This window comes from Trachurus japonicus, chromosome 6 (genome assembly GCF_045865225.1).
Source record: "Trachurus japonicus isolate A0001 chromosome 6, Traja_1.0".
In the NCBI taxonomy this organism is placed as follows: Eukaryota; Metazoa; Chordata; class Actinopteri; order Carangiformes; family Carangidae; genus Trachurus; species Trachurus japonicus.
The window spans coordinates 11,490,723-11,633,225 of NC_140912.1; the positions used below are offsets into that span (position 1 = coordinate 11,490,723).

A 142,503-nucleotide genomic window follows, 5' to 3' on the forward strand; every position below is an offset into this window, starting at 1 on the left:
GCTGCTGGCCTCTTGTCTCTTCTCATATAATACAGCCTCTACTGGAGGAGACACAGCAGGCTGACGTAGCAGTTGCATGTTGTGTCCAAAAAAACAAAGTCCCTAGATACAGCTAGGTTTGGATCAGGATGTTCCACAGAGAAATTGCCTGGATGTGTTTCAGCGTTTGAACGCTCCTCCTAAATCTTCAGGCGATACCACATACCACCCAACGTAGCTGCTACTGGTTCTCATCATCACTCTGTAGACAGCCTCCTGAAGCCTGGTGAGATAACTCAGCAACACATGTTGTAAACACCATCAGTCATTTCTACTCCATAACACCATTTCAGCTTAGCCAGCGCAACCTTTGTTCAGCCTCCAACGTGTCACTATATGTGTTACTCAGTTCAATCTTTATCTTTTGTGTGTTGGTCAACTAGTCACATGGGTCAAATCAAATCAAATCATACGTCAATCAAAACAGAGCTCCTTTTGTCATGTGACCCTACTTTCTATTGAGTGTGGTGTGGAAGAGGAGCCTGCTATTATAACAAATATCCACAGTTAAAGGGATAGTTCAACATTTTGGCAAATTGGCCCATTGCCATATTCCCTATAGTTTTAGGAGTAGATTTGTTACCCTTAATTGTCGGTGCAAGCTATTTTTAGAACAGCAGAGCAGAGCCGTGAGCTGCTCAGAGCTACGCTACGGAGGCTAATGGGATTTCTTGGTTTCCCTCATCAAACTCATCAAATACACAATCCAACAACTCCAAAACGCTCTGGTGGACAAGTTGTGACCTGCACATTCACCACGCTATGAGATCATAACGGAACGTTACGAGACAGAGTTGTTTTCGAGGTAAATACAGAGACTGCTTGCTGAAAAACTGCCCCTGACAGGAACGCGCATCAGCGGTTTTGAATTTACCTCCCAAACAACTCTGCTCTGCTGTTCTAAAAATAGATTGCAATGACAATTAAAGGTAAAGATGTACTTCCAGTTTAAATACAGAATGACAAACGCCCCCCTGACTTCTACCTCTGCAGCTTCAACTTTAATTCCTTGGTTTTCTATTTTAACAACAGTCAGCACAAGTACATATCGTGTCATTATGTTGAGAGGGAGTGGATATACAAATATTTTTTCCAAGTTTGTTGCCAATGATTGTTGCTGTAAACTTGAGCTCTCTGTATAGAAAGCTGAAAGCTTTTGAGTTGTCCCAGCTCCAGGTTTGAAACCTCAAACATCACAGATCCAAGTTTAATTTTAGTGTTATTTTATTTTTGGAAAATACCTGTGTCTGCACTGACTTATTGAACAAAATATATCATGTAAAAGCAACATACCATTCGTTAAATTCATCAGTAATGCCCTTCACGGTCGATCATATTTCACACTTGCGGTTTGCAAATGATCCCGAAAAGTGTTTTTTTTCTGCTCCTTCTGCATTTAGCATTTCACACTCACAGGGTGGCATTTAGCTCTGTCATTACAAATTTGCATACACATGTGTCACACTGGTTCATTTTTGTTACATGACTGTTTTTACATTAATAACAATTGGTTTGTTTATGCTGATAATTGATTTGTTCGGAAAATGAAGCGTGCAGTGTTGGGACTTATCTCGGGAATGCAGTTTGAATGTCTTTTGCGTCAAGTGCTCGGGCTAAGAAAGAAATACACCTCTGCGTGAAGAGATAACACTGCTAACACCTACTTCAGGAATCCCAGCATGTTTGACAGAACATATGAAATCAAACCCAGCTCCTATTTACTCTTCTAAACCACTGACTATAAAAGGGAAACATAGGCTTAGAAAAAAATGTTGCAATAATTTATTAACGATCTAAGCAACCGAATGTTTAAAGGAGTATGAAAAAGCAAGTGAAGAAGAATGTAAGTGTTTATTATACCATCTGTGTTTGCTTTAGTAGTTGAGCAATAAAGAAATTCTCTAAACTGCCCAGGACATATAGGCTAGTATCCACTATAAGTTAGTTATAAATATGAGCATTAGTTATATAATGTTTCTGTTGTTGCTCTTAACTTTGAGTTATTTTACTTCCAGATGGAACTAGACTTGGAGTTCAATAAGGGCTGATCATTTCCCAGTTATGCTGTTGTTTTCTCAGTCAACACTGCAGGGTAAAGAAGTCACTTCATATAAACCTTGGCCTGCTCCTGGAGCCCACAGGGAGAGGTCACATCAGGGAGTTATGAAAAACAACAATTACATGTTTGGTTCATGAATGTATAGGCTATAGCTGATGGTGTGCACTAATCAACCCAGGCTAATAAGGATTTGGTCATTTCCATATATTGAAAGGAAGCCTGGTGATGACACAACAACAACACGGTCACAAGGTCTCAAAAGTCAATAGCTTTCTTGATTAACACAGTTTCTAGCAGTAAGGGGACACTGACACTGCTTTGGTTAATATCAATAAAATAGAAAGTCAGAGCATCACTAAAAGGTTATTTTTTTGTATTTTCCTGATGGGATCTTGAATGCCACCACCAATTTTTATATCATCTTGAAATTTTATTTTGAAGTCATGTTGATCAAAGACAATATACAATGAATTGATTACATGAAGACCAATTCCTTGCTAATGCGAACTAGCAGCAGTCCACTATAACTTTTCTCTGATAACAAAATTCAAGGGTATTTTTTATTTTTATCGTTGTGTGCTCGGGAAGTGTAAATAAAGGACTTGTAAGACAAAGTCAAAATATCAGTTGAAGTGGTACTGTAAGTGGCTCCCAAACTTTTCCACTTTTCCAAATTTTCTCTTTTTAATTCTTCCGGTTGCTCTCTATTTTGACGCTCCTTTTTTTTTTTGCCATGAATGTTACTGTATCTTTTAACATGCAATCAGACTGAGTGTTCTCTGTGCTGTAGTGCAAAGCAAGGCAGCTGAAGTGCTACTTAAGATGTGAGTGAGGTATTTATGAAGTCATTTGCAGCTCCTTTCTACAAAAATTGGTTCAATTTGGATCACTGATGAGTTTTATCAAGCTGGAAGAACATGGAGAGGCCCTTCACGTAGAGTTGATTCAGAAAATCTTACACCCAGAGACATTTCACTGAAGACAAATTTAGCACTTAAAAGAGTATTTTAGCATTTCCCAGGAAACCCTGATGTAACTTTTTCCTTGTGGTACTATGCTCTAAATCCATAACCGGTGTGCCCTGTAGATGAATCTTTGCCCTGAATTTCACCACATAGCGTATACATGAGTATTCATAGTATATCCTTCCATGCATTCTTGGGGTTGCACCGGGAGCACAATAAGAGACAATTTGTGGAAGGGGATATTTCTACATCCACTTCCTTATAGCTTGCCCCATCCTGAGCTAAAAATGAAGTGGCTTGAACTCCAAAGCCACTTGAGATGTTTTAATTAAGCTTACCACAAAATGCTGCACTATCAAGAATGACATCAGTTCTAGGATGAAAAGCAGATGGCCCAGATAAGGGACGTAGTTGACTTCCTGCTTTAAACCCAGTCGACTCAGCCCTGAAGGAAACTTCATGGGAATATTGTACCCCTGTTCAGTTCCCAAATTCCAAATACTGTGTAATTACACTTGCTAACACTTATGCACCATTAAGGAAATAGGATATAGCCCAGTTGCTGGCTGTTAAATGGCAAGGAACATAAAAATCATGTGACATAGAAAAACATTAAGGGAAACTGAAGTGTCAGTGCTCTAAGAAGGAGAGGGATTCATAAAGCATGATATGGAAACATTAAAATTGACTATGTCTCATTACTGCTGCATAGTCAATCAAAGATGTTGTTTCTGAGCTGCATTTATAGACAATCTGCCACGGACGCAGGCAAGGTCACTGATCTTGAATTCATATGTGAATGGTTGTTTTTCCTCCTCCCCCTCAAGCCTCAAAGCCACCATTAACACTAACACCTTTCACAGCTCTTGTAGAGGGACCATTTGTTGACTGTCAGTCAATTTGACGAGGTGCTGATTAGTGCCTTGTGAGAAAAGCAGAGTCTGGTGAGGCAGCACTCAGTGCAGCAGTGTTTTGACAGGAAAACACGTGTGTGTTCCCATGACGTGAACAGGGTGGAACTTTGTTAAAATTACTGCCCATGCTGTTTCTGAGTAAACACTGTCAGAAAAATGGAATACCTAAAGCTGTTGAGGTTGTTTTATTAATCCGACCACTATAAACAAGCACGCATACGAAGAAATGTAATTGAGATTGGCACGTATACGACTGCAGTCCTGTTTATGCGATTTGATGAGAAGTGAACACAGTTTGTGTATTTTGCATTGAATTTGTTTAAATGTAGGATGTTCTGATTGAATCAGTGATATTTTCCTTAGAGTGAGTGAGAGTTGGCATACACACATCCATCTCCCCACACAGGACGATTTGTAATAACACTGATGATTCCCTGACTTTCTCATCAGTGCCATCATCTGAGTTATCAAAGTCTAACATCTCATACATGCCACCAAGTGCACTCTAGTTATTGATCGCTTAAATATCTAATATCATGATAGTTGTGCTTCATAACTCAGCACAATCTTTAATATGAAGCTGGTTTAGAGAAGTCATATCGAATCATATTCCAGAACATGAACCACGTTGATGTGACATGAAGTATCTATGATTGTTGAAACCATTCAGATATTTTTTCTGTTTATATTAGGATGAGAAGGGAATGTTAATAAAACCAAGGGAAGAGCCTGGAGGCACGTAGCAGAGAGGATGTTGGACTCCCCCCACGATGGTGTGTATGAAATGTTCTTTGGGATTATGGAGGATGAGGTCCATTGTCTACACAAACTCATGATGTTAAGCGACATATTAAACACAGCTCAGGCTGATGCTTGTCTATCCTCCTATGATCAGTGAGCATTATAAAACTGTGGGGTTTTCATATGTATAAAACAGTTTACATTGTCTTTTAATCATGGAAAATTATAATTTTCTTGCTCTTACTGCATGATGAGTCAAATAAACACTCTTAAGTAGGTAACACTGATTTTGCCAGGCTCAACTTAGTGAGGGTATACTGCACTGTATGAGTCAGAAAAGGACATCAGAAGTATGGCTGAAACAAACTGCCACCAATTTACTGGACATAATGATAATGGATGAGAAGCTGGAGAAAAGTATAGTTAGAGCAGCTGCAGGAAAAAGAAAAAGAAGTATAGCCTAGAGAGTGTGTGCCATTAAGGGTAATAACAGAGAGCAATAAGTGCATGGTCTTCGTTGTTATGATGGCTCCACCTGCCACACTGTGAGACGTGTAATTGTTCCAAGAGGAGCAGAGGAGCGAGTGCCAGGTTGAACAAAAGAGTGACATTAAAAAAGGATGGCTGCTCTCTGGCCTCTGTCTTTCAGCAAAAATAATGTGGGGTTTAGATCCTCCAACTCAGTATTACATCCAAAACATATCTTTTGCAGTGGCATGAAAGGGGTCAAATCAGGATAGTTTCTTGTCATCTATTATCCACACAGCAAATGAGAAAGTCCTGTAAAGTCAGATCTTCCATATAGAGATTTCAGATTAATGGATAATTTTCTAGCAGAAACTAAAAACAGATGTAATTAGCTCGACGCAACTGACTGAAAGCGCCACACAGCAAAGCTTAAATCAATAAAGTATATCTTAGAACGCAAGCTTTCAAATGGAGGTGTTTTGCTCATTTATAGCCCATGAGTCATTAGTTGACGGTGCTCTCCCACAAGCATGGTGATTTACAGGTGGATTTTAGGGGATTTAGTGCAGAGTGGAGCCTACGTGTTTGACATCATGAATAACTTTCAATGCACTGGAAGATCTCAATTCCGTTATTTGTCTGTAGGATGCATCAATTCAAGGATAATAATGTGAGTTTGGGTCCAAACACATCCGTTAGAAGGATTATTTGTATGTTTTGCTATCACTGGCCAACATTAACAGCTGTTTAATTAATCAGCCCAGAGGAAAACTTTGTGAGTTCAGCATCAAACTTTATTGCTTGACTCAACTACAGCTGTCTCCAGGAAAGCAACAACTGTGTTTTTTATTTTTTATTTTATTCTTCTACTGAAATTAGCATGCTAGCAAGGTAACCCAGGCCCATATCAGCTGGCTTTCTAACAGCCACTCACTGTATAACCCCCAGTCAGACGGTGTATATAACTTCTTGTATTATAAAGACAACAATGGCTGAAGTTCCTCTCAAGTGACAATAACTACCACCTACCTCTGGTAAACTATCACTTTCAATAGCCAGAACTGAATATTTTTGACTGAATGATTTGATGATTTGACAAGTCAAGCCAACACTTTATTGTGCTTAAGATGACACTTAAGAAGTGGCATGCAAAAGTATGGGTAGGCTACCCCATGTCAAAATTCCTGTGAACAGTTTTATTTTGATCTTTTACATTTTCAAAAGGAAAAGGGCCTGCAGCAAAGGCTTTGGAAACTATCACAGTGTGTAATAGTAAAGAGCCTGTCTGATACCTTGGTCAAAGTTATCTGAGAGCTCAAGTCTCCTAGGTTTCCCGTTCTTTTGCAGGCTGCTGCTTTGTTTCCCCTTTTCACTCTAAAACTGTAGAAAACAAAAAGAATGCAAACGAGTGTTTCATGTTTAACTTTTGGAGATCATTTCATCTTCCACTTGCTTAACTGTTCACATCAACAGAAATTTTGACCAGGGGCGCCCAAACTTTTGCATGCCACACGTGTATTAAGCAAAGCTGCTGCTGAAATCTTATATTTTGCCATTCATGTCATTAATTTGTTGCCATCTATGATATGTCTGGTATCTTGGCGGTCACTGTGTTGTCGGAAGGATTGGTTAATGGGTCACTGATCATCGGCACTTGGAATTTGAATCGAAATATGACCCTGACTCATTGATTTGTGATTCAGAAATATGCAAGCTTCCAGCAACTGACGACATCAGAGGCATGGACGGTTATCGAGTGTTGATTCCTGATATCACCTCACATTACTGCGTGGCTGATCAGTTGTCGATTCAAAGTGCTCATGTATTGTATTGCTATGTAATGGAAATGTAGGGCTATGACAAATGTAAGGCAATATTAATGCCTTGTATTACTATTCATTCTCTTATCTTTTTTTCTCATTTTTATCTCTTCATATCAATTTGTGTAATCTAAGCTAAAGCGCGGAAAGCGCGGAACTATGTCTCCCAATGTCAATTTCCTCTCTTAAGACAATGTACCTTTGCCTAACACATCACCACTGAGGCATGATGGTTTCATAATGTGAAAATTCTGACATTGCTGTTACAACATAGTCTACGGCAGTGCAAAGCTATTTTGAGCAGCTGTGCTCCAGTGGAGTTGAAAGAACCTCGTGCCAAATGCCAGATTTAATGATTTGTATCACTGTGCTCTATACCACTATAATTGTAATTAAGCTCTTACATTGTAGAGGATTTGAATAATGCCAGTCAGGGGCGGCGTTAACTTTAAACCCTGTGGTTAGACAACTGGCAGGAAGTGTCTGAAGAACGAGCCACATAACATACAGTGGCAAGAAAAAGTAGTATATGTCAACCCTTTTGAATGACCTAGTTTTCTGCATTAATTGGTCATAAAATGTGATCTGATTTACATCTGTGCTTTACCACACAAAACAATCATAATATGTTTTATGTCATAATTGAACACATGCATTAAACATTCACAGTGCAGAAGGAAAAAGTAAGTAAACCCCTGGGCTAATGACTTTTCTTTTTTCTTTCTTTCTTTCTTATTTTCTTTCTTTTTTTTTTTTTTTGTAAAGCTACTCAGTTGTTAGCAAACCATAACAATTAAATTAAATTGGGGAAAGGTGTAGAGCCACTTTGACCTATAAAAAACACTTGCTATTCACAAGAAGCATCTGGTGATGTGAACCATGTCTTGCAGATAAGAGATCTCTGAAGACCTAGGGTCAGGAATTGTTGAAGTGCATAAGACTGGAAGGGGATACAAGGTCTTCTCAAAGGCTTTAGGTATTCACCAGTCCACAGTTAGTCCAAGGCACAATGTAGGATGCTCAGAAAAAAGAAAAAAACAACAACCAAAAGAACCCTGAGACAAGACATCACTGGAACTGGTTAACATCTCTGTTCATGAGTTTACCAAATGTAAAACATTGAACAGGCATGGTGTCCATGGCAGGAAACCAGGAGACCACTGCTTTCCCAAAAAATATCACTGCACATCTTGAAGTTTGTCAAAGAGCGCCTTGACACTCCACAACTCTACTGGGGAAATGTTTTGTGGACTGATGAAACTAAGATTGAATTGTTAATTAACACAATTAATGCAAAAGTCATTTGAAAGGGTTTACATGCTTCTTCTTGACACCGTACGTATGCAAAACAGATGTATGACTCATATCAGGATCAAATGTGGAAGTAATCTGCATGAATAGGAGATACAGTGATATTCTTCTATTTATTTGGAAAGTTAAAAAAAAAACAACAACTGTCCGACGATTATTTTTGATTTATCATTTGTTAAGGTCTTTTGGCAAGACAGTAGCCTATAAACAGCTGAGATTAAAATGAATTATTTGGTTGTCTGGAAACAGTGAGACCCAAGTGGCCTCATGTTTTGAGAAAAACATTTCAAATCACGGTTCAAAAGGCAAAACATTAGCTAATGGAACCATGAGATTCTGTCATCGAACATTGTCCAAGCATCTGCTGAAGATTCGAGATGGTAAAAGTTAAGAATGAAATTCACGGAATCCTTTATGACTGACATTTATATAGTCTAAAATATAATTTTTATGGTGATTATGTAACATTCATGCTGCACATTGCTGTAGCTACAGAAGAAACAATTCTAGCCCACTTTTGTCATTAAGGACACAATTATTTGTGTTTAAACCTTAAAACCTTGATCTATCCATAGTCCATAATGGATAACCAGGAGCAGTCATTAACATAGAGGTGTAACGTAGAGTCTAGTGTTGAGCAGAAAACCACTTTACATATTAGACATGATGTATTACCTATGTTTGTTTACGTGTCAAAGAGGTACAGTAGGCCTATATTCCCTACATTGCCTTAGGTTGTTTCTGTTCATTTGCCCACAAGTAAAACAGATTAACAACAAATTTAAGAGTGACATACTTGAAATGTATTGGGATATTGTATTTTATTTCATTTTGGTGCACAGGTGCTCATGATATGATATTCACTTATAGATACTTATATAGGAGAATCTAAGCATTGTATTGCAACAATATCCCTATTCCCTACATATGCAGAGGTGATTATGATACAGCACATTATGTATAATACATTTGTATATTCTATTTCTCTGCAGTTTCAAGTTGTTTGTGTGTGATTCCATGCAAGGATATGAGGATGGGTGTTACTGCAGTAGGCCTAACAGCATGACAATATTAGTTCTCCATGATGTAATTGAAGGAAATTTATATCTCTGAGTTGAGCTGAGTCATCCCCTCTAGATTCACAAAGAGCATAGGCTACTTCAGTCACATGCTTCTATTTCTAAATTATTATCTTTGACTGAATGGTTTGGAGGTTTAACATGCTAGAAAATGAAAAGGTCTGATGCAACGGTGGTCTTTGGGTCCATGGTCTTGTTTGCTTACTTTTAAAAAGAAAACCTTAATTCCCAACTAATCATAAATAAATTAGTATAACGTTACTAAATGCAACCAACTGAACGAATGCTGGAATAAGATTCAGCACTTATTCCAGCACTTGACTGAACGGTCCTGCAAGTCCCCGGCAGGGCTGACAGCATAGACTATATAGTAAAGATACTTTCAGTGACAAACATGATTCCAAGGCACCATCTAGTGGTGAAGTTTTGACATTACTCATCAAGAGTCCCCTTCTTCTTAAACATGGCTGCTAAGTAGACCCTTCAATGGCTTGTAAACCAAACTTTTTCACAGCGAAGCCGCCTATTGGTCAGAGAAAGACGACGGCAGCTGGAACTCAATTCTGATTGGTTCATCGAAACCCAACAGTCAGCACGCATTTCTGAGCTTACGCTTTTTAGCTTTAGCTCTGGTAGTAGTTTGACTCCGACAATCAACAGGTTAGTGTTAAAGTTAATACATCATAGTCAGTATAAATGGGAATGGGTGCGCTTGTTACGGCTGCACACACTTGCATGCGTCTTTGGTATCCAATTTAAAGTCACCATCCTCACTTACACATTACATATGTCAGCTTTGATTTTTTTTTAGCGTTTGCTAATTAGCATTGAGTTAGCAGGGTTAAGTTAGTTTCAGGTAGGTTAGCGTTAGCAAACGACCCCTGCACACTTCTTGGAAGAAGAGGAGAAGTAGCTTTGAGATGAACCGACTGTTGCAGACAGGCTTTGCCGGTTCAGTAAAACAGTAAACAGAGTCCACGCTGTGCTGTGCTCTGCTGCAAGTCCAGTTTAAATGTGGCGGTTTGCATGGTTTGGAAAATGACGACGTGGGAGGCGCAGCACGGAGCCAACTGAGGGTAGGTAACGTTGCTAGGCAACAAATAACCCTGACTATCGCATAGTGTTTACACTGACCGAAAATACAAGTGTTTTTTTTTCATTATACGAATAAACACAGTGACATGCAGTGCTTAATAGCGTTAAAACGATGAGCAGGCTACATGCACTTAGCCGACGTTAGCAGGTTGGTAGCTACGTTAGCATACAGGTTGTACAGACAGTTACCATGGTAACACCCCACAAGATATAACGCTTACCACCCTCTTATAAACAACGTTGGGTGCCGTTCGCCAATATGGACAGCTTCTGTGCATCTTAATCGATGATCCGATGCAGCGTTGAAATGCTTCATCAACCCCAGATGCTAAAAACATTCTTGAAGACGTCCTATAAGGTATGGTGAGGGAAATTAGGGAACATACAGTAGCCTAGCATGTTCTGAAACGATGTAGATAGCATGACAGCTGTTGTAATCGTCACCCAAGGCTATGTTGGAGTAATTGGAAACTCAACGTTATTCGTAATATCTCCATATATATGCATATGATAATTTTATCTCATATGAGGATAGACTACACTTAATTTTACTGTGAGTAGACAGTGTATCTGCTACTTGGTTATATCTTTAATATGAGGGCAAAACCGCAGTGCTGTCTGCACGGCTTTATATGCGTCTAATCCGCTTTGCACGTCTTATTTTTAGGGATGGGAGAGCAGCCTGTGGTGATCCTCCAGCACCAGATGAGTAGCAGGTAGTGACGGTGCAAAAGCAGTGTTGGTGCTGCTGTGTACAATGAAGAAGATATTCAGCTTTACTAAGAAAAAGAAACACCCGTCCGGTACCCCTGATAATGGGAGCGTGCTTTCGGTTGGCTACGAACTGAAAGACAAGGACCTCGGGAAGGTTCACAAGGCTGCCTCTGTGGGCGATTTGGCAAAGTTAAAGCAACTTGCCAAAAAGAATGACATCAATCAACTTGATAAGGAGAACAGGTGAGTGTGTTTAAAGCATTTATTGTCCCATGCTTAGAAGTGTCAGTGTTTGCGGGATTAAATGCTACCAATAAGGTGAATGCAGTCCAGTGTGCAGTGTGTACTTTACTGAAACGTCAGAATCAACACATTACCTTTTTGCCACTTATCCACTTTATTTTTAATTAAATCAGGCTCTGGTTGATTACCATGTTGGTGGACTAATGGAAAAAAAAAAAAATCAGTCACCCCCAGATACATGCCTTTCGTTCTTTTTGGTACTTTTGCATAAATATATATTATTGCAGTGCTAGAAAAAAATAAAATGACAGCCCTTTTGAGTGTTGTATGTTTTAGAATAGCAAAACTAGGTTTTGGTAAGATGTCCAGGTTTTCAACAGGTGCCACAAGTAACATGTGCATGACACCCTGTTGTTTTCTTTTCTACTCCTGTTTCAGATTAGGCTCAAGTTACCATTTATAATTAGCATGTGTCAGAAGTAACTGAGTGGTGTAAGTGGAGTACATGAGGCAATTTACACAATGGCTTGTTGTAAAGAAGGAAATATAGCATCTCAACTTGTCAGAATCAGTTTAATATTGTGTTCCTGAGTATTTACCAACCACACTCTAAAATACACTTTTTGATTTTGTTTTATTGTCAGTGGAAGTGTTGTTGCATTTGAGAAACTCACTCCTTTGTGTTTCAGAACTGCTCTTCATATTGCCTGTGCCAGTGGACATGTTGAAGTGGTGCAATTCCTTGTGGAGAGCAAAGCCAAGCTTAACCTATGCGACAATCAAAATAGATCCGCCTTAATGAAGGTAATCCTGAATAGTGAGACTTGAAGTCAGAGTGATTGTTAATTTAATGTGATGATATTATAGTGTGATGATCATAGCCAGCTGCCTTCTTTGTACATTGTGTTGAACCTGGTACAGTAACAGGCCTTGCTCCATATTTGTGTCAATTCTTCATAATATCAGGCGGTGCAGGGCCAGCATGATCGATGTTTGAGCATACTGCTGGAGAATCATGCTGACCCAAACCTGGTGGACATCAATGGCAATACTGCCCTACATTTAGCAGCAAACATCCCGTCCATCGGCACTGCCATCCAGCTGCTGGCACATGAGGCAAACATCAATGCCCAGAATAAGGTGATTCTGTCTTTCTCTCTGCCACAGTGCAGTTTTCAGCTCTAGGCCAAACATCAGGACAATATTCAGTCTATACAAAGGTAATGCCCTAGAAGCAGTTTTGCACAACAACACCAAACACCATGAAAAGCCACTAGCTTGCTGTGTAAAATATATAGTGTCTAAATACATCCTACACATAAAATTACATGACGTGTCAAAAACTGCTGCTTGTAAATAATAAGGGCTCAGAATGAATGATCTCATCTGTGATATTCCAGGTAGAATGAGGCATTGTTATTCTGATAACACTTTTGATTCAATTCCTAAGGAGGGATTCACACCTCTGACTGTGGCAGTCCGCGAGGACCATCTAGAGATGGCTGAGTTCCTCCTCAAGGAGACTGCAGATGTGAATTTGATGAGCCAAGACCAAAGGTAAAAGTGACACGTTTGTGTTACACATCTAATGATTTTGATGTCACTGAAAACGAGCTCCAACAGAGTTTGGCTGGTATTATTTTCACCTTGTAAGTCTGTGTGTCTTCATGTGGCCCTAAAGACTTTTCTAGTCGAGAGGTGTCTGCCACAGAGGTGGTTTTGAGTACAGTGTTTTGGCAGGTATTTATATATCTGTTTGTGTGTGAACAGATTTCTTATCAGCATGCCAGTGGCACAGCTGTGAAACATTTGCGGTCATAAAACTTTGCAGGTGTCTATTTCAGAGTTTGAAAATGTGTTGTCCAATCCATGAGAACTGAGCACTGATAATGTATTAATGTATATTGAGCATACACGGACCAGGAATCACAAGTTTTCTCTTGTTTACAGTTACTTATCTTGCTATCATTGATCTTTCTTTGTAGGTCTCCCTTAATGATAGCTGCTGGCAATGGACAGATCGGTATGGTGCGGCTACTCTTGCGGTACAATGCAGATATCACACTAAAGGATGCCAAAGGATGGTCAGCAGATGACTGTGCAGTAATGAATGCACATCATCCGTAAGCGTTTTTATTTCTTTCCACTTTGTGCTATTTCCTCTATGATCTATTATAGGAATATATTTTAGTCATAGGGTATTTTGAAGTTGTATTCCTCCTTTTTTCTTTCAGATTGATGTATAATCAGAGAAACATGTTTTCGCCTATAACATTGTCACATATTCTATGTCTTGCCTCTATTACAGGTGTTCCCTCCTGATCATTGAGCATGGCACTCAGAAAAAGGATGGACCCCCCATGTCGCATCTTGGTCCAAGCAAAAACAAGAAAAAGCTGCTGCTGGGCAGTCCCTTCCAAGATGTTGAAGCAGGCTTCTCTTTGGGAGGACCGGCCACTGACAAAGATGGTAGGGAGATCAAATAACGGTGAATGGCAGAAGTCTGAGGATATAATCTCTCCTATTCATTATTGACTGTGATTATTTCATTTATTCCTCATGCACTTGCCTATTGACTGGATCTAGAGCATGGAGCAAATGAAGCAGGGGGAGGTATTACTTGCTTAGATGAGCTTTTTCAGTCAGAAACTGTCAGCTTTTAGTCAGTGAACATCATTAACAATTTATGGCTTTAAGGATTTGACACTCAATCTACTCTTCATCTTTATGCTGCCTAGATAATAGTGTTTTGTGCCTCATAAATGTTATACTTTTAAAGATTATTGGCTCTCAATATCTCACATTTTGATACATTACAAAGTTCCTTTTCTTTGTTGCAGATTTCGAAGACAATTCTCAGTCAGAGTCGCTAAGTCGGTAAGCACAATCTTCTCACATTTCTACAACTTGCAACAAGAATTGATTCACCAGGCTTAATTCTTCTTCTTCCTCTCCCAGGGTTTCAAAAAGTGCTGGAGATGAATGGCCTTCATCTGAAGATGACGATGAATCTGTTCTAGTTGAAAAGGTTAGTGCCACTTTTTTTCTTTTTGTTTTCCTACAAAATTTCACTCTAACCGTCATCTGATATGTTTTCCTCCAGAGACCACAGAAAGTAAACCTAAGGAAAATGATTGCATCTAAAAAGGGACAAGGTACTCTTTCAGCATTATTCGCCATCTCTAGAATCCCTCCAGAGTTTGTGTTTTTTTGGTCGTGACCTTTTATCCCTACCTGCCCTGTAGCCTCTGCCCTGCCTGACAGATCCTTGAGCGGTTCAGATTCTGAGCCAGTGGGTGAAAATAGAATCCAGAGAATCCCATCCCTCTCAATGGCTTTGCAATCCAGCAATGCTCCGCAGCATCCAGTAGATCCCTCTCCTGTTCCCTTCCTCCTAAAAGCACCCCAGATGACTTCCACCCCTCTTCCAAGCTACAATAAGGTAAAATATTTGCGTTTCAACTTTGCTGATTGCATCTCTATGACGTTTTTTTCTCTTTCTATTTTTCCTTAAATGACCATAACCACACAGGCAGGGCAGGGAAAAGCAAACCCTCAGAGCAGCCGTCAACTAGTAAAGGAAGCTCAGATTCCCCTGAGGGAAGCCCAGAAGCACAGGACTCTGAGGAGGAAGTTGGAGAAGAAGAGGAAGAGGAGGAGGAAGAAGAGGAGGAGGAGGAGGAAGAAGATGATGACGAAGACGAGGAAGAAGAAGAAGAAGAAGAGGAGGAGGAGGAGGAGGATGATGAAGATGACTATGACGAGGAGAGTGAAGAAGAGGATGAAGAAGAGGAAGATTCTGCCTCTACCTCTGCCTCTACTTCCGCCTCTGCCTCTGCCTCTGTCTCTGTCAAGGCCACCACTTCTGAATATGAGGATATACAAAAACCTGTGGTCACCGGTGATACGGAGATTACTGACAATAAGGATATACCTGGTGATGAAGATGCCTCAGAGAAAGATGCCAAAACAGAGACTCAAATTACTGACCAAATCTACCCAGATGGAGCAGAAAGTTACATGCCAGCAACATTAAATGTGGAGGAGGATTGTGTCGTTTCAGCCATTAGGGTCGAGTCCAAGTTTTCTGATGAGGACGAAAGCCCTGCGAAAGACCAAAATATACCTCCAGACCCAGGTTCAAAAGGAGGTCCAATACCATCCAGACGTAGAACTGTGACTCCCTCACCCAGCAAGGTTAGGAAAGAAGAATCTAAAGGAGAAACGGAAAAGGATGATGATGACTCGGATAAACAAAACAGTGGTGAGACAGTGTGGAACGACAGCGATGATGACGAGGATAACCAAACAGGGGGTTTTGGTCGCAATACTGTACTTGCCAGGCACAAAAATGTTTTACCTGTGGTTGACGAAAAAAATACAGACAGTAAATCTGATGTTGCATCAACTGAAGAAGCCCTCAAAGACGGGAAACGCAGGTCCTCATGGGGGTCGTCATTAGAGGACAGTGACAATGATTTACCCAAGGAAGAGGAAGTTGAAAAGGAGACACTTGATGAGGAAGGAGATGTACCTCCATCAGATTTACAAGTTGAAGGAGCAGCATCACAAGCAGAAAGCACTTTACCGCAACCAAGCAAAGACCTTGTGGACACGTCATGGGATTCCTCATCACCAGTGGCAGCATCACCGAAACAAACGATGGCGAGGCCAGAATCCTCTCTGAGACTACGTGCAACAAGCTCTCTCCGGTCCAGACCAGACAAAGCAACAGCAGCTCAATCAGAGTGGGATTCCTCATCTGAAAATAACGAGCAAAATGAGAAAGGCCCCCTCGCTGAAGATGAAGTTGTGTCACCAGCTTCCAAACGAAATGTTGTAACGCCAGACCAGAGTGGAGAGCAGCACTGTTCTGACGGCTCTGTGGGGGAAGACAGACAAAGTATTGAAAAAGAGTCAAATGACCCCTCCCCTGCAGTCTCACCAACACCCGAGGATGAAAACGAACACACAGACCAAGGAGATAATGATGGTTCTAGTTTGGTTCGTCAGGCATCACAAATGGAAGGAAATGTAGATTCAGATGATGATAGCAGCTGGGATGATAAAGATGAAAGTGATGAGGATGAAGTTATAGAGCACAGTGACAACCCACCCATTTTGCAGTCGCCAAGGTCGAGGCCCACAAGTGCAACGGACAAGAAGTCAGAGGAGGAAGCTAGGGTAGAAGATATCGATGGTGATGAAGATGATGAAAAGGTTATTGATGGAAATGATGAGTCAACGGACAATAACAGGGAAGAAGAGCTGGTGGGTGTTAAGAGTAGCGACCCGAACAAAGACGATGAGACTAGCGAGGACTCTGACAGCATGGGCCAAAAAGGGCAGTATGATTTTGCCACCGCCACAGTCAAAGTGTCTGATGTAGGAGATGATTCTGATGGAGGCAACAAGCCAGATGACGAAGATGTGGCTACATTAACTGCATATATTCCGCTAGGAAGTGAAAGCGCGATTGTTCCTCAGCCATCAGACGACGGTTCACCCGCCAAAGAACATGCCACAGTTTGTGAACCCCATCATTCAGACAAGAAAACATTTTCTGATGAAGTGTTACCTCAGACTGACATTGATGACGTAGATCTAGACTCACCTGAGGAAGCAGAGAGCGTAGTCAAAGATCAGCAGCTCACGAGCACTGAAGAACCAGTCATCCAGGTAAAACAGGAGTAGGTAGATCTTAGTATTGCTGTAGCAGTTTCTGTGTGATTAGATTGTTCAAACACACCTCTAAAACACTGAAGCTATGTCAAAACCTTTGTCACATTGATATTAATTTTTGATATGGTTGTTCTCATGGTGAGTGGTGTTTTGTTTATCAGAAACCCCTGAAAACAACAACTGAAATGGGTTAGTAACTTGATAAGTAATGTTTTCACAGAAAGAAGACTCCTCTGTGGATGAGAATGATGATGATGACGAAGAGGATGATGAGGACGATGATGACCACAGAGACGACAACAAAGAGGAGGTGGGAAATGACGAGGAGGAAGAAGAAGAAGAAGAAGAGGGAGACATGTCAGATGAAAATGATCAACCAGAAGAGAGTGGAGAGTCCCTTGACACCGTCCCACCTGTTCCCGACGTAGAAGTATGTAAGGATAACAAACGAGGTATGCAGCAAAGCCTTTATGAATGTATAATATATAAATAAATGTGTTAGAAACATCTGCGTTATCATCACAATGTTCAAGTGACCTTATTCTGAGAGGAGGAGAGGTTGACATTTTAAGAAGATATCTAGGTTTGTGACCAGTTAACAAGATGTTAACCAACAAGCCAATTAGGTTTTATTTGATTGAAAAACAATTAGAAACCCTGCTACTTTTTTCCTCTGTATGAGGATGTTCATGCTGCTACCTATCAAGAATTTTTAATTTAACAGATTGTTGTAGAAGTTGTCACATTTGCTCACAGATATTTTGTGTGTCATCTGTTGCCCCTGTTGAATATATCTTTTACTGTTTGGCAACCAACAAGTGTTTCAGCTTAATTGATTCACCTTCATCTGTTAATAGATTTCCTGTCTGAGCTGGGTCTAGAGAGGGGAGAGGAGGAGCAAGATTCTTGGGACTCTGAGGTACAGTAAAGACACATTTTTTTAACACCTTTGGAATCAGATCAGAAGCTGGCCGTACACACTTTCATGGCCTCATTATTTTATCTTTGCAGTCCCATTCTGAAAATCCTGATGTGCCACATGAGGAGAAACAAAGCTCGCACACACAGGATCAAGAAGAGATGCCCACTGTTGAAGAAGAGATTAAAGAAAGTAAGTCTATTTCATTTATTGCTTTTATTTTTTTCAGATCATCCCAGGCACCATTTCATGCTACAGAAACAGTTTGACCTTTTTTAATTATAAACACTGAAAACTGCTTTGGTGATTTAGTGCATGTATTGATTTTGCCTGTGAGTAATGATCCAACTTATAGTCTAAATAATGTGTAGATATTGCAATGTACAGTACTATGTGTATTATATCAGTCTTTCCAACTATATGTTACATTTCTTTTGTAGACTTGTTTTATGTTCCCTCATTTGTAAGAGGGGAAGGAGGCAATAGGATGGCAGATCTAGTGCCTCGGAGGAGAGTAGGCAGGCCAAGAGGCAGCCAGGGAGAGGGTAAATGAATGTCTTGTCAGAGGTGTAAGGAACAGCATGTTACCCACACCAGAGGCCTTATAATCACCTCATGATCACCACAAGAGAAATGCATGCGGCATACAACACTACCCCCACCCCACCTGTCACCCTTGAAGTTCATTTCCCCAACATTTGAAGTTACAGGGCCACAGGTTCTACTTTACTTTCTTGGTTCCTCCATGTTTTGGCTGAAATAACAAAAAGCAACCCCAGCTCTTCTCAGTGTTCTTGGCTGGTAACTGAACTTGTGTCCCCATAAAACTGAAATGGAGAATCTAATGGCGCTTTTCCACTACACAGTCATGGCACGGCATGGCTCGGTAAAGGTACTTTTCCATTACAGCTGAGTTCTCTAGTTGCTCCTTAGCGGGGGCGGGGTCGTCGCGGGGCGATCACGGGGCCGCCACGGGGCCGCATTGTCCCTCTCTCTGTTTTTCGATCCTCTCATCAGCTCCAAAATCACTCCTCAATTACGGACCACAGCGTGGTTTTCCAGACAGCATCATTTAACTCGGGTGAAGGAATAACAACAGTCTCGGTACCATGCTTGGTACAGATGACTCGCGATGACGCTCTGCCCAATCAGTGGAAGGCGACGTCACGTTTTAGTATTGCTTCGGCTCGCTTGGAACCAGGGCTGACGCGGTACTAAAATAGTAAAATAGTACCTGGTACCAGGTACTAGGGCTAGTGGAAAAGCAAAAAAAAAAGGGCCGTACCGTGCTAGTGGAAAAGTGCCAAAAGGCCCTATTCAGGCCTGGCATTAAATGCGTCATAGGTGATCCAGCTCACATCAGAATGCATCTCCACTAGATCTTACTCCTGCTTGCTCAGTATGCAATTAAACATATACCTAATTTTTGTTTGCAGAGACGAAATGCATTGACTCTGATAGATGGGTCAGATAAAGAGAGTGAGCTGAGCAAGGAGGAGCAGAGCAAATAGTACTTTGCGCACAGCCCTTCTGTAAAATAAGATTTTAGCCATTTGAAATACCATAAATTCACAAATAGAAGCCCAGGCTTTTATTTGATTTTGAACAAATCTAATGCTCAGCAAAAATGGGAAATATTGTCAATACAGTTTAAAAAAGTAAGAATAGAAGAAAAGAGCCAGATATGGAGAACTTCTTCTAAATAAATGCATGCTCCAGCCATTGACTGTTTATAGTCCTTGGGTCAGTCGGAGTTCTCAACGGACCAGGCTGAACAACACGACCGGACATAATATTGTAGGTCGGGTCAGACCACGGGCTTCTTTTTTTGGCCACATTCAGGCCAAGAATTAATGCTCATGGGTCCGGCCATTTTGGGTCTGAGCTTCAACACCCTGAGCTTCAACACCCGTGGGAAAAGAATGTGGCCACGTGTGGACCAGACGACCTCCAAACATGGTCTAAGAAGTGATCAGATCTCAATTGCATCTTGAGTGCATCCTGTGTGTGCACAGTTGAACTCGGCACAAGATTGGATCACACAAAACGCATGTTAATACCCAGGCTGAACAGAGCCTAAAAACCTGTGTAATGCCTAACCATGTTGCCTCCATGCTGATTAACCATGAGCACATTTGCATGGGAATGCTTTTTACAACGTTCTCTGGCAAACTACCCCAGCCTCATCAGAATATTGTTTTGTTTCTTACAGAGGAAGTAAATTTGTGTTGTCTCAGACATAACAGACTGTGTCTTGTCTCTTGTAGCTCAAAACAGTGATAATGAAAGAGAGCCTGCTGCTAAACATGACACTACACGGAAAGAGGTATGTTCAGAAATGAAATGGTGTGAGAGGTAACAGAGATTGTGACCTCTGGGAATTAAATTGCAATATTTTTTTTCTACCAGAGTGAGAAGGCAAAATGGGAACCACTCAGTGTTTTGAGCAAACTTGAAGGAGATAATGAACGAAAGACGGGTAAATTAAGTAATCCAAATCATGTCCAATGTTAGAGAAGTTTTCTGAACCAGAGCTTGTTGTCTTACTGCTTTGTTTCTCTGTTACAGATGTAATGGAAGATCTTGGTCTGGGTGACGTTGATGATCTTGAAGGTAAAATTACATTATTAGTTTTTGTGTTTTTTGGCTTGCCCCTGTTAAACTATGAGATTCCAAAATATTTCTGATTAGGGTGGTTGTTTTTGAGGCCTTAGTTCAACAAGTGTATAGCTATAGGTATATGTATAGCTTTAGAATTTGAGAGAGGCCAAAATGTATGCAAATTATGACACTCAGAGCTCAGTTTACTCCCTCCATTACATAAAGGGATGGTATATTTTATCTCTAAACAGAAACAAAACAAAAACAAAATTGCCAACATAGACATATCTGGAGGCTGCATATGTCCATTCTGAGTTGAGTATGTAGATTACATGCTTAAAACAAGACAAGAACAACAGATTCATGAGAGGCCAGATAATATTATGTTGTATTCGTATGAGTAAACAGATCAGAATTCATCCCTAAACCCCAGTGCAGTTGCACCTTTTACACTGTTGGTAAATTCCTTATATTAATTAGAGGGTACCTGCCATAATCAACAACAACTTCAGTTTCAAATACATACTAGTCATATGTTGTCTTTTTAAGGCTAATTAAGTTGGTGTTTACAACACTGATGTTTCTACTCCTTGTATGTTTCTGTCATCACACTTTTTGAAGCCCATAAAAGAGGTTGGTGAACGTAAACTTGCTCATTAGATAAGCTGAACTTAATTTACTGTTTATTGTAGTTCCTCTCTTAAAGGGATATTTCAACATTTTGGCAAATTCGCCTATTGCCATAATCCCTATAGTTTTAGGAGTAGGTTTGTTACCTTTAATTGTCGGTTTCAATTGTCTTTAGAGCGGTGGAGCAGAGACGTGAGCTGCTCAGCTAACGCAACGGAGGCGCACGGTATTTCCACGGTGTTTCCCTCATCAAACTAAATACACAATTCAACAACAAAACGCTCCTGTGGACAAGCTGTGACCTGCACATTCACCACGCTATGAAAGAACTACTTGTGCTTTTAAAGTCACTCTGACGAGCAGCCGTGTCTGGGATGTAGTTCCGGCTACGCATTTGCCTTGAAAACAACTCTGTCTCGTAACGTTCCATTATTATCTCATAGCGTGGTGAATGTGTAGGTCACAACTTGTCCATGAGAGTGTTTTGGAGTTGTTGGATTGTGTATTTCATGAGTTTGATGAGGGAAAGCTAGAAATACAGCACGCCGTGCAGAGCTCACGTCTCTGTCCCGCTTGCACCGACAATTAAAGGTGATGAACCTACTCCTAAAACTATAGGGATTATGGCAATAGGCGAATTTGCCAAAATGTTGAGATATCCCTTCAAGACCCCAGGTTGATATAGCACAATAGTGTAGCAGCCTATCCCAGGTCTTTTCCACTGTTGAGACCTGTGGAGGCACAGGCACTGACAGTTCATAGATGTAGTGGTGACCTCCTACAGTCAGAAACACCACTGTCATATTTTGTTCCTTTACTTACTACTTGTGTTAATGACACAGATCCATCAGACTGGGACACAGCCAGTACAACCAGTAAGAAAACCCTGCCTGGCCGCAGGGTGGCCTCCCCTGGACTTGAAGAGTTCCCAGAATGCACCAACCCCCCTATTAAAGAGCAGGATGACGATGTTCCACCAGCAGAACCGCTGACACCTCAGAGGAGCATCAGCTCCAGCATGAGACTTCCCAGCACATCCCCTCAACTCGTACCCCAGCCTCAACCTCGAGTGAGGAGGATGGTGCTTCAGAAACCAGAAAGTGACGAAGGTAAAATGCTCTAAGACTGTTAATAATCATATTCATTAATTCATCCGTCTACATTTACAACGTTCGAACAAAAGACAAATCTGTTTCTCTCTTCAACCTCCTCTCATTCAGAATCAGATTGGGAATCAAACAATTTAACATCCACTACAGCTAAAACTGGCAAACAGCTGCAGGACACTGTCAAGCCTCAGGCAGTGGTCAAACCAGGTAAGGTTCACAGTATATTTTTAAGTAGGTTTTATGTGCACACATGTCCTTTTTGTGCACACATGACAATTCTGTCTCCTCAGGTTCCCCTGGGGTTTTATCAGTTGCACAAAGCAGCGAAAGGAAAGAAGAGTCGGCTGAGCCCCAGCATAAGGTGAGAAAGACCATTATTACCACAATCCTAACACCTATGCCATCCCTTATTCCATTTGGCACCAGATGAAGTAGAACTGCATGACCCATGTTTTCCAAATGAAAAAGTCCAAAGTATTACAATTTAGTGCCAAGCAAGTCGTAACTTATTTAAAATATAGTTTTTTACTTATGTGGTAAGCTTCTGTTGATGTGAATGGTTCATGGTTCCAAAATGAGAATGAAATTTATAATCAAAAGTAGCAAATGATACGAGTATGAAATGTCATCTTAATATTGTGTATGTCTTTTGAAATCAAAATTTGGTGTTTTGCATTTTTGTCTTGTGTGTGTTGTTTTTCTTTCGTCCGCCCATGCCATCAAAGGAGAAAGTTGGTGAAGGAGATACATGCGAGTTAGATATAAATAACCCACGGCCATCTGGCATCGTGGGCTCAGACAGAGGAGAAATAGACACTGACTTAAAAGATCAACACAGTCCTGAAGAAGGAAGAGGAGTTGGTGATGTTCCGTGGGAGAAACGTTATGAGAAGCTCTGGGTGGAGGTGGAGAAACGGGAGGTAAAATCCACCTTCAAGAATGTTGCTGGTGAATTAAAAGAGAAGTTTGGAGAGCTGCTTAAATCAAAGTGTCCTGCAGAAGAAGAGGCCACAGCTGAGTCTACTTCTACAGAAGAATCAAGCGATGATGATGAAGAAGAAGAAGAAGAAGAAGGGCCAATCATTCTTCGTCCAGCAGCGAGAGCAAGGAGTACTGTCCTTCTCACCATACCTGAGCAGAGGGAGTCTGGACTGGAGGACTCTGTGACAGAGTCAGCTGACAACTCCCTGAGTGAAGACGGGATGCAGCCTCCACCTGTCAGTGACAGCAACGTGCACCAAGAAACAAATCTGCATCCCGATGACAGTCTGGAGGAGAGCAGACCCCCCTCACCACAACTCCTCACAGCACAGAGAGAGAGCAGCACAGACCACGCTACCACAGCGTCAACCTATGGCCATACCAAACCCATTTCCACCACTGACTCTACATCATTCTTAAAAGAGGAGATGAAACTTGGGCCGTCCCACAAACAAAAGATGGATTTAATTTGGACAGACAAAACTGCAGACATAGGTGAAGCTGAGAAGAGCGGCGCGAGTTCAGAAGAGGAACCCGAGGAGATGGCCGGTCCTCGCCCCCCGGTGATGAACAGACGTTTAGCATCTGTCCCAGGTGTCTCTGATGAGGAGCTGGAAGAGGACATGGGAAGGTTTAAACTTGAGGTAGGGATGCTGAAGTGTGTCTTCCTGGATTTGGAGAAAGAAAACGTCCAACTCCAGAAAGAGGTAGAGGATGGCCGCCTCTCCATAATCCTTTCTCGATCTCCTGTCTTTTTCTCCTTCTCTTTTTTTCCCATTCATGACCCTAATTTCAATTCTTTTCCTCAGCTGTTTTGAAGGGGCCATAACAGCCGCACATCATGACTTCATCTTATTCCTGTCTGTTAAATGTTCATTGTCCACGTCTTAACATTCATTTTCTGTAGCTTTGATTTCAAGTTCAAGAGTCAGTCCTGCATGTTTGGTGTTGTATTGTTGCATCTCCTCCTTAACAAACCATAATGGTCCATAGAACTGAGCTCACAGGCTTGTTGAGGATTATAGTGGAGACACCTTTACTACCGACTCGCAGTTCAGAAATATCAGACGTTTGGCATTCTTGCTTGTACTCCAAAACTACAGAAATGTAATTTTTGTGTATTCTTTAGTTTTGACTTGTCTTCCATTGTGCATGGATTTGGCATGTGTCTTTATGCTGACTGAGTTCTACTTCATAAACTCTCTCTCTAGGTTATGCAGTGTTGAGAGTGTGAGAGTGTATACAAAACAGCCTTCTTTGTGCTTTAAAGAAGTGCAGTTGTGATGATATGGTTATTATTTCTTTAAATGCATGCTATGCTTAGTTTAGTGTCTATACAGCAGGTATTTTTTCAAATTGGGAGGGGGGAGGGCATGTCAAACTACAAAAATGGAGAGGTTCTTAGTTCAGTGATTGCGAGCATTCCAGTGCATAGAATCGTGCATCCTCGCCGTCTACTGCAAATATGGTATCAAATAGAGTAACCACACTGAGGTGTTTGGTCTCAGAAGGGAGGGGTGACACTAAATTATGTATGACAAAGCGTACAAGAACCGGCGCCAAATTGCATCTTAAAAGGCTGGCCCCCGGCTCGTTTCACTTGGGATGGATGTGACCAGGCCAGTTACCAAATATTTGCCCTTGTCTTTTCAGATCGGAAAGGAGAGGACGCACACCGTGGAGGTGGAGGTTCAGAACCCCATTGCATCCTGGGATACTGCTGGAATGACATTGGAAGAAGTGGGTGCTGAGAAATTTGAGACCAGGTTAGGAAGCCTGTCAAGTCAAACTGCAGCAGTTCACCAGGAACAGTCACCCGCAGCCACCAGGAGGTATGCATTATCTAGCTGTTCTACATTTGTAAGCCTGAGCAATGTTGATTAGTGCTGTTATAATTTTAAAATATCACATCCATCTTCAAAATTTAGAAATCAAGTATTACCTACAAGACAATACTTTATTTTTGCTTTTTGTGTGTGGTCATCCTCTGTTTACTGAACTTATTTTTCGATGATGCATTCACGGAGAGAGTTGAGTCTAAACCTTCTTTTCCAAACTGCATTTAATGACCTTTTTCTTTAGCAAATACCTCCAAGTACCCTGAAGTGTAGATGTCACAATTCATTGACTATCAGGTTTATCGCTCTCTATAGCACCAACAGGGCACCAGTGCAGTCGCACCTCCCGCTCCTACAGACCTACAATAGCAACAAACAGGAGGAACAAGCAGTAGAGGAGGCCTTAAAGCTGGAGCTGGTCAGAGGGGCCCGGCACAGCAGAGCCCCTCAGACCAACCCCCATGTTAACGGAGATCCTCTCTCTGTGTTTGACGATAGCACTTTAAGTGACGTGTCGGACGATGAAGGAAGGTATATATGCAGTATGCTACTTATCTGTATCAGTTTCACCTCTCTGTCACTAACCTGCGTGCGGTGCTTTCACACTAACCACAAAGTTAATTATACAGGTAGCACAGCAGTACATTTGTCAGTGGAAGGAGGTCAGCTAAGGGAAACAGCCACACGTTTGGTAAAAAAAAGGTTAAGCATCTGTGCAAATCTGAAAACCAGCTGAACAAATTTTCACTTTTTTAGATATCGTTCCTGCTTGACTTGTTGAACATATAGTTGAAAGGGAAAAAAGGGCACATAAGAAAAAAGACCATTAGTCTGAACAGACCTTTCCTACAGTGGTGGTGGGTGGTGATTAAAGGTGTTCAGAAATGGCCGTTTGTCCTGTTTGTCCCGCCTTTTGAAAATAAATTTGATTGGGTGTTATCGAGCAGGCAGGATATTCAATGTTTGGGGCGGGACCGGGCGGGACACAGTGTTTCGAAGGAATTTGATTGGATGTTGTCCAGCTCGGCGTGTGGGTGTGTGGTAGTAGGCTAGCTACGTTATAGCTAGCTAACTTAGCTTTCATTGGCTGATGAATCGCGAGCAACGTGATGCATAATCTGCGCGCCTGCTTTATCCAATGCAAAAAAAACTACCCCACTTTCACCCCGGATCTCCACGAAAATAGAATTTTGCACAAAGTTTGGGCTACATCGTCTGATAGATGAATGATTACACTAATTTTAAATTCAATTTTCTTTTCTGAACGCCTTTAAGGTGCAGTCTTTCTTGATCTGAGTTCTCTGCCTTTCCACACAATTGCATGACTAACCACTGACTTTCCCAACGTGGGACTGTATACTGCATTATACCATTACACTTCCAACAGCTCTTCTGCAGCTCCCAAGATTATCATCAATTTCCCAAATGACCCTTGATTTTCTTCCCTGTGTTTGTTGGGCTCAGGTTTCCAACGGGTGGACAACAGAAAAATGAGGTAAAACTTGTTAGGCCACACACAATACTGACCAAGCTGAGAGACTGAATGGTATGAAGACCACACTTTGTTTCCACAGAACCCTGATGACATGGAGATGGCAGAAGACTTTGATGAACTCACTCAGTCATCGGACACAGCCACAGATGACATTGACTCTCCCGCCTCAGGCTATCGTCACGCTTCCCTCCTCATTCAGAATCTGGACTCAGCCACTTTAGGTAATTGAAATCATAATTTATGTAATAATAGATATTTATTTGGTTTTTGCAAATTGCAACTGAATCACATGAGTCATATTTTTTACACAAACCACATTTGAAAGCAAGATTGTGCTCATTAAATGTTAGACACACTCAACCCCATATTCCATCTCACAGACTCGAGGAGCCTGGTGAAGCTGCAGAACATTTTCCACGAATATGAGCGCTCCATCCAAAAGGCAAGGAGTCGCCATGGCTACCTGACAGAAAAGGTGAGCCAGCTGGAGATGGAGAGAGCAGAGTTGAAGAGCTCTCTAGAGGAAGTTAAGGATGTTAAATCTGTCTTGGAGCGGGACCAGCTGGAGTTACAGACTGAAGTCACAAACCTCAAGTAAGAATTGCCACTCTCTCCTTGAGCGCTAGAATAATCAAGACTCATTTTATGACACTGTCTTGATCTATATTTATTATTATATACCCTATTTCATTGTTTTTATTTTGTATTTTGATTGACAGTGTTTCTGTCTGTTTTAGATTTCAGATGAAACAGGAGCAGGAAAACCGGCGCAATGCCACCATGATGTACAACACCACCAGAGATAAGCTGAGGAGGACGGAGGAGCAGCATCAGTTAGAGATACAGGAGAGACAGAAGGTGGAACTGAACCTCAGGAACCTGGAGCTGGAGATGAGAGCACTGGCCAACAATATGAAACAGGTACATCCTCTTAAACATGGCTTTCTGTCTAAACAAAGTGATCTTGCCTTGTTGTTTTCTTTCATTTTGAGTGTTTTCTCAGTAGTTCTTATGCAGCAGTTGTTGCTGTCTGCTATATATATGATTGTGACATTAGTGTGTTGTTTGTCAACCACCCAGCTTGAAGAGGACCACAGTGAGACCCAGAGACTTCTGGCTCAGGAGCGCAGCGCAAGGACCCTGCAGGAGAATTTGCTCAACAGCCATCTCCGTAAGCAGCAGGAGATAGAGGAGGAGAACAAAAGAAATATTAGCAAAAGCAATGAGGTAATCCTGGTATTTATCTACCTAGAACATAATTAAAACAGTGATTATGTAGCATCATACAAATTGAAGATTCATATCGATATCTATTAGACCCTGCTGAATAAGTAATATTTTCAAGACAAAATTTGTCAAAATCTAACCTTTTTTTTTTTTTTCTGTAAAAGGCCTTGTCTCAGCTGACTGAGGCCAGTGATAGGGAGAGGGAGTTGCTACAGCAGACATCCAACTTACAGGAGCAGCTGACCATCCTCAGAACAGAACTTGAGCGTTCGCAGGCCAACAGCAGTCTCAAAGAGAGCCATATTTTAGAGGAGAACGAGGCTCTCAAGGAGAAGCTGGAAGATGCTCAGCGAGATCTCAAACTCACCAACGAAGACCTGACCCAAACCATCTACACCTGCAACAACCAGGTGACCGCCCTGAAATCCGAATTAGCCATGATAACCACCCGCCTGGAAAACGAGCGACAGACTCGTGAAAAGCTGGAGGTGGAGGCGGACTCTACTCGTATCCGCCTGGCCGGTGCGGTCAAGGAGGCCGAGCGTTGTCTGGCTGCTCACACGGACACAGAAAAGGCTTTGCTGCGGGAGAAAGACGAACACCAGCGTATCAAAGACAGACTCGCAGGTCAGTAGTGGTTGAAATGGCAGCTTAAACTTGCAATAACTTACTCAGTGTTTCGTGCTATGTTTCAAATCAAACCTACATCTATTTGACTTAATACCAGAACCGCCAACAATGCAGTTACAGTTACCACCACACCACATAAGCCCTACAACAACCTAGGGATACGTTATTAAAGCAAAGGTGAATGCTTATGAGCAAAATCCCTGTTATTACCGTAGCTAACAGCAGGTTTAATAGATAGCCTGGGTTGCTATGGAGAAGGAGGGGTTGGTGCGGTTTAGTCGCTGCATTAACATCTAATGACACAAATCTTCAGGTCTTCAACATCAACATCACCCTCTAAACCTTTGGAATATCGGGTGCCGGACTTGCATGTCCTGTACACACACCGCTTCAGCATATTGTTTTCTGCCAAAAGCTTGACTGGCCTCTTGTGCATACAGTAGTTACGGTTGCTAACGTAGGATTGGACAGTAGCTGTTTGTGGGAGGGGCTTAGTGAAGGGTCAATTGAATCAATTTTGTAAATTTCTTATTTACACACACTATTTGAAAAATAAACCAACCAAGAGCTTTCTATCTTGGTTGCCTAGCAACGTTTATTGTTATTTTTTAGTGTGTGTGTGTGTGTGTGTCTGATTGTGAGGCATTACTCTGAAGTATTTTGAGCTGTGTGTCTGGCTGGCTATATAAGGCTATATAAATGCAGTCCATTTACCATTTTTGCATTAAAATGAATGGAGGTCAAAATGTCATCACGGCGGTTCTAGGTAAAGTCACTCTTTTTTTCTCTCTCTTTCGTGGAAATGCATAAGATGATGTAGAACACACTTAGGAAAAGTCATTGACTGGGAGACATAGGGTTTTTACACAGACAAAAACAGAGTTATATGCATCTTAAGAAATGTGAGAGGTCAAAATGACCTGATGGCAGTTCTAGTGTTCAACTACACAAACCCAGTATGACTGAGGAGCTGCTGGATGAGTTGCTCTGTGTGGGCCAGTTTGCTTGCTTGCTTGTTGTTACACCTCATCCATGTGTTACTACAGGTGAAGCAGCCAATCACCGTGAGACGGTGAGCAGCCTGTCCCAGAAGCTTTCCAAGGCGGAGGCTCGCGCCAACAGCTTGGAGAACGAAGTTCACCGTGTCACACTGCAGCTGACAGAGAAGGGCCTGCTGCTGGAAGTCTTACAGCGAGAGAAGGACCAGGCAGCCGCTCGCTTCAAGGAGGCGGAAACGTCTCTGCATGCTGAGAGGGAGGTGGTCAGCCGCGCCGGAGCTCGCCAAGAGGCCACACAGGAGCGACTGGCCCAAGCCCAAAGTGAGAGCATGTTATTGAGACAACAGCTCGAGGAGGCTCAAAACAAAGGTGTCGCAAAAGAACGCGCTGTGACAGACGCCCAGGAGCGCTTCAGCGACATCCTGTCCAAGCTGCGTTCCGACAGCGAAGAGAGGGTACAACTAGTGGAGGAGAGAAATAAAGAGCTGGCCGGTAAGGCCGCTGATCTCCGAGATCAGATCTACAAGTTGGAGGAGGAGAAGAACGAAAGAGAGGTAAGATTAGAACTCTGCATGGGGTAATGAGATTACTCCAGCCTCTTCCTCCAGACCCACTTTTAGCCTTTCTACCACACGCCAGTCCGGGCTCTCGCTTTATATCTAACAACCTGCGCTTTCTCCGGATTGCGTCTGAACACAGACCAGTCTAAGGCAGCTGCAGCAGGAGCTCGCCGACTCACTCAAGAAGCTGTCAATGAGCGAAGCTTCCCTGGAGGTCAACACACGCTACCGCAATGACCTAGAGGAGGAGAAGGGCCGGCTCCTCAAAGACATGGACAGGTTAAAAGGAAAGGTAACGGCAGCAAACAGTGACACCTTGTGGCAGCACACTCTCAGCACATCTTTGATACCAGTTTATTAATGATCATGAAGCAAACACCTTGCTGAAATTGGACGGCTTATTATCACTAAAGAACAGTTGGTCAAATGAGACGCTAACTCTTGAGTCTGTATATTCACTGGATTGACATGTAAGTCCGCTGATAGCAGTTCTGATGAGTTGGATTCTCTCTCCCTGTCTGCAGCTGGAAGACAGCGAAGAGCATTATGTGCAGGCCGAGAGGCGTATTAACAGTCTGAAGAGCAGTCTGGATGAAAAGGAGAGAGAACTCACTATAGCTGCTCAGAAACTCCAGGAGGCGCTGTCAGCCTCAGCAGCCTCCGATACCACCATCAAACAGCTGGAGGAAGCTGTGCAGAGGTATGAAGAAACACACGCTGTCCACACTGACACTCAGTACTGAACAACTGATCAGCTTATTTTTTTCACATGTACAAAAATCCTGTGCTGTTAGGAGTGTAAAATAAAACTTGTAAATCATCACTAATCAATCACTAATATGTGTTTTTAAAGCGTTTTCAGGCTTGAGTCTAGTCTGTTTCTCCAAATACAGTCTATGAACGTGTGATGCAGAATGTCACTGTACTGTCACTTTAGGCTGGAGATAGAGAATGCCAGGCTAGAAGCGACGGCAAAGCAACAGTGCAACAAAATTGACGCGCTTCAAAAAGGGACTAAAGAAGCTGCCATGGTGAGTGCTGGAGAACTGATCCAGGAACTTGAACACACAGGATCTCACCATACCTGTTACTTTATATCGAAAAAGTCATCATACAATATTATATAGTATTACTAGACTATGTGAAAATTCTCATATTATTAGTTATATGGATATTATAATTATTTAAGTACTTTATTAAATTTGAAGGTATCCAATCTTTTCCCAGCCATCTGACTGCTCACCTGGAGGAGGGGTTGGTATTGTAAATCTAGGCTTAGTTTCTTTGTGTGGGTTAACGTTTGTTATTAAAGGATAGTATAAATCAGTAAAGACCATAAAATCATCCTGTGTGGATCTGTGAAATCAGAAGCACTTGGGCTTAGTGGGTTTTCTTTGGTACAAACTGGAATCTAAACTAAATGAAGTAATAGCTCTGTGTGGGTTTTGGGTTTTCCTGGTGACATCAGCATCTGTTTTCTCCCTTAAGCCTTTAGTATGTGGGATCTTTCACTCCTTTTCGTCTCGAGCTGCATGATGCATGTTACTTCCTTTAGTGTCCTCTCTACTCTAAAATGACACACTAGCCGCACAAACACACACATTCTCTTCAATAACTTTTTACGACGCTTTTCTTGTTTCTGTAGGTCAGAAGTCATTTGGAAGACTTGGTTACAAACCTCCAGAGCAGTAAGATGACTTTGGAAGACCAACTCAATAGAGAGGTCGGTGGCATATTTTGTTCCTATACCACAAAAACCTTGAGCATAGATTTCCATTTCTGACTCTGACCCTTTTTTCTTGTCTTTGTCTATGTAATTTACCTGAGTTCAGGGAGAGCAGGGGGTCTGAGTCAGGCTAAATCAGAAAAGTAGCCAGCTGAGGAGTGTTGATTTGATTTTTAATAATTCATGCTTACTTCTGTTTAGAAAATTAGAACCAGATACATTGTAGTAGTTGAGTCTTTCTTTTTACCCATAAAGACAAACCCGTAGGAACCCCGCCCCCGCCTGTAAAGCCGTATAAACTACCTAAACCGTATAAACTACCTTTTTTTTCTCTCTCTCTTTTACGGCAACATCCGTAGTCCTTAGTGAACAAATTTCGTTTTCTTTTGATATCATATTGATATTTCCCACCTGAATGTAGGCTACACCTCTTCTACAACCACTCTGTCCAGTCTGGAAAATAATTTCTGCGCCGTGCGTGTGTGAAGTGTGGACGTGAGTGTGCATCTGTGCAGCCTGCGCACGTGTACACACAGAGACACACTTACACGCACACACACACACGCACAGACAGACAGACAGACAGACAGACAGAGAAAGAGAGCATAAGCCCAATAATGCCGGCGCAAATCGGTGAATTCTCTGGTCGTCCAATGAACGAACGTGGCGGTTATAGGTAAAAATGAGAAAACATGATCGATATTTTTTTGTGTGAGTAATATTTATTGTATTTAACAAAACGGGGTGCTGCCCAACATCATTTTAGTAAAAGTCACAGACTGGTGGACTTCAATGTATTTTTTAAATAAAGTTATGCACAAATGAAAATCAAAGTCGTCCAATGAACGGCAGTTGGCGGTTCTAGTGTTAAAAAAAAAAACATAGATCAGGTAAAACTAATGAGAACAAGATCAGTTGAATGTTCAACCAGCTGATCAGACTGGAATGTTCTCATTGTAACAAACTGACTTGAGCTTTAAATATAAACAACTTATTATCCACCATCATTTTGACTCTTTCCTCTGCCTATGTCTTTCTTAGGTCCAGAAGCAGAGCATGCTGTCTCACACCGCCCAGGACTCTCAGGCCTTGTGGGAGGAAGAGCTGAAGAGTCGCTCTAAGTTAGGACTGCGCCTGGCAGAGCTGGAAAAGGAAAAAGGAGAGCTGGGCACCCAGGTAGTTATCCATTCATAAGAAGGCTGATACTAATATATATGATAAGTCACATTGACACACCCCCCCTTGATCATATATCCCATTGTTCCAGATGGCAATAGAGAAAAAGAAAGCCAAGAAAATATCAGAGCAAAAGAAGGCTGTAGACACTCGTCTGGATCAAGAGATGAAGAGAAACGCAGAGCTTCAAAAAGAAATGTACAGGTGACTCCTATCTCCCTCCTCCTCGTGCCCTCCTCACCTATAGCAGTGCCTCCTCCTACTGTTTAGACACGAGCAGGATCCAGTAGAGTGCAGTCTTCCCTGGCTTATGTGGCTGTGGTGCATTGAAGTCTGTATTCAGTTTTTTTCTCTTTTAAACTAAATAACTATTCATGTTTATCTACTGCTTGTTGTTGTTTCATAAGCTTCTTTAATTGTGACTGGTTTGTTTCTTACTGTTAGATTTTTTTTTTTTTACTGATTTTGTTTTTGCGTTTAAGGCTGCGAACTCTACTGAAGACTGCAAAGAAGAAACTTCGGGATCAGGACGCTGGAGGAGCTGAGATTGTTTCTCCAATGAGCAGTCTACGGATGGACATGGGCAGGCACGGCCAGGCTGAGGGGAGCTTCGGACGAATAAAAGAAAAGGTTTGTCTATCTATGTAGAGTGCGAGGCCCGACGTCTGACAGCCTGGACACGGGCCTGCCTCTGTTTTTTTTTACCTGCCAGTTAGAAAGATGTGTTTGTGTTTAAACTTAAACAAATTTAAATGGCAACACTTGAACGCACCAAGCCGCCGCTCTGCCCCCTCCCTCCCCACTCACTGTCACTATTACATTACACATTACACTGGTCCCACTCCCACGTCCCCCCACAAACATGGATAGCATACTTAAAAATTGGAAATCAATAGAACACCCAAAAAATGCATCAGATATTTTAATTAATAATTAAAAAAAAAAAAGGAAACGGAATATACCCAATTTGCCTTAAAAGTAGCGAGTAAGGTCGGAGGTCTACAACTGCACCTGTGCATCAAGTCTCATAAAATGGGAGAATACAGTCATTAAGTTAAATAATTAGCCTATTTAACTTAAACCTTTAATTCAAAATATAATAAGTACAACCTAATACGACACTGAAACCCTCAATTAAACTATTTGTCTGCGACATGAACAGCCTACAGGTGGTTTTGGGAGTTAAAAAAAAAAAGAAAATTTTCGGTCACTAAGTCCTTCCCTCTGTCTTAGGTGGATGATCTGCAGGTGCAGCTGGAGAAGGAAGCATCTCGTCGCAGCCAATTAGAAAAGGTGAACGGAGAGCTGAAGGATCAGCTGGCCTCCCTGAAGAGCTTCAGCCGCAGCACGGACCAGCTGGAGAGGAGCAAGAGGCAGCTGGAGGACGAGGTGTTGGACCTGAGACGCAGAATGGAGGCAGCGCAGATGGAGCAGAACCATGTGGAGCAGTACCGCCGCGACGCCGAGGACAAGGCCCGGCAAGAGATACAACAGAAGCTGGAGCAGGTCAACCTCTTCCTGCAGGTAAATACTCTGATCGGGCAGTTTTTGTTTTTTTGCATAATGATTTTAAATTTCTTGTCTCGATAGATAGCTAAGATATGCAAATGTCTATTAAAACATCAAGTCTAATTGAACATGATTGTGTCTGTTTGTCTCCCAGTCTCAGGCAGCTTCCCAAGAAACTTTGGATCAGATCAAAGCAGCCAACGAGGCTAACCTGCGCTCCCAGCTGGAGCAGAAGATCCAGGAGCTGGAGGGGGAGCTGGGCCGCTCCCGCAACGCCCAACAAGACAGCCTTAACCAAAGAGAGTCCACACGCACCGAGCTGGAGCGATACCGCCAGCTCTACTCCGAGGAGCTGCGCCTCCGCAAGTCCCTGGCAGCCAAACTGGAGAGGTGTGACCCCCGCCCGGTCCTCTCAACCGAACCATAACAAGGCAACATACTCTACATGCGTCAGCGATTAACCCCCTCCAATGTTTTCTTTTCCATCCACAGGGCCAACAGTCGACTCACCGAAGCCAATTCCAAGCTGCTGAATGAGCGCAGCAGGTCTCTGATCACCAGCAGCATAGCGAACGGAAGCATTGGAGGGCCCTCGCTGGATGTGGGGACTCTGGCTACGGCAGCCAACTATGGGGCCACACTGGGGCCCCTCAACAGAAGCCTTGGCCTGGGACTGTCCCTCCTCAGCCCTGTAACTGATGGACAGAACAGTAGGGTGGAGGACTACCTAGCAAAGGTCTGCACAGTCATCACCCACTCACACAGTTTAGATGAATATTCTTTCTAGAGAGAAGTTTGTTTATTTTGGGCCATTTTCATTTCCATGGCATCATGGTTGTCAGCGTCGTTATTGTGTAACTGGTGGCGTTCTGTTCAAAGATGTTGCTTTTTATAGAGCAGTTAGTGTGTTAAGTTTTCTATACCCCAGTGGAGTATTACTCTGTGGGATTTTTAGACATTACGCATCAAACATTTCAGACTGTGAGAAAAATTATCACAAACTGATGTGATGGCTTTCTAAACTCTCTGTCGTCCCTCTGCAAAGCACCTTCGAAACTAAAGTTATTTCTAATCCTTGTATTTCTTTCTTTCTCTCTTCCTCCTACACATTGTTTCCTCTTCTCTCTATCTGTAGTCTTAATGGTAGCGGGGACTTCTAACCTGTCTTCTATTTCTCACTCTTTTAGCTTCTAGCTCAAAAGTCTGTCTCTCATCTCTCCTCCCTTCAGCCAGACTCATAACCAGGTGTGTAGCTGTGTTTAGCTCAGTGTCTGGTTGGCTGCTGTTCCCTCCACCCTGCCGACGGGCTCACAAATAGCTCTGTTCACATCCAAACCAAGAAAAAAAAACAGATTGCAGACCAGCAAAGCTACTCGTACAGATGCATGTATTCAGTTTTTACACGATGAAGAAACAAAAATTCTAACCCAAAATTGTCAAATTTGTCATCTAGAAGTGTATCAGGAAGTTAATACTATTCTTTTTAAATTTCATTTACAACTGTCAATTTAATGAAGAGAAAGTTGTGAATGCTGACAAAGCAAATGTTATTCAAACTTGAAAATATAATGGCAAGAGCATCAAAAATTGTAAAAGTTGTAAAAAGAAAAAAATAATAATTTAAGAGTCAGGAGTGACAGAAAACATCTGGATGTGCAGGTGTGTTTGGTTTTGCATTGTGTGGTTAGTAACATTACTGACTCTGACTCTCTGCTTTGAGTTGACTTTCTCCATGCTCAGTGCTTCATGGCAGAGTAGAGGTTATGGAGCTCAGTTCTGTCTTTTCTGATTCGGATTTTAGCCGTAAAGCTTAAACAACGTGCATGTGCTTGATTTAAAATGAAATCTGTTTCATTTGATCAGACGTCTCCTCTATACAAACACGTGTTCATGGACTGAACAGAAAAAAATCTGCCTTTCTCCATTAAATGAATTTAAACGGTGTGATAAACTGTTAACTAACACAGGAGAGCAGCACAACACACAAGACATACTGTAGAATACTGTTCTGTATTATGTGGAAGAGGCATGACACACAGCTAGTAGTCATATTATCAAATATAAACAGATACAACACCCAGAAAAGTTCAATGTGTTCTGATAGAAAACGCCCTTTATTTCATTTCATAAACACATCAATAAAGCATAAGTGAAGAAATGTAGCCACGTAAATAGGATGTGTTTTTTTTAACATGTTCATTTACACAGATAAAATAACAGTACCATCCACTAATGTCCATGTCTCTGTACTTGTATACATGCTATACATGCATACAGTACAAATAGTGTGTGTGTGTGTGTGTGTGTGTACAGTTGCATCTAATTGCACATTGTACAGCTCAGTAGATAAGATTGTGGGACAGTTTTCAGAGACGTGCACCTCCATCATCAAGAACATGCATTTCTCATTGGTTTAAATGCATATTTGAATAAATTATGGACACATGTGAGTTCAGTTGACCACGCTGACATGTTTGCTGTAGGATTTAAAAGGCAACATCAAATAGCCTGCAGAAACTCAACACTAAAGCAGAGCCTGCATGTCTGGCATGTCCTGCTGTGTTTCACATTACAGCCTTGCATTTTCTTGCAGTGATTTTCCACTGTTCAAGTACCCTTCATTCAGTGTGTCGCCATTTATCATAGTGCTGTGTTTGGTGGTGAAATATCATCCCTGCACCTTTTTTTTTTTTAAAGTGTGTGACTATTCATTTTTAAAGAAATGATTCGTTCAGTTCATGTTGAGCCAACTTAAACCACAACTGTTCCTTTTTTTTCCAGATGCAGAGTGAGTTGGATAGAAACATATCAAAGGAATTAATCAATGGTGAGTGTACAGCATGAGAAATCCTCATGAAAATGATGAAATATACTGATTAATTGAAATACTTTGTTGTCGTTCACATATATACACACACTGTAGTGCACAATAGAACTACATTTTCGTTGCATATGTTTCTCCCACGGCAGTATTGAAATAGATACAAGTAGGGTTAGGGTTAGTAGTAGAGCAAAGTGAGATAGGAATTAGAATAAATAAATAGAATAAAAGAGTAAAAGTGCAGTTTGTATTTAAAGGGTCTTGGTATAGTGTAATCGGCGTGTGTCTTAAGATGTGATGTCTTTCTGGTCCTCACAGCCACAGCAGACCTGGACGTGGCCTCGGCCCGGATGTCCCCGGTGGGCTCCGCCTCCAGGGTGGAGCTGGACCCCGTCAGCAGGGCCACGCAGCAGTACTTGGAGGTACTGAAGAAGAACAATATGATCTGACCGCACAGCTCAGCCGCTTCTGCTCAAACTCAAACGCTGCATTTCAGCCATTAAAGCACCAACTTTAAGGCCAAAGCCACAGCCCAGTCACAGAAGTACAAGAATCCTATTTTGTGTGTATTCACTCCTCTGTTATTGAAGAAATCAAACATAATGCACATTGCACTTATTCACTCAGGAACAAAGGGCATGAGTCATATATAGTATATGTTGCATTATTGATGGGTACGATTAGAGAGAACCTCGAAAGTATTTGTTCCTTTTCACTGATTCTGTTCAGTCCCTAGTTTTGTTTCTCTTAGCACAACACACATTTATATATATATAGATATACAGAGTTGTGGTTTGGATATTTTTGTGAATATTGGTGTTGCTAAATTTGAATTTCTAAGTATTTGACGTATGCATCATTTATAATTTTTGCCAAGATATTACATTTGGTACGTGCCATCAGATGGTGCAATATCTGTCTTGGTCTTAATTCATTAGGCACATGGTCATATTGCGTTTAAGGTCATTTTATTTATTCTTTTTTTTTTTTTTTAATCAATATGATATACTTGAATAAGACGAGCCGGAATAATCTCTGGCTATTGAAACAGGGTTACTGACTGACTGTATTTGAACTGTCATTTTAACTCTTGCTTGGCTTGTTTTTAGGGCCATCAGAGGTGACATAGACTTATTTTCATTCATAGATACTGTAACAAAACACATGTAAGAGGATATTTACAATGCATATACACTACAGAAGACTCTAGAGTTGTAAATAAAACTGTAGAAAACCCTGAACCTGACTGAGCTGTTGATTGGGCCACTGAGGACATGAGGACCTCAGCTCAATGAACTGGACTGCACCATCACTGAACATACCGTAATGTGTTAATGCCTCTCAAAGTTGTCGGTACGTTCCACTGTAGCTGGTTTAAAATAGACTGTAAAGACTTTAATAATGTTTAAATCGGTTGCCAGGAATTTGTGGCACTGTCCAGTCAAAAGTAATTAACTATGTAAAGATGGTGTTGCAAGCTCTTAACTAACTGCTAAGAATAGGAGCTGTCAGACACACTCAGTGTCTGACCTTTGTTAATGTAGAATGCTTTATTAATATATGCATACATAATGTTTACAAGTCACTATTTATATATGCATACATAATGTTTACAAGTCCCTTAATGGTTTAAATCAAGTCTACTGGACTTAGCTTTTGTCTTCGCCCCTTATCCAAGTGTCCTCACTAGTTCACGTAGTCTAGACTGGCTAATCTGGACAATTGGCCAATTGAATTACAGGTGAAACGTTTCCAAGACAAAAACTAAGTCCAGTTGACTTGATTAAATTGCCTAGAGATGCCTTTGACCTGGATAAATGAGAATGAGTTGATGAGACAGGTTAATCTAATGAGATATTTTTAAATTCACTACAAACCATTAAGGTGACTTGATTTAATTACCTAGAGATAGACCTAACAGACTATACAGTAAAGGTAGCAGGTTAGTCTATGTCACACTTGTCCAATACATCAACAAACATATGTACTTTTCCATAGTAAACAAAAGCAAAAAAAGATTTATTTGCCTTTGTGACATTACAGCTGAGAGTGTTATAACATGTAGGTTTAACTCGACATCAAAATGCCACATGTCTCCACTCGGAGACAGCTGCACATTATGTTCAGATCATAACCTGTGGACATGATATCTCACCAACACCTTGAATAAATTTGGCGCGAAGTCAAATAAGAACACAACTGTGACTACATTTAATTTAGGTAATACCATAGGCACTGCCTCTCTCCTCCTGCTGCTGAATCTCTCATCCACGCCTAGACTACTGCAACTCCCTCCTCACCGGCATCACCTCCCATTCCCTCCATAGACTTCAAATAGTCCAGAACTCTGCTGCCCGCCTCCTTACCCACACCCGGTCCCACGAACACATCACCCCCGTTCTCCACTCTCTCCACTGGCTCCCCATCAAACAATGCCTCAATTTCAAAATACTCCTCCTCACTTTCAAAGCTCTCCACCACCTGCCCCCCACCTGTCTGACCTTCTCATCCCCCACCGCCCCTCCCGAGCCCTCCGATCCTCCTCCACACTCACCCTGACCACATCACCATCCAAACTCAAAACCTTCAGCAAAAGAGCCTTCTCCAGATCAGCACCCCGACTTTGGAACTCCTTCCCCGAACCTGTTCGCGACTCTCCCACACTACTCATATTCAAATCCTGTCTGAAAAGCTACCTCTTCTCACAAGCCTACGACCTCCCCTATCTCTAACCACCTCACCCCTTTTCCCCCCATACTCTCCTTCCAACCCTCCGCATCACCTGTAACGATTGTTGTACCTGTTTGTGTTGTCTTTTGCTCCCCCCACCCCCCCATCTGTCACTACCCTTCTTGTTTCTCTGTAAGCGACTTTGGGTTCTTGATAAGCGCTATACAAGTTGAATGAATTATCATTATTATTATTATCATTATGTCGCGGAAATGTTGGTTCTGCCGGTGGTGAGTCAAAGAACAAGACTGGAGAGGTAGCATGCGCCCAAGTTTATTCTCTCTAGAGAAGGGAACAGAACACAGAACTACACAGCAGATGGCAGTTCAGAGTAGTGCCCCCAGAACAGAGATTGCAGTCCATTCTTATACCCCACTTTATGACTCTGGTTACTTCATTACTACAAGCGCTTCTAACTTTCCCAGGCAATGAAACAATTCAACAGATGAGTTACTCAAATGTCTACCCCAGTTGTTGGTTTACTTATACTGTAGGAATTTACAACCTAGATCGGTTGTACGTGGGTCATCCTAGTGTCCTTTCTCTGCCCCCAGGTTTGTTGTAGTCAGTACACAAATGACTCCACTAATGTAGTTAACAGGATTGCTACAAGGTTTTACTACAACTACTTCAAAGATGACATTACTACTTATTACAAGGAGAATACTAATCATTGCAAATTTGCAAATTTCCTGCTTTTTATCATTTATGATCGGGGCGGTGTTTAGCTCAGTTGGTAGAGCACCCGCTCCATGTGTTGAGGCTATAGTCCTCACTGCAGGCGGCCCGGGTTCGAATCCTGCGTCGAGCGGCCCTCTCTCAACTGTCCTATCAACAATAAAAGGCATGAAATGATGACTCCACTACAGATGTAATCCATTTCTTTGCACATGGTCTAACACAGCACAGTACTAGCATCAATATGACCATTATGCTTATGATTGGTGTAATAGGACTTTACAACCAAACAAGGATGTACGTGGGTCATCCTAGTGTCCTTCCTCTGCCCCCCAGGTTTATTGTAGTCAGTACACAAATGACTCCACTAATGTAGTTAACAGGATTGCTACAAGGTTTTACTACAACTACTTCAAAGACGACGTTACTACTTATTACAAGGAGAATACTAATCATAGCAAATTTCCACCACAATTATTATAAAAGAGGGTAATACATAATACAGTTCTGAATTAACAGGAACCATAACCTTAAACCAGCCAAGGCAAAGTGGTGCAAACTATGAGGTAATCATTCCAGTTTCAGTTTACTTTGATAATTATTCTAATTGTCTAAACAGCCAATAAACCCTCCAAATGATCAGATAATGACAGAGCTGTGTGTTCATATTGAGCTGTGTAGTGTATATTTAGTCCTGACCTTTCCTATGCTTGAGTTGCTCCTCATCCTGCATTTCCTCCATGCAGAGCTTATTTAGTTTGCAGGTATCTTATATTGAGGATAAAAACACAGCTTGCCATCAATATTTCATGCACACCCATTTTTAACCCAACCCTCATTAGCTATGTTTTGATGCATTTCACTTTATTCCCACCCCCTCCTTTCACACACCCAAACACATTAAACTTGATGGTATGCACTGGTTTAGAAACCATTCCCCTCACTTATTAAAATGAGACAATGTGTTTATGATTGCCCCCCTCTGGTGTGTCTCTCCTCCCTTTGATCCGTCCTCTCTGCGTCAGCCTCAAATGTTAGATATTCAAATCTAGTTACATTTATTTTTGTTTCCTTTACAGGAGATGGGCACATCTGACAGACTGACTATTAGGTGTTATTATTTCCCCTTTTTTTTCACTAGACGCCTCCTCGTACACTACACATAAAGCTTATTTTGATTGAGGAGGTTATAACCATTGTCATGAAGCTTTGGGAGGAAGGCGAGAATACAAATAGACAGATGCTGAATAAAAAAAAAGTGTTGAAAGGGCTGTTTTTGAAAAGCAACTCAGGTATAAAACAAACCGCTCCTCACTGGGTCACCCTCCGCCTGTGATGCCCAGTCTTGTTATCTCTCCAACTGCCAGTCCGACAACCGTTCTGAAAAACACACAGAGGTCGGTTTTCAACCTCGAGCCTCCGTCACATGATGAGGTTGTCAGCTGAACAGGACGCTTTATTTATAAATCTCTCCATAATCACACAAATGAATCTGTCGCCTGAATGAAAGCGTGGCACACGGCAACAACACCAGAAAAGTCAAACAGTTTTAAAGCCATATCAGTATTAACTGTGTAGCTTTCAGAAAACTTTGACCTCACTTCTTCCCCCTGTCTTTTGGTCTTTTACCTATTATTTCCAGTCCTTTTTAGCATCTGGACTTCATTTTCACTTTGCTGCAAAATCTGTCAGTCTGGCAGTCTCCTCATTTTGTGTTTAAGATTTATATTTAATATAATCTAATTAGCAAATTGCACCTCAATTAGAACAGGATGAACCTGAGGACAGACTGAGACCTATAACAAACTTCTTGTGAATTAGATGTGACTGTTTTCTGCCCCCTCTTTACGGAGAAAGTATCTGGTAATGCAACACTAATCATGATTACTATGGTGTGAGGTTATGAAGACAAGTTGTTCAGTCTCTTACGCTTGAAATTTACAGTTGATGAGGTTTATGGGAGACTTCAACGCTTGAGGCTCACCAGTGTTTTCTAGTTTTCTAAAGCTGTTGTTGTGAATGTCTTTTTATTTATTATTGTGTTGTCTTAAAGGTGATGACACTCAAAATAAGTTGAAATTAATATATTACAGAATCCTATCTTATAAAATGTCAATTATGTGAAAGATTTCAATTGTATGAATGTAAATTTCCCCCTACTGTAGGACCGTCCAACAAAAAAAGAAAATGAAACATGTCCTACTGTATTTATATCAAAATTTACATTATAATAGAAGATATAACATGAAAATAAAACACCCTCAGTGTCAGAAAAAAAAGCCAAAATGGCTCCTACAGTACAGCTGTGATGGAGACGTACATGACTGCACAAACAAAATGATTTAGAATAAAGTGATGACCTATGAGATGTATCCCACACAAAGCAATAATGTCTGTTAATCAGAAATCATCGCGCATGGTGCAAATATTTTCTTGTATATTTGTTCATCAGTTGCAGTTGGTTTTGGATACTCAGATTTTGAAATAATCTGTTTTCTTTTCTGCATTTTCTCTTTTTGTTCTATTATTTTACTTCAGTTATGATCAGCATAGATTATTAAGATTTCAGTTATTTTCTTCACTTACCGTTTCATTATTTGTGAATATAAAAAAAGTTAGAGTAAAGTTAGAGTAATAATCATTTCTTTGCTTTACCCAACACCTCACAGTGAGGGTCACAGCATTTTGCTTGTAAAATAACTTAAACACTGATGAACACAATAACCAATTCATTTTCTATTGCCCAGTTAATCAATAAATAGAACATTGCTGAAAAAAAAAATCCCATCAAATGAAAAAAGACCTACTTGCCGTCCAGTGAATCATTAATAATTTACCTTTGATTTCAAATCAGAAATCAAAGGTAAATGATTGCGTCCGGCCATAAATCCATTTACAGCTGTGTAGGAATGTGAATGTGCTCTGACAGTATCAGCTGTTTGTGATCTGCGGAGGTATAGACATCAGCTGTGGGTAAAGGGTAGAACAAATTGAGGGGGACAAGTGGAACAAACCTGAGTGTTTATTTGTTGGTGTATGCTCTCCATGCTCTAAATTAGACATCACCGCCGTTTCTTGTCACCGGCAGCATCCAAATGTGTTGTGGGCAAAAGAGATACTTAAATTCGATTTACTCGCTCTAACGTGATTTAAATGAGCCTCTTGGCTCGTCCGGACAGATTGACAGCGTTGTCTTTATCGCCGCTTTGTTTTATTTTTGGCTGTTTACTCTGCCTCTCTGCTGTCATCTGGCATGATGACTTTAAAGGAGCCTGCTTCAATCTTCCAAGATCTGGAGAGAATGAGTCTCCTTTTATGTTCTAAGTGCTTTATATGACGAATATGAAAAGAGATTCAAGAGAGAGATGACAAGTTTTGTGTCGCCCCGCTCCTCAGCTGCAAAGAGCTGCGCGGGGAGAAGTCAAACCTGCAATCTCATAACATGAGAACCTGAAATAACGCGAGCAAAGAGGTGGAGCCCTCTGGTTCAGGGTCTCGCTGGGTCAAAGTCATTTGATTCGACGTAACGTACAAACAGAAGGCATTTCTGTAGAGCAAGGCCTGAATCTTAAGTATACTGCAGCTCGTACACGCTTCAGTCTGGGTTTTGTATGTTGTTTATGCTTCTCTACAAAAAAGGACCATTTGGTTTTGCTGCTTCAACAACACTAGAGCATCATTCAGTCCCAAGCTGGCTTCGGTTTAATTCACCCTGTCAATCAAAGGTTATTTATTTATTTATTTTAAAGACAGAACAAATCACCTTGATAAATGCCTTTAAATATTTCAAAAGGTCCTTGAATCTGTTTTCCAAAAAATCACCTCAGATGCATGTGTTCCTTCCTCTTGTCAGTTTAGGTGGACAGTCAACAAAATAGCCAATCTATGCAACAGAGTATTGTGGTTTTTATTCAACACCTTGGGAAATGCAGACCATGAGCCTACATTACCCACAATGCAATTTGACCACTGGCAGTTCATCAGATTTTTAAATGTGTTCTGCCAGTAGCTACTGTGACCTCAACCTTCTACCACTGAGGCAGAGATTATAAACACGGTAGAAAAGAAACTCTGATTCTCTTCTCTGATTGGCTGATTGTTTTCTGAGTGGCCCAAGAAAAATACAGCAGATTTCAGTAAAACTCTTAGAGAAACCAAATCCTGGAAGGTTGCATTGTGGGTAGAGGTTGGCGCACAGTAGCTTGAGGCATGGCTTAGAGCTGTATGCTTCGTTGTGACATCACAAAGTTGCAGAAGCCCTGACGGCTCATTCCAAGGCTCAGTCTCTGAATACAGACTGCGTGCACTACAGTACATTCACAGTATTGATATAGTACTGAGGCCTGCTCTATAATCTTGAAGATCTCACTTTACAACATGAGACCTTTAACTATGTGGGTTAAAGTCAGTAAAGAATCATTATTTTAGCAACAAATGGTGTACAAATTAGGGCTGGGTTTAAAGAATTGATTTTTCAATTAATATCAGTCCTCATTCATTCATTAATTCATTTCGCCTCTCATCCAAATGGCTTCTTCAGTCCTAAAGACGAGTGTGGGAAACTCAGGTATAGATATAAAGGTATAGGTATATAAATACCTGAGTTTACCACACTGGTCTTTAGAACTGAAGAAGCCTTTTGGATGAGAGGCGAAATGTCTTCAAGAACTTCAAGAAGTCCAGTTGCCTTTAACTTTCAGCACGAATATTAAAACTGAAAAATCTCTAAATGAATCAATATCGAATCGAATCAGGAACTTGTGAATCGGAATCAAAAAAATTCAGTAAATCTGCTATACCAAGCCCTAGACTAGAAATTTTGAAAGATTGGCTGTTTGTTCTGATCACATCATGGGGGGTTACAATGAGGTGATGTCCGGGCACTAGCTCCGTCATTGTACCGAGGATTCCCACGATGGGCTGACCCCACCTCTCCAAATTGAGTCCTCGGGGGTTGGCAGGTGGTCCAGCTGTCCTTCCCTTAGCTGCGATGGCAGATCTCGCAGCACTCCAGACAGAACTCGAGACACTCGGTGGGCTCGCAGCAGGACTCGAACAGGACCGAGTGGCAGTGGGCGTGGCAGTTGAACTCCTCCACGGGCGCATCCTGGATGGCGGAGCAGCAGCGGGCGCAGGCGTGGCAGCAGGAGGAGCAGAGGGCGTGGAGGCAGGAGGAGCAGGCCTCCAGCAGACCCAGGAGCAGCACCGAGCACTGACACGACAGACAGGCCAGCAGCAGGTGAAAGCAGGCGTCTGTGAACACAACAACATCAGACACAGTGATTCAGCTGCAGGTGTTGAATCTGAGGGGTCAGGAAAAAAAGCTGTTGTTTGCTCTAAAAGCCTGTCAGACTCCATCACAGAATGAGGATTAACAACTCTATTAACCCCAAATTAATCTCTCCCGTGTTTGTTTGTTGTGCCAACGAGAACTTAAAAGAGAAGCTACTCTGCTGCGGTGATCAAGTGTGATTGTGTTTACTTAATCACAGAGGTTCGTTCAGTCCTCCAGGGAAAATAAAGAAGGCCACCGGGGCTGCCGGTGATGAACAACAACCAGGAGGAAGCTGTCACCAGATAATTGCTCTCCTACCCAAATTAGGCGCAGATGAAATTGCATGCATTAACCTCGCCGGCGTGTTTCTGTGCGTCTGTGGCGAACCCAACCATTGTGTTATTACTCGGCTACCGGTTTTTCATCCTGGCGAGGACCAAGGTAGTCGACGAGCTCATGCAAATGGAGCTGTTTTATCCTGTTTACTCACGGAAGTAAATGAAAAGGAGATGGCAGAATTCCCCGGGGAGTGGGGTTCAGCATTTTCCTGCTTTAACTGCTAGAATTATACACCCCCCGCACACAATATATGCTAATGTCTGCGCGTTTAGATGAAGAAGGAGCATTATCTGTGGCTACCGCATTGATTTAATGCATCACTTCATAGAGATTACATGAATACAGTGATAAACAAAGAGTGGCCCAACACACTCTTTGATAAAACTAGAAGAAAGTGCAGCATTGGAAAACTTTGTCGAGTTCCTGTATCCATATAGAAAGATTGATGACAGAACAGTCATGTTCTTCAGAATCTTGTCTGTGCTTGCTCAGGGTCAACAACAAATTAAATTTATTAGGTTATGGAAACTGTAATTTATCATTTGAACTGAATTTACTCAAATAATCAAACACAGCCCCTGAGTGCTCTATGTGCTGCAACTGCTCACAAATGACCATGCTCAGTTATTTAAATTATCACATTAGATTTCATTGCAAAGTTTCACCCCCTTAAATTCCAAAAATACATTGGAAGGATGTGATCCAACTCTAGATAAATGATTGACTGGAGATAATTAGGTGAATGGTTTAGAAACCTGACAAATATTTAGACCAGCTGTTCAATCCTTAATCTTGAACCTTTTTGCTAAACTGCTGTGATGTGATTCTGGTCTCCTTTCTGCTCCCTGTGGCAGAATTGGGGGAAAGATGTCTTTTTAAATAGGAACTATAGTACAGGATTGTAACCTATGATACATTTTTACTTTAAATAAACAGTTTTAGAGTAATTGTGGTAACTTTCTCTTGTTTATGACAGATCAGACTACACAATACAACACGTATATGATCAATAACGTTTTCCATCGCTCTATGGATTGCTCTCTCACCGGCTTCATTAAAAACAAATGCACATCGCCGGGCGGAGGGTTAGCAACACAGAGGAAAAGCAACCAGACTTGCATTCTGTAGTTCCTCTTTAAAATTGTGCAGTGTTTTTTTAATTTTGCAGGCATAAAACAATTGACACTGGATTTATTTGTTTAATTTCTCAACCTCTGCTACCATGCTCCCACTTGACTTCACAAATCAAGCACAGCCAATGACATTACACCATTGCTCAACCAATCAATCATCCCAAAGCTCAGTCAACCAATCCGCACTGCCACCCTATATAATTAATCCAGAGAACCATGATAAAACTGAGGAAGGAAATATAATGTAATGATAAAAAATGTTAATTTACTATCATTATATTGTACCTACCACTTGCTGTAGCTGCTGGTTGGTGTGAGTCGGCCACACTGCTCCTGCTCCTGCTCCTCTTCCTCTTCTTTTTGCTGCTCCTCCTGCTGCTGTGACTGTCCACCAACGAGACGGAGCCCTGAGGGTCCGGGACCGTGAGGTCACATCGTGGGCAGGTGGGCTTCTGGGGGTCGCACTGAGGCTTCATCTGCCCTGCTGCCTCTTGGGAGGAAGGCAGAGGCTGGGCTGGGCACACACACATGGAAGAGGTGATGATCACAGAACAGCAGAGGTTTGGAGGCTGCTTAGTGGGAAAACTGAATGAGCTTGAAACAAATACACACTCTGATCCAACTTTGAAAGTTAGAGAGCACACAAGGTGATAGCCAGGGTTTTATCATTTTCTTTGCCAGCAGATTTTGAGCAATGAAAATCTCTGTGCATGTTTATAGATTTTGGCAAATTTAACACACACACAACGTTAATATGAACAGTTGTGGAAGATGAAATGATCTTCAAAAGACATAAAGTTAAACATGAAACACTCTTTTGCAATATTTTAAACAATATCAGTGTATTATTTTTGTTTTCTACATGTTCAGAGTGAAAAGGGGAAACAAAGCGGTAATCTGCAAAAGAATGGAAAACCCAGAAGACTTGAGCTCTCAGATAAGTTTGACCATGGTATCAGACAAGATATTTACTATTTACACACTGTGATAGTTTCCAAAGGGGGGGCTACTAGCTACTAACTATGCAGGGTGGACAAACCTTTTCCTTTTTTGTCATTTTGAAAATGTAAAAGATGAAAAAAATAAAAGTTTAAAATGTAAAGGGGATACGTCATCTATTACTTTCTGCCTTTTGGAGATCATTTCATCTTCCACTTGTTTAACTGTTCACATTAACAGAAATTTCGACCAGGGATGCCCAAACCTTTGCATGCCACTGACCATGTCAGTAAGGAGTCTGCCGTTCCTTTGATGAGGTTGGACAACCAACTTGTCAGACAATTCTCCCCCTGGACCCCAGACCAGCAGAGGCCACAGAAGTCCATGGTGAATATGCACTGATTTGTTTTTTGAAATTTGATTAATTGCAGTTTGTTCTGGAATTTGCAACAACTCCAATACAAAGATAAAGGAGCCCCATACTAAGTAATTCTGTGGCCCCTTCTTGTTTGGGAAGGCTGAGGACAGATTTCTTACTGCTAAAATTTTAAACATATTCCATTTGTTATGTGATATTCACAGAAACACAAAGCCAAATAGTCACTTTGAAAATATTTTGTGATGTGGTAGAATTTGCTAAATAAGCTGGTGAAACCTTAAGTGGTTACATTCCCTATCTCATCCTCACTTTTACCAGGGCTGATTTGTTTTTCTGTTCCATCTCTCATCATGTTGTTGCTCACTGTATTGTTGTTGTTGGGGGTTTCCACTTACAGCTGATGAACTCATTGGGGATGGTATTTCCTCTGCTAACGGGATCACGTGATGAAGGGATTTCCTGTGGCGATTTTAAAGGCGCACCACCTTCAATCAAGACACATCAAAATAAAGTTTTATCAGTAGCCTCACTAACAAAAGATTTGTCTAGAAAGCTGTGCTTTTTATTTAAAGTTGTTTCATACAGTATATGCTTTTTTTTTTTTTTGCAAATTGATTGATCCACATAAATCTGTGCATCTTTGCAGAGTGATCCTCGCTCTCATATACAGTACCTCTATAAGTTGGGTCATGGAATTTCAATTTCCCATGATGATTTCATGATCCCATTATCCCTTGCTGGTGTTTCTGTGGTTTTCCCACTTTTCTTAGTATAAACATTCCAAAGAAAACACTGAAAACTTGCATTGCTTTAGTAAACTGTAGTACTACAAAGTATTGTCCCTGTTTATTAAAGTTTTAAAAAGTAGCAAAAGTAGCGATGTTTACATTCGTATTGTTAAGAAATCAGTCAGATCATTGGTACTAACCTTTAGTCGGGTTGCTCTGGTCTTCCTCCTCGTCCACAGGTAAACGGTCTCCAGGTAACATGTCTGATACTCATGACTGCTCAGGATCCCTGCTGCACTCTGTTCACCCAGTCACCTTCTTCATCCTCCTGCTTGTGTCCACACCGAGAGGTCAGGAAACCTCCAACTACACCCAACATGCCGGCCTGAGTCATCGCTCAGCAGACTATGAGCTGTTAATGTGTCTGTGTGTGTGTGTGTGTGTGTGTGTGTGTGTGTGTGTGTGTGTGTGTTGTTTGCAGGACTGAACAACACTCCCCCCTCCCAGCAGATCTGTGGGTGTCCGCCCTGAACATGCTGATCACAGAACAGCCGGGGCCCGGTTGTGTGACTCCAGGTTGCCTTCTCTGTTCTGCTTTTAGTCACCTAACACAATGGAGACACATACCCCACCAGTGTGTTAGCTGAATGCTGCATGTATGCAAGCTCTCACGCCCTCTTATCCTCATGCACACGGATGCACGCACACTCACACAACCATGAAACACTAATGATGTTGTATCCTAGAACACAAAAAGAAAATTATCTGTTAAAAATAATGCATATTTATTTATAAGTGGCAACATTTCAAATAAACATGAAGAACAGAATCATTTTCGTACGGCATTATAAACAACTCATTATTATATCCCTGATATCTTTTAACAATTCATACTCATTGTCTGATCGGTCTGTATGTTAAACAATATTGTTGATGTTTGTTTCCCATGACTGCTTGCAGCCAATTGTTTATCTACTGTTATATGATAAAGTCAGGACAGCACATTACATATTTAACTCTATTATGAAATATCAACATGGCAATATTACATGTTCTTTCAAACCATATAGATAAAGGTGATGTAAGTGCATCACTTATGCAAAAACAAACTGAAAATTCACTTATTTCACAAAAGAAAAGATCAAAGGTAGCAAATCCCCTAGCTGATATTTCCATCTTTGGTTGAAATCACCTCTATGAGACCTGCAGCTGTTCGCCACTCTCTGAGATTGACTTAGCCTACATCTTTATCCCAGATTCCAGATCTGGTCTTTATTTCTTTCTTCTGAGCTGTTTGTTGGTGGATTTACTGGAATGTTTTGGGACATTGTCATGTTACATGGTCCATCCCTGCTTCAGTTTAAATTTTTGGACGGATAGTCTCACATTGTGCTGATACAATGAAGAATTCATAGTGGATATGATGGTCAGCTGGGTCCTGAAGGGACATAGTGATCCTCATGCTTCACAGCTGGTTTGAGGTTCCTTTGCTCAATGTCTGTCTTTGGTTTATTCCAAATATGTCCTCTCCTATTGTGTCTTAATACCTAATATGCAGGCTCTTCTTGTCTGTTTGACTAGGTGGTCTCCAGCAGCCCTGGTGTACAGGAAGTGTTTTCTCCTTGCACCCCTCCAGGTGCAGTCCCTCTCACTGATGGTAGATGCTCCAACATCTCCTGTGACTGCAGCTTCCTCTAGGTCCCACAACACATTTTAGGATTCTTGTTGACTTCTTGAAGCATCTTGTGCTCTGCTTGCATGTTGGAGGTTGTTTTAAATGTTCTCTACTTGTCGACTGTTTTGAGACTTGCTCACATCCCTTCCCAGTCTCACACTCATCTTTTCTGAAAGCCTCAGAGAGCTCTTTGGATCTCACCATGGAGATAGAAACTAAATGTCAATTGTGTGAATAGGACAAGCTCCTCCAAAATGCAACAATGTAACATTTCCACCTGATGTGGTGCACTACAGGCATTTAAAGGTGTACAGAAAAGAAAAACGAATTTGATTCCACTCTGGGTCATATAATTAGTGTAATAACTCAACTATCAGACAATGTAGCCCAAACTTTATGTAAAATTCTATTTTCGAGTAAATCCGGGATGAAAGTAAGGTCGTTTTTTTTCGCATTGGATAATGCAGGCGCACAAATTATGCGTCGCGTTTCATCAGCCAATGCTATTGGATCCGCCATCCGTCAATCAAACGTCTTTACGTCTGTAAATATATATAATTTGGGATTTAATATCTATAATATTTAAATATTTAAAGGGGTGTCTTCACTTTTTCACATGCCTGTCAGATTAGACTTAGTTGTGATAGTTTCAGTAAGATAGAGGTCAGTGTGCAGAGACAAACCTTCTGATCGAAGGTTTTTCTCCATGGGACTACAACCTCACTCCACCATTGTGGCTTCAGGCCTTAAATTTTGTTTTCATGCGATTCAGTTTTTATTTCAACCTCCATGATAAAACCATTAATAAGTAATTAAATGCAGTGAGTGATGTTCAGTGTTTATCTGGGTGTGTTATTTTCCCACAGATGAGGACTTTTTGAGGAGACGGAACACGTTTGGCGACAGCAGCATCATCACGGATGGGGCTGTTGACTAAGTGCTGTCAAAAGTGCTGCGTTGAAAAACATGTTGACTCGCCCGCCTCACGGTGAGTATATGGCACATCAAAGCAACACATAAGTGAAGCCGTTGAAGTTGTCTAGCACCATGCTAACTTTCAGTCAGTAAACACGCTGCATGGAGAGACAATCAGAGGGGAATGTCATCTAATGGGCTGACAGCGAATCAAAGGAAGCCCTGAGAGGCAACAGCAAACCTAAAACGAACTCGTTATCAGCAAAGACAATTACTGACATTAGTCAAAACACGGAGCTGAGAAATCTGAGGCCTTTTGTTCTTTTTTATTTGGTTGTGAAGTCTACGGCAGCGGCTTCTCTTCACCGTGCTCATCAGTGGAGGAGACGACGTGATGCAGTCGGGACTGTTCGTCCATGAATTTTATTATTAATTGAATATTTTACCCGTTGATGTAGTAAATTAAACAGGAGAATAAACCAGAAGCTCATCTCAGTGGTCGCCAAGAGACAAACAACCATGAATATTAACAAAAACTGTGTAAAAAATGAATAGTTTAGAAAAACAAACCAAGTGTTCTCTCACCTGTCAGGCCAGAACATTCATTTGACCATGATCACAACAAGGGAATTGTACACATGAATGAACAAAATACACTTCATGTCAATAACACACAAACACACACTGCTAATGAAACACTGCTAATTATGAAGGGGGTTCCGCTGCACTGTACAGTATGTCTAATGTAAACAGGTTTTAAATAATTAACTAATATTCCACTCCTTCTTTTAATCATATCAGGAGCTAATGATCTGAAATGGAAATGGAAACCTGTGTTTACTCCCATAAGATACACAATCAATAAAACATTATTTATACTAGACAACCACAGGCCATCAATTATTCTACAGCTGTTGGAAAATATGACAAATTATTTGGATGCTATACACCGGGCTGATGAGCTCTTAGGGTTTTGATCTGGATAAACTGACCCTGCAACGACCACTTCAGGGACTGTGGGACACACTCGTTTCAGGCTGCGTTTATGTGAACCATGCCTGCTGGCTTTCACCTGCACAAACATGGCACAAGTGTATTTACTCACATAAATGTAATTTATTAATTTCTCTTTGTTTAGATAAAAATCCCAAATGCCCCACACACATTGGTGTAGTTTTGCCAGGTCAGTGCATGTTTTGTTTTGTTTTTATCTGAAAAGCTAAATTTAACAGTGTACGACACTTAACTTAGGCCTGATTGCACGGATTTTTATCAGTGTAATTAAACACGTGTTTCACAATAATGAATGAGTTTAAATATATTTATTTCCATGTTTCCATTTATTTCCATATTTCCATGAGATACAGTGAACATACAACTACAGACACACACGTCATTATAAATACAGATCGTTGTAAGTGCTCAGCATCTGTTCTGAACCCTCTGACTTTTATAAAAGAGAACGGTTTTTACTTAAGTGGAAAAACATGACGACACAACGTTGCTTATTTTCTGGAACTAAAGCATATAAAACCCACTTCATCAGAAAGAATCAACATTTATCAGTACATAACACACATCTAACAGCACAGACTGGGTCTTCTGCTTTGTTGTGACATTGGATGTGACCTGTGCTACGCTTTACTCCACGACTTGTAGACAATCACAACATATACTGTAAGCAAAACATTTTCTACTTTATAACAAATTTACTTTGGCCTTCATAAATATATTTACCTCAAACACAGGAAATGTGGATTTGAAGCAGAAAATCTGAATCTGATGCGTAATTTTGTCACATATCACCTGACCTTTAATGTTTATGTTTGTCGTAATTGTGAATTACTTTGTATTGTCTCCTTTGCAAGTGATGAGTCAATATAAATTATCTGCGTAAAAGAAAATGTATATGTAATTATAATAGTAACATAGTCGAGAATCAAATATGACTAAACTTCAGCACTTCTAAAAACATTTAAAGCTCTTATTTAAAAGTAAGAAATGTTTTTTGTTTTACCTATGAATTAGGATATTTCAGAAAAGGCTTCAGGTTGATTATCAAAGGGTGAACACAGAAACCACAGGCCGATTATATTCCTCTTTCTTTTGCTTCCTTTGTGAGAGAAGGTGGAGCTGACAGACACACTTTAATGTATATGAATATATGAACCATATAATAACAAGTAATCAAAATTTTAAATAGCTCAGTCTTCATGTGTTTCTGATCAAATATCAAATACTAGTTTTGGTGAGAATCTGCTGCCACATATGAATGAACTCACAACGGTACTGCATGTACTGTAAACTGTACGGCTTACGTCCCTGAATGCTCAATTGTTGTTTTTTTTACTGATCTATCATTATTTATAGTCTTAGACACTTTAACTGTCAGGGGTCATTCAATGTCATACAAGTGCTGTTGGTCAGTTTCAGTCACGTTGCCCTCCAGAGCGCCCGGCTTCACTGTCGCAGTTTGTGGGTTTTGGTTTTTGAGACTCATCAGTTCTTCTTTAAGGAAAAGACACCTGCAACAACAAAGATGTTTCAGTGCAATATTGTGGCACATAAACCCATTTTACTTATTGTTGGAGTTTGTAGTAAATGAAACTGACTGCTGGACTTGGAGAGAGATGTTCTGGTCACTGTGGCTGTGGCTGTTTGTTGCTTTGCTCTCCTCTATGTGACTGCGGGAGTGTCTGCTCACAGCCTCCTTCTTGAATCCCTGCAGTGATGCCTCAGCCAGCACCGTCTGCAAAGATTGATAAAAAAAAAAAAAATCAAATTATCACCGGCGGTTCATCCGGCTTTTTTTTTATATCAGGAGGCTGCGCTCCGACAACATCTGCTCACCTGTAGGCTGCTGTTCAGAGCGCTCCCAAAAGCCAGGTTGGAGGACACATTTTTGATCAGTGATGGAGTCCTGTGAAAAAAAAAGAAAGGTTACAGAATTTCAAAATAGACATAACGCATGTCTAATTCATGGCAAGCAAATCAATGACTTGTATATATTCCAAAAAGCACAACATGGTAAACAGCAATAGTTTGAGGCAAGGTCGGTTATGATGACAAATAATTCATTGGAATGACTGATCAGCACAGGACAAGGCCTCGTGTCAGCTGTCACTACACTTACTCCACTCGTTCACTTCAGTCATTTATATAGGAATATAATTAAAGAAACAAACATGTGCAATACGGTAGATTATATAGAATCAGTTTTTGCCTTTACTGTAGACAGAGGGAGCACAGGGCAGAGCAGAACCACAGTACACATGTCAATCAGTACAGTAAATTAAAACATCTTTAATTGTTTTTATTGGATTCATTCTTTATTTTTAAAGTTTATATCCTATTTTAAAATGATAATGTACCAGGATTTATCTGCATTATATTACACTCCACCAGTAGATGGTTGACTGTGATCCTCTTCTTACTGCAGCTAACAACAACAACAACAATTTTATTTATATAGCACATTTCATGCGACAAGCGCAAACTCAATGTGCTTCACTAAAACAAAACAAAGCACAACATTACATAAGGAAAACACGTAAAATACATATAAAAGCACAAAAATAAAGAAAAGAAATGTTGCAAATTAAAAGCTTGTGAGAAAATATGTTTTTAGTCTGCTTTTAAAAGAAGATACTGTTGTAGCAGACCTGAGTTAGTGTGGTAGGAATTCCAATAATGACTGAAAGCACCGTGAGCTGATTTTGAATGTATACTTGCTGCACCATTCAGAGCTTTAAAAATAATAAGTACGAGGTAACACTTCAGATTAGGGAACACATATTCACCATTAACTAGGTGCTTATCAATATGCATATAAGTAGCTTAATAGCTCCTTATTAGTAATTATTAAGCACGTATTAACACCTTATTCTACATAGCCTTATTCTACCTCTATTACACCATGAATTAAGATTTTTCCTGATATTAACTCCTAATTATCGCTTATTCATTGTAAATGAATGCATTGTTGTTTCTGAATAATGATGTGAATAACCAGTGGGTTATTGGGGCCTTGTACAGGGGCAGTAGCACAAGAACAGTAATTCTTCCTTTGAATTAGTATAGCATTAATGTATTAATTTACAATGAATAAGCGATAATTAGGAGTTAATATCAGGAAAAATCTTAATTCATGGTGTAATAGGGGTAGAATAAGGCTATGTAGAATAAGGTGTTAATACGTAAATATAAAAATAAGGAGCTATTAAGCTACTTATATGCATATTAATAAGCACCTAGTTAATGAAATCAATTCTTTGCTTCACTGGAAGCCAGTGAAGAGATGCTAAAATCGGAGCGATGTGTTCCCACCTTCTGGTTCTTCTTTAAAGGCAGGAAACTCTAGAGAATATGATCTCATTTAGTCTTTTGGAGGTATTAAATGTGTTTTCAGTACCCTGATAACACACAGACAGCCTGCTAACAGAGCTGTGAGAAACAGGAGGTTCATGCACCGTACCCTGTGATCTTCTGGGATCTCCTCCTCTGGTACTCCACCTCATCTACCGTCCACACGGCACCTTTCACGTTCTCCACGCGCACAAAACACTTGTGCAGGCTCAGGTTGTGGCGCACGGCGTTCTGATGCAGAGGGAAAAAAATCAGAGAGAAGGAGCTGTTACTGAATACACGCTGCATAAATCAGGTGCGACACACACGCCGGGATCACACAGTTGATTATGTGCAGGTGCCATACCTTCCAAGTGGCAGCGTTGCGTCTGAAATAAGCAAACGTGCGTGTGAACCAGTTGTAGATCTCGTTGAGCGTCAGCTGCATATCTGATGCTTCCATAATGGCCTGCGCGTGGAGAAGGAATAAAACACTGTAGCACATGACAGGATCAAATTAAAGCCCAAACTGTTTAATCTCTAATCCAAGGAATATTAATGATAAATATTTACTTTATTTCTTATATTATATGACCTATTTTAGAATTCAAGCTTCTCACTAACACATGTGAATAGGCGTAAGGTTGAAATTAAGGCTTGTTTTTATCATTGAATGATCCAGAATTTATTTTATTGACTAATAAATTAATTGTAAAATGTATATAAATATAAAATATTAGAAAAATGCCTAACCTGACACATTTTAATTCCTCCTCCTCCATCTGTGATCAAAGCTTCAGAACCAACCAGCAAAGCTGGAACCAGGGCCCAGTTGTTCAAAGGTAATCTAATTGGATTTTGGATAATGGATTGGATCAAATCTTGAAAATGGATTGTTCAAAACTAAAAACGGATTCTGAGATCGAACTGGATCACGTATGGTAATCCAATCTTGGTTTTAATCTGGATCAAACCCTCAGTTTGTGTTGTTCAAAACTTTTTAGTAGGATTAGGAAAAATTTGATCCAAAAAAATAGGATTATTCTGATCCCAGTAGTTTGGTGGATGCAAGGGAGATTTCAGGAACAAAATGTCATGTTAAATTCAAATCAAATTGGTAATATAAGCAACATATTTTGCACCTGATTTTTAAATTTTAGTGTTAAAGTAAATAAAGTAAACTTTTGATTATTTCAGAACTACTGGAATTTTGAAGTTTAAATTTGAAACACATGGAAAAAATATTGACAATGTATTTAACTAATTTACTATTTTTTATTAATTTGTTGTGGGTCAGATGAGGTCTGGCTATTTAGACACCAAAGAAACAAAAAACAGCTAAACAATACATACACCCCATCAGACTGATCCAATCTAACTTTGTTTTGAACACGTGGGATAAAAGTAAAACGGATTACGTAATCCTGGATAGCAAAAAAAGGGATTTCAAAATCCAGATAATATTGATCCAGATTACACCTTCTGAGGAGATTGTTCTTAAAGAATTACTTAAATTAAACACTTACAAACTATTGAGAGTTGATTTAAATAAAGGAGCATTGTTTATATTGTATGGATTGGACCAGTGAAGACAAAGCATCAATACGTCACAGTCTCATCTTCTATTCTGACTCAGAGATTGTACCTGTCTGATCAGAGTGGCGTAGGTGAATGGCGGTCTGATATCAGTGTTCTTGTAGAGCTCATATTCATTTTCTGAAAGCAGATAAAACAGAATGAGTGGAAAGTGGAGTAGAAGATGTGAATGTGATGTCAAAATCAATCACAGTATCTGTTTTACCTGAAGACAGCGAGTAGACCAAAGGGTGGTGCCGACGTCGTATGGCCCCGGCACATTCTGTGAGAGCGGGCGAATCGTCCTCGCACCCCCGGGCCGGGGGCTGAGGGGAGACCTGCGCCGAGTCCGACGGGTTCAGGCTGTTGCCGACGCCGACCGAACTGAGCTGAGAGGGACGATCCAAAGTTAACAAAGGAGCAAGTGGATTGAAAAGAGAAACAAAACAGAGAGGGGGAGTTTCAACAGAGTGGAACCGAGCGATTCGATTCGCCTCCTCAGAGGTGATTCCACTAATATCACAAGAGGAGGGGAGACAATTATTGTTAATTATAGGGTGAAATTGTTTGGTGAGTGTTGTGATTATGGTGCAATATTTGCAAGATTAACAAATGATTAGCTTCCACATTATCAGAGCATGTCTGGCCGTCTGAAGACACAGTGGCAGCCGTCTGAAGTCAACAGCTGTGTAGTGGGAGTGGGAGAGTCACAAAAGTAAAACTTTTTTTTCCAATCCGCTCAAATATCTCTTAGCAGGTTCAAATATGTCTGACCCTCTTTTTTGTTTCTAAGAAAAATAACAACATCTCTTTGCAACTCATCCATGTGTGAAAGCTCTGCAGGTCAATCACAGGGTGGCGGTACAGTATCTTCATCAGTGCAGGAAGAAGATAACGTTTGTGTCTGATTCCTCCCTCTCTCGCCACATATTTGGAGTTTTTGCTCACAGCGCCGGAAAGCCACGCGCTTTACGGCTCATTTGCTCTCCGTCTGTGTTGTTGGCGCAGCGATTACCGCGCTATCTACCTGCAGGCCGCGGGGGTCAGCAGCTGTATCAGGCTGTGGCGACTGGAGACGCGAAGGCGCGCGGAGCGACTGAGCCTCTAAAGATGGCAGATGCAGGTGAGCCATCATCGCTTGGAGACGCTCCCGTTCTTTGCAGAGCTGTTAGAGGAGATGGAGGAGAGAGAGAGAGAGGAAAGATCACAGATTATGGAGATGGAAGGCTGTGAACCGTACACCTTTTTCTCCAAGGTACGGAGAAGGAGGAGATGTTGGTCGAACATTACATGAATATTAACCAGGAGAAAAGCAGGTGTTTAGATGGTGGAGTCTCGGGGGAGAGGGTTCAGTGCTGCAGTAAATATCATGTTTTCAATAAAATGTGAGAAAATAAAAGTGTCATTACAGGGCAGGTCTGCAGTGAACAGTCACAGGACTCCAAAGGACTTGGACCCACCTGAAGCTCCAGCTGCTGAACCACCTGCATCTGGACTCTGCACTGGGCTGTGCTTCTGTCATCCAGAGTGTGTTCACTGCCGATGTGCCTAGAACACACACAGAGACATCAAAGGAAAGGTCCAGTGGAATATAGATATTCCATCTCTTTAGTGAGTGTCATATAGTCACAATCCTAAAAAAACAAGACTTCTGATTTGAGATTCACAGTAATATTACAAAGATCATAGGACTTGTGTGCCCTTTTCCTAGAGACTCTATATCCTGGAGGACCCGTCTCTACTTGATGACCTCCCATCTCATGTTGCAGAGTGGGTTTGCTGCAGTGCAAGCACTTTATATAACCAACTTTTGACTTGTAATATGTGATATTCAAAATCCCAATAACGTATCAATCATTAAGATACTGCTGTCAACCAAACTCCTTAGCCCCAGTTTGTCGCGCTCCTGTCCTGTCCTCAAAGTCACATTACCATAGGACATGAGGACACAAGTCATTCTGTAAGCAGTGGTTCTTCTAAAAACAACCCTCAAGTGTTGTTTTTTTAAGCCATGCTTACTTTTAAATGAATTAATCAAAAACTGCAGAGACCATCTGCATCTATTTCTTATGTTCTGAGTTTCTTATACTACATTTCCACTATAGGACAACAGCCACATATGACACATGTCCATTCTCAGTTAAATGGCTTTACAAATAGTTGGGATCAATCAGTAGTAGCAGCTGGTTTTCCTCATATTTCCTAATCTGTTAATATTTTTCTTGAGATAATTCATCTGTAATTTATGAGTAATTTGTCTGTTTGTGCATCATGGCGGACTTCTGGTTGAAGGAGTCCTTGGCAGGTGTGACCTCACATGTCGTGATGATACAAACATCTCAGACCCTTCAACACCGCTGGGGGTGAGTATTCCTCCACATAAACAGAACAGAAAACTGCAAAGAGTGGGAAAGTGAAGTAAACGAGGACGAGTTAGAAACTTACTTGATAAACTGGTTCAAGTTTTCACAGACCGACTCACATCCAGGCCAGTTACACACACCGTGACTGTAGAGAACATGTGAGGCAGCGCTGCGAGAGGGAGGGAGAAGAGGAGTGAAAGTACTGTCATGATTAAAAAACAAGAGTAACAGAACAAGAGCAAAGCAGCAATAAAGCCCTGTTTTCTTCTCTGTTCAGCAGGAAATAACAGAGAGAGGTGGAGGAGAGCAATGAAAAATAAATGGAAAGCTATTTACTTTTGATTTTAGGACATGTACTCATGTAAACTTTTTTTTTCTTTGCTTAACCACTTCAGGTGGTAGAACACAAAGCAAACAAACAAAACAAAATATATCGTCCCAGGGGGAATTAAAAACGAAGTCTCGCTATAAAAGCAAACACCCTCCCCACCACCTGCACCGTGAGAGGAAGAAAAATGTCTACAGATGACAAGTCTTTGATGTTTACAAAAAGGCAGCATCATTTGAGTTCTTGCAATCTGTTTACAGCACGAGCAGACAGATCTTACCATTCTGCCCTGCGAGGAGAAGGAGACTGCTGCTCGCCGGCCCGTCTCCCTGTGACTTTACTTGACATTATGCTGTTTGCGGTAAAGTCCTGATTGCCCTTAATTGTGGTTTTATCTTCACTTATTCCATTTGTGAGCTCTTTCCATATCTGCTGCATCTCCGCAGGGCTGAAACCAACTAACACACAAAGAAACAGATGGGTTTTTTTTTAACATGTTGATCAAGGCAAAGCCCAAGAATGGGTGCTATTGTTGAACTTACATGAAAAAAAAAAGATTTATACAATGAAGGGTCATTTTCTGTTTCACATTCACACAGTTCTTCCAGGAACGGGGAAAGCAGCTCTTTCTTATGAGCTGATTTAATTTTGCCCTTTTGTTGTAATTGAGAATGATAATCAGGGTTGGCCACAATATCTGTGTGAGGATGAATTTTCTATTCCAATATTTCATTATCATCTTTAAGTTTGGTGCAGTTATATCACTGAACATTAAATCAACAAGAAACTTTGACTTGTCTTTATATTTTAGTTTCCTTGTGATGCGATACAACAACGCAATTATTGATTAAATCTCAATTTTACAAATACCAAATCTGAATGTAATTACAATAGTAAAAGGAAACTGAAAATCAAAACACACAGGACACTCTACAACACACTGACATTATTTCCCACAGATCTGCTCCAGAGAGGGACATGAATACCAAACAGAAGAACTGTAGATGTAAAGTGGAGTGACCTGGTGGGAGGGCAGCAGAGGACAGGACTGGTCCCTGCACCCGGAGGAGCTGCTGCTGCTGCTGGAGCTGAAGGAGCTGCTGGAACACCAGCTGCTGTGCAGGGAGCTGGAGGGAAGATGGAGAAGGAAAACAAGACAGAAAAGTGAGTGAAACTCTCCTGCATGGATGTTCATCCGGTTGAAATCAGTGACATCTGTAAGGGTCTTCAACAAAGATCTCTCTTCATGCTCTTCATCTGACATTAACTAGCCTACAGTAGCCTACATGGAATATATAAACTTAAACATTATTTAATTTCAATTCTAACTCATTACAGTTTTCACTACAAAATGAATGCCTATGTGCAGAACTTGAGTGTAAGATGAAAAAGTAGCTAAATAGCCTACCTCTTTGGCTTTCTTGCTGGGTTGCTGTTGGAGCAGCTGCAGATGAATTTGTTGTTGTTGCGTCTTATAAAACTCTTTCAAATGTTGCTAGAAAAATGGTGAAGGTGCATTATTTCAAAGACATTTGAAACAATGGAATAACATAACTTAATCACAAATTTACAGCAGGGGAAATATTTCACCACTTTTTCCTCAATCAGATATTATCTAGATAAACCAGAGATAAACACAGGATTTATTGCTTTTGTTTTTCTTGCTGTGGTTTTTTTTTTTTTTTTTTTTTTTTTTACAGCCGAAGAAAAATAAAAAGCTTAATTAGAAGTCGGCAACCTAGCTTTAGCTTCATTAAGTAGCATTCAGGCAAGCACGTTAAATCAAAAATGGCCGCCATGAAAACATACCGTACCGCTTCGTATGAATTTAAACAGAGATTTCATGCACCTGTGAGGTAACGTACCACAACGTTTAAACGTGCTAATTAGCACACACAACTTGCTTACTAATTGTTGCTCTATCTGTAATATTGACGAATGGTTAACTATGTAGGTCAGGATAGTGAATTCATCAAAAGTGATTCAACAGCTTGTTGAAAATGATTTGTGTGCCTGTCTGTAGTTGTTAGCTAGTTTCTCTCAGCAGAATAATTAATTTAGTTTAATTTAACTAACAAATTAGTTTACCTCAACAGCCCAGTTGCTTGCTAATTATTTAGTTTAGCGGCTGTAAGCTAGTTGTCTAATGTGGTTGCTCCTGTAGGCTAGTACAGTACAGTAGGCTATTTGTATACCAAAAGAAAGTCACATTATTCCATATGTATAGCCTACAGTCTAGTAAACCAGAGCATCATGTATATTTAAGATAAAATAATCCATTTGCCCTAAAATAACACTCTCATTTGCATTCAGAGAATAAATACCTGCTGGAGCAGAAGGGCTTGTTGCTTCTGGTGGATCAGAGCCTGGAGCTGGTTCGGGGACAGAAGCTGCTGCATCTGCTGAGGAGCCATCATCGCCAGAAACACCTTCAGGAGGAAGAGGAGGGATGAAAGGATACAGGACTACAGTCTACAGAGAGTAAGGCAAGAGGACAAGTGTGCCAGGCTGAAGGCAAGTGTCAAGTGTTTAACAGTAATAACCATCCAATGGGAATCTCTCCAACCCAATTACAAAACAGTGCTGTCAACCTATTGTGTACATCGTAATGTTGGATCGTGTCACTGACCCTGAATGAGATGGGAGATGGGGCTGACCAGTTAATTAGCAACACAATTACATGCTTGTTGTGACTCTTAATAGAAGTGTATGGGTATTAATAAAGGCAAACACTCACAGAATAATAACCGATCTGCGCTCTTACTGATTGAGTGACAGTAACACAGTGATTGTCTCCTTTAGTCGTCAAACAGCGGAAGCAGCAATTGCCATGACTGCATTTAGAAACAACAAAAGGAACTTACATATTTAACAGATTGTTTTACAAACAATAAAAAATACCCAGCAGTTAGTTACTGCAACTGTAACTTTTCTCAAATGATGCACATCTCCTTTTTTTGTCTACACATAAAATGTAATTTGCTGTACGTATGTGCAAAGACTGTGACTTGGTGTTCTTCACAGGTTTCACTGAAGCCCTATGTCTATATTGGTGTAATAACTTGGATGTAATGAAAGAAGAACACATGGGAGATGTCAAGTTTGTCATTTTTGTCATCAGTCCTTTGAGATAAAACCTCCCGTGTTTCAAGCAGACAGATAAGACACGAGAAAGACAAGAGCAGGAGAGGCTGGATGAAGAATTCTGTATTTTACACAGATAGTTATGGATGTGAATGACTTGTAGTATACATGTATGATACTTTACCTAATGCTAAAACAGCTGCTCTATTTATTGACTGTCGCTGATTAACAGACAGTTATGATTTTAAGGTGATGGCTGCTACAATGTAAGGGGTTTCTCTATTTTATTATGAATATCAGGTTTTGTTGTACACCCAGTGTTGACGACATGAACGGACGTGGAAAGTGTGCAGCATTACTGGTCCTGTAGTTTCAACTATGCAGCATACAAAAAACAAACATGCAAAATCATTCTCTACAAGAACATGACAGTTTTGCCAAAATTAATTAAATTAAATGTATTAAATTAAACTAATCTAACTAAACTCTACCTCATATGAAGAAACAAAACACTTAGCAAATTGAGATTGTTGTGGCAGCTAACAAAATCTAGAGTTTAAGTAAAATCATCCATGATGTACAGGGTAGTCTAATTTAGCCCAACCTCTTAACAATTTCACTTTGACACAATCAGCACTTTGAAGACGCTGCCTTGTAAATCGTGATGAACATTTTTACCTCAATTTTCGGATATGTCATGTAATAAATAAAGTCAATGATTAATCAGAGTATCATATAGTTGCAGCTCTAGTCTCAGACTTCCTCTGACTCTTCTTTTGAGTGTAGCTCTAAATAAGACGCCGACATCCAGCTGACTTCATTATCAGGCTTTACAAATCACTGGGTCACCATTTGTGTGCCGTGTTGATTGGATGCTACACATTTTACAATAGATTACTGATGGAGCTCTTTCTCTATCAACAGAGAAACCCAGTCTTCACTGTAAATAATATTCATTTATAACATTCTTTTGAGAGCGCAGGTTGAAAAACTTTCATATCACAAGTCATTATTATGTTTTGAAGACTGGATTCACACAGTGGCAACAGAGACATTATGACATTGTCACTTACTACAGTCATTATGCTGGCTGGAAATATAAAAAAAAGTAATACAGTTAAGAATTCACTTCACAGTTCCAGTGCTAGCAGATCAATCACTATGGACAGAACTAATGTTTTTTTTTTTCTTATGCTATTAAAATGCTTAGAGCTGTTTGAAGTCAAAGGCCATGACAAGTGAATTAAGAGAAAAGGGCAGAGTAAAACTGACAAGATGAGAGAACAGCATGAAGGAAACGGTGCTGGAGACGGATTCATTACCTCCGTTGTTTTATTGATCCCTCAGATTAAGATTCCCAGGGACGGAATTGCAACAGACAACCATAAAATTATGTCGGGCCATGCTTATTTGCCTTTGACTTGCATCTGTTTGGCCTAGGTCTGTGGACAATTATTCCTCCCCGGCTCTGCCTCGCAAACTAATAATGACGGACAAACAGAGTTCTGCGTGTGAAACCCCCAACTCGGATCAGATCTCATATGAAATCCCTGTCACTGTCAACAGAACTGCAGGCTCCGGGTTTGGTGTCCTGTCACGGGATGTCTAATATGGAGCTGACTTACGGTATTTCTCTTGACATCTGTTTGCCTAAGCCTGTTCTATTTCCCGCTTATGAAGAGGAGGAGGAAAAAACAAAGAGAGGAGAAGGGAGGAGGAGAATGAAGATACCTGTTTGTGGTGGAGATTCTGCCAGTTTTCACCTCTCACTCCACTGCAGGAGTCCCCATTAGCCACTCTCTCTCCTGCAACGGTGTCTGTGTGACTGAGGAGGCTGCTGGCTGGGTTTTGACGTGCTGCCGTGGGACTGAGAGGAGACTCAGGCATCCCAGCTCAGGTCCTAAAAGAAAACAGTCAACAATAAATAAGCTGCAAGAAGGAAACACTGTAGATACATTTTAAGCATCACTATTAAAATTACACCTTTATGTGGCTTTGCACTAATCACATGGCAGGAAATAAAAGTAACTTGTGAATCATAAAAAAAAATACCAGAGATGTTGGGCATGTAGAAAAAACTAAATTGCAAACTGAGGCAAAAAAAAAACACAATGAAATGTGTAACCAAAAGTTAACACTTATAGCTATTCTGTCTAAAACTGAGCACAGCCACTTTACAAGTACAAACTCCAAAAATATAACAGGAGGAAAACAAATCTGATCACATGTTCATTATCTAAATCTCTCTGATTTATCTCTACCAGAAAAGCAATAAAGCTACATACCGTTCAGGTGAACAGTCGAATCCAGAGCAACCAGGCAGGAGTTGATGTCTCCAAGTCAGGCAGTTTGGAGTGAGGATGGGGGGAGAACTGCTACAGTTGTGTGTCTACCTGAGGGGGAGGAGTAACATCATCAGTCAGTAAATTAGACAGTGAGAATAGCAGCTGATTACCAGGTTGTGAAAAACAGGAAGAAAAAAAACATAGTCACAAATCAGCCAGAGCTTTAGATCAATTTTATTTTAAGCTGAAGGTTGTTGTTTTTTTTTTTAAGTTACAGCTTTTCTGAACAGTGACAGATTAAAAAAAAAAAAGCTTCACTTGAAATGCACACCAATCAATAAACATCATGTCTACTTTGCAGTAATGCAAAAAAAAAAAAATATATATATATATATATATATATACTGGGATAAACAGACAAATTATCAGTCTGTGATTTTTAATAAGATGCATTTTTGCAGTCGTGGCTTTTCTTTGTTGATATTCATAGACATACACAATGCAACAATGAATAACATTTTGGGGAAAAAAACAACAAAATGCCTCAATACAAGTTTCAATTATTGTCTTTCATGGTTAAAACAAAGATGTTTTTTTTTCTTTGAGAACAGACAAGTATAGTTGTGTGTGACTTTATTTAGATATGCAGTATCTGAGAATTTGGAACAACAAAAAGCTGAACTGTCAAACTGTTATCAAAGAGCTATTTACAGTCGTGTCTGCACTTTTATTTGAATGGTGCATCGCTACATCTATTAAAAACAAATAAAAGTGTTTTAATTTGGGCTGCTGATAAATACAGTCCTCCCCCCTTGGGTGTTAAAGTTCAACACGGCAACACTGACAAAACAACACCGGAAATGACTGATGCCATAAATTCAGTGCAGGACTTTTGTGCACTTTCTCTCCTCTCTCGTGTTCTTAAGCATTTGTATTTGACACTTTCTTTTCACTTCTTTTGTGTTCTTTATTTACTCTGTTGTATGTTATCTTCTTGCAGACATGCCAGCTGTGTCACACTCCTATGGCGGTTTATTTTAATGCCAGCTCTTTATTGCAGAAAACATGTTCTACAGACAGCGAGTGCACGATGAAGGAGGCAAGAGGTGAGAGGAACACAACCTTGAGTTCATGTTTTTATATTTGACATACTTTTATATTTATGTTTTCGTGGCATGACATAAGAGTAAATATATAACATGGCATACACAAAAATAATGTAGACAATAAATATTAAACCATTTCTACTATGTAAATTAGTTGTGTGAATCTGTGTTTGTGACAGTGGAGCAGATCAATCAAATCCTTTTTTCTCATATAAACACATGTTAAAGCAGGACACAGACTTTGAGGGAAATTAATGATTGAAATGGAGATGTTGTTACCAAGGTAACTTTCTGCCACCTACTGGATTAGTATTTATCTGCCCTGCAGGAAGAAAAAAAAGTGCTATACACTTGTTCTGTATCTTCAGACACAGGGAAAACATCCTCATGTAGTTTGCACCAAGTTTGACTCTTATGATCCCGAACAGTTCAGGGTTGGAATTAAAAGCCGGCTTTGTAAGGCAGAGGTTTCATTAACTCCTTGATGACTGGAGACATGCACCAGCAGCCAGGAAACCTTATATGTTGCCCTGGTGGTGTCATGAACCTGCTGTCACATAACTCTTTCAGGCATTTCACTTCTGGGTCACCTGTCTCCTGGCAATGCTGCAGTCTGGAGGTCAGGGGTTGACCGGTGTGCCCTCTCCCACTACCGTACGAGTTTGGATGGCAGTAATGTCTCATCCAGCTGGGGGACTGTGTCCAGCCCAGGCGGACGCTCCAAGGTTGGCAGCACGGGCAAGAAGTCATCTGATACCTCTTTGGTTCCTGCAGAGGGCATCGCGGCTCCACCCAGCCCACCGATCTGCTCTCACAGAGCTTGGCCAGGTAGCAGCTGCTCTCCATCCAGGCCAGACACCCCGCCGCCCTGCTGCCGTATGGCTCCCTCTCCCTCCTCCTCCCTCTGGACTTCCTGTACTGCCTGAAGTTCCCCTGCTGAAAGTCTCCCAGGTGAGCCCGGTGGACGCCCCAGTGGTGACCCCGGCCGTCCTCGCAGCGGCTCACCTTCACGAAGCAGTCGTTGACGGACAGGTTGTGGCGGACGCTGTTCCTCCAGCCGGGGCCGCGGCTCCTCAGGTAGGGAAACTGCTCCTCCATCGCTCTGTAGATGGAGGCCAGGTTGAGTTTCTGAGAGGGGGAGGACAGGATGACTTTGGCAATCAGGGCGATGTAGGAGAGCGAGGGCTTGGAGCAGAGCTGGGCCTCTGTGGAGGCGGTCTCTGAGGAGGTCATCATGTTTTCTGGAGGCTGGTCTGGGTCGGCGTGGGTGCTGGTAGCATCTGTCATTGTTGCAGCCTGGTCTTCTACAATAATTTCTCTGCTGCTTTTCTTACTCTTCGATGCATTTGTGGAATCACATCCACATTTTTGCTCTTCTAGGTATGGAGTGGCCATTAGATGTTTTCCTTCTTCTTGACTTCAGCCTGTCGCTGTGAAATTCAAAGCATCACGTCTGTATCAGAGCCACATCCCCTGGTCAGATTGTATTCACGCCTACAGCCTTTGACATGCTTTTATACTGTTCATGTGCTGCTCAGGGGGGAGGCTCACCATTCCTCAGTTAAGACACAACACTCTTACCCCCGCTGTGAAAATATGTATTTTATTTGCTCAGCAAGATTAAGAACCAACCGCTTTGGTCATGAGCTTCAGTCTGGATACGCCACCCCGTCACAGCTGTGGCGATAAACACAGGAAGTAGCACGGAAAACAATGTGTAACTGTGAAGTGTGTAATTCTGGTATCCGTGGATAAACGCTGATAATGGATAAGCAGATAAAAGAATGAACCTGTGAGGAATGGTTGTTTCTCGCACTATCGGGCTTTTACAGCTGTTGCACCATCACAGAGTCAGAGAGTGGTCAGTGGACGTTATTTTGACCATTTTAGACTTTTGGTGACCTGCTGTCGGCCAAAAGCAACAAAACACAAATAGCTGCCATGGTCAATCTCATGCTTGTTGCACGAATGTCATTATAACTCCTCAGGGAGCAATTAGCACAGTTAAACAAAGATGTTCACAAAACTTTAAAGATAGCTTTACTTTAAGAAAATGAGATCATCTATGCCCTACATTATAGATTATATAATGTAAATTCTCAGCCTCCAAGAGTGAGGAGGATGATATTTTCTCCTCCTGAGTTTAGACTACTGTACATAGTTTAGGTCCGTTCTGGACTATTTATAGTGTTGGCCCTCGCAACAATGTCATCTGTAACTCGACTCCATCTGTTAAGTCAGAGCATGTTGAATGTCAGTTGCCAGAAGCAGAAGCACAGCAGTTCCTTCCCCCGCTGACTCTCTCATGGAGAGCCCCATGGAGTTTGTGGGACAAGCAAGACTTTCTGAGGCCTGTAACCTCTTAGGGGTGCCTGGCCTCAGCTGCTTGGAAGCGGACGATGATGAGGGAGACGTGGTCATCGGCATCCGGCCCAAATCTTCCCCTCTCCCGCGGAGAAGGAGCTCTGTCTCTGACGAGGACTCGGAGCCTGAACCGCCCCTCTCCGGCTCCAGAAGAGTGTCCTTTGCGGATGCCAAAGGCCTCCGTTTGGTGCAGGTGAAGGAGTTCGACACATGGGATGTACCTGTGCTGCCAGGGTATGACTCCTCTGAGGGCGAAGGTAAAGACGCAGAGGAATACCTCATCTCTCCTCACAATTTCTCCTTTCCGTTGCCCACCGAGGAGCTGTGCGTCAGAGTTCGGGACCAGAAAATGGAGCTGGAGAGAATCGAGTTACTTCCCGGGACCACGATAGTGAAAGGAGTGATCCGCGTCCTCAACATCTCCTTCGACAAGGCCGTATACATCCGGACCACTCTGGATGCCTGGTCCAGCCACTTCGACCTCCTGGCAGAGTACATCTCCAGTGACGGTCTGATGGACAGTTTCTCATTCAAGCTCACTTTAGTGCCTCCATTTGGGGAGCAGGGAGCCAGAGTTGACTTTTGTCTGCGGTATGAGACTCCTGTGGGGACGTTCTGGGCCAACAATAACAACAAGAATTACGTGCTGTTCTGTCATCACAGAATGAAAGACAAACCGCACAAGGAAAACACGAACAAGAAGAGCTGCCTTAAGACTGCAAGGTGAGGATGTGTGTCATGTTTTACTGCTTTGATGTTTCTCATACAACTGAGTTTATATAAGTATGAGGATCAAAGATGCAAGAGTAGACAGGCCTTTTTCTCACTTTCAGTACTGACTACTCATGAACCTGATCTGACCAAAACTGAATGCTTTTAGTTTATTGAAGGCTTTGCTCTCGTAAAGAATACATTAAAATCTATATCATGAGCACAAGATAAACTTTATTTTAGGGTTGCATAAGTTACAAGTATGAAAGGTCTTTATTATCTTTTAGTTTGAAGGAAAGCATTTCACATACCACATGGAAATAACCCTGTCGTATTGTTAAAGGAATGAACTTGATAACAAATCTGTGGTAAAGTGCAAGAGTTGTTCATGGAAATGGAAAAACAGCAAAAGAGACTTAAATGCGTTTTCTGATCGTAAAGCAGCTCTATGTTTTATATTAACACTGTGAAAGTATCAAAGCCTCAGTCAGCAGAGAAACACACACAGTCTGTATCAGAAACTGAGCCTTGAATCCAGTCGTCAGGACTTTGTAATGTCACAACAAAGAAGCCACTGGACTCAGCCATGTTCGAGCCCCGCCCACTTGGACACACCATCCAAACTTGAAGGATTTGGTTTCTCTTGAATCTTTACGTGAAGTCTGCTACAGTTGTATTTGATTGATAAAACGGTCAGAAAGTTACAAGTTAGAAGGCTCCCTCTGACTGGTCTCTCAATACCACAGATGTGTCTTCTTAAGGATATCACAACTTCACATAAGACACAGGAGACGTGTAAGATATGGGAACTTTAAAAGATCCAGTCTGCATATCTCATCACTATGATGACATGACATACTTCAATAGGATGTGATGGCCTATGAATATTTTGTATTTAGTCAAAAGGACTGATATATATCATATATAAATTAATCTTATTAATTTTGCAGTCAGAGCTTTGCATCCGTTGAAGACATTTCAGCTCTGGAAAATGTGTCAGGTAAACATTTATTTTCCTTATTGTGAGATTAATATGATTTTTTTTAATGATATTTAAAGATTATACAGATTATAAATGTGTCCTCTTTTTTCCAGTTGTGTCAAAAAATGGAGAGGAGTATAATATGGCAGCCAAACAAAGTTCTGATGGACAGTCAGGAACACCAGCGGAAGCTAGAGAGAAACTACAGGTGAGTAAAAATTCACCTTTTCATTTTAATTTGGCACTCATAAACATTATGTGGTTTGACTCCAGACGTTCTAGTCACTAAATATGCAATTTAATAATAAAGAAGAAGAAGAGTTCTGCATTTGTCACCAGATAGTATAATAATGTCCTTTGATTGACAAGTCTCACAGTCTAACGTATACCCTGATATAAATCCTTCTCATCAGACACTGACGTGATTTGACAGGCTTTATATAGACTTCGGTTACTTGAAGGCACCATGGTGTGTTTATGAGATGCAAGAGGAACAGAAAGCTTTACATGACCCCTGGTGTCCTTTCTGAAAGAATGTCACATGACTGTAGCTTGAGTAGCACCAGTGTTACATCACCTAAAGGACACTTAGTTCAAGCCGTTTGCGGTTCCTCAGAGTCTCATATTTTGTCATGCATGTTATTTGGACACTGTTTTATTCTTATATATTTATTCACCCAGGCATGTTGTTGTGTAGGTGCCACTTTACATATTGCCACACTCCGTTTTATTGAAACAGCTTGTGTGTGAGCGAGCTGAACTTAATCTATTCCTCTTGTTTGCGGGCAGGTGGAGAACAGACGAAACAGCAGCCGGAGAAATCGCAGAAAGGCTGCGCGGATGGCCCGGGTGAAGGACTACTTTGCTCAAAGAGATAAGGGAGCAGAAGACGCTGCACGGGATGAATCACCTCCAGAAGCAAAAAAGGAAGCAAAAGAAGAAGAAAAGCCAAAGGAAAATCACCCAGATGTGCAGTCATTTCCTGAGGGCAGCGACAAATCAGAACATCCTCAGTTTGATTCTGAGACACGGGAAAGATGCACTGAACGCCTCCTTGATGCTTTATGTGATACATCACTGACACATGACAGCGCATCTGTCAGCGAGCCAAAGAAATCCGATAGTGACAATTTGGCCCACTTGGCCGCATTAACAGCAGGTGAGAGTGCCACAGATATCTCAGACAGGCCGCTGCATTCAGATGATGAGCCTGCCCCCGCAGAATGCACGAATATCAGCGGGTCTGTCTCAGAGGCCGAGGGGAACAGTCAGAAGCAAGGCACAAGTTCCAAGTGCGCTAACAGCCCTGCAGAAGAACCGGCTGCCAGTGTTATTTCAGCAGTGATCAATGAAAGCCAGACAACCAGCTTTACATTTGGCACTGTGGTGGCTCCACTCTATCATCAGATGTTTGGCAGAGCGGGAAGTGAAAGTCAGAGCGTAGGTGAGGGGGGAAATCCTGTATGGGCCACGCTGAATACTGGAGACTTAACTCAACATCATCCTCATACTGAAAGAAAAGAGAGTAACTGCACTGTTTCACCACATGTTAGAAATGACAACCACTGTGTTCAGGAAGATGTGATTAAGACGCAGGAAACCAACCAAGATGGCTCAGATGCCACTACGAAGAGTCTTTCCACAGAGGAAGAGCAGACAGGTGTGAGCGTGACAGCAGAGGAAATCCTGGACCGTACAGATACTCAACAGGATCCAGATGAGAATATACAGCCAGACCAGAGAATCACAAATACATCTGGTGATTCAAAACCTCTATCTGTTGATGCAGAGTCACATCCACACTCTGCAGACATTTTACATGGAGATTTGTTGATTGCACAAGTACATGCTCAGAGTTTATATCTCCAGGGAGAAGCACAGGAAGACTATCTGACATCTGACCTCAAAAACCAAACTACAGCCGAAATAGCACAGGCTCAGCTGCCAGAGAATACATGTTCACAAATTAAAACCACTCAAGATAAAACACTTTCACAGACTGAAGCTCAAGAAGCAGTGGCAGGTCGAGAAACGTCATGTCTGCCACTGGAGCCTTCTCAGAGTGAATCAGAGCATGTTAATAGCGCCAGTGCAGAAGATGATTCTATGTATGCTGATGAGTCAAACAAGGAAGATGACAGTGGCAAAATCATCACAATATCAACCGCCACTGCATCTCCCAACCTTTCTGAACCTTTACATGATGTGAATCCAAGTGAAGTCAGTGATTCAGCAACAAAAGAAACAGCAAGCAGCTACGTGTCTTGTTGTGAATTTGTGAAGGATGAGGATTTCTCAATACCTGACAAAACTCTGGAAAACCAGGAAAAAACAAATAACATGGAAGAGCAAAATAAGTTGACTAACAATCCATACGAAGATGAAACAAAACATTCAGCAGAAATTGAGGTTAGTGGTGAGATAACTGAGTCACCTCCAAAAGAAACAGTAAGAAACGTTAACGTACAAGGTGACATGTTTGTGGAGTTGACAGGTGAGGATGCTTTAAAAGATGAACCAATTGTTGTTTCAGGAAAAATAGAGGATCATGAAATAGAATCAGCTGTTTTAAAACAGGGGGATTTTAGTCTAGCAGACACCACTGAAGTAAAAAACTGGGAGATGATGGTTGAAGAGGAAGAGGAGAATATATTAACTGATCAAGAGGAATGCGAGGCAATACGTTTAAAAGCTGTGGAGAAAGAGCAAGGAGGTCAGCTGGAGGAAGCAGGGATAGAGACAACTCCAGATACAACAGAGAAGAAGAGAGAGGAACCACAGGAAGAACCTGTGGAGGAGCTCACAGCCACAGGAGAAGGTGGGACCAAGGCTGAAGAAGATGATGTGGAGGACAAGGACCTCTCCTTGTCTCCTGAGGGAGAGAAAGAAATTGGGGATATTGTGGCTGGAGAAGATTTGGAAGATGTTGAGAGAGAATTAGTTCAAGCCACAAAGACAGAAGAAGTGGCTGAGGAGGTAAAAGTAGAGAAAAGAGGGGAGCAAGAGGAGACGGAGATGGAGAAAGAAAACCACTTTGCAGAGATGCAAGAGGTCACAATCAAAAGGACCAGTGAGGAAGAAGAAGAGATAGAGGCAGAGGAAGAAATGGAAATTTCTTTCAATGATGGGGGTGAAGTCAGCGTGGTTTGTAGAGATCAGGAGGAAAATGTACAAGAAGAGAATCCAAATAACAAGGATCAAATTGTGACCGATGAAGCAGGAGACTCAGAGGTCATAGACGCAGCCTCACAGGGAATAACAATAGAGGATGATGAGGGAGATGAAGTGGGGTGTTATGAGGAGAGGTTAGACATTACACAACATAAGGCTGAGGATGGTTTATCTGCTCCAGTGAGTGTGCAGGACAAGAGTGTAATTGACAAAGAAAAGACGGGGGGAAGTGCACACATCCCGACTGAAATGCATCTTTACAAAGAGGAGGATTTTCAAAGCGGCGAGAATGTTACACATGACCGATCAAAAGCTGAGACGGAATCCTGCTCTCCAGAGGGAGACGTGTGCGTTTTAACAGATGAACCTGAAAATGACCAAACAAGCCAGGACAGCAGCTCTGCAGAGTCCGACTCGGACGATGAGGTGGAGTTGTACATGCACTGTCTGAGGGCCGTTCATGTCGGGGAACAGGCGGCTAAAGACAGAAACAAAGATACGGGGCAGAGTGCAGGCAAAAGGCCCTCTGTCAGCAGAGGCAAACTACTGTCCAAGCCCATGCCCTCCATCAGTGAGTCTCTGGACGAAGAACAACAGCTCCCCTGCCTGCACGAGGATGTGGACATTGCAGATCTCCAGCCTTCTCCCGCAGCTGTGCCACTGTCGGGTAAACAGGAAATCACCAGCAGAAGTGTTTCATGGTGGAAAGAGACTTTTTCCTGCAGCAATATCTCCAAAACACTGTTATACACCACCTTGTTAGTGGTATTTTTAGTTGTGTCATACCATTATGATTTCCTTGCCTGTTTTGGGCTCTACTTGATATCAGTGGTTTGGCTGTGCTGTCAAGGAGAGAGACCACAAGTTAAAAACAATAAGAGAATTGGTTGAATTAAATTGAAAAAAAAAGTTGTGTCAGTTGTGAAAAAAGAACTTGAATGTAGATTTTTGAATGTAGAAACATGATACCCGTAAACGTCTATAGGTTTAGTGAATTTAAAATTGAAGTGTCCTTTTTTCCTTCTCAACAGACCACTTGATATTTCCCTGGTCTAAATAGAACAATTAAAGGGATAGTTCAACATTTCATGAGCCTCCCATGGCATAGCTCTCAGCAGCTCACAGCTCTGCTCCACCATTCTAAAAACAACATACACCGACAATTAAAAGTAACGAACCTACTCCTAAAACTATAGGGATTATGGCAATGGGCCAATTTGCCAAAATGTTGGAACTATTCCTTTAAATCAAATACACAACAGTGGGTGATAATGGGCATTGATTTAAATGTATAAACATATTGGAATGAATGATGTGTATTCCCTATGGGAGGATGTTAACTCTCTGTGAGTATGAACCAATTGCATTACTGTACATAAACGTAGTGGTGACTCAGCCAACAGGCTGTGGACCATGGGTCACACTCTTTGAGGTCTGAATGAAACTCATCAGTGTGCTGTGTGTATGGAACAAATAAATTGTACGAAACACAAATAACTAAATAAGGCCAAAGACTTTTTTTATTTATTGTAGACCAGTGGTTCAGACATTGGGCCTCCAGCCATGTAGCCTACCCCCTACTCCCTTACGCTTATCTGTGCAGCTGTGCATCAAGGCTGTTTTTGTCCATGCAGTTTGGTTCAATGTGTGTATCATGACCACAACTTTATCTCACATTAAATACTGTATGGTTGAGGGAACCCCCTGAATGAAGTTCATTCAGGTGAGAAAAATATCACCCATATAAACCGGGCCTATAAGAAACTCTTCATCATGCAAATACTCAGAGACAGTTGAAAGGTATGGACATGTCAATATAAATGCGGACTTCAGACTGTATGTCTGTTTATATGCCATTTTCAAAGTAATCAGGCAGTTTTTTTTTTTTGTTTGTTAATTAAGCAGGTCAGAGTGAATCAAGCAGGAGCACATTTAATTTTCAATTTCTGGAATTTATATTTAATTGGACCACATTAACATTTGCCCATTTATTAATAAACCAGTTATTATTAATGGAATAGATTTTGTTTTCCTGTGAAAGTCTGCAGGTTAGTAGTAGATAATCCAACCCAAATCTGTGCTTGGCTAAAGGAAATATGAATGAACACAGGGTCAGCTGTTATATCAGAGATTTGTGATCATACCCTGAAACTACAATAACACAGAAACCAGATCTGACAGTTTAGATTCTTGTTTGTGTTTCTGGTGTGTTGAAATGCTTTTTATCTCCATCTGCATTCTGATTGAATCAGGTATCAGTTATCAGCTGTAAAATATGTTTGGCATCAAGCTGAAGAACACAAATATTAACCTGTACTTTCATACCATTTATATATGCCATGTATGGGCTTTTTCAAGGTGCACCCTGAAAGTCAATATTTATGCAAGAACAAACAGCTCCAGGGATAGAATAGATGGAAATAGTTTTTTTTATAAATTATTCCTCATCTTGTTCCATGTTTCTTTTCTTATCTTTCTCTGGGAAAGAATGGCAGGCTTCCTTCCAAGATGAAGTTGTTCCAAGTAGAGGACAAACCTTGAGCCAAGGCCAAGTGCATTTCTGACATAGAGTTAATTTACAGCAATGAATCAAGTCAAGCTGAGATCTCATCCGTCAACTTCTAATGCCTGTCCGAGGGTAGTTCACTTAGTTTATCTGAGGAAAAATGAAAAGAGACTTAGAAATTTTGAGACATGGCGCTATAGCACGTAGTTCCTGCTCCTTGTTTGAACTCTGGCTTTTAGCTGTGGTGTTTTTGAGCTGGACACAGCTGCGGTAATGTACTCGCCAGGGGATTCCAGGGCAGCCCGCTGTGAGGATTACCTCTGTCTTGTGCCAGAAGAGCATTTTTAGCCATCCAAAGAAACACTAAACATATTTGTCAGACATACAGAAGGGTTTATCTGTTTAGGACAGTGGAACCTGTGTTATTGCCTTGCAATAAAATCCATGTGAGCAATAATTATTAATCTTGGCCACGTATCATCAGAGCATGTTGGCTGACCTCTGGACTACATATTCTGATAATGACTGGAGTGTTAATAGCCATTACAACAATAACAACTACAAACAGCAGTTAGCTTGCTGACCTGTCTTCATTACTATACTATGCCAGTCTGACCTCGTGGGACATTTATCATTCAAGTGTAGAGGTAAATCAATGTTTGAGTAAGCCTTGGAAGTCAGGAAGTATTCTACAAAGATGTAGTGGTGTTGTCTTCATGGATATAGAGTATAGGCTAAATGACATTTCTTGTTTATTCAATGAAACATTCACATAAGGAAATGGATGATTTGTGATCTGAACCACAATGTAGAGGAATTGAATGAATACAATAAAGATCAGCAATAGAAAACAATGACATACATTACACTTGAGCAGGCTTATATCACTTTGTTTCCTGGTTATGACCAGTAGATTTAATGTGAGACCTCACATGATGTTGCTCCATTAATACCGTCTAACACTGAAATAGTTGTATGGTGTAATTACATCCCGTCCATGACAGTATCACAGTGATATCTGCGGTAAAATAAACAGTGCAGTAGCTGTCATGTGCTGCATGTTATTTTTGGGGAGGGAGTAATGGTTATACTCTGTCAAGGGATTTAAAAGAATTTATAACTTCAGTCTGGAAAACAGAGGTTTATGCAACCATACTGCTCCTTATTTCACTGAATTACACTTTAAGGACAAATGCAGTTTAGGAACCTGGGATTTATTTTATGTTTTGCATATGATCATAATTTCACTACTGTACAACTGAACATATTTAAACTTTAAATATATTAAACCTGACGGTAGTCAATCTAGTCTTAATTCCCGGTCCTAATTGGGCCTTTCTAGGTCGAGTTTACATGCTCTCCCTGTGCCAGTGTTGGTCCTCCAGCTTCCTCCTACAGTCCAGAGACATGCACACAAGGTTGATAGGTGACTCAAAATTGAGGTCTATGACCTACTTTCTCTTTTAGTGAAGTGCCTTGAGACAACTTATGTTGTGAATTGGCACTATATAAATGAAATTGACTTGTCTTGACTATAACTCATTTCTGGGCCTAATCAGATTACCTTGCTGAGGCAGTTAGCCAAAGGTCTTTTTCTATGGAGCAGGGTCTGTGCCAAATCACTGTAAGCTGAACTACACACTAGTATGAGCATGTTGTTGTTTTAGGTTGTTTTGCAAGAGCGTGAATGGCTTATGTGTTTCATAAAATAATAAAACAGTAATATTAGACGCCATTTACCGTATAGTGTAGTTTGGCTGTGCAAATAGGCCTAAATAAATAAATATGCTATGTTTAATTTAATTTAAAATAAATAATATCCCAATCAGCGGTTAAAATCCGAAAGAAATAGAGAAATCAGTAGCATGTGTTGAAATTCCTAGCACATCACACAACTGTTTGCGTAATTATTTCCGACATAAATGAAGAAAACACGGTTTTCTGTCATGTCATGCGGTGGTTGAGACGTAACTTCAGCAGTTCTCGGATTTACAAGATGCACTGAAACGCTCCACCACGCCCCCCTCAAGACTTCAGGTACGCTTCCAGGCCTGTGATTGGACGACGGGCTGTCAGTTCCTCGGCGTGCTTGTCAAAGCCCACCAATGAGCTCGCGTGTTGTTGGCCGGTGCGCCGGTTCGCCGGTCGGGTTGCAGCTTGGAAAAGGGGGAAGCAACTGGCGGAGGCAGGCAGCATCGGCGGTGCGGTGCTATGGACCCCAGGGACAATGTCGAGACAGGGGAGACGGAAAACCACCAGGAGCTGTTCTACGTGCCCATTCCCGAGGGAGCACCGTGCAAGAGGGAGCAGGAGAAGTTGTCAGGGGTCGTCAAAAACGTCCACAGAAAACTGCGCAGGAAATACAGAGAGGGTAAGCAGCAGCAGCCTCTGTGGGCCCCTCTGTTTGTCTGTGGCCCTGCAGCCAAGGGGCTAACTCTGAGCGTTAGCTGAAAAAACACCGAATTATATCCTTTCCGCTAACTTTAACGCTACCAACATTAGTGGTCCGTGTCGCTAACCCTGCTGACGGACGGTGTCGGTGAGAGGCCAGTCGGCTGTCTGCTGTGGAGACAGCCTGCAGTCGACAGCACTGAGGGTTACATTCAGCAAGCAAGGCCTTTAAAGCTACTTATCAGTAACATTACATGGGCTGCAAAAGCTGCTGCTGTTTCTAATCACATGTCTCTACTGTAAACATGGATTCTCTGTCTTCTAAAACCTGCGTGAGCCGCCGACAGAGACTTTTTATGGGTTTGCTAATGAGAGACATACACAGAGCCTCTGTGTTGACAATGAATGGACTTCTATTGCCTCTCTATTGCCAATAAGTGTGTGGACTGAGCAAACACTTAGTGCAACTTTTAAAACCATATTAGCTTCTAAATACTGGGATCAGTCAAAATGAGACAAGGCATGATCCAACAGATCACATTTCTTACTGTAAGTGCAGATAAATGGTGAAGATATCCTAGTGGTATAGATGGGACATTTAGCCTATTTCATAATGTAGTGTGTGTGTGTGTGTGTATGTATTTATTTATTCATTTTAAGTATATTTTTTTGCCTTTCATTGATAGGATTGTTGAGAGAGACAAGAAATGGGGAGGCAGAGAGAGGGGGAATGACATGCAGCAAAGGGCCACCTGATTCGGGATTCGAACCAGGGCCCAGCAATGTAGTATCATTTGTAGAAAATCCAAGAGACATTTGATAGACATATAGACATAGTGTTTGTCTGTTTAATCCAGTGAAATAACTACCTGACAGTTCTAGGTTAAGAAGTACGTGCTCGTTCATTTGCAGCACCACCAACAATTGTCAATTGAGAACAAAGATTTTCTTTTTTTTATTTGTTATGTCGGTAGATAGCCCAACCCCATCAACTGCTGTTCCTAGTGTTTATTTTCCAAGACATGCAACTGTAAGGCAAGAAGTCTGGCATCATGTCAGTGAGAGTGTCCACGTTGCCAACAGAAGGTAAAGCGATTGATTGCTCATGTCCGAAACGACTCGTCTTTGTCTAGTTTCCTATTATGAGTCAGTCTGGAGAGGAATCGTGTAAAAATGGGAAGTTTGGAAAACCCCTTTCACAACTCATCAGCACACTGACAAATAATATCAGATTGTCTCTCCGTCCGCTCACAGAAGGAGAAGCTGGACATTTTCTATACAGCACGGACTGTGGGGTTTATTCCAGCAGACTCACAGACTGTTTTGTATTTTTTTTTGTGCCAACCACCAAATGCTGAAGTGGCCTGGATTGAAAAACTTGTCACAATACAGTACCCACACAGAGGCTTAGTGCTGTTGTTGTCTCTGGTTTTCTCTTTCTGAGGAAAGGCACAGTTCTACCGAAGCCTGTGTGGGAGGGCAAGACCGAAGAACAAATTCACAGCAGGTGCAAACAATCTTTATCTTGACAAAAGAAAACTTGGCATTAGTTCATCTCTCTCTTGTAATTTTAGCACAACACAGAATTGTTTTAATTTTAAGTTAACTAAACAGGTATAAAAGCCACACGGACCATGACTTGATTGTAACCTGCTTGAATGCCTGACTGCTTTGTTTCATTTATCGCCTCTGAATCAAGCAGTCAAAAGGTTTCTCTGATCTCAAAGTAAATAGCACAGGCGAAACTTCTCTCTCCTCTCCAGTCACCTTCTTGCAGCTGCAGCACATGCAGCCACATTGTCTGGTATCAGTCATGCAACAAGCACTAAAGATGCATTAGAAGAGGTAAAGGTTTGCTGCCGGGCTCTGCCTCACTCGTCCACCCTGAAAAACACCACAGCAATGGCGAGCTTGAAGTCCGTGTTAAATCAGGAAATATTCAGAGTAAGAGAGAGACTGGCTGTTTGTTTTGGAGATGGCAGAGAGAGGCTGTCCTGCTAACAGACCTCATGATTGGTTAATAAGTAAAGCATGATCCAGGAGGCTTGGCATTGAATCACAGTCCTCGGTCATGCTCTCGGAGCGTTGCTGTTTACCACCACTCCTCCTCCTGTTGTCCTTTCATTTCTGTAAATCTGATAAAGACTTTCTCCTTGCGGTCATGGGATTTCTCCCCTATCAGTGTGTTTGCCTTTGCCCCAGGCCGTAAACTTCTGACACTGCTGTGGAGATGTGCTGGGGGGGATTTTTGTGGACGTTATTATTACCTTGGCTGTAAGAGGGTGATTTTTTTTTTTCTTTTTTTTTACTGAAAGAGAGCCACTTCTGTTCTGGAGTCAACATGTAGCAGTATTTTTCCCCCCAGAGGAGCACAGTCATGTTTTGGTGACCGAAGTTGGCAAGTAGGTTGTGAATGTTTGCTACTTGTTGTGGACTTGTCAGACAAGCAGAGGAGAAAACCCGGGCTTGGAGGAGACCAGTTTCTTGACTTTGTTAGTTGTGAGCTCTAGTTTAATTTTTTTGTTGAATAATTCTCTCCCATTTTTACTGTTGTTTCCCCCACAGTGGGCGACTTTGACAAGATCTGGCGCGAGCACTGTGAGGATGAGCAGACACTGAGCGAGTACGCCCTCGCCATGAAGAACCTCGCAGACAACCACTGGACCAAAAACTGCGAAGGAGAGGGACGCATCGACTGGTGTCGCAGGTACGGGCCGACCTCGGGGTTCAAGACCTCGTCACCGTGAGATCTGACTCATCCGGAGCTGTAGGATGTGCTAAAGTGTGCGGTCGTTCTCACTTTCACACGGAGGTTTATGTAACGTTTTGATGATTCCACTTCCACAGTGTCTGCCAGGAGTATTATTTGGATGGTGGGATGAAAAGAATGTTAGAAAAAGATAAGAAGAGCGCCATGCTTGGACTGGGTTTGACTGCAGCGTCTGTAAGTGCCCAACCGTACAACACCATACCCAGGTGAGTCAGAATGTTAGTGTTTCTACATTTACCTGCCATAAGTGTAGATCCTGGAATGTATGTCCCAGTTTTATACTAAGTATAAACAAGCAAACACTTTGCAATGGTCTGTATAGTACACTGTTCTTAAAGTTAATAATACACCGAAAATGAGCACTGTATTGTTTCATCGTAATATGTGCACTTCTGCAAATGTATGCCATTCTTAAATAGCGGTTCCATTGCAAATCTAGAGAAATTGACATTAGATGAATTTTCACACTGCCTAATACCACTTTGCTACAGATAAGATTTCAAAGGCCCACAAGGCCAGTGAAGGCAAAATTTATGTGTGTTTTTTTTTTTTTTGGCTAAAAGTTTGAACAGTCCTCCCTCGGAACAGAAGAGGAGCAGTGAGAAAAATACATTACTTATGTTAAAAGCCTTTATGTAATACCACTTCAAATTCTACAGTTCAGCTATAGTCTCTTTTAAATTACTAAAAATTCCCAAAAAAGTGTGTCATTTAGCTCAGTTGGTAGAGCATGCGCCCCGTGCACAGAGGCTATAGTCCTCGCTGCAGCCGGTCCCGTATCGAATCCCAACTCGGGCGACCCTTTGCTGCGTGTCACTCCCCCTCTCTCTCTGCCTCCCCATTTGCTGTCTCTCTTCACTGTGCTATCAATTACAGGTAAAACGCCCCCAAAACATACTTAAAAAAAAAAAAAAAAGAAATCCAACAAAAATGTTGAATAGCAACATGGTCTGATCAGTTAGGATCATTATCAGCTGCACAACATTATCTCATGAGTGCTGCATTTCTAATCCACCTATTTATAGCTTCCATTTTAAATGCCTTGTAAAATAAATTAATGTGCGTCTGCACTCACTGATACATTGTTACTGACAGAAAATCAATATTATTCCAGATCACTTGAATGCGAGTCTTTTTTATTCTAAAGCAGACTTTCTGTAACATGTGGCAGAGGGAAATTCAGTCAACTCTAACATATAATATCCATAATGCATTTGCCTATAAGTTGTTGTTGTGTGTGATGTGCTGGGATGTTTTGCTACAGTTGACACTCCCTCTCCATTTGTGTTACAGTTCCATATCCCAGCTGGGGAAAATGCGTCTTCTCGACGTGGGAAGCTGCTTCAACCCTTTCTTGAAGTTTGATGAATTCCTCACCGTTGGTATTGACATAGTGCCTGCAGTTGAGGTACGAGTGCCCGTTGATTCTTTTTTTTTTTTTGACATTGTGTTTATGAATCTTGTAGACACAAATAAAATGCATGCAGTGTCTCGATGCTGGCATTACAGAGGAAAAGCAACACCAGAAGTGACTCATGCAGGAGTACCAGCGCTGTGGTTAGGGAGTCTGTGAACAAATTCAGCAGAAAGCAGAACAAAGAGCGCTTCACATTCTGCAGCTGCAAGAAGCGAAACTAAATGTTTGGAGTTACACTGGTATGTGTTTTTAAAAAATCACATTTGAACCGTGTTCCTCATGCCTTGTCGTTGCCTACTCTCTCTCTCATGCAGAGCGTGTACAAGTGCGACTTCCTCAACCTCCAGCTCCAGCAGCCTCTCCAGCTGGCGGGCGACGCGGTCGAGGCCTTCCTCCGCCAGCTCCACAACCCCATCGACGCGCTGCCCGCCCAGCTCTTCCACGTGGTGGTCTTCTCGCTCCTCCTCTCCTACTTCCCGTCGCCGTACCAGCGCTGGATCTGCTGCAAGAAGGCGCACGAGCTGCTGGAGCTGCACGGCCTGCTGCTCATCATCACGCCCGACTCGTCCCACCAGAACCGCCACGCCCTCATGATGCGCAGCTGGCGCGTGGCGGTGGAGTCGCTGGGCTTCAAGCGCTACAAATACGTCAAGCACTCCCACATGCATCTCATCGCCTTCCGCAAGGTGTCCCTGGCCACCACCAGCGACCTGGTGTCCCGCAACTACCCCGAGATGCTCTACATCCCTCAGGACTTCCACTCCAACGAGGAGGAAGACTGTGCCGACGTGCCCGTGCAGGCGCGCTCCGAGTTTGAGGATGACCAGCTGGCTTGGAGCTTCATGGAGCTGCCTGACACGCCCTACGATTCAGATTCCGGAGAGAGCCAGAGCAGCTCGGTGCCGGGCTTCCACGAGCTGGAGGACCCCATCCTGCTTCAGAGCTAGGCTACACCAGCTACCCCCCACCCCCTCCCCTTCTCCCACCCTCACTCCCTCCCCTCCCATAACTGTCACCTCCCCTTCAACTGCTGCGCTGCCAAAATTTAACCTGCTGCATTTTTCTCCACCTTCTCCCCTTCCTCCTCCCTCTCCTTTAAAACAATGCAGTTTGCACAGTGTGAAAGAGAGAAGTTTACAGATTATTTTCTCATATCCGCACTCCTACGCGAGTGCACACACATACACGCACACATATCTACACATACACACACACACTAAGATGGATATATTTTGATAAATAGCTAGGTTTTTTAAGAGTTGGAAAGTGAACTCCCTTAAGATACCTTAACTCCCCGCTCCTTAATTTCCTTCCCATCTTCCAATCAGCTCTCAATAACAAAAAGTCAGCTTGTCTACATTCTGTACTCAGTCTCTATTTAAATAAGCTAGTGTGGCAGGCTGCTTAGTTTAAAAGCCAAATACAGCAAATCGAGCAGTCTGATAGGAGTTTTGATTGCACTGGAGAGACCGAGATGAAAATGACTGGACTTGGTATGCTTGCTTCTGTCACAGTCATGCAGCTAGACTTTCTGAAAATTCTTGATGTGCATTTAGTTTTCCAAGACAAAAAAAAGAAAAAGAAAAACGTTCATTGTTTTGAAATATATATTCTCAACAGTCAAAAAACATTGGTGTTGTCCAGTGTAAAGTGTGGCAATGCCATTTTAACTTGGCATCCTTATGAATGATTTGTGTATCTTTTACAAGAAAGTGGTATTTGTAGCATTTTAAAACATTTTCAGAACCATACGGTAGGAGTATTACTAGGTTTACTAATGTGAAACTGTAACTGTGTTTACTCATTGTGTAACAAGGTACGAGTGTTTCAAAGTAGGTATTACACTTTTTTTTTCCTCCTCTCGTTGTCCTCACAGAAAATAATAATAATAATAATGAATCTCTTCTGTTAGAATTCCAGTGCATTTTTTTTTTATTCTCAAGCAGAGAAATGGTACAACACTGCAAGGCAGTGACCCATATCAGACGGACCTTACAGCACCAGTATCCTTTGACACAATTTTGTAACTTTGTGAAAAATACAGTAAAAAATACTCTGCCGCCAAAAAAAAAAATCCAGATACGAGACAGAAAAATTCACCTCGACAAAAGAGATTTGCACTAATTTACTGTTTTGTCATACAGGTGAGATATTGTAGATTTTAGCAATAGCGAGGAAGACCAGATGTGAGGATAGTGTATCCTGCAGGGGGAGGTTTTTAGCTAAAGACACTACCAGGTGAAATGTCAGTGTGTGTTCCTGCCTGTTCCGGAGCAGGCCAAATGTGTGGGTGTGGCTGGATTTGTGAGTGTGAATGAAGGACTGAATTTACTTGATGTGTGTTTTTGTTTTTCTTCTTTCTTTTTTTTTTCTTTTTTTGTCTGTGGCACTTTATCATTGATCTCTAAGGGTGTCACAAAAAGTAATTATTTTCCTATGATGACAATTTTACAACCGATACGATGAGCCCATAACATCAGTGAGTCTTAAGGTGCCTTCTTTGTTCACATTTACGTTGCAAGCAGACTTTTCATGACCTTGGAGGAAGTGAAATTCATACCTTTCACAGAAGATATCCAGCTTCTTTGGCCTGACAGTACATACAGACTATCCAGTTAACAACAAACATTTCCAGTGTTATTGTAATGCAGTGTGTTGTTGCCATTCCCATATCATTTTCCAGTAATGCACATCTCTCTGCTGATATCTCTTTTGTTTGAACAGAAAAAAAACAACAAAAAAACAATATCATACATACTCAGCCTCTGAAGAAGCATGTTTTGTGACTGATTGGTGCATTTGTCTTCCAGTGTTTCTTTTGGCCCATTTGCATGAGATGGTTCATCTTCATTATCAACGTTTTCAACAATGCAGAACAATGTGTGCTTATAGTATGGTTGTATTTCTCTTTTATAAATGAATGTAAACAAAAAGAGTCTGTGAGCTTTTTTTTGTGGCTGTGTGGGTTGTGCTGATATTTTTGTATATTCAAATACTGCTGCTGACATGACACAGGTCATTCATTGACTGTCCTTTAGATGTACTGAAAATTAAAATCATCAGTAAAGGGTGATACACACACACGCACTAATGGGTACATACAGTAGGTAAGGTTAGTGGACTATTAACTATCCTAGAAGGCTCTTAGGCCGTTTAGGCACAGAGGTCATGTACCCATGTTCTTTTTTTTTTTTCTTTCTCAAGAGTGGGGAAGTCACTCCTGGACCAGCTTGAAGTCTGGGACATGGAAAGGGACCTTGCTCTCTTTGTTGTCAGTTTGTGGCTTTAAATCCCCAAAATACCCCATTACAAGAAATATCAACATTGACTTCACACCCAGGAGAGCTCGACCTCTGGGAGGCGTGGTATGTGCCTGATGCAGTGATACTCCATTCAGAGCTTCTATGAAGTTCACTTGAATGTTGATTATGATGATAATGACAATCAAGAACTTATTCTAGTCAGAGAAACATTTTGATTAAAATGCACGACAAACACTCTTAATTTTGTAATAATCTATCAAATGTATGGTTTCTTTGAGGCGAGGCACTACTTGTATCAGCAACAAATTGTAAAAGAATCATTGACAGTAACAATTTATGGAATTTTACAATACAGATCTTTAAAGGTCCTTTTCCCAAAATGAGTTTTTCCTTATACTCTGAGCTAGAAATCTTTTCCAGTTTTAGTCCTTTCTATATTCTACAGTGGGGTTTGTTGATATATATATTTATACAACATCTTATTCCTAAAAACATGGCAAAATGGGATTTTTTTTTAGAGCTGGTGACAGTATTTTCTCATATACGGAGTGATAAAAAAGATATCCAAAATCCTCTCTGTAAAATCTTTTGACTCTAATGTCAACAAGATAAAACAAGAATTTAAAAAGTAGCTTTATCCAGTGTTCAGATTTCTGTTCTGGCAAAGTATGCAAATAAGCGCATATTTAGTACATAATGCTTAATTCGCATATTTAAACATAAAATAATTGTCTTAATGTAGGTAATAAACTCGAGAAGTTTCATTTTATATCCCCGTTTATTTATTTATTTTTTACACTTTTGTGTCAGCTTGAAAAAAGAAAAAAGAAAAAAAAAGGCGTTTGCGCAACATGTTTGACCCTCGGCGCTGGCTGTAGTTGGAGCTAGTGTCATGGCGACTGTCATCTGACTCAAAACTTTTGACGTGACAAACTTTTTGAACTGATATGTCTCTGACTGTCCTGACAGCTGCTTTCCGGACGTTTCGTATCACCGACTTGGAAACCGCACCAGACACCAGGTGAAAAACAACGCGAAACAAACACCTTCAAGATGTAAATGTTGACGTTGCTGACGTTGACCGGTGCAGGATGTAGCGCCGATAGCTTACGGTAGCTAAGCTAACCACTCAACCAAGTCAGCTCCACTTTGTGCCGGTGTCGCGGGATTTCAAATGTCAAACCCGGCGTTAACCCGACCGTAACTCACAAAGTGCCTGTGTTTTGGGGGGCAGTCTTTTTCATATCAACATGTGTCGTTTTCTACGCTACTGTGTGAGCCACTGCCTCCACGCAGCGATGACCCGGCTGGAGGAGGTGAACGGAGAGGTGAGCATGTGGTCGTCGGTCCGGTGGCTGGGCTACCTGTCCGGTCTCAACCTGCTGCTCGCCCTGTGCCTAGGGCTGTACGCCCGCTGGGAGCGGACGGCGGACTCCAGCCTGCTCGTCGTCTTCGTGTTGGCTGTGTTGGTCCTGGGGGTCGCAGGCGCACTGCACTACTACTGGAGCATGGAGAGGATGAGCCTCAGCCTCCTCCACCTGTGGCTCGGCTTCCTGCTGGGGCTGCTCTGCCTGCTCCAGAGCCCCGGCCTGCAGGACGATGTGAAGGAGCGGGCGGCCAACTACATGCTGCTGGCCAGCGTGACCCTGAGGACGCTGTGGGCTCTGCTGGAGAGGCTGCTGGGCTGCACCAGGTACCGAGCTTTTTAGTTTGGCTTATTGGTCTCAACATGGGTGACCTGCACTCAGTACCTGAATGCATCCTAATGTGGCTGCTCTTTTGATGTTCCTGTCTTCTAGTGTCAATGCTTTAGTCAAAGGAGATGAACGGCCTAAATTTGCAACTTTTGCAGAATGCATTTGTGGTTCATTCCCAAGTGAAACTAGATACAAAACTATCTGAGATGAAGTGACTGTCTGAGTTTACAGAACTACAATATTTTATTCTGATGAGACTCCCGATGTTGTAGCCAACCAACATCTAATAGTTCACTTCACATGTGGAGGATATTGAGATATCTTGATGTGAACATAATATATCTTTTTCACAAGTCATTTCTGAAAGTTATTATTTAAAGGAATTGTTCAACATTTTTGGCAAATTGGCCCATTGCCATAATCGCTATAGTCATAGCAGGTTTGTTACCTTTATTTGTCGGTGCAAGCTATTTTTAGAACGGCGGAGCAGGGCCGCAAGCTGCTCAGAGCTACACTACAGAGGCTAACGGGATTTCTTGGTTTCCCTCATCAAACTCATCAAATACACAATCCAACAACTCCAAAACGCTCTCTTGGACAAGTTGTAACCTGCACATTCACCACGCTATGAGATAATTACAGAACTTTATGAGACAGAGTTGTTTTCAAGGTAAATTCATGCAGAACCGCTGATGTGCGTTCCTGTTAGGGACAGTTTTTCGGCAAGAGGTCTCTGCATTTGCCTCGAAAACAACTCTGTCTCGTAACGGTCCGTTATTATCTGATAGTGTGGTGAATGTGCAGGTCACAACTTGTCCACCAGAGCCTTTTGGAGTTGTTAGATTGCGTATTTGATGAGTTTGATGAGGGAAACCAAGAAATCCCATTTGTCTCCGTAGCGTCGCTATGACCAGCTCGCGGCTCTGCTCCGCCGTTCTAAAAATAGCTTGCACCAACAATTAGCCTAAATGTAACAAACCTACTCCTAAAACTATATGGATTATGGCAATGGGCCAATTTGCCAATATGTTAAACTATCCCTTTAAGTTTGTGGTTGTAACATGACAAAATGTGGAAAAGTTCAAGGGATCTGAATACTTTAGCAAGGCGCTCTATATTGTTCCAGTATAACCTGCATTAGGAATACAGATACTTTCATTTTTAAAATAACGCCCGTACCATGTGGTTGTTGTTCCAGGTACCGCCCGGCCTTCCTCACCTCGGCGGAGCGGCTGGAGCTGGCGGGCTTCGCCGTCGCCAGCACGGCGCTGCTCATCCAGAAGTCGCTGAGCGTGATGGTGCTGGTGGTGGCGCTGGCCACGGTCATGGTGGCCCTCCGGATGAAGGCGGTCCTGGCTCTTCCCAACCTGGTGTGCTTCGCCGTCATCACCGGGCTGCTGTTCTTCAAGTCCCTGAGCGTCACCACCAACCCGTTCGCCCTGGCCTGCTTCTTCAGCCAGCTCATCTGCGACCCGCTGCTGGACGTCTACTTCAGCGGCCTGTCGGTGACGGAGCGCTGGCAGCCCTTCCTGGTGTGGAGGGGCCTGTGGCGCCGGCTGTCCCTGCTGCCTCTGCTGGCGGTGGAGCTGGCCTTCATCGTCCTGGCCTCCCGGAAGCTGACAGACCTGGACCAGTGGTACCTCATGATCCCCGGCTTCGCGGTGTGCGTGCTCTTCTGGTCCGTCTGCCACCTGGTGTTCGTGATCAGCGTGTGGGGCTTCCACACCAAGCTCAGCGACTGCCAGAGGCTGTGCCTGTTCCAGGGGTCAGGGGTCAACGGGCTGGACAAGATCATGGCCTCCAAGGGCATGAGACACTTCTGCCTCATCTCCGAACGCCTGGTTCTCTTCACACTGGTGACAACCGTGGCTCTTGCTGCTCTTTGCTGGCAGGTATGGGTAGCTTATTTGTGCTGTATAATTTTCACATTATTTATCTTCTCATAAATTCAAGTCCTAACCAGTGTGTAACTGAGTTTTACATGTGCTGTTCAGGCCTCCAGCAGCATCTTTGTGAGCATGTTCCTGCTCGTCCTGCCATTGGAGTGTCTGTTCCATGGACTTTTCCACGAGCTCGGGAACAGTCTGGGAGGAACTTGTGTGGGCTACGCAGTGGTCATCCCCACCAACTACTGCAGGTACTATGTAGTCCCCCGCCCTATAATACATACAGTATATGTTATGTTAATTCATAAACAGAGCAGAGGAAAAGGACCTAAACCGAGTCGAGTAGAACTGTAATGGAAAGGGGTGCAAAGTAATGGTAACTGGTAGTGGAAATCCTGCTTTACATTGTTTGTTTTAACAACAAAAAATAAGAGTTATCTTAAGCTAATACGTTTAATCTACCTTTTCTCCGGTAAGTCGCTGCCCTATTTTCTAAGACGACACTCCTCTGAAGCTCTGACCTGGTGCCTGGCTGCTTGACATGATGTCACTTCCAAGGCTGCGCTCAATGTTGTATTAACCCCCAATATCACATCAAAAGCCCCTGAAATGAGCATAATAGTTCCCCTTTAACTCGATAATGATCTATCAAATGTAGTACACAAGGGGGCGTAACCTTGGGTCAATCGATCTCTTCCCATATAAGGTTTTTTTTAAAACAAGAAAAGGCGTGTATCTTATTGCAGGTGAAGAGTGCAAAATCATTAACTTTGGGAAAAGCACGACGCAATTACCAGCCATCTTTAACTTGGCTGTGTGACTTGACCATGACATTAGTCAAATTAGAAGTGCTGTCTCTACAGCTGAAGGGAGCTCGTTCAAATCAGTCCTTCTGACCTTCCCTCTGTGTTTGTGTGTGTCCTGCAGCCCCGACGGTCAGCCCATGCTGCTGCCCCCAGACCAGGTGCAGGAAATGAACAGACGCTCCACAGGCATGCTGAACAACGTGCAGCGTTTCTTCGCCCACCACCTGATCGAGACCTTCGGCTGTGACTATTCCACCAGCGGGGTGACTCTGGAGGCCCTGCAGGCCAAGATGAAATCCTTCCTGGAGCTCCGCACGGCAGACGGCCCTCGCCACGACACCTACGTGATCTTCTACAGCGGCCACACTCACAGAACGGGAGAGTGGGCACTGTCAGGTGGGAAGAGCGTTGTTTTTTTGTCAATAACTGACATTTAAATGCTAAAATAATCACCATGAGATAGTCTCCAGCAAATAATAAGCTATTAGGTGCGTTTGTTACTGTGATGTGATGTTTGAAGTTTCTCTACGTTTTCTATGTGAGGTTGAAGTCTCTTTATTTGGTTGCATGCCATAGTGGTGTAATTACTGTATCAGTAGGGTCTAGTTTTATCTGTAGTTTTCAACTTTTTTACTCTAATCTTCAACAATTCAGACATTATTCAACCATCTCATGCAAATCAAGCTCATTCTCATAAGTTCTTTAAGTCTACAGCTTCATCATTGTTCTTTAACTGTCAGTTTATCATATACGTGTGTCTGGTATGGCACCTATAACTACATGAAACTTGGAACCGACCTGCTCATGGCGGTGGAGCAGGTCGGTCCACATTCATCTAATCTGTCCTCCCTTCCTTCCTTTTTGCCTAAGGAAGTAAAGTATCATCACAAACATACATCCTCTGGATATGAAGATATTTATGTCAAATACCCACAGCAAAATATGTTTTATTTTTTTATTTCTTTATTTCCACATTTCTGCCTCTGGATGTGGAAATAAACATGTGTCCTGCTTCTCTGACACATGAACCTCTGAAAGTATGCAGTGAACTCACTCTCCATGTTTCCCAGGCACACACCTCATTTTCAAATTTTATCCTCTGGCAAAAAACAGTTTTATCGATTCTACAAACCGGATAGCAGGCGGTATCATGAAAATGCAGGATTTTCAACATTTTCTTCTTTCCCTTTTGTATTTCTATTGCTTTTATCTCTTTTTTAAAAAGTATTTTTTAGGGCATTTTTGCCTTTTAATTGATAGGTGCAGCGAGGACCTTAGCCTCTGCACACGGGGCGCCCGCTCCACCAACCGAGCCAAACGACGCCCCTGCTTTTATCTCTTTTAAAGACATTCATGTCTCAGCTTACAAGTTCTGCTTTTCTTCAGCTTTTTCAGCTTTGCTTCAGCAATGTTCAGCCCTCAACATTCACATGCATCTTCCCCAGGAAATGTATTTTCTAGTTCCCTTTAAGTTAACACTAAACGTGCTAAACTGAAATTTCCTCCAGTACTGGTTAAAGACCAGTCCAGTGGAGTGGAGAGTGGAGCTGTGGTCAGGGAGGAACAGTTCCTCAGCAGGAAGTGTGACAACACAGTTCCTCATGTTGGCCCAATAAGAGACAGATCAGGAATATCTACCATCTAAAAATATTTCTCATATTTCTTCTCTCTCACATGATTGTGTGATTATGTTTAATGTTGCCTTCCTTTGTTTTACTATTAGGACGTTTTATGTATTTAATACGGACAATACCCTCTATGATTATTGTAGCTGATGTATCTGAAATCTCGTCCTCAGCAGCAGCAGCCCGTTCCACTCATACACTTTTAATCAGTGACGTGCTGCTGTGTGTGTGTGTGTTCTCCATCAGGAGGAGACACTCTCCGCCTGGATCAAATCCTGGAGTGGTGGAGGGAGAAGAACAGCAGCTTCTGCTCGCGCCTCATTCTGGTGCTGGACTGCAACAACTCGTCGCCGTGGGTGAAGGAGGTGAGGAAGGCGGAGGGCGTGTACGTGGCGGTGCAGGGAGCCACGCTCGCCAGGGCGGCGGACGTGGAGCTGCAGGACCCGCCGCAGCTCGGGGACTTCACCTCCCAGTGGGTGGAGTACAACTGCAACACGAACAGCAGAATCCAGTGGTCGCAGTGCGGCCGGGCGGTCTCGGCCGCCTACGGCATCTCCAGACACTGGGGCGACTACACGCTGCACCTGCCCACGGGAAGCGACCTGACCAACCACTGGAGCATGTACTTCCCCCGGGTCACCTACCCCGCCGTCCAGTTGGCGCTGTGGTGCGGCAGCCTCAACCTGCTTTGGATCTGCGGCGTCTGCCTGCGATGTCTCAAGAGGGTCAAGCTCAACTGGTTTCCACCGGCGATACTGGACACCGGCCAGGGCTTCAAACTGGTCCGATCCTAGAAACACAACGCCTATTTTGTACATATACTCCACACATACCAGCTTCTGAAGGTCACATGAAAAAAATAGGCAGCTACTGGATCATAAACCTGTCACTAACCAGTGTCCTTACTGCAAAACTAATCCCCTAGTTACTGATGTGGTGCATTTTGTCTTTTTATTATCAGTTTTTATACTCTTTGCAAATTATTTTGTTAATGTGCATTTTTAGCTTTGATTTTTGAGATCTCGACATCCCTTTTTAAAACGTGTTAATTCGTGGGATGATACTAAGCACATATTGACTATTTTGCACAATTTTGCATTGGTGCCTTACCATCAAACCACCAAAGAACATGAGACTGATGTTTTTAAACCTCAAACCGAAGAGGCTGTGGTACATTCAGAGGTAAAGGAAGATCTCAGGCATAAATTATATTCTAAAGAGTCAGTCTCTAAATCTTTAAAATTTGATATCATATATTTTTTTTGGACAGTGAAATGATTCCTCTTGACTCCTCTGTACTTCACTATGCATTCTACGCTCAGAGCTTTTGAGTACCTTCTATGCACTGCTTTGTGTTTGTCGCAATTGTATTTTCTAAAAAATATAAACCTTTTGGAGGGGATCTTTAAATCCACTCCAGCTGCTTCAGGGAGTCCATAGTGTGTTTTGACTGAAATGATGAATGCAGCTCAAGCAGAGGTGTGTGAGAATTACAATATTTATGTAACAATAAACCCCAGACAGTCACTACACATTGAAATCTATTTTCATCCTGGGGTTTATTGCAGTTTACTTGGCTATGCAAAGATTGTTCTGATCGGTTTAATGTGTATTTAAAGGAGCTGGTTGTAAGAAAACCAGTCGAACTATGCAATAAAAGACAAGTGGGACTTCACTGCTCGACTTCTTCTTAACAGGCCTCTGTTAACTCCTCACTGGAAACATTCTGCCATTAACTCAGTGACGCAGGTTAGTTCATGTGTCAGGCACTGAGAGAATAACAAGTATCTGATATTCCATTCAGAAAGTGATTGGTCTACATGAAGAGAGCTGTTTATGAGGCTGTTGTCTCATAAATTATATCATTTGGACATGGTTTTGAAAAGGTTAATTTAGTTTGGGAGCAAAAAGTAATTTTTAGAAACATCTGACATTTTTAAAACCAAAATAAATAGTTTTTTCATTACTTTATCTTCATATACACTGAATTATATTCTAGCCTATTAGCTTTTTAATTTTAATTTTAATAAACCTTTAAAGTGCCAGATTACTGAACAAAGCACTTTGCAATATTTCAAAGACCAATGGAGGAAAGTTTGGGCTTTGGTGTCTTAGGGCTGCTGACATGTGGGCAGATGGAGCCGGGGGTTGAACCACTAAACACTCACTACTGTAACAGTCGGTGAGCAACCGGCTCTACCGCCTGAACCAGAAGGTGTCTGGAAAAACAAGCAGTTCCTGAAGTGAAGCGGTGACCTCTCACCAGAGCACAACTTGATGAGCAGCTTTTGTTTGCGTATCACTGTCGAGAAGAAAGAGCTGAAGTTCCTGCTGCTCAACTTCAAAGTGGAGACAAACACAACTGGTTTCATGATGATGTCATCTGCATGGTGGTGACACACTACACTCCAGACCAGGGACAGATTTTCAAACCAAGAAATGTATCAGGGCCAGACATTTATCAGCAGCCTGTGGTTTTAAACTAACACTAATTATGTATAACGAAAAATAAGTATGTTTAATCATTGTTTCCCTTTAAATACTGGTCACATTTGACACAGGCACTTCAAAAAGTGCATAAAAACAATGAAAAAAGCAACAGAAACTAAGGTAGTGGAAATACTTGACTCCACTTTTGAACATATCAAAACAATTGATACCTAAACCCAGGCACCAATCAAAGTGCATAAAAAACTAAAAAGTGCCCAGTATTAGCAATAACTTGCTTCCCTTATGAATTAAATGAACATTTTGTTCACTTAGGTCTACACCTCAAAGTGCATTAAGAAAATAAAACTATTCACAGTAAACTATACTGTAGGAATTTCTGCATTTCTTATGGGACCCTGGGTCAGGCCACTTGGAGGTTCAATATAAACCTGAACATTTGTAAGACTCTTGCTTAGAGTAATCTTATTTATTGTTTTTAATATAGTTAATCAGTGTTTAAAACTGTTATCTCGTTATCTTGTTCTATTGTGCAACTTTCTTTCATCTACATAGGGTAGGCAAAATAAGCTACGGCTTTTTGGCCCTACTTGACATAAAAATCCAAATTGTGTATATATTATGTTCTATTGAATGAACTGAAATAAGCTAAACTAAAAAAAAAAAAGGTTGCTTTTGGGCCACCATTTGAGTAGGCCTGCTGTTGAAAAGCCCAAACTGATGCTTTCCTATGTGATGCAAATGTTTTAAAAAAAAATGAGACAGAGCTGGATCCAGGTTTTCATCAGATTTTATTGAAAACTTTATAAAATTCTGTGGTGCAGCAGCATATTTCAGTTTATTTAACATGTTCACATTTACACAAACCAAGTTGAAAATGGCTTACAGCAAGTTGACAATGATTATCGTCAAGGAGACGAGAGCACGGGGCAGAGTGTAACAAGACATCTACTGCCCCCATGTGGCTGCAAGTGAAACTACACTGAACCCTCGAACACACCAGAGGAAAATGGTCCTGTTGGTTTTTTTGTTTTTTTTTATTGATTTTTTGGCCAGTTCCTGTCTCGTTCATCAGCTCACTCATGAGTTCAGTCTCTGAATTGGATTTCAAAGCCGATGTGCAAATTCATGACCCGGGTTGGTGTAAATCTACGGTGATTTCAAACCACAGCACTTCAACCACTCCAAGGAATGAACACTTTCTGAACTTCTATCAAGTTCTCAAGCAACTGAATCAGCACAGCACAGAATAACACGTACAAAGTTTGAAATATCAGCTAAAGGTTTTCAGGTTTGTTTTTTTTTAATTTGCCCAGCAGTGTCTGCCATTCAAAAGAGAGGGTCAAATATGTAGTTAACAGTTAGAGCCTGGATTGAGCGTGGGATAAAAGACCAACAAGCTTCAGCTTAGTGTCTGTGGTCAAAAAAACAAAACAAACTGATGGACGATGAGCAGGCCCTCTCAGTTGAACAGCAGATTCTGCTGGATTTACATTCACAAGAAAATGACGATAGTATTTTGAAAACACCAGCCTAGTTTACAACAGGAAGATTTTGGAGCTAGGTTCACGGATGTCGTCTACTTCGCCAGCAGCTATGTCGAATGTCGCCACTGGGACACGATGAGTTAAACACAGAGGTTTACAGCCGACTCTCTGACAGCCACGAGACCTGAAGAGGACAAACACTGAAGCTCTTCTGGAAACAGCGAATAGACCGAAAAGACTGAAACGCAAAGGGTTGTTATTATTATTAGTTTGAGCATATTGGATTCTTTTTTTTTATACAAGGTTTAAGACTGAACCCAACAGCTTTGATTTATCTCCATTTGTCGGTAAAGTGTCAGAAAATAGTTTAAAAAAACAAAACATTAACATTTTTTCAATTTGTTGTCCTCAAATTCTTTGTTTTGTCTGATGAGTGGTTGAATCCACTTCCCTGTCACACAGAACATTTGGTTGAAAAAAAAAAATCATTTAAACATTTTAGTGATTATCAAAATATTTGTTGATGAATTTTCTGGTAACTGACAGATTGATTAATCGTCTAATGGTCTAAGCTCTACATTAACTTTGACACTAATAAAGTTTTACATCAGAGACGCCCAGTGTTACAGAAACAAAGGAGTTTGGGGGTCTCCGATTTTTGACATCCCTTTCACTGTCCAGGTAAATTTGGTTTCAACACCCTGACTGACCTCCAGGTGTCAGTTCCTGTTCCTGACATTACAACTTGGTTTGCTGATGTGTCTGTCTGACCCTGATGGCTTTGGAACTCAGTTGAGATTAAAAAGGAACAGAAATGAGGTTTGAGAGCGGTTAGAGCAGAGCTCGAGTGTGTCTGGGTGGCATTTATGGCTTTAGCAAGAATGAGACTTAAGCTTTGGCTGATTGCATGTGCAATATGGCATCCCTCCCCCCTTCCCACAGAGCTGGAGAGGTCGGTCTTCTTCCCCAAAAACCTAAGCACAACTCACCCCACAGTAAAACCATCCATTCTCCTCCTCGGTGGAAAGTTGCTTCTCAGTTTTATTCGGCTAATTCAGGCACCGCAGAACATGAGATTTTTTTTAAAAACTAAAATCTGAGAGTTAACTGAAAAACAAAAAACAAAAAAAACCACATTTGAGCCAACATGGCTTCCTGTCTATGATTGTCGTGGATCTGCTGCAGGTTTCTCAGTACCTCATCTACAACCTAGTGTTAATAACAGTGACAACGAAACAGCTACAAAACACCACCCAATCTAAAGCTCATAGATCCTGTATTATAGTGTCAGCAGTCAAATACCTAGAGTATGGTACAGCTTGATATCTTTCTTTTATTATTACTATTATTTATTTTTTTACAAACTTGTCCTTTTCAAGAACAGAGGATGAGAGGAGAGAACGGCTCCTCTGACTGAGGGAGGCCCAGCAGGTACACACCCCCAATGAGCGTGAATGAAAAGCTGACATTGTCTCCCACATGTGAATAACATATGAAAACATCTGGAACCAAAGTGAAGAAAAGAGAATACCGATCTCTTTAAAGTGAACAAAACTGAAATGTGTCAGTAAAGCCTGAGCTGAATTTCTGAGCTGAAGTCTGATCGATACTGAAAACCGCGCAGCAGTGGACAACGAACGGATTCCAGATCAGTCGTTCCCTGCTCCCCCGACGCTCCCCCTTTTTCTCGGAGCGAAGCATTATTTACAGCGGCGGACGTGTTCCTGACGCTCGTCTCCCGTCAAAAGAGCGCAGCTGAGAAAAAGGAACCTGCTGCTCCACACTCTCCTCCACTCATCCACCTCTCTTTGTTCCAGCTTTTTCTCCCCCCCCCACCCCCCGCCCCTCATCACCCGCCATGTATAAATAACAACAAACATGAATCTTGTAATGTGTACAATCCTCCATATGCTCTTTAAAAATAGAATGAGGTAAATCCCTGTAGTATGACAATAACTAGACAATGCACCGAATGAAAATTGCCCCTTCCACCCCCCTACTTGGTTCATGTAGGCACAAGAACAGTCTACACCCCCTCCCCACACATGTCCATTTGTTGTCTCGACGTGTCATTGTGTCACAATTCTCCTTCATTCTTCTTGTCCCCCCCCGCCCCCTCCCATCAAACCTTGTCCTGTTATCCTCCGACACGCCCCCCCTCTCCCTCTCTCAGGACTTCCTCTGCCGCAGCGTCTCCGAGCTGCCGTTCAGTTTGCTGCGGCCGGAGGGGGTGGCCGTGCTGCCGTTTCCCAGGGGTCGCTCCCGGTCGGCGGGGACTTCCTGTTTGTTCCGTCGCCGGGTCTCCTTGTAGCGGAGCGTGATGTCACTGTGAGAGGATCAGAGGGAAACGGTCAGGCTACTAATACTGACAGAAAAACACTCAGCTGGATTCTGTTCCTCTCTCTTCTTTGCTCGCTGTGTTTGGTCACAGAGTCGGCCTTCCTCAAAACCTCCAACATGATCCTGACCGTACTGCCAGACTTCATCATTATAAGACAGATAATCTTGAGTGTTTGTTAGCGAGAGACAACATCCCCTCATCAAATGAGGAAAGACACTTACAGAAGCCTTCAAACATCTTTTAAGTTTCAGGACATTGAGGGAAATGCTCCTCGTGTTGAATGAGGCACAGTTGTGTTTCAGAAACTACTGGAAATGGAGGAGGGGCTGAACTTTGGTTCAGACTTTATATAATTAATGATATATACTGTATATAATACAATGATAGAGATCTTGAGTTTCAATTCATAGTCTTTAATTGTCGGTGCAAGCTATTTTAGAACGGCGGAGCAGAGCCGTGAGCTGTTCAGAGCTACACTACGGAGGCTAATGGGATTTCTTGGTTTCCCTCATCAAACTCATCAAACACATTCCAACAACTCCAAAACGCTGTTGTGGACAAGTTGTGACCTGCACATTCACCACGCTATGAGATAATAACATGCAGAACGTTATGAGACAGAGTTGTTTTCGAGGTAAATGCAGAGACTGCTTGCTGAAAAACGGGGACGCGCATCAGCGGTTTCCCATGAATTTACCTCTAAAACAACCAAACTCCATTACGTTCCGTTATTATCTCATAGCGTGGTGAATGTGCAGGTCACAACTTGTCCACCAGAGCGCTTTGGAGTTGTTGGATGGTGTATTTGATGAGTTTGATGAGGGAAACCAAGAAATCCCATTAGCCTCCGTAGTGTAGCTCTGAGCAGCTCGCGGCTCTGCTCCGCTGTTCTAAAAATAGCTTGCACCGACAATTAAAGGTAACAAACCGACTCCTAATACTATAGGGATTATGGCATTGGGCCAATTTGCAAAGTTAGATTAGTTAGTTATTCAGGGAGTTTATTTTTCTCCTGGTTTGAAGTCGGTGAGGCTCAGATGAGAAAAGGTGACACCAGGTACTTCTGTGTTACCTTACTGATTGGCATGTTTTTAACTCTGAGTTTCCCTTCTTAAGCCACAGGTAGATATTTAAAGATGTAGAAGTTTACAGGGACTTTAAGTGAAACAGAACCATGATGCTCACTGTGGTCTGATTTGGACTGAATTAAGTAGAGGGATATGACAACCCTGAGCTCGTCCAACTGGGTCAAACTGTATTTGCAGATTATTATTTTCCATGTCTTTGTGTTTTATTTGTCATTCAAAAAAATGTACACCTTGCAGTGGATGTATGAACAAAATTTTGTTTCTGTGGCTATGACACTAATAAAAACAGAGAATAATAAATAACAATAGAGTCATATAGAAAATATATTAATATTCTGCTTGGAGACTGTCAGGTATATTATGGTATATTAAATAAAATGTCTAAAATGCTCCTATGCATAGACAATTTAAACAAACTGTGGATGTGATCTGCAAATATGATCTGACCCAGGTCTGAGTGACACGGCATGCTTTAGTTAGAGTATGGCTGGAGGGAGGTGATTGGCTCTCATTAGATGACGGACAGTTGGGTTGAAAGGGGCTGGCACATTGTGTGTGTGTGTGTGTGGTGAGCAAACACTTCCTGTGTTTCATTCAATAAGTGCTTGTGTATCCTGTGTATCACTTGTACGCTGTGAGCAGGAGCTGACTACTGCAGCCGAGAAGAAAAATTGTGTGAGGGGACAAACTAAAACATGAAGATGATACGTTCACAACAGGAAAGAGAAAAAAAAAAGATGGCATGCAGGGGATGGATCTGTGCTGTCAGGAGGATCCCAAAGATCTTCTCAATCTCATTATGGATCCAAACGGTGAACAACACATGATACAACACAGCTGACAGGAGGGTGTGGACGAGGCCAGACGCCTCTCTCTCCTATACCTACCTCACTGGACATGGACATTACTGCTGAGCATGAGCAGGAAGGGGTGGGAGGTTTAGGAGAAGAGGGAAGGAAGAGGGAGGGAGGACGGGGAGAGGCGAGGAGGGGGAGAAAACAGACGAGAAGAAGCTTAACATGCTGGGGCAGGGCTATGTTTCACAGGAACACTGCTCAACTCAAGGTAAATCGAAATAAAAAAGAAAGAAACAAAGAAAGAAACCAGAATCATATCGTTGCATGATGTCATGAGGAAAAACAAAATCATCAGGAGACCGACTGCTTTTGTTTGTTCAACTGCTGAGGTGTCACATGAGTACACAACAGCAGCACACCAGCTCAATGTGTTGTTTGACTCCTTTACTTTTAGCTTCATCACCTCTTGCTGTCTTTGCTTAGTGCTGCCGTGTTTCCCTCCGTCAGAGAACAGACAAGCTTGTGCACGCGTCTGCACAGTTTGTGCTGACACAGCTGACAGGAATCTGTTTTAGGCCTTCACATCTTGCATCTTTCAAGTATGTGTAGATGATTTGTTTGCAGGGCTCCAGACTGCCCCTACATTTTGAGACACTGCAAGTAAATTTTGTGCATGTGCAAACAATCAAATTTGCTCTTTTTTTTATACATACACTGGCGACTCAAAGAATCTGGCCGATGTGTGTGAGGATCATGAATGAAAAGGAAATTATTCTAGTCTGTTAGTCTGGAGCCCTGAGTTTGTCTGTAATTTAGTCTGACATACCCCTGCCCGCTTCTTACCGGATGAAAAACCGCCACAGCGTCCAGGTGAAGATGAGGAGGATCCCTAACAACCAGCACTGCATGATGAAGAAGGGGATGGGCAGCATGATGGTGTTGGGGTCGTACTTGAGCACTATGAGGAACTCGGTCACTGTGATGGCGGCCACCAGCCACGCCTGCTGGCCCAGCTTCTTGTGGAACTTCCTGATGATGGACATTTCACAAAGTGTTATTATGGAAAACACTGGGAACAGGGAGGATGTTGTTAGCAGTGTTGGGCACCTTACTTAAAAAAAAAGTAATTAGTTATAGTTACTTTCTCCAAAAAGTAACTGAGTATATAACTATATTATAACTACATTATAAAAGTAACTAATTACCAGGAGATGTAACTATTGGGTTACTTTTTTATAAAATGCTCAAATATGTCAAATTACTTGGACTCACCCCCCTGACCCCTGTTTATCTGGAACTAACCAACTCACTCAGTATCCCTACACTGAGTGAGTCAGTTAGTTCCAGATAAACAGCTTTTTCTGACTAGTTGATGGACTGAAACATGTGTAGGTTATATCAGTGGTTCTCAAACTATTTTACATCAAGGACCCTAAACTGACACAAATTAGACCATGGACCCCCCCATTGGACAAAATCTTAAATCAAACATCAGAAATACACAAATATTTGTTCTGACACTAAATAACGTTGCTTTTTTAGTCAGTGTACGTTCAAATTACTGCCAATGGCATGAATTTTTGGGGAAAATTCTAGAAATTTCTGGAAGGAAATGTAATATTTCTGTGAGAAAGAATGTGGTCAAATTTTGAGAAAAAGTTGGGGACCCCCTTGAACCCTCTCAAGGACCCCTGGGGGTCCCCGGACCTCACTTTGAGAAACACTGGATTATATAACATACACTTTAACAGGTGTATTATTTTGTGATGGGACTTCTTGAGTCAAGCAATGGCGTATGTTATTGTCAGTAACGGTAACGGCGTCTTAATAAGGGGAACAGTAACTTTTTTGATTACTTGTTACTTGAAAAAGGAGCACCGTTTTTCATAACACCGTTATTCCCATCACTGGTTGTTAGTGACTGTGAATATGTCATGAAAACCAGTGTACATATCAAGTCCTAGTACTGCAGGACACTTCAGGTCAGTGTGACAATGCTCTGTATACAATACAGTCCAAAAGGCACAATGGTCAACATACGGCTAGTTTGTATTTGTTTTCAATATAATATTAACAGTCTGAGTGAAGAGCTGCATCTTTGAGAGATGGACATGGATTTCAGATGATCTCAGTATTCGGCCTGTCTGGCAGTGGCAGCGTGCACTGATCTGGCATTGGACTCATAAGTCATAAGTGGACTCATAAAACCTGACGGCCCGCGTCATCCCAACATGATTTGTCAACGTTCCAAAGAGCTTCTTGTGCTGTTACACAGAGCTCCGTTTTCTCAGCCTGTAAACGCCCCAATAAATGTTCAGTGGGGGAAAAACCAAAGACTTAAATATTCTCACCACTATGTTCCACTGTTGATTACATAAGGTGTGATATAACTCTCTCTTGCGTACATACACTCCTCTGTTGCTGCCTTTTCTTCCACTCAACCACTGTGCTGATACGCTGATATTTCTTAACTCACCCCGAGCCATCTGGCCTCGTTTCTCCTCCTAGTTAGTGGTTTGGAAACTGCTGCAGGTCAGTCGACACCAACACAACACAGACTTGTTTTGAGCACTTTTGCTGAGTGGAGTCTTGTGTTCTTTATTTAGCAAATTCTGTGTCTGTGATAAAGTTGTTTTCTGTCTCTGAGGGAAGTAAACCTGATACAGTGATCTACTGATGGTGGGGCCACTTTAGGTCGCCCTGCTCCATGCACTGCACCTTTACAAACATTTTGTTCAGACATTATCTGACACTGAGACAGAACATTTTTGCTCTGAGATCTACTGCCTCAGGTCAGATAGTGGAGCACAGAGTTCAAACTAGACATGGTAAAGCAGCATTTAGCTGTTATGCTGCACACCACTGGAACAAACTTCCAGCAGAACTGGAATCAGCCCCAACTGTAAGCACTTTTAAATCCACTTTTAAATCCATATATACAGTATATATTTTTTTCCTTTCTACTTCTTCTTTGTTCTGTGTGTTTTTTATGCTGTTCTTTTTAAATGCTTTATCTTAATGTAAAGCACATTGAGTTTCCTCTTGGTATGAAATGTGCTATATAAGTACAGATGCCTTGCCTAGAATAACAATTTGACCTCTGAAAATGACATCAGAGCTAGGTGAAAGTGTCTAATTTGATTTCTGGCAGAAATAGTGCAGAATCTTACATATTTCCTAAAATTTGGGTGTTTTTGAATCCTTAACCCTTCTGATTGTTTCCAGATCTATGTAATATATCAAAATCGTCATCTCAAACTCTTGAACTGACTGTATATGAAAATAAAATAGCTCATCCTTAGGTTTCGTGAAAGCTACAGTATAGTTTTACCCATCAATTAGGACGAGGCTGCAGAGAGCCAGCATGTCATGTAGAGCTAACTGGTGTATTTAGACAGCAGTTTCACTCCATGGCCAGCTGAAACCCCGTCATTATGCTACAGTAAGTTCCACTGAGCTGCTTTGGTTGGACTCTCTAACTAGTAATGCCATAGATGGAGAGCTACTGTGTGTTCCAGTGGAAAACTTTCCTCCACGATGACCCCTCTCCGCTGTATTAAACTGCTGTCTGTTCTTCAAGGCAATGCAGTGCTGCTTGCATATTTGTCAGATAAGCAGAAATGCATGGTTTTTTTTTTAAGTAGATGTGATAAAAAGCTTGCACTATCAATCCCCTCGCTCCTTCAGCTGATCTAATGGTTGGCCTTAAATAGCCTCACATGCAGATATTACTAATGCATGACTCATCTTAGATCTGGACTGGAAATATGAACTTCAGTGACCAGCAGGCCACATGTACTAACTATTAGAGTTCTCAACGGACCGGCCAGACCCGCCTGACCAACCTGACCCGGAAATATATAAAAATGACTGGGGTCAGGCCTTGGGCTTCCTTTTTTCTTTCTTACTTTTTTTAAAACACATCTTCTTGCTTGTTGCACTGTGTGTTGTTTATTGAGAAATTCATTGTTCATTTTGGTGATGACTGTCTGCTAACAAAAGAATGTATAAGTCAGTTCAGGGCTCCAGACTGCCCCTAAATGGAGGCATTTTGCCCCTAAAATTTGAGACAGTGCAAGTAAATTCTACTTGTGCATGTACAACCAGTAAACTGGCTGTTTTCTTTTTAACACTGGTGAAACATGGAACGGGCAACTCAAAGAATCTGGAATCTGCCATTACAGGTGGCAGGCCAGTGTGTGTGAGGATCATGAATGAAAAGAAAATGTGAATATTTGCTTTGATTTACATCAATTTACAGTGTGCACCCTTACATTTTCTGCTTACACCCCTAAAATGTTAAGTTAGGGGGCCACTGTGCTCCTTGAAAATAAAGTTAGTCTGGAGCCCTGCAGTTGAGTAATAATATGGGATGGCTTCAGCATGGTTCTCATGCCTGCCTGTTTGTATGGTCAGATTTGGTATTTCAATCAAGTTTCATCACGTCATTATGGTTGGTAGAGTAGAGAATTTCTGTTAAAAAAAAAAAAATCTTGTAGACTGTCTCTGGAGCTCTGGAGATTCTTTATTTTTTTTTTCAAAAAAAAGAAGAAAAAAAGAAAATCGCAGAATTCTGACTGAGAAAAAAAAAGTCAGAACTCACTTGTTTCCACAGCGGCCCTATTCCTCTTCCGTAAAGAACGCTATAAATGACACTTTAGGCTTTGTTTTGTTTTGTTTTGCCGAGTTCAGGTTGAGAATGAATACTAGTGAGTTTGGCAGCATCGCTCCAACACCCGCAGGTGGGATGGGTGGGGTTTTAATTTTCAGGCCCATCAAGAACTCTACTAACTATGAAAATGTTTTTTATATGTGAACTAACAGAGCTATTAGAGCAACAACAGGCAGCTACAAGTAGATTAACAGTCATATAGTCACTCACTCTGATCCTCACCTACTGTGTACCTGATGTGCTACTCCTAACCTATGAGCCCAAACAACACCCCACTCTCTGCAGTAGTCTGTGTCGTCATGCTGCTACTCACGGGTCGTCCATGAAGTCGTAGATCTCCCTCATGGCGACTCCTCCCACGTTGACAAAGAAGACGAGGCGGAGCAGCACCAGGTAGTGTTCAGGAGGCATCCACAACACAAACTTCAGGTAGAAGGTGTTCAGCTCTGCCAGGAGGAACTGAGACGGGACAAGACAAAGTAACACATCACAGAAAATATATCATTCTGTTATTGTAACTTTATGATCTAGTTACTTTTCTGAATGGTAGTTTATTATTTGTGCGCTCTTCCCTCTTCTTTAGTTTATTATTTATGAAATGTTTTGCTGGCGTCAGAAATCAAAACTTAAACAGCATCACAATAAGAAACTGAAACACATCTTGATTATCATTGATTTCCTGTCAATGAACTAGTTGAACTAGAAGACTTGACTCATTTTTGTTCATGTGGAATACATTGAGGATCTGTAACGATGAGGCTTCATGTTCAATTTTCAATCCGATGCAGTTCCTACCATAAAGATGATCCCTAACACAGCCAGCCAGCGGCGCAGGTTTGAAGCAGGCTTCCACTCAAACTTCACCCAGCTGTACGGTGTGAACTGGAATGCTATACGCTTGATCTTCCCCCTGGGAGGCACACAGCAAAGACACAGTCAGAATTAAACATTCATAAACACCCAGATTTGAATCCTTAGTAAAATTAAAAGAGGAAAAACTGACATGGTAATTTAAGTGAGGTGGCAGTTTTGCTGAAAACACAGTGGTTGTCATTTATCAGACGTGCAAGGATCTGCATTTATCAATCTTAACGTGAGCGTAGGGTACGCAAAAATATCACGCCAGCTCTGAGGTGTTCGTACATTTGAACTAACATGCAGAGCGAGCCGACTAATGCAGCGATGTGGACCTCGTGTTGTTGTTGTTTTTATTAGTAAAATAGCTAAATAAATAAATACGATGCAACCACTGTTGAAAACTTAAAGGACAATTTTGGGCAAATTCAGCTGTATTTTCGTATCATTTTAGGTCTAAAAGAAGGAATCTGAAGATTTTCAGTTTAATCGCTCCTGTTTTGCGGTAGTTGTGTCTGTCCCTGCATCGCCACGGCAGCGATGAATGGGAGCGGATGGAAGTTCCGCTGCTTAGGCTGTTTACATCCCTCAAAGCCGCATTTTTTTCCACAGACAGCGTCAGATGGCTACTCAAACATGCACCGAGAAGTTTATGTACTTCAAGCAAGCCGACATGTTTGTAAAACTAGATCTAATTCAAAGTCTCGCACGAAACGCAAGTTGACGGTGTATTCACGTGCAGTCGGAAGCTCCCGTTTGTGTCATAAACACAGGAATATCAACTCTTGACTTGCTTGAAGTAAATATACTTCTCGGTGCATGTTTGAGTAGCATATCAGTAGTATCTGACGCTGTCTGTGGAAAAAACTGAAAATTCCTTCTTTTAGATCTAAAATGTTAGGAAAATACAGCCCCGAGTTGAATTTGCCCGGAAATGTCCTTTAATTCCACTTTTATTTTGAGCAACTGAGGTGAATTTTTTTAAAAAGCCACAATGGCAGATGCTCATGAAATCGGCAGCGTACACACTTTTTGTAAATCACACGTGACACATGGCGTACGCTGATATTTACACCTAAATCTACACCAGATCGTACGCACGTTTGATAAATGAGTACCGCGTCATTTATAAGGTATTATAAATAAGCATTATAAGGTAAAATATACCTTATAATGCTCACACACACACACACACAAGTTAGAGAAATAAACAACAGTCTAAATCATGAGGTACGGTTCTGTAGCCAAGTCCTGATAAAGAACGGGAGGAACTCTTCCCAGAGTGTGGTGCGTAAAGTCGTACTTGTATGTAGGAATGTTCCACAGGCCCTGCCACTGGTAGGGCTTCATCGACAACCAGGCCAGGGTCTTCATGCCGCAGTAGATCCCCAGACCATTACACACCAGCACATCCATGATCCACTGGGGAGAGAAAACACAATCATTTCATTAGGAGCTGAACAACAGTGCACCATGATGCGCCGACGCAGCCATGACCCACCTACGCAAATTTGTGAGTAAAGACGTTTTCTCAGGCCTGTGTGTGGGTGGACACAGATTGAGCCTGACTTAGATCCCCCTCCTCACTCTCATATTAGTTGTGTTGTAACTGAAGAGTTGGTAAAATACACACAGCATTATGCCTGTAAGATTATGGGGTTTGAAGACCTCAGAAAACAGAAAACAAAAGATTGGTCACATGGAATAATATTGGTGTGTGCAGCCTCTCAGGCACCATCAACAAGTCTGCTTATAGCAGAGATGTATAACTTGTACTATATGCATTGTAAATAAACAGTTGTTTGTGTGACAAATTCAGTATCCAGCCTCACTCCCTGCTGATGCAGTCCACTTAATGTGTTTTTTACAGTCACTGTGTCCTTATGTAACAGCCCTGCTATATATCTGCTTATACTCTGTTGTTGTCTTGCAGTGTTGACTCGGTTTCCCCTGCTTCCATTTATGCTGCAGAGCCTGAAGAGTTCCCCACTTTGTATCATACAAACAACTGAGGATTTAACTGTTGTCGTAACTCTCGGTAACAAAATGAACCGGCTTTAATGATGCATCAGCAGGCATTAGTTGGCAGGAGATTAAAACATCACAGTGCTTCCTCAGCTTTTAAAGTAGGACACTGCTACACACTCACTTCCACCTGCTTATGTACAGAAATTGCAGGTTAACTATGATCATCAAAGTTCTATTCACATTAGGGATGCACTGATCCGGCTTTTCCAGTCCCAATGCCAATACCGATACCTGGGCCTAGTGTGTCGGCTGATACTCATCTGATACCACTGTTGAATTAATAAACTGTACAGTACAGTACACCTCGCCATGTGGAAGACAGTGAAGGCATCAGGCTTGACTTTAACATGACTTTCCTAACTTTGTTAACCATTGTTGCTGTATGTTTGACACCTGATTGGCGTCATGGTTCAGCCCCGTTATCTGATACCTGATCTAGAACCGATATCCGATCTTAAAGGGATACTTCACCCAAAATCGATAATTCACCAATTTTCTACTCACCGTCATGCCAAGGAAGGGTTTGGAGAACCTTCTGAGTTATCAAAACGCTTTAGGAGTTCCAGGGGGGGTCCGGCTGGCAATGGATTTTCATATAATGGCGGCGGATAGTGTGTTCACTTTTGAATCGTCCAAAACACACGCTATGAAACATCCAGATACCTCCATACTGCTCGTCTGTACTGACCCAAGTGTCCTGAAGCCGCCACATGAAAAAGTTGTAAGGAGGTATTTTGGATGTTACATAGTGTGTGTTTTGGACAATTCAAAAGTGAACTCTATCTGCCACCATAATATGAAAATCTGTTGCCAGCCAGACCCCCCCTGGAACTCCAAAAGCATTTTGATAACTCAGAAGGTTCTCCAAACCCTTCCTTGGCATGAAGGTGAGTAGACAATTGGTGAATTGAGTCAATTTTGGGTGAAGTATCCCTTTAATATTGGATCAGTACATCCTTCATTCACATATCTTATTTGTTCTAATATAGGCAATCCGATTATCAGCATGGCCGATGATATTTTTACGACAATCAGCATCAGGCCTTTTTTTCCAAGACAACCAATAAAATAAATTTATTCTAAAAACGCACTCCTCTTGGCTCTGACTTTGTGTTATTCTACAAAAATTCAAGGGATTTTTATCACAGATTTTCACAGTCTACAAAAAACAAACAAACAGTGTATGGTATTCAGTCTAATCCCAGGTGTGTTATTCTAAATTTTGAAACCAAAATTTTCATTTTTACTGTAGATGAGTATCGGTTCTAGATATCAGTGTCCTTGATTACTAATAATCGATATCAGTATCGGCCCTGAAAAATATCAGTCCATCTCTACTTCTAAATGTATTGAAAATTCAGCCTCATGTCCTGCACCACAGCTCTACGTTTTGTGTGTGTCTTCAATCCCTGCCTGTTCACATGGTGGCTCACAGGAATCTCCATCTAACACCAGTCTGAGAACATACCAAACTTGATTTAGAGAGCACAGCCAACATCAAGGCTGCAGCAAGCAGCTACTGCTAGTGTCTGTTGGTGTCTTCATGTTGTCAAGTCAAGTCAAGAGATCTTTATTGTCCCCGAAGGGCAATTTGTCTAACATGTTTTCACACATCATTATTCAGCATTAAATTTGTCCTTAGGCAACACTTGTGGATGATCTTATTGTATCATTGCAGAGATAATCAGAGGGAGATAACCAAAGTAGCATGTAAGTACATAAAGAATCAGAGCGATAATATACAGCATGTACGTACGTGGTCCCACCAACACTCAGAGAAGTTTGGTAACTGGTGCTCCAGGCTGTATTCAAGGAACTCAAACATGACGCTGATTATCATACACATCCACCAATCCCGGATCATCAGAGTCTGAGGAAGAAATCAGAGCAAAGGGGACGGGTGAGGAGGAGGAGGAGGAGGAGGAGGAGAGTGGCTGGAGGTCAGGATGATAGATTATGGAAAATGTGTGTTTTCCGCATGATTCTACAACCACTGACTGAAGAGTCTGTTCAGTCTACAGCAGATAGGCATAATCAAGTTTCAAAGGACAGATGTCTATAAACATACCAATCAGACACTTTGAATGATCAAGCCACAACAATACAACCGCATGTGTTTTAAATTGCGTGTTAAAAGTGTTATCTGTAATTACCGACCATGAAACTGTTGTCTCTCTCTGCGTGTCAACAGGATGAATGATCATTTGTCACACGTTCATCGCTCACGGTGAAGGATAAAGGGGAAGTTTGTTTTGTTTGCTGTTTGCGTGGTGACAGGTGGCTCTGACAGTGTAGCTGAGGCCGGTTCGCTGGTCGGCGCCCCTCAGTGTTCAGAGTTCAATCATGTTCAGTGTGTTGGGCAGCCTGCTGCAGACTCACCTTGATATACCATCCCAGGAAGTGAGCTGGAACAAAGCCATCCATCTTGTCCTGTTAAAAGACAAAGTGTATATTCAACATGTTTTTATTAAACAATTATTCAAAAAAATAAAAACAAATATACAAACAAAAGCCAACACCTGTTACATCACCAAGCTACAGTGGTAGCTTTGAATTGGTTTATGTTAAAGTATAAACACAACATGTAACTCTGTGTTAAACACATATGATAAAAGGGGCTATTTGTAAGATATTTGTCAGTTCTGCTAGCCATCATTGTGTTTGTTATAATCATCCTCTGAGCAGTGCTACATCTTCAGGACAGATTGGAGGCTACAATGAGTCACTATTGGAAAGTCAATGGCCTGGTGCTAGCTGGTTAGCATGCTAACTCTAGTAGAAGAAAAGATGTGACAGAGTTACACTCATTATCATGTTGCTTTCCACCGTTTCATTCCAATATATTCCTTCAAGACCACTAAGTAAAGACTCTTTACTTAGTGGTATCTCTTTAAGAGATGATAGCTGCTATGTGGCAATAGCAAAGCCTTCAAATACATTTAAAATAAAGCCACAGTTAATTAGTAGATTAATCAATTCTGCGCTCAAATCATATACTAATTAAACAGCCATCATTCACTCTTATCACATTTTATAGAACTAACAATTAACTGAAAGAACAAATAATTAGCAGATGAATCAATTATGAAAAGACTCAGAAGATGTAAATCGCATCTTAACTATCACACATAATTATCACATAAGTACCAAGCAGAAATGGGCACAGTGAGAACTGGATCACTGCATACGACAAAACTGGTCTGAGGAGCACAGAGCACAGAGTACAACACACCCAAAACCAGTTCTTCCTTATTCGGTTTGCCCTCATTAGTTTGTCCATCCCTCAATAATAAAGCAGTTAGTTCTGGATAGGAATTAAACACATTTGAGTTCCTTCATTACTAGTACATATCTTGTTACAATTTGATATTAGAAGTACGTTTTTTAAAAGATTGGCTGTAATTTAGTGGTGTGTGGTTTGAGCCACTCTGAGAGGCTGAAATCAGGCCAACGCTGGAGACTAGGCCTGGTCACGGCAGCAGCAGAGCCGTCGCCTCCCCAGGGGACAGAGACGGCCTGCTTCTAACTGACAAGCTAAAATCTGCATCAGACACAAACCTCTGGAGCCAGTCACCACAGAGACACACTAACTGTGTTTGTTTGTGTCTGCGCACACATGAGGAGAAAGAGGAGGGCAGGAGAACTACAGGAGAGTGAATGTGTGAATGGATGAGTAAAACAAACAGAGAGAGGGAAATAGATGATTCTCTCTCTCTTCTTCTCAGTTGCTGCAGAGGTGTGTGTGGCCACAACAACTGAGATCTAGGTCATTTCCTTATTAGTGATAACTGAACACAAATCACACCATATTATAAATAGAAGGGACTGGGATGGCTTAATTAAAATGTGTTTCAAACCAAGCACCAATGAGATTTAGTCACACAAACCTTCATGGCCAAACAGAGGGGATTGTCCAGATGAGATGAGACAGAACAGAATGAAATGAGTCAAATTATTATTCTCACCCAGATGTTGTGGAAGGGGTCAGTAGTGTTGTCTGGGTCATAGATGAGGCAGTTCCCTCCATAGTCTCGCTCTGGGAGCGGTACTCCCAACTTGGGGTCAATGAATTTCATGAACTGTCGTCCATCGTGCACCGTCTGAACAACAGGGTTTAGAGGAAATGCATAGAAACTGTCAGTATTTCTTTCTTTCTTTCCTTTATTAGGATCCCCATTAGCACCTGCAACAGCATCGGCTATTCTTCCTTTACAGCAGATATCAGTGGAATGTTTTTGTTAATATAAGTCTTAATTTCCCTCAGAAGTAGAATTACATCATTAGATTTCTCCTTTTTTTTTTTTTTTTTTTACAATGAATTGTTTATTCAGGATTCCCATTAGCCAACGCACAAATGCCAGGCTAGTCTTCCTGGGGTCCTTTACGGTACAATATAAAACAACAATACACAGATAAAGTTACAATAAAAAGAAAGGGGAAAAAAGGAAAGAGAAAAAAAGTTCTCAAAATGGTAACATAAAAGATTAGTAACTGACTTTACATGTTTCTTAAATGCTTTTTTACTTGGAATATTCCTAATATTTAAAGGAAGAGTTTTTCCATAACGAAATGTTATATCTCTATATACAGTATACTGTAAAACAGTGCTTTTCATTGAATTAGTTCTTGGTCGTGGTAATGGTAATTATAAAGGAAAACCAACCTATTCTCTGTATTTAGTTTTTATATCACATTTACAATAAATAATAATCATACATGTTTTGCCATTTTACACATTTCTAATACTTTCACCAATTTCCCCATCATAAGTCAACAAACCCTTTTAACAGTACGAGGCCTGATGAGATGTAGTTTGGAAGCTGTAATGTGTTGTTATCTTTAACAGGGTCTGGTCAGGCTCAGTGATGAGACATTTTAATTAAACCTCGAAAGAGAAAAGAGGCTTCCAGGGTTCCAGATGTGGGACCAGATCACAGCGGATAAAGCCGCACTGATTAGAGGAGAACACTCAACAAAGTCTTTTATTGTGACCAGACCTCAGGCGTGGCTTTAAGGTGTATCAAGTAAAACCCCCAAGAAACACACAGCTTAGCTTTCAATGTGATCCCTGTATGAGTGTGCATTCATGATGTATGACCATCTGAATGTTTTAATGTGAGTGTTTCAGCCAATCAAGACACAAAGATCATCAGACCACCCACCTGGAATAAGATGAATATGAGGAAGAGCTCATAGACGACAGTGACACAAAGCCAGAACCGCCAGTAAGCTACAGAGAGAGAGAGAAAAAGAGAGAAGGCAGGTTACAATGGTGGTTATAGCAACAATTTACACAACGCAAATAATAAAAAGAAAACATGTTGAATGGTATCTGGAATTGTACTGGTCTGTGGTTTAAAGGGAATAGAGAAATATAACAGTCTGAAATCACACCAGGACATTATTCTGAGATGTGATTTTAATTTTGGTTCATTTGACCTCAACTCTCTCTAAAATCAATCAGTTATATACATACAGTTGTGCTCAAAAGTTTACATACCCTGGAAGATTTTGTAACTGTGTACCATTTTAAGGAAAACATGAGTGATCAGACAAAACAGATTTCTCTTATTTTTAATAGGATTCAAATTAAACTGTTGAGACATCCCAAAATAACACAATCATTTAAAAAAAAAAAAAAAAAGATAATCAGAGAGTCTGACCAACAAATTTTTGACGGTACCAGACCGTGGCTTGGTACAGAACCCCTTAATTTCCACTTTTATGAGAGCTTGAACACTGCTGATTGGTATTCTCAAGTCTTGGGATATCTTTTTATCTCCTTCTGTTTTATTAAGTTGAACAACCTTCTCCCTCAGGACTTTAGACAGTTCTTTTGCTTTCCCCACAGCTCAGAATCCAGCAAAGTCAGTGCAGCAATGGATGAAATGTGCAGGTGTTTTTCAAGAGCTTAGAATCTCATTTACTTTTTATACACAGACACTAATTACAAGCAATGAAGTTACAGGCGTGGACAGTTTCCCTGAGTAACCATTTAAACCAGTCTGTGTCAGTCTGTGTGTATATTATCAGGGTAAAACTTTGAGGGTATGAAAACTTTTGATCAGGGCTGTTTTGGTGTTTGCACTTATCATTAGGATTCAAAAATACCAAACACAGTTGTGTGATAATAAATGGCTTTACCCAGCCACTAACTCTGAATAAAAAAAGTTTTGTTGCATTATTGATTATATTTTCTGAAATATTTTTCTGTAGCTAGTATTTCACAACTTCTGCCAGGGTATGTAAACTTATGAGCACAACTGTAAATTGTAGTTTGTTTGTTTTTTGGCAAAAGCTATCCTGGACTAATTCCACACATAAGAATGAACACACTGTACTTGTATTATTTCTGCTGTCATAACTGTATAAGCTCAGCGCTCAGTTTGCTGTGACACTCCCTGCTGGTGATCTGCTGGGAGTTGCAGGTTGCACACCTGAAATCCCCTCTGGGTCTTTTCCCAGTACTCAAACCTTTGTTGTTTCAACCTCACTGCAACGACAGGAACAACAACTCAACCTATGCGGCTGGATCAACAGGTCAGGGTGTGCGACGTAGTTACTGAACACACATGCAAAAAAACAAACCCCCCCTTGTCTTTTGGGCAACAAAAGGAGGGGGCAAGAAGGAACAAGTCGTGCAACGTCAATTGGCGGCCAAAATTCTTGCAGGGCCACTTCACGCCTTCGGCCTGGATCCGTCCTCCACCAGGGTGTGGAGGACGGATCCAGGCCGATGGTTATCTTCCTTCCTTCCTCTGTTTTCCAGTTGGTTGTGTGTTATTGTTCCTATGTGTCTCCTATGACCTGGTAAATACCTAATTACTCAGAGGTACACACAGTTGTGCTTCATATACTCAGCCACACATGATGTGGTTCACCATGTGATATATGACCTAAAAACATTTTGATGATCTATTGGAACCAAGTAAGAGGTGATTAGAGGTTTATGAACAATCTAAAATGCCCAAACAGCTTTCCCAATTTGTGTGTTTGTGGAAATATTGGGTGTGTATATGAGTACAGGATATTATTCGATAGGTCACTCTTCCTGTCTCCTTCGCCGCTGCTGCAAAATTATGGCAGCTGCTGCAATGTCACGAAGTCACAATTACACAACCCTGCAGAGGGCTTTTAATTTGAAATGATGAATCAAGTGGAGTAACGTAGCAACACAGGCCGAGATAAGAGGGAGAAGAGAGAGACAGAGACAAAAGAGACATACAGTACAAAAGAGAGAGAGGGGGGGGGGGGGGTCTAAATCTAAAAGTTATGATGATTTAAGACCTATTGATATTCACCCTGACTGCCAGCCTCTTCACATGTGCACTACCCTGGTGAAACAAACCCAACTTGTATGTCATTGCTCTTCATTTGAAGAATTTGCTTTCACACTGCAATTTCTTAAAGGGATAGTTCAACATTTTGGCAAATTGGCCCATTGCCATAATCCCTATAGTCTTAAGAGTAGGTTTGTTACCTTTAATTGTCGGTGCAAGCTATTTTTGGAACGGCGGAGCAGAGCTGCGAGCTGCTCAGAGCTACGCTACGGAGGCTAATGGGATTTCTTGGTTTCCCTCATCAAACTCATCAAATACACAATCCAACAACTCCAAAACGCTCTGGTGGACAAGTTGTGACCTGCACATTCACCACGCTATGAGATAATAACGGAATGTTATGAGACAGCCGTTTTCAAGGTAAATTTGTGCAAAACCGCTGATGTGCGTTCCCATCGGGATCAGTTTTTCAGCAAGCAGTCTCAGCATTTGCCTCGAAAACAACTCCATGTATTGAGACACTTACTACATTTGGTCCTGTGTTTGGTCTGAGGAAACGAGCTCTGGTCCCTTTAATGCGGACCGAACAGCTCTGGTGTGAAAGCGACATAAGTGCATCACTTCCATGTTGAAGCTAATCACTGAGCCCTTCAGCCCTGTAGATGTTGTTACGAACCAGGAGAGCCTTCAGCTAACTGAAGGTCTTCACCTGATGTGGATTGTTTTGATTGGCTCTCTGACTCGTGCCATGAAAACACTACCTGCTGACATTTACTCAGATGTCGGCTTTACTTTACTCTGGTCAGTTCCATTTAGCTGGCTTTTGTGCGTATTGATTCCCTGCATTCACAGGATCCAAATATCATATTAGGAGCCAACATGAGATTCTCAGATGTTGCTATTGATCGACTGAGTGGTGACTGCTAGAGTTCTCCAACCCATCTACCCAGGAGAGGCGATCAAGGACTCAATACAGAAGACTCAGCACCTGGGTTTCTACTCATAATATCTTACTGTATGGACACCACAACCTTCCTGTCAATTACTGCAATGAATTTTCAATGGCTCGGTTTTTAAACAAGTGCTTTTTAACGCTTAGGAGGCTGCACTTATCTGTAAAGTACACAGGGCAAACAAAGGTCAGTCTGACATACAGCATTTGGGGCAGGATACACTTTTTTAGTTTTTGTTTGACATTACACCCCGTATCAGACAGACAACAGTAAATAAACACACACAAAGTAAGGTGAGAGAGAGTAAAGAGGGGGAGTGGGGGTGTGAAGGGCACTTCTATATTAGGATGTGGCAACCCTGGCCTGAGAAAACAAATGAGCTTTCACTGAGATGTAGGATAAAGAAAGGCAAAGGATTCTGGGGGGAAAAGAAGGTTTAGAAAACATCGGTTTCTTTATGTGACAAATGTGCTCATCTCACCTGGATGTGGTCTGGTGAATGGTCCATCTTTGGCTTGTGTCACACCAAAACAGAGGAACACCAGGATGCTGGCTACGATCCCCCTGCAGTAGCAACAATAAGAAACACAACTAATTTATACTACTTCGCTGAAGACTGTTAGCACCTTTAAAAACTCCTTTAAACCTTTGGCAAACACCTGTTGAATAGAGGAAGGGGCTTAAACACAGGAGAACAAGAGGAGGAAGGGACTGTGTCAAATCAAATGTCGGTCTTATTTGAAGTAACATTAATCTAGAGGTTTGGTTTTCGGTCCTAGAGTGATCACAGATCAACACTGATCCATTGCACCACTACTGGCTCTCCCTCACGATCATCCACATCCTCACTGTGGGCAGCCTCACCTAGAATAAAATTAATAACCAAGTTTACCAAGTGTGTTCAGCAATAGAAGACAATTTAAGGCGGAGTTTGCTTTTGGTTATAAAAGAGTATCATATTAATGTGGATGAATCTACATTACCCACACTTGTTAATGGGTCCATTTTCGATAAATATATCGTTTTGTCTTTAGTTATTTTGGTATTATTATATAGCGGTAGCGGTCCGCTCGCCCAGCATTTCCTACTTTCGGTTTCCCGGACGCTGCCCGGCGGGTCATGGGGATTACACAACCGGATCGCTAGTTGGCATCGTTTATGGTCTTCTAACCTCCGACTTTCATTCTCGATCAATGAAAACATTCTTAGCAAATGTTTTCGCTTTCGTCCGTCCGGCTCTCCTCTTGGCACAATCACCTGATCAGCAACTAATCGGCGTCAAGCTCAGAATGTCATTGTGGAGCAGTAAAGTCAATTTAATCGACCAATCGACTAGTAGTCTGTGCAGCCCCTAGTGTCTGGCCCAATTGGTATTATATTCAAGTTTCATCACATCATTGTGGTTTGAAGAGTAGAAAATTAATTTTACCACCATTTCATCTTCACTATTATTATCAAGTGTGCCTGTATTACAACGCAATAAAGACTCATCAGGCCAGGCAGGTTTTACCCTTTTAATGTTGGCCAGGTTCAGGCTGAGAGTTAATACTTGTGAGTCGGGCCGTGTCGGTTCCTGGTGGGTTTTAATTTCCATGCCCGTTGGGAACTCTAGTCCAGTCTTAACCTGTTGCCATCAGGTCGTGTTGCCATGAATTGCTGATGCGCTGAGACGAGGATGAGGATGCTGTGCTGCTCTTCTAAACGACTCAAGGAAGCTTAGACACTGGACATGGACTGGAATGAGATTACTGCTTGTGCATGCCAACATGTGTGGGAGCATGAGTGTGTGTGTGACTGAACGACTGTGTGTGTAGGTAGGACAGTGTGTCTGTGTGTCGATGCGGGGGCTACATGTGTGTGAGACACATGATGAGAGCGATCCATCGGCCCATTCTCTCCAAAACAAGCGTGTGAGAGGATGAGTGTGCCCGACAGTGTGTGAATAAGAATGTGAACGAGGCTGGGACTGTGCGTGTGAGTAGCGTGTGCCGCTGCCAGGAAGAAGATCTAGGGTCTTTATCCAGACGAGCCGGACTGTGCTGACTGCAGCAAATCCCGTTAAGAGCAATCCCACAATCCTTCGCAAACACAACCTACAGCCCCTCGGTCTCTGTCACAAACACTCACGTCGTTTATGCAGCTTACTTGTGCGTGCACTATTCCAATTAAATACCCACACATGCGGCCCCACCGCTAAAAAGCAACCGGAACATAAAAAATGAAAGCAGCTCTGACACAAAAGTTAAGACAGGTTTGAGACTTTCTTAATTCACAATGATCCAAAACTAATGACATGCTCTCGTAATAAACCTCCAAACAGTAAACTGAGCTGAGTGGCAGCAGAGACTTTTCAGCACCGAGCTTCAGGCGACAGCAGGACTCAAAGAATAAAGAATGAAATGCACTTTGCCAGATTTTAATCCAATGAAATGGTGACATGGTTGGTCATGCTCTTCCTTTTCACAGCCACCAGGGTTTTTATTTGGTTTCTGTGAAAAGCTACAACTGGCTACACGTGGCCTTGAAAGAGGGCCAGCTGCTGCTCTCAAGGGGGAATTCACTGGTGTTGAATGTGATTAAAAATTGCTGTGGTTAGTGACTGATTTTGTTCCGTGACCAATGCATTTGGCCTTGAATGACAATGTGACTGAGACCACAAGAGATCAACAACAACAACAAAAAGCACACTTACATGATTTCCTAGCATTCTGGGCAAACAGTTTGTAATCAGCTGCCTCCCTAGACTAACAGACCTTTACTCTAAATTAAAGGTGCCACATTTTACAGTTGAAGAGCATGTATTATGGCTTTAAAAACTAGAAACAACTCAACTCAAAGTAGTTTTATGTCTCCTCTCTGTCTTTTAGTCTTATCCTACATGTTTAGAGGTTGGTGCACAAATCAGAGGAGAGGTGATTGGCTAACTGTTGTTCGAAAGATTAAATAAAGAAATAGCAGATTCCAGGCGAAGAGCCTCTGCAGTGTTACATGGTATGTCTGGTGGCTGTGGCTTGGGGCGTGGCTGAGAGCTGTGACTGATTTGTTGTGACATAACAAAGTTACTGCAGTCCTGACGGCTGGTTTTAACCTTCATTTTCTGAATCCAGGTTGTGTGCATTCCTCTGTGGACTGAGGCTTTGATACAATCACAGTTTTAATATAGAACCTAGAGCTGCTTTATAATCAGAAAAGGAACAAGTCTTGTTGTGAGAGACAGATAGAGGAGATAGAGGAACACAAATCAACATGAGGCTCGATTCTTATTCCATCAGATTTCAGTCCAATAAAACAAGACCCAGAGGATTTGGGCCGCCTGCTGGGTCCTGCAGGGACACAGAGGAAGTGATGAGCACAACGTACTGACCTTTTAGTGTTATAGGCCGTGTCCTGGGGGGTCTCCTCCAACAGCGTGACGTAGACCAGAGCACAGGTCAGAATAAACAGCACTGTCACAGTATGGGCTCGCCTGCAGAGAGAGAGCGAGAGAGAGTTACATACCAAAATGTTAAAGAGATAGCTGCACGTCCATTGGCTGAAAAAAGCTGAGAACTCGGACAAGTTATCTGTCTGTAATTCTGTCTGCCTATGTGTCCTCCTGCCAGTCTGTCCACCTCTGTCCTCCTGTCTGCTTCTCTGTCTTAAAATGTCAAAATGTCAAATGTTTCCTTTCTAAAACTGTAGAAAAAATGGATTTACTGTGAAACATGAAATGCGTGTGTGTAAACAGCCGTCTTGTATTCAGGATTGGAACACACACAGATATCAGAAATGTCTCCAATCGCCCGATTTGAAACAGCTGTGCCCCCCACACGGGTTGCCATGGTGCGCGAGCGATTCTTGGACCAGCTCATAACCCATTCTCCCACTCTAACCTCCTCCCATAGACTCCAATTATAAACTCCGAAACTGTGACAAAAACAAAAAAAGAAAAGCAGTTCAAATGTGATACAGTGGAAATTATACAAAATATCAAAGGGTTCCATCTAACTTGAACAGCCTTGTGGAATGTAAATGAAGAAAATGAAGTAAAAACAGTTTCTGTTGATCGACTGTACACAAGGGAGAAACTAAAGTGAATAAAATTAAAACAGAGGTAAGATAAAACAGATGAGTTGAAACTAATCTCTGGAGGGAAACTGTACTGGGTTACTTCTGCTGAAAATAGCAACAAAAAGTTATGCAACCAACATAAAAAAAATATATAAAACTAATTTTTGTTCCAGCCTGACTGTTAAATCCTCAGCAGTTTTGGATCTGGCCTCTTAAACTAAATAACATTTGTTTACTTGGATCGACCAGTGGAAGCTGAGTTTGAAGGCTGTGATGTTGGTCATATGGTATCTCCCATATCACCCCATGGTAGAGAAAAAAAACCTTGGCCTTGGCCGACAGTTACACACTGTGGGAGCTGAGGTATAAATCTGTGCTATCTTTGGGGTTTATCTCAGCTGAGGGGGCAAAGTTTTATTTAACTACTTGCTGATAATGTATGAGTCAGAAATACATACAGAAGTACAGTATTCTAAATCATTCAGCACTTGAATGGTGTTTTGGAAGGTTGATAGGTAAATAATAACAAGCTCATTCAGAGTTAGAGTGAGATGAGACCTGAATACTGAACTTAAAATGCTTTGACTGATCCTTGGACTCATCCATTAATCACTATCATTCAGCATGGACCGAAGAAAAGAGCAGACCTGGAATAAGAGCCAACACAGTCACTGTTAAAGGGATAGTTCAACATTTTGGCAAATTGGCCCATTGCCATAATCCCTATAGTTTTAGGAGTAGGTTTGTTACCTTTAATTGTCGGTGCAAGCTATTTTTAGGACGGCGGAGCAGAGCCGTGAGCTGCTCAGAGCTACGCTACGGAGGCTAATGGGATTTCTTGGTTTCCCTCATCAAACTCATCAAATACACAATCCAACAACTCCAAAATGCTCTGGTGGACAAGTTGTGACCTGCACATTCACCATGCTATGAGATAATAACAGAACGTTATGAGACAGAGTTGTTTTCGAGGCAAATACAGAGACTGCTTGCTGAAAAACTGTTGGATTGTGTATTTGATGAGTTTGATGAGGAAAACCATCAAACCAATCCCATTAGCCTCCAAAGCGTAGCTTTGAGCAGCTCGCGGCTCTGCTCCACCGTTCTAAAAATAGCTTGCACTGACAATTAAAGGTAACCTACTCCTAAAACTATTGGGATTATGGCAATGGGCCAATTTGCCAAAATGTTGAAATCTATCCCTTTAATATTAAAAGACGAACCTAATACAAATACTTTATACTATAACAGCACAGCATACAAGTGAACTGTTCATGATGAAGTCAATAAAGAGCAGCCGCCAGTGTCTATTGAGATAATAATAGGACAATGAGCAACAATAAGGCCAATTCAAACAGTGCTGCCTCAGGTAAAAAATATCAAAAAGGTAGTTTCACATGCAACTTTAACTCCAGGCTTTAGTATTCTGTCCCAGCAAGTTTTTCAATGACGTAAATACTGATATTTGAAAGTTAACAGGTATTACAAAGCCACAGAGGCTAAGTCGTTTTTAAACACATAACATGACAAAGAAATTAGCTATTTATTCTTTAAATTTGATTCTTCAAAGAAATGTGATCAATACACGTTATGTGCAGAACATGAGTTTTCAAATCTATCTATGCAATGGTTATACAGTGTCTAAATGACCGTAAACATATCCTTCTGTCCCTCAGTGTCTTGTTACTTTTCACATGCCAAGATAAAAGCTGATATCATTGAAGATAGAAAGGAGGTTGAGGCCAAATTAGAGCTAAAAGGGATGTGAGACTCAACGTGGGGCCACACAGCAACATTTGGATGCCTGACTTAGCAGTAAGTCTTAGCAGATTTTAAAACCACACAAAACACCACGGCTGTGCAGGTGTCAGCATCTTTGGATGTCGTTCTGCTTCTACACTAATAATGCAGCTTTTCATGACAAACATGTCATCTATTCCCACAAGCGCATCGGACTAGCAGAGCAGTGCATGATGAAAGCATGTCCCCTGGTATTCTCGGTGATGTCTGCCTGACGCAGCCTTCCCCAGAGACCGAAGGTGCAGTCGGCTGTTTCCAAATAAATACACCATCCGTGTTTGCAGTCATAAAGGAAAATGTATGAAAACTGTCACCCTGTGTTTTTAATAGCTTCAGGGCGGCAGTGGAGGTCGGTTGGACTGAGGCGTATTCCTATAAGCTGTAATGAGATTTTACAACCGCAGGGGATTTGTTAATGAAGATAATAAAACAATACCAGTCTCATCATTTAATTTAAATGATAAGACTATAATGGATACTGCGTGTAGAGCTTCATTTGTATCTAGATCACTGCCGTCATCTGACTCAAGAGTGTCTCCCCTCTTTGACTAAGAGCCTGGCTCAGAGATGGCACACCAGGTGGTGTTCACATTTTCTCCCTGGTCTGCCTCCTTATCCAACCTGTTTGGCAGGAGGCACAGGAGGTTTTCTCTCTTGCCTGACAACCACACACACACACACAACACCAACGGGAGGGAGAAGACACAGCGGAAATGCCAGCCTGAGGCAAGTGAGCGAGGCTAAGCTTAGAATAAAATTTCCACCAATACTGAGGCTCTGGGCATCTAGATAAATCAGTACTGGTTTAAGACAAGTCTGTGACCAATTAGGGCATATGCTGAAATGTCCTCATGTTGCCCCGAGGCTGAAGGTGGGAGGCTATGATATGTTTCATAAATACAGTTTTGAGTCCTTACTGGACAAAAAAAGAACTTAAAAACTTTTTTTATAATACAACAGGCTCCATTGTCAGCTTTGTGCATTTAAAAACAAACTCTGGTTTTCCCTGATTGGTCGACGAACTCTGCAACGGGACACAATGACACAATGACGCTTAAAGAGCATTGAACGCCCTAAACAGAATTTTGCTTTGAGTGATGTTACCACACTGATTTTTAGAGTTGTTCTCCAAAATAACATTTAAAAATAAAACACTTTCCATGACATCATCATCAGTAATAAGCTGAATGCACAAAACCATCCCAAACGTCTCAGAGAACTGAAACGTCTTTGCAGAAAATCTATGAAAGGAAAAGCCTGAAACAGCGTGTCAGCACAAAATTCAGCCTCATCACTGACTTCTATGTCAAGTCCTTCCACACGATTCCTCTTTTCACTATGAGAAAAAAAAAAAAACCTCCAACTCTTTGTTAATAAGCCAGACACATGGTGACCTCCTTAACAACCTGTTCTTAGTAACAATTCATACCACGCGTAGGTAGGAGACTCACACACATGGCCATTGTGTCAGTACTAACTCCAAAACAAGCAAACTTTTATCCTTCACTGCTTTTGTGTGGTCTGGTTAACACCCGATCTCTTCCCTCACATCACGAGTCAACTAACTGTGAGATTTGTGCATTTTAGACTATTATGAATAGTGAATTCTGACTAATGTGCTACACATTTGTGTTTCTTTCTTGTTTTCACGCCACGGTATGTATTCATGCAACACCTATATGCCATTATGCTCTTAGTCACATGGTTTTACAACGTCTACATATTTTCACACTAACCAGACAGCGACAAAACCATTCTTCATTTCCAGGTCTCCATGACAAGGAGAAACAATGGGCGTGCCAATGAAGCACAGAGTGAATTCTATTCCAGCAATCACATAAATCACAGGAGTGATTCAGAAATCTTAGCGTATTTACTGTGATTTCTTCAGATTGCATGTTGGTATCTGTCTATAGACTGATTTTTGCCAGATTTTTAACTTCAACTAATTCAATCTGACACAAAAACCTACAATAACTCTACCTACATGAGGTTAAAATGTTTAGAAATTGTGGAAATTGCTCAAAAGAGAAGTTCCTTCAACTAAATGGTCATTCTATAGGATGTAGCTTGGCCTTTTGTTAAATTTTACTTTATAAATCACTATATACTTTCAGTATTTATCTAATCTGACAGAAACCTCTCCATAATGCAGATGCTGCTGCTTTACATAAGCAAAAACATTTTATCTCCTCTTATGTAGCTGTACACCATCAGGAAAACTAGATCCCATTACTGTAGCACAGTAATCAAAAGTTCTCATTAAGGCTCTAACTCACTGGATAGACTAGTTTCCTCTCTGCTGACAAACACACTGGATGGCTTAGCAGGGTTTTTTGCCCCTTTGCTGTAACCACTAAAGCAGAGCTGCGCCGCACAGGAGCGACAGGTTGAAGAGCCGTGGTGGTGGTGGGTGTAAAATTAAAGAAAGCTGAGGTAGAGAATGTGACTTTTCCTGACAACCCTCATGGCCTGCATTCTCTTACCCTGTGTGTTTGTGATTGCATGCAGACTGCAGAGCACACTCCTTCCAGTTTACCGCATGCACACAAAGTATCCGTCATGGATGTCCCTTTGCCAGAGCTGTAGGTTGTGATATCGACTGACCAACAAGCTCTGAGCTTTATGTGCAATGTAAGCAGCAGCTGCAGAACGGTAACTGTAAACATCAGCAGAGCACCTCTGAACCTGACACCTTGTGAACCTTTTGCTATCATTTAACAATTTCACCAAAGCATATTTAAGCTTGACATCAGAGTTGCAACACAGATCACTGTACATCTAGAGATCTGGAACAAGGTCACAGTCCTGGATGTGATTAATGGAGGTCACCTGGGCCCGTCTTTCACTTCACCTTGAAACACACCCTGCTGCTGTCACCAAACACATGCGTCTCTCTGCAGAACTGTGAGTTGGACAGTACTGGGTGACAGCTCAACCCATCACTGCAGCATTCAGTATTTGACATGCACACTGTTGACATTGGCACAGAGAGACAAGAGACAGGGAGAAGGAGGGAGGGAGAGAGCACACTCACCAGAAAAAGGTGTTGGTCCCGTCGTCATAGACTTCGCACTCCGTGTTCCTCCGGTGCAGGCTCTCCCTGGAGGTCTGCTTCATCACCTTGGCTTTGATCGGCGCGCTGTGATCCGGACCGCCCGCTTCAACTGAGCCGTTGTTGACTTGCTCCGCGGCGGATGACGCTGTGGCGCACTTGCCGGTAGCGTTGATCGCTGCCACGCCGCCTTTCTTCGACTCGGGCTTGGTCATGGCTTCACACGGACCCGCCGCCCTTAAAGATAGGCTACTGATAAAAAAAAAAAAAAAACGATCCTGTGCGGTTTGGTTTATCCCTGAGCTCTGCTCCCCTGCGCTGTCATCCGCGTCAGCCCCACCCAAGTGACTGTCAGCATCCTGGGGTAGTCAGGGGGAAATGAGCGTTACGAAGACAAGGGCGGGGAGAAGAACCTGAAAAGCACGTCCTGCGGTTATTGTGGAGGATGAGTCCTGAATACCTCCCGGCACGGCTCAGCACAGCACGACTACACTAAGTTACATTACACTACACTGCACACAGGTGCAGGACACATAAAGATTAAATGCGAGGTCCCGTGGACCGGGTGTTTCGTTTACCTTTTTTTTTAATATAGCCTACGGTAGCCTATATTACTCTTATTGTATTAGCCTATTATTAGCTTGCTACCTGTTTTTTTTTCCTTTATACTTTATTTCACTATTATTACTATTCTTATTGGTGTGAGTTGTATAGGCTATTATTAATTTCACCATATGAATTTAATAAAAAACAATCTGGCCTATTCAAAAAATGAAATAAAGTGGTCAAGACGCCGCCTACTCATACCAACTTCTACTCAATTAGCGGGGAAAGACTGTCATGTGCCCACAATGGCGACCACTTTACTTAGTGCTGTAGTTATCTACTGTGTACAGATATAACTAAGGTTGCTGGACATCAGGTGCTAAACAAATCACTGTATCTGCACTGCGCTGAGTGAGGAGCCTGATGTCAGTCAGTCAGACCACTTGGCTAACCGGGGGTTAGCTATTTGTAGCAGGTTTTTCCCCACTGTGTGCTGCCGGCAGGGCTAAGTTAACAGACTAGCTTGTTAACAATTAACTGACACGAAACTCCCATTAGTCCAGATGGTGTTTCGCAATTCTATGTCTTGTTTTTTGTTTCTTTACTGTGTTGAAATTAAGCTAACGTTACGTTACTTACCAGCTGAATTGACGGGATTATAGTGACGGCAGTCCGGGTGAGTGGAGGAGCTGCTGACGCTACATCAGGTCAAACGCTGGAAACCCGCCTTCGTGAGTAGAAACAATGTCGCAACTGGCCGTCAGTCCCTCGCTCAGGTTGGGAACCAGAGCTGCTGCTGTGGCCGCGGGAGAGACAAACAGCTCCAGACCGAGGACAGGGCGCTCCACACGCTCCAGACACACACATCACATGGGCATGGCGTCGCTTGTGGTCAAACTAGCAGCAGCAACAACAAGGTGTCTGGTCCGTCCTTTCAAAATAAAATACACATTCCACATTGTACAGTGACATACTTTTATTTTGAAACTAGAAAAGTTGAAACGGAAGTCCTTCCTCTGCTGCTTTCCGCTCATTCGCCGCCTTCACAGCCTGACCTGTGTGGCGGGTTTAGCTGAGGATCATCCGTTTATGCGCTTTGTTTATAAACGTGGATGAGTTACAGTTAAAAGCTTAAAGGTCCCACTGTAACAATAGGAGGGATATGTGTATATCACTAGAAAACGATGTTTGGTGGTTTATATATGGCAAAAGCGTGGGTTCAAAAACAGTAACAACATTTTTGAGTAATTATTATGTCGTCACTTCCGCGTAGGCTGCGCGTCTGAAAATAGCAAACCAAAGCAAAACCTATACAGTTTTCACAATAACACAGAAATAAGTAGAAATCAGACATAAATACGGGGTTTCTGTAGGCTTTACTGTTACATTCACTTAACAAATGTAGATAGCCTATTCCAAGAATGTAGTTAGAGGAGTGTGAACACACACCCTACCTGCTGTAATAATACAAATCCTGCTGTAAATAATGATATAATATAGGCTACATATCAATCCAATATTTGTTTATTTATTTTCTTGGCACTACCTTGTTGTCTATTTACACTATATGTGACTGTACAGTACAATATGTCCACTTTACTTTATTTATCTTATTTTATTCACCTTTTTTTGTAGCTACTATTCTTATTCTTCTTTAACTTATTGTTCAGTTCTTGTTGTACGTCTTTTATGTGCAAGTCAGGGAGCTTTGCAAACCGCAGTCTAAATCTGATTCAGAATCAGATCAGAGCACAAATCAGGCTGTTATAATTAGCTATAACAGCCTGATTTGTGCACAGATCTGGTTCCTTAACAACTGAGGCGTGTGCAAGATTTAACAGTTTAAAAAGTGGTCACTGATGAGTTATAACTCTTAGGACGACATCATCGAGTTTGGTTTGACAAAGATCCATTCAGGAGATCGTCCTTGAGACTTTCATGTCCCAGCTGGTAAAAAAAAAACCTCAGCTGATGACACATGGCAAAACCACCATTATCTCACTCTTGTGTAACCAGAGTTGGGGACTCCAGGTCAGAAGTACCACAAATTTAAAAAAAAGCTCCTCTTGACTTGAGTATTTCCATCTTGGAAGCTGTAGGAAAATGTTGCACTTTTCACCCCATTCCATTTGTCTACGTTTTTGTTTTGTTTTTTCATTTTCTTTTCTTTTTAAATCAAAATACCATAAATAATGATCATTAAAATGATTTAAAAGTCTGGAGGTAGCTGCATTCACTTACTCATTATGTTATTACATTCATTCATATGCGATATACTGTATGACTTAACCTTCACAATATTTTTGTAGTTTGTGTGTGTGTGTGTGTGTGTGTGTGTGTGTGTGTGTGTGTGTGTGTGTGTGTGCGTTTTAAAATGATTGGTGTTGTCGTACCCACAGCCAAAGGCAACATTCCCCACACGCTGGATGAGGCACACTCAGGGTTCAGAAACACAACAGCAGCACACTGTAGATCATAAACTGTGGGGACAGAGGTTTTGTAATTGTAAAGGTAAATGAATGGCAGGAGCGGCCCCCAGGCTTGTAGTTTTTGTTTAAACTCACTTTATAATGTTTGACTGCATGGCATATAAAACAATTTACATTCAAAAACAAAGAGGCCCTTGAGTGATGCTGCTCCTTTGAAGACTGCCTCTAACCAGTGGATATTCTCTTGTGCATTGTCTATCTCTGATTCAAAGCACATAGCTCTTTCACAACCACAATTACAAACTTTTTTTTTTTTTTTTTTAACTATGAAGCTTCCAAAAACATTACTAATCTGACCTTTACAGACTATAAAATACAGCTTGGATAATTGAGAGGCAGAGTTCAAGTCTAGTTCAAGGGACAGCAAGACAAAAGCACACAGCTGTGAAGTGTCATCTTGAAAGGCCCGGCACAATGCATGACTGCCTTTTCATCACATCTTATTTAATGTAGTTGTTTGCCACTGCAGGAGCATTACCAACACATTTCAAGAGCTATTTTTAACTCTGCACAAGATGTTCTTAAAGCACTGGGCACAGGTTTATTTCAGTGCATGTTTTGACTGAAACATCAGCCTATTGGGTGTTGGACATTGTGCCAATAGCTTTTGTGCAGTTGTTTTAAGATTTAAAAATAAAAACCAAACATGTCCACATTGGAGCTGGAATACATCCTTATCAATATACCCAGACTTGAGCAGGATATGGCAGCAGACACTTATAAGGTATAGCCTGTACAAAATCTTCAGAGGAGGAGAATTTAATGAAAATAAAAGAGGTCACGAAAAATGTAACCACAGGGCTTTAAACTCAACTAACGTTTGCATCAAATGCTGACAGCATTTCATGCCTCATTAAACAATATATGCAATGGGTGAACTGCTTTGGTTGAGCCTTCTTTAACACAACACACTTGCATGAAAGTGTTGCAAAATTCAGGTCAAACAGCCTGTTTCCATAGTTACCTGATTTACCAATGTACTGCTGAAATTTCACCCTAAGACATAATGAAAGAATCATGTCACTATGGCTTCATTGCTACGTAACAAACATAATTTTGTGGAGTGCAAATAGCTGATAGGAATAGGATATTATTATTATTATATTTATTGTAATCAGGGAATAGGAGATGTTTTTTTTTTTGTTTTTTTAACTGTTTCAACTCTCGTCTGCAGTCTTCCCGTCTGCAGACAACGATTATACATGCCTGATTAGAAGAAACAATAAAAATCACCGATAGGAAATGGTCCCTAACTCATCCAGGAACTCATTACCATCGGGTGTGTCAAACGATGGCCACGATGGAGCTGAAAGGCAGCAGGCAGAGGAACCGTTTTATAGGAGCCACGTGGGATTGAGGGATTGAGTGGCCATTCATCCTTCTTCTAAAGAGTCCTGCGGTGTGGCCTGCAGCCCCTCTGTAACATCAAAAGGGTCAGTTTGTCCAGGTGAGTGGTCTAGGTGGGGCTGAGGGGCCCTATTCTGGAAATGGCCCCGTTTTTGACTTGTAAAAATGAAGGGACCATATTATGACAAAGAACACCACAATTTGCAATAAAAGTTACTCCTCACAAATATAGATTAAAGGGTCTCAGTAGTTTTTTGCTATGTCTTTATTGACACTTACATACAACTCATGAATCGACTGGTTTAATGTAATCAATTTTTTTTGACCAATCAAAAGTGTGGCATATTCTCTTCAATCTGGTAGAATTTGATATTGGTACTGCTAGTTATTGGGCTTTTTATTTTGCTGTCCGTCCAAAAAAGCACAGTGAAACAAAGGCAAAGTGCAGTATCTGCAAAGACTCCCTACATTCTAGAATTTACTCTATAATTCCATTGGAGTAAAACCAAGGCAAAGTGCAGTATCTGCACCAAAACCAAGGCAAAAGTGCAGCATCTGCCATAAAACAGTCAAAATTGTTCAGAAAGACAAACTACAGAATACATTTAATTCAGTCCACCTTTATCTAATCAATTATAGACTTTGATGAATGGAATTTGATGCTTAAACCTGACAATGAAAAACACAAAAAGCTGTTTTTCTCAGTTTGGCATTTTCACAGATACTGCACTTTGCCTTTGTAGGGCAGAAGTATGCAGTTACTGTTTTTGATGAAAGTTTTGTTGAAGTAAATCCTTATTCCTTGGCATTCTGTCTCTCAGAAATGTGTAAATAGGCCTACAAACTTTTTCTTTGGACAGTGTCTTGCAGTGATTTACTGGATCAGTCGGAGATTCATTCAGAGGTCTTCTGCACTCATCCAAACTGTGCAAACCAGTTTATGGTCTTCGCTTCTTCAGAATCAAGAATCTGGAGAGCCTGGATTTTTTTTCTCCACATTTTTTGTCAAAGAGCAGGTTACGCCAGTTGAGATATATATGTGTGTTCATTGAAGGATAAAACGGCCATACTGCATGCCTGTGTAAGACAAACAGGTCGGAGAACATCACAGTACGTGACCGACCCTAACTGTTGCTCTGATGAAATCTGTGCCATTATCTGGCCTTTTGAAAGTAATGAATTCAGACTCTTGCTGCATTTTCATGGCCTCACAAACGTCAGCTGATAAGATCTGTTGATAGAGAAATGACGCCCGAGGAGCAGCAATCCTCCTCCCACTTCTCAATGTGTTTTCTGTAAATGATCAATACAAAAGCACTCTTATGATCACACTGATGAACTGAGGCTCACAGGTCATCATCATCATCATCATCTGTGATCCATTCAGGAGGATAATGTTTATATGCTTTATTGGATTGGTAAAATATATTAATAATCTCAAATTGTTTAAATTATTATTTAATAATTTACATTTATAAAATGTCTTACACTGCTTTTTTCACACTGCTTTTAATTAGGCCGGGGGAAAAGAGAGCCAAGTGTCAGTAAGTAGCTTTCACCACTAGGAGGAGCCAACACACCACACACAGATTTCTACCTGCTGTGAGCTCAGGTCGGGGAAGAATACTGTTTTATGTTTCTAATCAAAGCTAATATGATCATTATTAGGTATGTGTGGCATTAATCATGACTCAACTTAACCCGCTTACAATTTCATCTCATCATTTTGTTTTAATTAACAGCAACAAGCCAGAAAAGCTGTTTTAAATATCTTAGACATTTTTAAAAATTACATCAGATGATGAGACTGATGCTCCCCTCAGCAAATAATGTTACCGTCACTTACGGTACAGTATTATATCAACAGCATAATAAAAATTTATTTTCATTGGTATTTAAGATTACAATTAATTTTATATTCTTTTTTTCTTTTATTATAGTGGTTGTCTTTTGGTGCCATTTTATACCGAGAGGAACCAAAGGAAATTTTGTTATCGGCATGATGACAATAAAGAAATCTTGAATCTTGAGAGTATATCCGAGTGAACCACTCACTGCTTAATGTATAGTCTGTCACATGTCCAGCCTGAGGTGTTGTCTGTTGTAGGAACATCACTGTCAGAAGCACCTGACCTTTGGAGAGGCTGAATCATGTGTACAGTCAGTGAGGTCCCCTCCTGATCCTGATGTGATCTCATCTAACCCTCCCCCCCCCATGTTACACTCACACTGCAGCTCATGTGACACTGTGACCTCAGCCTCCTCACTGATCCTCACCTGACATCATGGTGTCACATCATGGAAATCTGAGTTTCGCACTCTGAGAAAGACAGTTTGAATACAAAGTCATAGTTCAGTGATGTTCCAGAGCATCTGCTTACTTACAGGAAAGGCTGTTTTTTAAATAGGCTACATCAAAGAAACACAGAAAGCAAAAAAAAAAAAAAAAAAAGTGACAGAAGTAATCGACTCAACCAGCTGGAATTTAAATATTTGTGTGGTTTGCTGTCATCAGCATTAATATTCTCTCATAGCAATGCATATGCAATATGAGCAAACGTGTGGCGGTGATGTTATTTCTTTATTTGTGAGGATCTACATTAGCTGTGCTCTAAAGCACCGCTAGTCTTACTGGGGTCCACATTTAAAAACAGAACAGAACAGCACTTTGCCTTTGTAGGGCTGTGTTATTCTTCAACAAGTCGGTGTTTGGTTTGGGAAGCATGAACCGGTCTTGTGTTGCTTGTCTGGTGGCATATGTATAAGAAACATAATTGTGTTTTAAGCTGATTGTATTGGTATGATGGAGTTTTTGGACTGTAATACTTTCTATATTGAAAGAAATAGTGCAGCATTAACTCTGTCCTCACGTTTTAACCATTGTAGACAGGAGTGCATGCTGTTGATAGGCCTACTGTTAGTCAGCTGTATGGGCATGGCAGAAGCAGCTCTCGGTGCAGTAGCGGTGTTGAACCACAGGGGGTCGCTGTTGTCCACTGCGAGAGGTGTTGGTCCGTCTGCTCGGAGGCTCCGCAGCACCATGCGCCATGTGTTTACTACTGTTCTGTTTGAAGACGTTTGCGTTGTTTACGTCCTCATAGTAAGAACGGTTATCGCGTGTTGATCTACAGTGGAGTGAATGCGCGCGCACAGACACCTGATGATACCCTGATAGTGAAGCTTCAGTTCACTCTGTCACACCGTATCTGAACACCATTGTTTATATAGTGCGATGGGGTTTTTTTTCTTCTTAATTTATTTATTTGTAGCCTATTTATTTTTTCATCCAAACTCTCTGTCTCTGTCTCTGCTGGTACAGTCTGTGGCTTTACTTGGTTTGTAGACGTCCTACTAATCCACTTCTTAACTCGATCGGTAATCTTTTTTGAATCATATGAAAGGTGTATTCTTCACGGGGCGCCTTGTTTTGTTTAGAGAGGGTTAAAGCTGCTCAGTTGGGTAAATGAATACTGCCCCCCCTCCCCCCACCGTTCCCTGTGTTGTTTACTTTGCTCTCTGCTCCTGTGCGTAAAACTAAAAAGCAGCTCTCGATCTCTGCAGACGTGAAGATACTACGCACGACCCGAGGTGTTGTTATTGTGGTGAGGGAGAAAGGCAGGGGTTATGGAGTGTGTGTGTGTGTATGCGCGTGTGCGTGTGTGTGAAAGCCAATGGGGTCAAACATCGGGCAGTGTTTTTTTTTTTCTTTTCTTTCTTTTTTTTTAATCATAGCCTGGTACGTGTTCTACTTCCTTTATTTCTAACGTGATAATAAACAACAGAGTGACTGTGCAGCTATTTGGTGCTTTAATGTAACTTCATGAAAACAAATCATTATAAATCCAATCTTGGATGCGCAACACAGTGAGGAGGGTGGAGATCAGTCTATGGATCAAACCCGTGTCCGATAATGGATGCATAGTCATCCAAATGCGACCTGAAAGTGCAGCTCCCATCAGTTTCACACTGACACCGGGAAAGTCCAGTGTTGTTCCAGGCTCATAGGCTACGAGAGAGAGAGAGAGAGAGGGAGAAAAAAAATCCCAAAACCCAGCGCTCTGCTCGGGGAAGGACAGCCAAATTGGCACCGATGGCCGACGGGAAATCATGGGTGAGGGGGGGTGGGAGGGGAGTAGGGGTGCGGTGGGGGTTGTAAGTCAGTGCGTGTGTTTGTTGAGAGGGGTTGGACTTAGGGCAACCAATGAGAGAGTCGTGCGAGGTGGCTGCTGAGAGCGAGGATGTGTCGGGAGGTTATAAACTCCGCATCTCACAACGTAGGTACCTTTAAACCGAACAGCGTGCCGAGGGGAGACAGGAGCAGGGAGACAGAGAGAAGGGACACACACTATCAGTCTTGAGGCACAACAACAACAACAACAACAACAACAACAACAACAACACCTGATTTTACCCTCATCGATCAGCCAGCCACATCGGGCATCTTTCCTCTCTTCTTCTGGAGCTTCTTTGGAGAGATTCCTTTATTTTTTGGAGATGTCCAACGTCCAGTTATCGAGCAGCGCGCTGGAGAGGCTGGTGGCCAGGAGGACCTTCCCTCTCCACAGACGCACTAGTGTCTGTCGCAACCTCTTCGGACCCGTGGATCACGAAGAACTGAGCCGGGATATGAAAACCAAGATGCGGGAGATATCCGAGCGCGACCAGCAGAGATGGAACTTTAATTTCGAGGCCAACACCCCGCTGGATGGGGATTACAAGTGGGAAGAGGTGCCCGTGGATAAGACCCCGGTGTTTTATCAGGACTCTGTACAAAACGGCAGGACCCGGGTGCCCGAGACGCCCGTCAAGCAGCAGAAGCCCACTACTACTACGGACTCTTCCCTCCCGGAGACGCCTCTTATGGATGTACTGGAGCGTTTGGCCGTGCCAGAGAGCAGCAGCAGCAGCAGCAGCAGCAGTAGCGCTACCGGCCAGGTGGAGGTCAACCAGGAGAACCGCACGGACAAGCTCAACTCAGGGAAGCACACACATAGACCGGCCCCGTGTGTCAGACGCAAGAGGACGGCCGCTCCCGAAAACAACACACAAATCACAGGTAAATATAAAAACAATACTATGTGTGTGGTTTTTTTTTAATGTGTATGTGTCAGAGCCGCGCTGCGCTCCGTGCGTATACATCACTCCTCCATGTCCGTCCCTCTGGCTGCTGTGCGTAATTTACCGTTTATGTGGATTCGGGTGAACTAACGGTTTCTCTTCTTGTCCACAGACTTCTTCGTGAAACGAAAAAGGGCTGCTGATAGAAAACCCAGTGATATGAGCTCGTCGTGCCACCTCTCCAAGTCTCCGATCCCCGTGGAACAGACTCCACGAAAGAGGATCCGTTGAAGGTATGAAGCGTTTTTTTCTCCTATCTAATAAACCCCCTTTAAAAAAAATCCACCAATGTAATTTAATGTGATAATGTTGCTAAATTGACATAGCCTAATACTAAATATCCTATAGTTTCATGTGTTTAGACTGTGCGCTGCCTTATAACTAGTTGTGGTGTTTTGGTTTTCCTGGGTTAATTGTAAAGGATTAGGGCGACATGAGCCAAAAAGCGCAGAAAGGCTTATCAGGGAGAGGGGGTGGGGAGAGTCTGTGGTGGTGAAATCGCAGTAGTAGTGATAGTAGTAGCTGTAGTAACACTAGTGGTTGGGGGAGGGGATGTGCGTCACGACATGGCGGGAAAAAGTCTCGGGTAAAGGGTGACGCCTGCTGCCGAGGCTACATTTCCTGTTTCCTCAGAAAGCTGACTCGCGTCTTTTTCTTCAGAACGAGACTCCTCCAGAGGAACAAAAAAAAACTAATCCACTTTTATTTTTGTCCCTCTTTCCAGGTCTTTCTTTGTGTTTTTTATTTTTGTTTGCACTATTTTCCTGCGCATTTTTTGATGAGGATCAACGGGAAGATGATGTTTGTCCCACGTCCGCCACTTAAAACGCTGGAGATGGATGAGGGGAGGCGGTGCAAGTGGGAGGACGGAGCCCGGCTGGCCGGCTCTCTGGTCCGGTCTGGTCGGTCGGTCGGTCGGTCGGTCCCGGGCGGAGCGGAGCCTGAACACGGGAGCAGACTCTCAGGACTGAACGGTTTGGATGAGGCGGAGGAGAGAAAGAGAGAGAGAGAAATTCGCCGGATGACTTCTATCCAGTACAAATGTAGCATTCATTATTGCTTTTGCATATACAGCCACTCGACAGTGTTAAATGTTTTAACATCTGTGCAATCCTAAATTACTTTAAAAAAAGAAAAAAGAAAAAAAGAAATTGTCTACACTGGCCAAAAGTGTACAGCTTTATAGAGACAATAGCCTATAAATGTTTATTTCTGTTCTGGTTTTTTCTGTAAATGTATATTTTTAAGTCTATTCTAACTTATAATTTATTTATGTTTCTGTTAAATTTGTTCAAATGCCTTGTTGATTTAGCCAAAGGGCATGTTTTTATTTTATTTTATTTTATTATTTACATCTATTTTTTAATTGTGATGTTTTGCAATCATGTAGCTTCCCCATAGTTGTCCACACTTGAAAAAAAGGTTTTCTTTGTGTTTCTGAGCCGTTTCTATTTTTGTGTTTTCATACAAGTGCCCTAATTATGTCTTGCAAAAGATGAGAATAAACTATTTTTCACTTCAACTTTAAAGCAGAGTTGTTGATGTGTTTCTGTCCGAGGTATTTTATAGGTTAATTAAAGAAAAGGAGATTTTATTCTGTATGTTTTCCTCCTGCTCTCTGATTTCAGATGAACATAAGAACAAAGGATTGGTTATCACCTATAGATTTAATTAATGTCTGACAATACACGGGGCATTTAAAGATGGGTTATATATGGTAGACAAAGAAGGAACAACAATCTGAGTTATCACAGACGCCTATGACGCAGGTAGCTTTGCATCACTACTTTCCACTCAGCTCCGTGTGTGTGTGTGTGTGTGTGTGTGTGTGCTCCTGTGGGGCTTGTATCTTACCTTGCGGGGGGAAAAACGCATTCAGACATGCAACCTTGGGCAGCGTGGCAGCTGCGGGATATAGGCTGGGATTTAAAGGCCCTTTCGCCCCTCTAAAGAAGCAGCAGCTGCCTTTGGATCCCCGCTTTGTCCGCCACGAAGACACCCCCACATCCACCCGCACTCAACAAGCTCCTCTAAAAGACCCACTCACACACACTGTTTACCCCGCCGTGGATACACCGGGCGTGGAGGCCACCTGCCAGAGCTGGAAAAAGAAAACTACTAGTCTTTGTAATTGTCCTCGTCTATTGAAACAAACCATTCAACAGGTCATACTTGCAAGTTTACCCTTAATTGAAAGAAGCCAAATGCAGCAGCAGTGTGTGTGTGTGTTTGTGTCTGTGTGTGTGAATGCGCACTGGGCCTGGACTCACTGTCAACGCGCAGGAAGACAAAGCCGCACATTTCATAATTTTCCATAAGTTTCTCCTCCTGGGTTTCTTTGAATAGCTTTGACTATCTGACACGAATGTTTGGGTGAAAATGGAGACTTTTGATGGCCAGAGTGACTTTGTCAGCTCCATACAGCCATAAGCTCTGACGGGCTTGTTCTGATTTCCAACACAAAGCGCTCTCCGGCTCCATTCTTTCCTTTTTGTTGCCATATGGCAAATCCATGTAGACATAGCCAAGACCCATTCAGTCAGCCACAGAATGTCCTGCATCAGAGAACAAAAGACACTTTGTCTGGCTGCTCTATTGATACGAATGGGCGAAAAAAAATATTATAATTAATCTATGGCTATATCCAGCTAATTAACGCCCATATGCCCACGGGGAGCTGGGGAGGCCATTCAGTGTAGTTTTAAATTCTCAATAGTTTACATGTTAAAGACAACAGCTGTTCATGTGTTACTTTAATGAAGTCCCCTCTATGTTGGAGACTGGACACATTCGGGGCTCAAGTCCCCCTCCAGAGTTAAAGGGGTCATCTTCCTTTATTTGTCTCTAGAGCTGTGTAACTATATAGAATTTGTCCTAATAAATACAACTTAAAATCACATTCGTTCTCTCAAAAAGGTATTCAGTGTAAGCCATTGTCGGAAAGGTCAGAGGTTAAAGCGCAAAATTCAAACAATAGGCTTTCTCCTTTAACATAAGATAAAATCAAATGATAGGCTGGTTCTGTTTTACACAGTAAATCAATTTAATCACAGGGTCCATGCATAATGAATGAAGTTCATCCCACATAAGGCAGCCTCTCTGCCGAGGCCTTGATATTTCGTGACTCATAAATGGACTTTTGCAGTTAGAACAGGCACCACAGAACATAATGTAATGACAATTATAACTTAATTCAGTCCTGTTGTATGTATGATGGGCATAAAGGAAAGAGATGACAGCTAACATACAGGCCTCATTAACAAACCCATTACAATAGAATAGAATTAAACAAGCAGCTGCTGACAGAGAATCCGCCTCATGGGCCCTTCAGTCTCCCATCTGACCTTTAAACTAACTCACATCCACAGGTTCATTTGTCTCAATAGTAATCAGTAAAATTATATTCATTTGCTTTAAGCAGTGAGTTAAAGCTTTAAGATTGATGTGTATGTGTAAAGTATATACATCAGCTACCACTTAAACTGAATTATTCCCTTTTCAGAGCCATAATAAAATGTAGTTGACCTTTAAGAAGAAAAAACAAAAAAAAACTGATGGTGAAAAATATCTTTTCTTTAAAATACAGGCCATCACCAGCTCAAATTTATATTAAAATCAAATTCTCCAAGAATCAGTGATGCGAAGTGCTTTTATTTTTTCTCTTTTATTTTGAAACACCAGATCGCTCAAGGGCGAACGAATAAATTCGGATCTAAAGTTGAAAATACGAATCTATTATGCGTTTAAGCGTTATTCTTTGTGAAAAATCAAACAAACAAAATAGAATCACAATAAATCAATCGTTTACGTTAAAAGGAGAGTGTGTCCTCTTCATTCTCTCTTTAATCGTATTAACTGCAAGTAAAATCTTGTCAATCTTCAGTAAAACGCGCCACGAGTTCATCCACAGCTCTGCTCCTTCATGGCTCTGAAGTGGAGAGAGTGACGCAGCAGCAGACACTCTGACACTCTGTGGCTCGTGGGTTTCATGCAAATGTTGCGACTAAAAATATAATTTTAGAGAGAGAGAGAGAGAGAAAAAAACTTAAACCACTCAAAACACACAATTAACGGGCGAGTCTGCAAAGACTGCAATTAAATATAGAAAGGAGGAAAATCAGCCAAGGGGGGAATTAGCATTTTCCATGACCATCTGGCATCGGCGCAGGCGACAGGGAACAAAGGCGAGCTGGATGGAGAGGAGAGGCGAGTGTGCCATCGCATTGACCTGCAAATGAGGCTTTGTCACCGAGTTAAAGCTCCCTGACCCCCCCTTACCCCCTCCCCCCAAAAACTTCTTCTTCTTTTTTTAAAAACCTATAGCGTGACGAATGGAAGCCTGGATTCAGGTCTGTGTATGTTTAGGAGCTGCAGACACAAACTGTCAAAGAATTGTTGACAAAGCCCCAACAATATACTCTATCTCATCCGCAGAACTGTTTCTGCAGCGATAGAATTTTAATATTTGGTTTCTGAACACAAATCAGACATCCAGATTCCAAATGCACATATCCAGTCCACTTGTTTGTGTTGATGCGACGTAATAAAGATAAATTTTTGCTTGCATGTCAGAATTAAACCATGAACCCGCAGCATCATCAGGAGTTTCAGCTGCGTTGTGGAGTAAAAACCTCTGACCTACCAGAGACAGGCCTGGCTGTGGAACCACTTTACGCACCAAACATCACCTAAACGCGTCTTTTGTCCTCCCTGTCGCACAAGCCGCACATTTAGTTCACCATTAGTGTCGAAAAAAATCCTAATGAATTCAGACTCTTGATCAAAATATTTAAATGATTCCTGTTTGTTTCCCCTTGAAGCCCTGCTGCCCTGCGATCTTTAGTGCGGTCAATGGCATTGACGCCTCTATGAGTGTGAGTGTGTGCGTGTGTGGGTATAAAGGGTGTTTTGGGGGGTGGGTGGCGGCTGCTAGACTGTTGGACACCTGTGTCCCCCCCCTCCCCTTCTCGCACCAACCCCTCCACTTCAGGAGTGCAGTCTGCACACAGGCCAACGCGTTTGCGTAAAGGTGGAGGAGGGATCTCTCTCTCTCTCTCTCTCTCTCTCTCTCTCTCTCTCTCTCTCTCTCTCTGTGTGTGTGTGTGTGTGTGTGTGTGTGTCTCAAGGACGATTTAATGATCTATGTCGAATCGGCCTGAAATCCTAACAGTACATAGAACGGTCTAACTATTGAAGCTGTGAAAAAAAAAAAAAAAAATCAATAGGAAGTAAATTTGAAATCCTTGAAATATCACGTTGGACATAGTAGGCTACATTTAAGAAATCTTAAGTCTCTCACACTCCATTTTATTATAAATGTATTATGATAAAACAAATCCTGAAGATCAGTCCTAAACATGACTGCAGAATAGATTGTATCAACCCCCTCCTTTGCCAAATGTCTCCAGGCTGTCATGAGGGAGTTGTGTAAGGGCCAAAATAATAATAATATAATGATAATAATAAATGTGGGTGAGGTTATTTTTAGTTGAGCCCTCATGTTTTCTTCGTTTTTTTTTCTTTCGCTTCTTCTCATGGGCCTTTTTCTCTTTACATCCACTCAGTATTCATGCCTGCGGACAACAAAGCGCACGGCTCAATCCACGCAGGAGGCGGTGTGACAGGGAACTCGTGGCAGCTTTTCAAATATCTCCTTTTCTGTCTCCTCCTTTTTTTTTTTCTTCTTTCCTTTGCATCGCGACTTTGGTCTCGGTCTGTGAGGAAAGGGAGGGTGGGGGGCCAGAGGGTGGTGTTGGTGTTGGTGGTGGTTAATCAGCCTCCCCACCTCAATCTCTAATTCACTTTGCTCTCCCCACGCATCAAGGGGATCGGATTTAACGCTGCCTATAGAAAAAGAAAAGCGCAGATCCTTCACAATGTGTCTCAACGTGAGGCAGCGAGTGGCTGAATGTCTGGGCTGCGTCTGCCCCGCACAAACACAGCTACTGTATCAGAGACTGACGGACTGCTGGGGATTAACACTTTCACATTATGCAAGTAATTCTCCCAGACTGTTGTCATGTACCTGTGGCAGCAGAGGCAGTGACAGTGATCTATGGCCAGGATGGAAGAACACAATCCCCTTGTTTAAAAAAAATACATACCAAAGTGAATTCATTTCGATATTTAAATATATTGAATTTGCATTTGAAATGAGTCAAAATAGATCTCCTGCAGCTTTGCAAAGATTTCCAATAATTTGGTGCAATAAATCCATGCACAAAAAAGAAAAAAAAGAAAGGTCAATCAATACTGACCTTAAATCATTCAGGCCTTTAAAGAAATGTCCGGTTTGTTTTCTCTCTCTGACTCCCCACTTCCTGTCTCTCTGCAGCTATCCTGTCAATTAAAGGCCTAAAAAAGTATGTTTCTGATCTGTCCACATCTGAAGAAAGAGAACCTGTACATTTTCCAGTGTAAGCTGTGTCAGTTAAAGGAAGGTTGTTCTCTACAGAGCCACTTGTTTCACTGCCTGAGGAGGTTAAAAGGTCAAACTATCATTTTGGTGCCAAACTTCCAAAATGTTGTCAATTTATGGTTTATGTGTTCATATAATTTAGAAATAAAGCCCTCAAGCACAAATACACATTCTAACTTGTCTTAGTTGGCAGGGTGCAACGAACATCTCGCAGCAAATCTTGCACATGCGCACAAACATCAACAGAGCCACTGGGAGCTACTGCTACAACAAGGCTAAAAACAGATCAAATTATTTTTTAACAACTTTTTCATGTGGTGGCTTCAGGACACTTGGGTCAGTACAGACGAGCAGTATGGTGGTATTTGGATGTTTCATAGTGTGTGTTTTGGACGGTTCAAAAGTGAGCACTATCCACCGTCATTATATGAAAATCCGTTGCCAGCCGGACCCCCCAAAAGCATTTTAATAACTCTAAAAGTTCTCCAAACGCTTACTTGGCATGACGGTGAGTATAAAATTGGTGAATTATTGATTTTGGGTGAAGTATCCCTTTATTATTATTTTTGTTTTATTATTATTATTTTGTTTTATTTTAGTTTTTTTTTCATTTATTCTATTCTGTAATTTATTGTATTATGTCACGTATGAGTGTCTGGACCCAAGGTGAGGACTAATGGAGATCCATAATAAACTAAACTAAACTAGGTTCGATTTGCTTTTATATTGTCACAGTATGATCAGTGCAACATACACAAACATACCCCCCTAATACTGAGTCACTGAGTGCAATCCGGCACTAAATGAATAGAATCATTATAGATGGTGTGTCCACATGCAAAGCAGCAGACTTTAAAGGACGTCAACAAGCAGCTCAACACTAAACAAACAACATCAGCTGAAGAACCACTCATGT

At 41.7% G+C, this 142,503-nt stretch overlaps 8 protein-coding genes across 31 annotated transcripts; 5 read left to right on the forward strand and 3 right to left on the reverse strand.

Moving 5' to 3' along the window:
- Positions 1-10,001: 10,001 nt before the first annotated feature.
- Positions 10,002-38,591, forward strand: LOC146985634 (alanine and arginine rich domain containing protein). Of its 23 annotated transcripts, XM_085778719.1 has the most exons (46): positions 10,043-10,060; positions 10,369-10,472; positions 11,159-11,448; positions 12,138-12,252; positions 12,415-12,588; positions 12,899-13,005; positions 13,434-13,571; positions 13,757-13,917; positions 14,035-14,061; positions 14,289-14,325; positions 14,407-14,476; positions 14,552-14,603; positions 14,981-17,127; positions 17,351-17,582; positions 17,988-18,049; positions 18,142-18,241; positions 18,490-18,594; positions 20,317-20,375; positions 20,459-20,528; positions 20,618-20,662; positions 22,123-22,389; positions 22,501-22,596; positions 22,680-22,750; positions 23,115-24,014; positions 25,024-25,202; positions 25,524-25,739; positions 26,673-26,703; positions 26,783-26,924; positions 27,084-27,297; positions 27,441-27,624; positions 27,784-27,930; positions 28,095-28,557; positions 29,607-30,112; positions 30,258-30,410; positions 30,643-30,818; positions 31,056-31,149; positions 31,346-31,372; positions 31,764-31,841; positions 32,886-33,020; positions 33,112-33,224; positions 33,503-33,650; positions 34,254-34,544; positions 34,684-34,919; positions 35,022-35,265; positions 37,311-37,356; positions 37,669-38,591. In XM_085778719.1, the coding sequence occupies exons 3-46, from the start codon at positions 11,249-11,251 to the stop codon at positions 37,797-37,799; spliced, it is 9,189 nt and encodes a 3,062-aa protein (XP_085634845.1). In that variant the 5' UTR covers positions 10,043-10,060; positions 10,369-10,472; positions 11,159-11,248; the 3' UTR covers positions 37,800-38,591. The 23 variants fall into 23 exon arrangements, 18 of the variants coding, with proteins under 18 accessions (XP_085634853.1, XP_085634846.1, XP_085634854.1 ...); XM_085778727.1 differs by lacking the exon at positions 14,981-17,127 and adding an exon at positions 14,694-14,890 and having other exon boundaries at positions 10,002-10,472; XR_015035981.1 differs by lacking the exons at positions 25,524-25,739; positions 31,346-31,372 and adding an exon at positions 35,717-35,774 and having other exon boundaries at positions 10,002-10,472.
- A 6,958-nt stretch (positions 38,592-45,549) lies between these two features.
- Positions 45,550-49,993, reverse strand: LOC146985635 (uncharacterized). The gene is made up of 4 exons (XM_085780578.1): positions 49,752-49,993; positions 49,219-49,308; positions 47,795-48,019; positions 45,550-46,011 (listed from the first exon to the last, which is right to left on the reverse strand). The coding sequence occupies exons 1-4, from the start codon at positions 49,810-49,812 to the stop codon at positions 45,740-45,742; spliced, it is 648 nt and encodes a 215-aa protein (XP_085636704.1). The 5' UTR covers positions 49,813-49,993; the 3' UTR covers positions 45,550-45,739.
- A 4,199-nt stretch (positions 49,994-54,192) lies between these two features.
- LOC146985636 (forkhead box protein P4-like) lies at positions 54,193-66,258 on the reverse strand. Its single transcript, XM_085778742.1, has 16 exons — positions 66,121-66,258; positions 65,567-65,735; positions 63,076-63,180; positions 62,160-62,246; positions 61,773-61,878; positions 61,032-61,209; positions 60,506-60,592; positions 59,521-59,608; positions 59,088-59,225; positions 58,287-58,449; positions 58,131-58,201; positions 56,853-56,954; positions 56,616-56,737; positions 54,992-55,061; positions 54,754-54,890; positions 54,193-54,666 (listed from the first exon to the last, which is right to left on the reverse strand). Exons 2-16 carry the CDS (start codon positions 65,720-65,722, stop codon positions 54,537-54,539), a joined length of 1,740 nt encoding a protein of 579 aa, XP_085634868.1. The 5' UTR covers positions 65,723-65,735; positions 66,121-66,258; the 3' UTR covers positions 54,193-54,536.
- A 3,242-nt stretch (positions 66,259-69,500) lies between these two features.
- ppp1r3ab (protein phosphatase 1, regulatory subunit 3Ab) lies at positions 69,501-75,615 on the forward strand. Its single transcript, XM_085778738.1, has 4 exons — positions 69,501-70,313; positions 71,252-71,301; positions 71,397-71,491; positions 72,073-75,615. The coding sequence occupies exons 1-4, from the start codon at positions 69,532-69,534 to the stop codon at positions 75,343-75,345; spliced, it is 4,200 nt and encodes a 1,399-aa protein (XP_085634864.1). The 5' UTR covers positions 69,501-69,531; the 3' UTR covers positions 75,346-75,615.
- A 3,492-nt stretch (positions 75,616-79,107) lies between these two features.
- Positions 79,108-86,471, forward strand: samtor (S-adenosylmethionine sensor upstream of mTORC1). 2 transcript variants are annotated; one of them, XM_085778740.1, is made up of 5 exons: positions 79,108-79,331; positions 81,917-82,058; positions 82,199-82,327; positions 83,415-83,529; positions 83,853-86,471. In XM_085778740.1, exons 1-5 carry the CDS (start codon positions 79,172-79,174, stop codon positions 84,483-84,485), a joined length of 1,179 nt encoding a protein of 392 aa, XP_085634866.1. In that variant the 5' UTR covers positions 79,108-79,171; the 3' UTR covers positions 84,486-86,471. The 2 variants fall into 2 exon arrangements, with proteins under 2 accessions (XP_085634866.1, XP_085634867.1); XM_085778741.1 differs by lacking the exon at positions 79,108-79,331 and adding an exon at positions 81,431-81,753.
- Positions 86,472-87,682: 1,211 nt separating this feature from the next.
- On the forward strand, positions 87,683-94,490 carry tmem168b (transmembrane protein 168b). Its single transcript, XM_085778743.1, has 5 exons — positions 87,683-88,494; positions 89,697-90,390; positions 90,493-90,635; positions 91,312-91,586; positions 93,062-94,490. The coding sequence occupies exons 1-5, from the start codon at positions 88,052-88,054 to the stop codon at positions 93,607-93,609; spliced, it is 2,103 nt and encodes a 700-aa protein (XP_085634869.1). The 5' UTR covers positions 87,683-88,051; the 3' UTR covers positions 93,610-94,490.
- Positions 94,491-98,865: 4,375 nt separating this feature from the next.
- ptdss2 (phosphatidylserine synthase 2) lies at positions 98,866-127,103 on the reverse strand. Its single transcript, XM_085778744.1, has 13 exons — positions 126,855-127,103; positions 125,652-126,028; positions 120,129-120,230; positions 117,246-117,328; positions 113,694-113,761; positions 112,497-112,631; positions 110,911-110,961; positions 110,288-110,401; positions 107,807-107,925; positions 106,444-106,558; positions 105,962-106,107; positions 101,820-102,005; positions 98,866-99,076 (listed from the first exon to the last, which is right to left on the reverse strand). Exons 2-13 carry the CDS (start codon positions 125,882-125,884, stop codon positions 98,920-98,922), a joined length of 1,509 nt encoding a protein of 502 aa, XP_085634870.1. The 5' UTR covers positions 125,885-126,028; positions 126,855-127,103; the 3' UTR covers positions 98,866-98,919.
- A 7,228-nt stretch (positions 127,104-134,331) lies between these two features.
- Positions 134,332-136,698, forward strand: LOC146985641 (uncharacterized). The gene is made up of 3 exons (XM_085778745.1): positions 134,332-135,107; positions 135,282-135,402; positions 135,894-136,698. The coding sequence occupies exons 1-2, from the start codon at positions 134,546-134,548 to the stop codon at positions 135,398-135,400; spliced, it is 681 nt and encodes a 226-aa protein (XP_085634871.1). The 5' UTR covers positions 134,332-134,545; the 3' UTR covers positions 135,401-135,402; positions 135,894-136,698.
- Positions 136,699-142,503: the final 5,805 nt, after the last annotated feature.

What these genes read in the sequence shown, in the direction of transcription:
- LOC146985635 (XM_085780578.1), bottom strand. Translation starts at nt 49,812, where the DNA reads ATGTTACCTGGAGACCGTTTACCTGTGGACGAGGAGGAAGACCAGAGC. An exon ending in CCAGAGCAACCCGACTAAAG is followed by an intron (nt 49,309 to 49,751) that starts GTTAGTACCAAT and finishes TCTTGATTGAAG; the next exon opens with GTGGTGCGCCTTTAAAATCG. An exon ending in ACCAGCAGCTACAGCAAGTG is followed by an intron (nt 46,012 to 47,794) that starts GTAGGTACAATA and finishes TTGTGTTCACAG; the next exon opens with ACGCCTGCTTTCACCTGCTG.
- LOC146985634 (XM_085778719.1), top strand. Translation starts at nt 11,249, where the DNA reads ATGAAGAAGATATTCAGCTTTACTAAGAAAAAGAAACACCCGTCCGGT. An exon ending in GGACTAAAGAAGCTGCCATG is followed by an intron (nt 31,150 to 31,345) that starts GTGAGTGCTGGA and finishes ATCTTTTCCCAG; the next exon opens with CCATCTGACTGCTCACCTGG. An exon ending in ATCAAAGGAATTAATCAATG is followed by an intron (nt 37,357 to 37,668) that starts GTGAGTGTACAG and finishes TGGTCCTCACAG; the next exon opens with CCACAGCAGACCTGGACGTG.
- LOC146985641 (XM_085778745.1), top strand. Translation starts at nt 134,546, where the DNA reads ATGTCCAACGTCCAGTTATCGAGCAGCGCGCTGGAGAGGCTGGTGGCC. An exon ending in AAACAACACACAAATCACAG is followed by an intron (nt 135,108 to 135,281) that starts GTAAATATAAAA and finishes TCTTGTCCACAG; the next exon opens with ACTTCTTCGTGAAACGAAAA.
- ppp1r3ab (XM_085778738.1), top strand. Translation starts at nt 69,532, where the DNA reads ATGGAGAGCCCCATGGAGTTTGTGGGACAAGCAAGACTTTCTGAGGCC. An exon ending in AGCTCTGGAAAATGTGTCAG is followed by an intron (nt 71,302 to 71,396) that starts GTAAACATTTAT and finishes TCTTTTTTCCAG; the next exon opens with TTGTGTCAAAAAATGGAGAG. An exon ending in AAGCTAGAGAGAAACTACAG is followed by an intron (nt 71,492 to 72,072) that starts GTGAGTAAAAAT and finishes GTTTGCGGGCAG; the next exon opens with GTGGAGAACAGACGAAACAG.
- tmem168b (XM_085778743.1), top strand. Translation starts at nt 88,052, where the DNA reads ATGTGTCGTTTTCTACGCTACTGTGTGAGCCACTGCCTCCACGCAGCG. An exon ending in AGGCTGCTGGGCTGCACCAG is followed by an intron (nt 88,495 to 89,696) that starts GTACCGAGCTTT and finishes TTGTTGTTCCAG; the next exon opens with GTACCGCCCGGCCTTCCTCA. An exon ending in TTGCTGCTCTTTGCTGGCAG is followed by an intron (nt 90,391 to 90,492) that starts GTATGGGTAGCT and finishes TGTGCTGTTCAG; the next exon opens with GCCTCCAGCAGCATCTTTGT.
- LOC146985636 (XM_085778742.1), bottom strand. Translation starts at nt 65,722, where the DNA reads ATGCCTGAGTCTCCTCTCAGTCCCACGGCAGCACGTCAAAACCCAGCC. An exon ending in CTGACCCCCGCGGCCTGCAG is followed by an intron (nt 58,450 to 59,087) that starts GTAGATAGCGCG and finishes CGTCCCTCTCAG; the next exon opens with CTCAGTTCGGTCGGCGTCGG. An exon ending in CTCTGAACAGCAGCCTACAG is followed by an intron (nt 54,891 to 54,991) that starts GTGAGCAGATGT and finishes CAATCTTTGCAG; the next exon opens with ACGGTGCTGGCTGAGGCATC.
- ptdss2 (XM_085778744.1), bottom strand. Translation starts at nt 125,884, where the DNA reads ATGACCAAGCCCGAGTCGAAGAAAGGCGGCGTGGCAGCGATCAACGCT. An exon ending in TCCTGGGATGGTATATCAAG is followed by an intron (nt 110,402 to 110,910) that starts GTGAGTCTGCAG and finishes TTTCTTCCTCAG; the next exon opens with ACTCTGATGATCCGGGATTG. An exon ending in TGTTAGGGATCATCTTTATG is followed by an intron (nt 106,108 to 106,443) that starts GTAGGAACTGCA and finishes GTCCCGTCTCAG; the next exon opens with TTCCTCCTGGCAGAGCTGAA.
- samtor (XM_085778740.1), top strand. Translation starts at nt 79,172, where the DNA reads ATGGACCCCAGGGACAATGTCGAGACAGGGGAGACGGAAAACCACCAG. An exon ending in CCGTACAACACCATACCCAG is followed by an intron (nt 82,328 to 83,414) that starts GTGAGTCAGAAT and finishes TTTGTGTTACAG; the next exon opens with TTCCATATCCCAGCTGGGGA. An exon ending in ACATAGTGCCTGCAGTTGAG is followed by an intron (nt 83,530 to 83,852) that starts GTACGAGTGCCC and finishes TCTCTCATGCAG; the next exon opens with AGCGTGTACAAGTGCGACTT.